This window comes from Mya arenaria, chromosome 10 (assembly GCF_026914265.1).
Source record: "Mya arenaria isolate MELC-2E11 chromosome 10, ASM2691426v1".
NCBI classification, from domain to species: Eukaryota; Metazoa; Mollusca; class Bivalvia; order Myida; family Myidae; genus Mya; species Mya arenaria.
The window spans coordinates 10,060,881-10,205,059 of NC_069131.1; the positions used below are offsets into that span (position 1 = coordinate 10,060,881).

The 144,179-nt window shown below is 35.7% G+C and overlaps 7 protein-coding genes across 15 annotated transcripts; 6 read left to right on the plus strand and 1 right to left on the minus strand.

Moving 5' to 3' along the window:
• The first annotated feature begins 4,778 nt into the window (after positions 1 to 4,778).
• Positions 4,779 to 16,439, plus strand: LOC128206033 (mitochondrial folate transporter/carrier-like). 2 transcript variants are annotated; one of them, XM_052908158.1, is made up of 7 exons: positions 4,779 to 5,162; positions 6,931 to 7,093; positions 7,437 to 7,525; positions 8,287 to 8,444; positions 8,797 to 8,910; positions 9,549 to 9,694; positions 15,727 to 16,439. In XM_052908158.1, the coding sequence occupies exons 1-7, from the start codon at positions 5,000 to 5,002 to the stop codon at positions 16,028 to 16,030; spliced, it is 1,137 nt and encodes a 378-aa protein (XP_052764118.1). In that variant the 5' UTR covers positions 4,779 to 4,999; the 3' UTR covers positions 16,031 to 16,439. The 2 variants fall into 2 exon arrangements, with proteins under 2 accessions (XP_052764118.1, XP_052764119.1); XM_052908159.1 differs by lacking the exon at positions 15,727 to 16,439 and adding an exon at positions 10,826 to 13,789.
• Positions 16,440 to 28,557: 12,118 nt separating this feature from the next.
• Positions 28,558 to 31,863, plus strand: LOC128204308 (C-type lectin domain family 10 member A-like). The gene is made up of 4 exons (XM_052905721.1): positions 28,558 to 28,614; positions 30,442 to 30,539; positions 31,188 to 31,278; positions 31,640 to 31,863. Exons 1-4 carry the CDS (start codon positions 28,566 to 28,568, stop codon positions 31,861 to 31,863), a joined length of 462 nt encoding a protein of 153 aa, XP_052761681.1. The 5' UTR covers positions 28,558 to 28,565.
• Positions 31,864 to 43,396: 11,533 nt separating this feature from the next.
• Positions 43,397 to 48,935, plus strand: LOC128204309 (C-type lectin domain family 10 member A-like). The gene is made up of 4 exons (XM_052905722.1): positions 43,397 to 43,519; positions 44,960 to 45,050; positions 45,550 to 45,760; positions 48,817 to 48,935. Exons 1-4 carry the CDS (start codon positions 43,397 to 43,399, stop codon positions 48,848 to 48,850), a joined length of 459 nt encoding a protein of 152 aa, XP_052761682.1. The 3' UTR covers positions 48,851 to 48,935.
• On the minus strand, positions 47,862 to 52,042 carry LOC128206599 (uncharacterized). Its single transcript, XM_052909179.1, has 2 exons — positions 51,886 to 52,042; positions 47,862 to 49,922 (listed from the first exon to the last, which is right to left on the minus strand). The coding sequence occupies exons 1-2, from the start codon at positions 51,926 to 51,928 to the stop codon at positions 49,252 to 49,254; spliced, it is 714 nt and encodes a 237-aa protein (XP_052765139.1). The 5' UTR covers positions 51,929 to 52,042; the 3' UTR covers positions 47,862 to 49,251.
• Positions 50,704 to 77,262, plus strand: LOC128206598 (uncharacterized). Of its 3 annotated transcripts, none has more exons than XM_052909176.1 (6): positions 52,241 to 52,332; positions 61,881 to 61,995; positions 62,779 to 62,871; positions 63,578 to 63,649; positions 69,819 to 69,969; positions 71,516 to 72,464. In XM_052909176.1, exons 2-6 carry the CDS (start codon positions 61,897 to 61,899, stop codon positions 71,932 to 71,934), a joined length of 834 nt encoding a protein of 277 aa, XP_052765136.1. In that variant the 5' UTR covers positions 52,241 to 52,332; positions 61,881 to 61,896; the 3' UTR covers positions 71,935 to 72,464. The 3 variants fall into 3 exon arrangements, with proteins under 3 accessions (XP_052765138.1, XP_052765136.1, XP_052765137.1); XM_052909177.1 differs by lacking the exons at positions 52,241 to 52,332; positions 61,881 to 61,995; positions 69,819 to 69,969; positions 71,516 to 72,464 and adding exons at positions 68,360 to 68,530; positions 75,172 to 75,307; positions 75,679 to 75,739; positions 76,217 to 77,262 and having other exon boundaries at positions 62,809 to 62,871; XM_052909178.1 differs by lacking the exons at positions 52,241 to 52,332; positions 61,881 to 61,995; positions 62,779 to 62,871; ... (1 more) ...; positions 69,819 to 69,969; positions 71,516 to 72,464 and adding exons at positions 50,704 to 50,744; positions 75,172 to 75,307; positions 75,679 to 75,739; positions 76,217 to 77,262.
• On the plus strand, positions 52,346 to 60,018 carry LOC128206597 (uncharacterized). Of its 2 annotated transcripts, none has more exons than XM_052909172.1 (8): positions 52,346 to 54,564; positions 55,313 to 56,033; positions 56,292 to 56,405; positions 56,892 to 57,077; positions 57,247 to 57,465; positions 57,740 to 58,452; positions 58,954 to 59,104; positions 59,411 to 60,018. In XM_052909172.1, the coding sequence occupies exons 2-8, from the start codon at positions 55,463 to 55,465 to the stop codon at positions 59,821 to 59,823; spliced, it is 2,367 nt and encodes a 788-aa protein (XP_052765132.1). In that variant the 5' UTR covers positions 52,346 to 54,564; positions 55,313 to 55,462; the 3' UTR covers positions 59,824 to 60,018. The 2 variants fall into 2 exon arrangements, with proteins under 2 accessions (XP_052765132.1, XP_052765133.1); XM_052909173.1 differs by lacking the exon at positions 52,346 to 54,564 and adding an exon at positions 54,571 to 54,755.
• A 3,343-nt stretch (positions 77,263 to 80,605) lies between the features above and the next one.
• LOC128206600 (uncharacterized) lies at positions 80,606 to 90,716 on the plus strand. Of its 5 annotated transcripts, none has more exons than XM_052909183.1 (5): positions 83,049 to 83,119; positions 83,787 to 83,859; positions 84,344 to 84,415; positions 85,103 to 85,253; positions 85,599 to 86,609. In XM_052909183.1, the coding sequence occupies exons 1-5, from the start codon at positions 83,103 to 83,105 to the stop codon at positions 86,012 to 86,014; spliced, it is 729 nt and encodes a 242-aa protein (XP_052765143.1). In that variant the 5' UTR covers positions 83,049 to 83,102; the 3' UTR covers positions 86,015 to 86,609. The 5 variants fall into 5 exon arrangements, with proteins under 5 accessions (XP_052765142.1, XP_052765143.1, XP_052765140.1 ...); XM_052909184.1 differs by having other exon boundaries at positions 83,110 to 83,195; XM_052909182.1 differs by lacking the exons at positions 83,049 to 83,119; positions 83,787 to 83,859; positions 84,344 to 84,415; positions 85,103 to 85,253; positions 85,599 to 86,609 and adding exons at positions 80,606 to 80,722; positions 88,533 to 88,799; positions 89,109 to 89,170; positions 89,694 to 90,716.
• The last annotated feature ends 53,463 nt before the right edge of the window (positions 90,717 to 144,179 follow it).

Here is a 144,179-nt window from a genome sequence, read left to right on the forward strand (position 1 = left end):
GTCAAACTTTAATTTCTGTCCCTTAACATTGGCTTTTTTGTGGTGAAGTAAATACTGATAAGATTGAAAAGATACAAGAAAGAGCATTACGGTTTATTTACAATGACCATACATCAAATAGGTCTTCTTTATAAATTAAGTCACATCTTCCATCATTAAGAATTAGACGACTAAAAACCATTGCCATATAATTTTTAAAGATCACCAGTTTATTATCACGATTTATTTAAAATCAAAAACAATTCTTATTATTTTCGGTACAGTTAAACGGCAGATGTACCCAAGGTAAGGACCACAAAGTATGGCCTCAACTCTTTCCGTTCGGCTGCGCCCAACTCCGGAACTCAGTCCTTCAGCACGTTCGTGATTAAACAAACTTCAGTCATATATGATATCTTTTACATTGAAAAAATTGTTAAAGAACGTACTTTTTTTCCCTGTGAACAGTAGCCCTACATTATTTAATGTTATTTTAACCACAAGAAAGAACTTACTCGGCAACATAGTTAATTTTGATTGTGGTCTGAGTAATTGTCACAATTTTATAAGTGTGCAATTTAAACAAGAAATAGATAAAAAATGAAAAATAGGTACTGTACTTATAGAAGTTTTAAGCATTTTAATATTGACAATCTTAACCAGGATTTATCTAACAATCTTTTCACCGTAGATAGTTGTCAAACAGATATTAACAAAACGTTTAATGAACTCAGCAAAACTTTCATTGAAACTGCAAACAAACATGCCCCCTTACAAAGGAGACGGTTTTCCAGAGACAGGCCCCATTTATGAATAAAGCTTTCTAAACAAGTCTACCAAACACTGTGAAAATTTCAGGAAACAAAGGAACGTTGTAACTTAAGTTTAAGTAGAAAATCTTTAAATAAATATTCCATTGATGTATGTTTGGGGTGCAAATCAGCTGCCTTTTCTTGCAAATAAGAGGAACATCAAGCACAAAGATACCAATTTACTTGAAAACACTAAATTAGTAACAGATCAACAAGAAGTATGTAATGTTTTCTCAAGATTTCTTTGTCAAGGTAGCCAAAAATATAGGACTTTTTCTGTAAATGTAAATGAAAACCACCCAAATATTATACCAATTAAAAAATAACTCACTGAACACAAATTGAACTTGAATTTAAAGACGTAGATTCTAGACTTATTGATAGCCAAATTGATCAATTATGTATTACAAAAGCCACAGGCTCTGATGGTATCTCTTCTAAACTGGTAAACTTAGCTAAACCTGTCATCTCCAATCACATCAACGTTCATGGTAAATAAGTCATTTTAAACCTCAACTTTTCCTGATAGTTTAAAAATGGCACAAGTTTAAACTCCTTTTCATAAAAAGAATGGTAATCTCGAGAAGGCAATTATCGTCCAGTCTGACAGTATATTCTTCCAATTCTGTCAAACATTTTCGAACGCGCCATAAATCCTCAAATAGTTGATTTTTAACAACATTTTAATGTATTCTTGTCTACATTCAGACCAAAATTCGTATGCCAAACAACACTCTTAAAAATCATTGAAGCTTGGAAGCAGGCGCTCGATGAAAATAAATATGTGGCATCAGTATTGATGGGCCTGTCTAAAGCCTTTGATTACCTTCCTCATGATTTGCTGATTCTCAGTAGTATGGTGTAAGTGGAAATGCATTTAACTTAATCGAATGTTATTTAAGCAAAAGGAATCAATGTGTAAAACTAGATGAAATTACTGGTGATTCTAGACATATATGGGATGCCTCAGGGCTCTATCTTGGGCCTGTCGTATTTAATATGTTCATAACTTATATCTTCCATTTTGTCAATAAAAGCCATCTTTATAATTATGTTGATGATAATACTCTGTCACATTCTGATCACGTTATAAATGAAGATTAAAACACTCTAGATCAGGACAGTCTCTCTTTGATAAACTGGTTCTCAGATGCAGGCAAATCCAGATCAATTTCAGGCTAAAGATATATAAGGTAGTTTCATCACAATCATGTGAAGAAGAAGTAAAATTATTAGGTGTTACAATAGACTTTAGATTAAATTTCAATACTCATGTCTCAAACACATGTAAGAAAGCATCAAGGCAAATAAATATACTAAAACGCATTGGGAAGATTCTCTGCAAATTAGGTAAACTTAATATCTATTTCTCTTTAATTATGTCAAACTTTAATTTCTGTCCCTTAACTTGGCTTTTTTTGAGGTGAAGTAAATACTGATAAGATTGAAAAGATACAAGAAAGAGCATTACGGTTTATTTACAATGACCATACATCAAATAGGTCTTCTTTATAAATTAAGTCACATCTTCCATCATTAAGAATTAGACGACTAAAAACCATTGCCATATAATTTTTAAAGATCACCAGTTTATTATCACGATTTATTTAAAATCAAAAACAATTCTTATTATTTTCGGTACAGTTACACGGCAGATGTACCCAAGGTAAGGACCACAAAGTATGTCCTCAACTCTTTCCGTTCGGCTGCGCCCAACTCCGGAACTCAGTCCTTCAGCACGTTCGTGATGAAACAAACTTCAGTCAGTTTCGAATTCAACGAATTGAATGGACAAAGTTGTAGGTGCTCTTGTTGCGCTTCTTATAGTTCAGCATTTCCTTTCATTTTAATTTGTCCCTGATTGTCCGTTTACATTTTGCAATGCTTTTCTTTTGCCATGCTTTTCAGTTTAGTGATGCTAAGTGATTCCCCCGCCTGTATTACATCCATCATATCTAGTTCTTACCATTGCTTTTTTTATAGATATCCTTTGCCTAACATTTACATTTATTTTGTGTCTTATCTACCTCCATGTTTACTGCATATTTGTTTGTTGCATTTTCTGAGAGGCTGGTGCTTAGCATGTCATCTTGAATATGATTCAAGCTGATACGTGTTTTAGTATCCTTTAAAGTAATGCTCGTCTTTGCTACCTTCCCTTCAGTTTTTAACTAAATCCATCCTAAGATATTTTAAGACTACGTTCAAGATTAGCGCCAGCACGTCAGTTTTTAAATGTGTATATTGTATATGACATTTCTTAAAGGTAATAAATACTTACAATATTTAATGGTTAGACAGTGTATACGAACTGACCATGCAAATTCATACACTTCAATCATTTTTCCTACGACAAAGGACTTCCTCGTTTAACCACACGCCACTTTACAGTTTTAGTGTTGTATTACATAAAAACAACAATTTCAGTAAAGTTAACAATTTACTGATGTTTTCTTTCTTTGAATTGGCATTGTACTGGATCTGTTTGTTTGCCGGTTGCATTTTATGTCCATTGTTACATTCTGGGTATTCTGGAATTAAAAAGAATAACCTGAGATGCTAATGTCTAGTCAAAATACCAAAATACGGATCGTGAGAAATATATTATCATGTTGATTTCAATGTGTATATATTCATCAATTATGTAAACAATTTTGTTCCTAATTTGTGGCGACTTATTGTAACGGGAAACGTTGTCTGTCGGATGTTATCTTTCTCAACTGATGCTTTCTGCTTTACCTTTGTAATTTTGCAAATTTCCGACATCGCAACGGTAGACCCCCGCCGCAACAACACAGACAGACCCCACATACATTTTTTCATAAACATGAGCTCACTATATAGAGGTTTAATTATGTTCGCCAGTGTAACATCAGACTTGTCCAAACATTCAGTAATAAGATAAACATATAACAATGGTCGGAGCCATCACTAACCGGAAGATGAACGAAGCTAGTCACCAAAATCAGGGTAGGCGGATACAAGCGCCACAAGAGGAATCCAGCCCTCATCTATGTCTATATATACCATTAGTGTAATGACTGTGCGGCAAATAGAACAAATCTCAACACAGCATATTTTTTCCTTCTGTACATCGGTGTATTCTTTCTGCCCTTCTGCTATCAATTTGAAAAAAGGTGATGATCTCCCTCCCAAATGCGCCTTCTCTAACTTCGATTCCTGTGACCGCTCTCAGATTCTGAAGCATCAACTGTCCTTTTATATAATATTGCAGTCTGTCTTTCTAATGTCGATTTAAGGCAAAAATAAACCGGTTCCAATACTATAGATAATAAACAAATGCATGAAACTTAATTTAAGATGTATATACTGTATTAAACTTGTAAGTGCATTTAGCGTACACTCTATAACTACACAAACATTTTCAAAATTTGAATGAATTTTAAATAATCTCGGACATATATAGATATTACAAGTAAATTTGATAGTTTAATGTAGACTTTAGAAATAGATGAATTCAATCATGATTCGAAGCCTTCAGTAGTATTATATAATAAAAACAACAACAATACTGCGGTTATATTTGGAAGCTAGTAAAAAAATAAAATGTTTGAGCTTATTTTCGAAAATATATCGGTGACCGACATCATTTGCGATAATCATAAACACAAAATAGCTAATAAATGTAAAAATGTCAGGTACGCATACATAGGCGTAAACTAGGTTATTTTTGTTTGTAAACAGGTCGAAAACCGGAACAAATATTTGGAGCGAACAGGGGTATAAAGATAACATCACAAGATGTATACTGTCTTACACATCTTCAACCCCTTGAATTTCGACAAAGTCATCTCGCGCTTCTACATGTATGTCATTCTAGACATCAACGTTTGAAGTTGGTAGAAAACGGCCTGCAGTTCTGACCCTACTTCACTTCTCCGCTCCATGGCGAAATTAAGGAGTGTATTGTAACCTCATTCCCCTGTGCGGCACATTTGCGATTTTGATGACCAATTATTTTCGTTGCACCTTCGACGTCATTCCATAAATATCGACCGACAGGCGTGATGATGAAATATCATTCTTGATTTGTCTGGTCTTACGTTTTGGTAAGGATGGGGACAAGTGATAATTTGAGAGAAGAACTGTCTTATTCTAATGTATTTACATTTTTGTGTTCAAATTATTCACCCATTTCTTAAAATTTAATCCTAATTTATTGCGTAATTGAAAAATTATCCGGGTTCATGGATAAAACGGTGACGAGTTCTACCAGCGGTGGAAAGGGCTTTTTGAGGGCAATGATGTTCCAGCATATGCGGTGGGAGTATCTTGCAGCTGGTGTGAGCGGGGGTGTGATTTCGACACTGGCACTGCATCCGCTTGATCTAGTCAAAATCAGGTTTCAAGGTGAGAAAACAATATTGGCTCAGGTCGAAACAACGAGAATTGAAAGAAGTGCAAAATGATTGCGTTTAACCATGTCCATTCTAGCCAAAGTTGCAGTTTAGTTACATTGCCTGGATACAGTGTGACATTTTTTTATAAGTTTTTATTTTTAATATTTTTTTTTTTTTTTTATGTTAATTATTATTTATTTTGGTCAAAATAGTGAATAGCCGGTGTGTATCATCTATCGGTGTACTAAGACTTCCTTTGCTTACTGTTAAATCGAAGTTGATATATATATATGTATAATTTTTAATACATATATGTTGAGGATTTAAATACCTTTCAAATTATGTGGCCATTAGGAGTATTTCAATAGTATATGTCCGACACCTGTCCTATTTGTTGACATAGGGGTCGGCCATTTTGTTTTGTGACGTATGTACAATCAACCGGTCTATATGACATTTTTAGTAGATAAACATAGTAGTACATTTGAATGTTTTTCCAATTACGTCATTAAAACAAGGAAAATCGATGGTAGCTGTCCAATGAAAACGCTTTGTGTATTTAAGTCATAGCCGAGTTGCACGGTCAAGGTCAAAATTTCAAGGTGATTCGAAGTGAAAGTAGTAATACTGCAACAAAAAATGTTCGATTTGGATAAATAAGCGTCTTACTCAACAAGTTTTTAATGGTAGGAATGATATTTTAAGCTTCTCTTTGTAATGCACACGGAAAGTTTGCATGTCAGTCTAATTTTAACGTGTTTAAGGGGGGAAAAATCAGTTGTTTTTCAACCTCCCGGTTCTTTCGTAATGGCAAATTTCAGCATCTGGTCGGTGCATTTTGTTTGAATATGCTGTAAAGGTCAATCTTACTAGCATAAAAGTTATATTTTTCATGTAGATGGGAATCTTACCTTATCAGAACAGTAAAAATTATTAGATTATCTCAATTATTTTAGGAACTATGCTCTATTGATTAGGTCCGTTTGGAATTGAATAATTTTTGCACATGTTCACCTTATATTTAATTATATATTATAATATACTTATTTTATTTGATGAAAAATTGTGGAATAATTTTTTTAATGACTTGTATTCACTATCTTGACCGAAATAAATAAATAATAAAAATAAAATAAATAAAAAAAAAATATGAAAAAAAAGAATGTATTAATTACTGTATCCAGGCAATGTGACAAGCACCTGTGAAGAATTTTAAAAATCCGGGAATCTATTCATAATTCTTTCCCTGATAATGTTGATTTTTGTTGTTCTTCACATTGCTCTCTCAGGCTCTAATTGCTGGACTATTTTTACCAGCCTATTGAAGGATTCATTATGATCTTTAATTAAATAGTGATAATGCACCAGTCAATTGTAACCACGGCCCCCCAAGATGCCCCCCAAGATGCAGGGGTTATACCAGGGATAGCCGGGGAAATGGGCCGTGTTTTTACCTTCCCGGTGGCCCCGCATAACGGGGAATGTGCCTTACTTAGCGTCCCTGGGATGCTGGGGCATTTGGCGGGGATTTTACCATCAGTTTGTATCCACAGAGCAGGGGTTTTACCCGGGCTTGGTTGGACCGAAAGTCAAAGTCCCCGCTATTCAGGAGGAGCCGTGGTTACAATTGACTGGTGCATAAGTACTGTCAATATCCTACCACCTCAAAATCAATATGGTAATTTAATCTGAAAGTTTAAAAAGCTGTTATAAATAAAGGCAATAATTGTTGATTTATTATGTACATTTTAATGATCTCAATGTCAATGTTTTTTCAGTTCATGAAGGTTACGGAGTTGCGTTGACTCGACGGCCACAGTATCAGGGCCTGATCCATGCCCTCAAATCCATCTTCTCCACCGGGGGATTCCAGGGTCTCTATCAAGGAGTCACGCCCAATTTTGTGGGGGCAGGGATGTCATGGGGTCTCTATTTCTTTTTGTAAGTTTGAGAAAGCCTACATGATAGTATATTTTTGTTTTGTTTTTAAATTGTACAATTGATGTATAAGACAGAATAAAGGGATGTTAATGTTCAGTTTTTATCCTGAAAAAAAAATGACCTAAAGCTTCCAATTTCAGGCTATTCGCCATGGAAGCAATTTTAACAGCTTGTCTAGCCCCGTTCTCAACAACATCATTGCAGAATAACAAATATTTGTTTGGTAAATTTCAGCTCGTTTATTTATTGAAATACCTAGAGCCACCTATTATGTAAAACATTTCCACTTCCAGTTAATGAGAGAATGAATGATGATACAATATATATGAATGATCTCATTCAGTTACAACTCTATCAAGACATGGATGCAGGAAGGGAACACTAAGAAGGCCTTGGCTGCAAAGGAACATATGCTCATTGCCGCAGAAGCAGGTACGTTACCCTTATCTTTTGTAGCCAAATGGCCAAACTTCACAAGTATATTTCCCTTAAGAGGTGGAAGTAAAGAGGTATCAACATCAACACTAGGCACAATTTTGGAGCTTTGTATACATTGAACTGTACATGTATGTCTGACAGAGAATATGATTTACTCTTAATGTTTAGTTCTTGATTCTGAATTATATTTTGCAATGTTTAGACCTTTTCATCCTCATGTAAAATGCCAACGTAGAGTTAAGTTATGGGTTTGGCTATGTTTCAGTTTGTGAGAAACCAGATGTTAGTTTCTTTATCATTGTTTATTTATAAGCAATTTGTAAGGTTTTACATTAAAGGACACATGTATGCAAGGCTGTTATATGTCTAGTTGTTCAATGCTAAACTAAAACGCTTCAGACTTTATTAACATATAAATTTGAAAATCACAAACTTGCATTTTACAACATTCAACATATTCTTATCATATTGAGCATTAATACTTTTTTATCTATGTTTAGTATGATAACTTTTTAACAGTTATCTCTTAAGAATGCAGAAGTCCAAATTCTTACACTCAAGTTAAACATAAAATGTTTCTTTAATAGCTTTGTTATAAAATCCAGAATTTGATCCAGGAAAGCAATGTACCAGTGCATGACTTGTCATTATTTCGCACAATGTTGTATTAAGTAATAATCTTCATGTCTTTTTTCATGACTGAGTTATCATTAGAAATGTTATGCATTGAAGTTTCATTTTATAATTTTTTACAGGTCTTCTGACACTGGCCCTGACCAATCCTATATGGGTCACAAAGACACGTATGTGCCTTCAGTATGAGGCGGGAGCTGCAAGCAGCACCCAGTATAAGGGCATGCTAGATGCCCTCGTAAAACTATGGAAATATGAGGGCATTCGAGGATATTACAAGGTAGGTAAAAACAAATATTTATGGCATTCAATATATATTATAAATAACTGTAAATTCTTAATCTCACTTACTTCTATGGATAGAAGTTGGACACATTTACCATATATACATTATACCTCTTTTTTAAGAAATGTGGTGATTTTCCTGGGAAGATTTATATATAATGCAGATTATTTTTTTCCCAATTGAACTTAAATTTAATATAGAAAAGCTAATACAATAATCATTGAGTGAGAAAGTGAAAATAATAATTACATTTAACCATAGTTTAATATCATCTCCAACTTTCCAGAATATGATAACTCATCTGTTTATTTGTTCAAATTTCACTGAGAGACCTTTATTTTTCTAGGGGTTTGTCCCAGGCATTCTTGGCATTGCCCATGGAGCGATCCAGTTTACGTTGTATGAAGAGATGAAGAATAGGTATAATCAACATAAAGGCCGATCCATCGATTATAGGCTGGTAGGTTTACAGACATTCTATTCTTACAATTGAATTCTTTGATTATAAAGTGACTGTCTAAGTTGTCTGTCAGACCGGTAACACATATATTTTCTGAATTGGCAGGGGCTGAGTTGTAAGTGAATTCAATCCAAATTTGGATCAGAAAGCCCAAGGTTCAATTTGACTCTAGTGGTTATTGCGTAGGAATTTAAGTGGTTCTTGATGACATATACATAATGAATTAAAAGAACAAAATGTTCACTATTTGTCTTAGTTCTGCAACGAACTTTGCCTATAAAATAGACCATTATTGTTGCGCAGTATGAGAGGCTAAACACGAAAAACCCTTAAAGGTTATGTAAGGTACAGTAATGTAAAATACAACAAAAGACTGCCTCTTTTTCAAAATGCCATGGCCATGATATCTTTCTGCTTGTTCACTGCATTTTCATCAACTTACTAGAGCATAGCTGATAAAGGCACAGCACTTAAACATTTCCACTTCATTTGATAATTTCAGGCTCAATTTTATAAATACATGTAACAGCTTTTCCCTTTTTTTTGTGACCCTGTTGCGCATTGAGTGAGATATGTCATGATGTGTTATCAATCAATCATAGACTTTGTCGATCAATATCTATTGGTCTCTTATTCAGGGCACCCTGGAGTACCTGGGGATGTCAGCTGTCTCGAAGATAATAGCTGCGACATGCACATATCCCTATCAGGTGCTCCGATCACGTCTACAGGAACAACACAGCACGTACACGGGCGTTATTGATGTCGTCAGGAAAATATTCAAGTAAGAAATCTTAACCTTGTCTGATATATAGTTAGGCCTAAAAAAAAAATTTGTTTGGTTAGGGTTACATCCTTTTCAAAAATAGGTAGGGTAGGTAGGCTTTTTTTTTATTTTTTTTATTTATTTTTTTTATTAGGCTTTATATAAGAATGACATTTTCATCATTGGAGAATGGTGTTAAAGTTATCTCCTGTATAAGCCTTTAAGGTTTTAAACTCCATATTTAAAAAACAAAACAAAAAAAAGAATTTTTTTTATTTTTTTTTAAGTTTTTCAATATTTTTTTTAAAACTGACTATAAAAACGGTAGGGTCGGCGCCTAATCCGTAGGTAGGGTCGGGTAACCCAAACCAAAAGTATTTTTTTTAGGCCTTATTTAAAGAGCTAGGGTTCATTTCGTCAAGCAATCTTTGGTGCAATGTTGTTCCTAGGTTCGATTGTTCATATCAGTAATTAATGCACTGGTATTATAAATCCTCCTAGGATCAAAACGACTCTTAAGATATTGATGAAATGGCCCCCAGAATATTATATCTACATATGTTGGTTAAGAAATGTTTGGTTCTGTTCTATTCTTTGTTTGTTTTTACCGCACACAAACAGCATTATTTATATGATAGGGTTTGACAAGCAAAACTAGATCGAGAAAATTGTAAAAAAAACAAGTTAAGATCTATACATCAAAATTGAATGTTTGTAGCATTGCATATACATATGCTAATAAGTGATTTAAAATATTAGGATTTTTTTTCCTTAAGCAAAATGGTTTGTTTATTATTTAAACACATAATTTTACCAAAGATTATGAAAATGTTTGAATAGAATACAAGTCTGTGGAAATGTGTATTATATATAACGGGCAGAACAGTGAACAAAATTTCCACAAGCCCTGAGTTACAATATAAGAATTCGGGCTCCTTCATCCAAAAGTCTAAATTTCCATTACTGCAACTATGTTTTAATACTTGCAAACTATCTGAGAAAAATAATAATAATTTAAAGAGCACAACGACACACCATTTTGCAGTGCACATATACTTGCTGAATGAAGTATTATGGGCACGCCATTACCATGTTGTATACATGTGTCAAATGGTAACCAACAATGTTGGGAGATATCTATTTGTTTAGGTATGAGGGTGTCCGAGGGTTCTATAAGGGCATCCCTGTCTACCTCGTCCACGTCACTCCCAACATTTGCATCGTGTTCATGATCTACGAATATGTGATAAATTGGAAAACGTGGCAAAATAAGGACGCATGGACTGATGATAGCTGAAGAAAAGAGATGACAACTGAATTGTGAGTGGAAATGTGGTGGTAGTTTAATCTCATCAACTACCCTAGATGTATGTGGAAACTTTCAACTGAAACTGAGCGCTCTCATCAGACCAACTACGTTCATCACTCAACTGCGATGTTTTTACCATGTTATAATTGTATTGGTAATAAGCCTCAGTAATCCTTTCATTTGAATAACACATGTTATGTGTGTACAAGAGGGAAAACAACTCTTGCCTTTAAAAATATACAGTTGTACAGTTGGTAAATGTTTTTGCAATTAACATACATGTGTATTCTGTTATTGTCCATATACATGTACATGCACTAAAGATATCATTTATGTTTTCCGTCACTTTTTAATGTTATAACAATGATATACCTACAAGTCTCTTTTTTAATGGTACCTTTTTTAGAACTCACTGATTAAGTTTGATATGTTTGCACAATTTGATTCATAAAAGTGTTAGTTTAAGCCCTAGTTTTGAATATTTTGGTAGTAAATCTACAGGATACATGTACAAGAAATTTTCCCAGGATTACCCCTAAACGCTAAATTCTATTGAGACAATTTAAAAATCTTTTAAGGCTTTGGTCTTATTGAATGGTAATTTTGTTATTGGCATGATTTAAGAAACTTGTATGAAAATGCATGCAGTTATAACTGTGGCAGTGCGGGTTGGAAATTTGAAATCTCAAGACAGATGTGATCTCATGCTAGTCCTTGTGTATCACAAGGAATGTCACCTTTACATCAAGTACAATTTGTATGGTTATTTTGATGGTTCTATTTTATGACCCTTTGTGGTTTTACTCTACATAGGTCAGCATTAAAAGTACAAACATGTGTTCTGTCACCATTTAGTGTTTTATTATTCCTTCAAATTCTAATAGTGATTGTCTTAAATGAAATGGTGCTTTTTGTGCAGTTAAACACACTTTTTTCAAGTACCGTCCTACATTTAAGACACTTAAAAGATACTAGTAACCTGTTGTTTATTTGTAAACAGACTGCTGTTGACAATTGAAGGTGAGTTACGTGCACATTCTGATACTGCTAAGCTGCCTTCAGAATTAAAGGGACACAATATAGATTCACACTTGACTTAGGAATTTGTGACCACATACCTACATGTTGAAAACCCCATTTACATACTAAATATGGCTGAATGTTTGCCTCATCTGACAAATGTTTAATCTTTTAGTGATGGAAGCCAAACACATAATAATGCTCTTTGTATTACATGTAGTTATAGCTATATGTTGAAAATCCCATTTATAAATATATGTAATGGAAAATATTTTTTATCTGATCACAAATCACATGCCTGTTTTGCTTTGATCATTCAAGTCAAATGAGAAAAAAAATCGTATTTGTCTTCTGTGAATGTATCAAGTCTATACCTCTATCGTGCCCCTTTAAGCATTTATTTATTCAAATCTTTAACCTGTGATACGAGTTCAGTATTGGTGGTTGAGTTCAGTATTGGTGGTTCATATGTACTAATTTTGTATATTGAAGACAGGATTTATTCACATGTGTTCAAGAAGTTTTTGTTTAAATGTTTACTGAATGTGCGTTATCTTAAACACTTTCAGCACATTTCTGATGAAGCATGGTGATCTGTGATACCGAAACTATTGAACTGTTTGTAATCCTCATGTTGTTGTTTCGTAATCATGATTAACTTAAGGAGTCGTGACCTCGAAAATTCGAATACTCCGATTAAAGGGACATTCCTTCATATTAAATTGGCTTTGCAAATGTTAATGGAACATAGCTATTTTGTATGCCATTTTATTCATTAAAGCTGCACTCTCACAGATTTACCGTTTTGACAACTTTTTTTTATATTGTCTTACAATGAGGTGTAAATATCTGCAAACCAGTGATATAAGATCTGATTTTTTGTCAGCAATCTTATATCACTGGTTTCCATGCAGTTTCGAATAATTAAGCTAGTTCCAAGACAAAAGTTGTCAAAACGTTAAGTATGTGAAAGTGCAGCTTTAAGACTGTAATTGCATTCCTTTGACTTTTTATAAAACATGTGTTCATTTTTATACCAAAAGGACACAGTATTAAATTATTAACAATTAATATATATGTACATTCTTCTGTCACAGCGATTGGCATTTGACTCATATGCATCTCTGTGAAAATCATTTCCCATAAGAATCAAAGTCAACAAAAATAACCTTGTGGTCAAAAGAAACACAAGCCCAATATGGTTCAAGGCTTTCGGGCTTACTCAAATTCTGGCTTGTTGAAAATATTGTTGCCAAGCATTTAAGTGTAAGAATTTGGGCCTGCTCACCCACATATCACATGATTATGAATGTATACCCGCATTGTATCTTTAATGGAAGCTTTTATTGGTAACTACATTTATTGTAAATATAGCTGAACGTTTGCCTCATCTGGCAAATGTTTAATATTTTAGTGCTGGAAGCCAACACATAATAATGCTCGTTGTATTAATATGAACTGATGCACAGAGTTCTGTATATCAATTTCTAATATTTGTGTGATTTTTTCCCTCAAATATTATTTTTATGTTTTAACGAGTTTTGATAACTCATTGTTATCATGTATTTTATTTTATTTTTATGGTAAAATGATGTTTGTAAATGATGGTTTCACATTACATTACTATGACGGCTGTACCCATGGCTGTACCTATACTGTCATTCGATGTTTAATATTAGAGAGTACAGTCATGACTTGTGTTGATATTATGATGATGTTGTGTATTGCGTTTTTATTCTATACTTGTGATGCAATGCCAAATACAGTAAACATCTATCCTCTGGTATCTAGTTTTGCTTGTCAAACCAATAACGCGCGCATAAGGTTAACACGTAGAAGAAATGAATATATAGAAGGTATGATGAAATTGCATTACCAGTGCGAACCAGTTAGCGTATCAATCAGCCTTGGACTCTCTTTTCACAATATTGATATTGACAAGTAAATGAGTGAAAGTTCTAAGTATTTATACTGAATTCAAATATTTTTCCTTCACAATGTTTAACTTTTCCCATGGAAGTATAACTTGATGTGTTACTTAGCTGTAAAAATAACAACACTGCTGTCATTTCCTAAAAAGGTATGGTAGCACTAATTGGTTATATTGGTAGAATCCAATCGCCCATATGGTCTTACATGCTGTATATATCTTCTGGGTTGATCAAAGCTGTGTGACCGAGGTTTTAATTTGGTGACGTTTAGGTAATCGTTATATGACATGAAGTAACATTTTAATGATTAAGAATGTGAGGAGTAAGCGTAATCATCAAACTATTACTTCAGGTCATCTGATTGTCTAAGAATACTACCTCATTGGCTGACACAGTGTGAACGCAAAATCTGACGCAGGAAAAGTTGAAAGTCTTATGGATTATAATGATTAAGCATAATACGTTATTTCATTTGCAAAATATGTAGGTTGTATTCTAAACATGCATAATGTACGCATCTACTCTTCTGCAACTTACTGTTGGGCTATGGTTGTATATACAGTATTGAATAAAAGGTCACCGAATCTATGTCACATCCAGCACATACTGTGGTTTAATGTCAGTCGATCAAAGTCACGATTTCTTTAAATTGTACGCTCGAACGACTTCTTAAGACCTTCAAAATTGAATGTGAGTGAATCGCCTTATAAGTATTGCACATAAATGAGTGCCACTCACCCCAAAAGATACGCGAGTCTGCCACTAACCCCAAAAGATACGCGAGTCTGCCACTTATCCCAAAAGATACGCGAGTCTCCCACTTATCCCAAAAGATATGCGAGTCTGCCACTAATCCCAAAAGATACGCGAGTCTGCCACTAATCCCAAAAGATACGCGAGTCTGCCACTAATCCCAAAAGATATGCGAGTCTGCCACTAAGTCCAAAAGATATGCGAGTCTGCCACTAATCCTGAAAAGATACGCGAGTCTGCCACTAATCCCAAAAGATACGCGAGTCTGCCACTTATCCAAAAAGATACGCGAGTCTGCCACTTATCCCAAAAGATATGCGAGTCTGCCACTAATCCCAAAAGATATGCGAGTCTGCCACTAATCCCAAAAGATATGCGAGTCTGCCACTAATCCCAAAAGATACGCGAGTCTGCCACTAATCCTAAAAAGATACGCGAGTCTGCCACTAATCCCAAAAGATACGCGAGTCTGCCACTTATCCCAAAAGATATGCGAGTCTGCCACTAATCCTAAAAAGATATGCGAGTCTGCCACTAATCCCAAAAGATACGCGAGTCTCCCACTTATCCCAAAAGATATGCGAGTCTGCCACTAATCCTAAAAAGATACGCGAGTCTGCCACTAATCCCAAAAGAAACGCGAGTCTGCCACTAATCCCAAAAGATACTCGAGTCTGCCACTAATTCCAAAAGATACGCGAGTCCGCCACTAATCCCAAAAGATACGAAAATCTGTCACTCGCCCAAAAGTACTACGGCATGTTTCCATACAGAAAGCATAGCCTGATGAACGAGCCCTAGGGCTGCAAATACCTCGCTCCGGTTGGTAAGGACTTCCGTACTGGTTTCTACTCTAGGAAACGTCTACGTTAGCGTACAGATACGGACAGAAGCTTTATAAAAAGTCCGTGGTCATGTCACAAGCGTCAGCACATACAAATAACGGTAGGTCGAAGGTTAAACGTCTAGATTTCATTACGTAATTGTTCTCAATTGATATATAACAGTTAATTAATGTACATGTACACCTATTGCAGGCATGAGGGAATGCACGGGTTTTATAAGGGACTCGTACCAGGGCTGTTACGTGTCACTCCCGCGTGTTGTATCACTTTTGTGGTGTATGAGAGCATGATCACTTCGCTCATGCACAGCGACAACAACAACAACAGCAGTACGGATATTAAGGATGTTGGAGCTGAACAAACACAGGGTGTTGGACATGAAATGACTCGTATGGACTCGCTTAAAACTAAACTCCGAGAGGTGGAAAACATTGGGGAAATTGACGAGGAGACGAACTTGGAAGAAAGTGTAGTTGGGGAAGGTGTTAAGACTTGATGTTGAACTATTTAGGCAATAAAGAAATATATAAATTACTATTTTAGAATGGTGTTTTACGGAAATAACATGTGGTCATTATTTTCATTACAGTTTTTTATGTTATGTATTTTTTAAGTGTTTTATGATTTTACAACTGAAAGGTGTTGCAATGTTTAGACATACACAAGTACATCCGTTTTATTTCAACATAAATACTTACATTATGTTTTATTTCACCCGTTTTGGCGACCACGATATTAGTTTATATAATGCTATGATTGAGATTTGTTGCATTGAGAACACATGCTTACACTTATTTTATGTTACCCGTATTACCGAGAGAATAGGGTTGATATCATTCATTATATTATGATAAAGAACTGTTGCTATGGGGTGTAAAAATCAATAAATAAGGGATTGAATTATGCCTCAAGTCTTGAGAGCTTCACATTATCCAACTACCTCAATAGCAGAAAGTGCCGACTTTACTTCTGATGTAACTTCCAACAACCCACAGTTGAAAGATACAATAACAATAATCATTCAAATGTTGGTATCTTCTGTTTTAATGTTGACAGATTTTAAATTGTGTTTGTGCTTAACATAAAACCCTCTCCGAGTCGCCGTGTATAATGGAACTCCGTGTAGCATGGTAGAATGGACTGGACCCGAGGACCCGGCAAAGAATGCTGCTGCTGGCAAACTTGTTCTCCGTTGTTGTTGTTTTTTTCTTTTATATTCAATTTAACCCTTTTATCAGCATAGTTATAAAACAAACATAACTTAGCTTAACTTATCACAATTACACTGTTTTTTGAAATGTGCATATTTTATTCCATTGAATACAAAAAACAGCTTGAAATTCTTTTCGGTTTTTTTTCAGGTTAACATTCTAAACTGTGTTGCTGATGTTACTGATTGAGAACTGTTAATGTTTTGGTACCAATTATTATCCCGGGCTCCTTTTCAATAGAGATGATACGTTGACCCGTTTTTGGCGTAAACTGTGTATCAATGGACATCTATCGCGTAATTCTGCCGGTGTACTTGAGCTTGCTTCAGAAGCGTAAGGTTAACGATATAATATTGAAACCGGACTCAGCGCGATATTCTAGCATTGCCAAGTGCTAAGACATACACATATGTTCGTAATTTAACCAGATATGATATTCCCAATATTACTCAGATTATAGTAATTGGATGAACAATGATTTATAAATCATTATAAAACACGTTGGTGCCAGTACGCTCATAATTTAAACGTAAGACGCATACGCAATGACTTCAAAAAATGTGTTACATGATTTTAAGTTCTTGATTTTTAGATAATGACTTCAACTTAATTTTATATCTAAAATGTATGAAAAAGAAATGATTCTAAATAAGTGAAGTAATTATTTGCCGAGGCGATGGTGTGTCATCGTCTCAGCTTACAACAAAATGACGGAAAATCAAGAATTTCAGTTCAAACGTTTTCGAGTGTCACAAATCAAGTTGAAAAGTTTACTTGCAAAGTCCAATGCACTGGGCTTAAAGGTCTGAACAAGCTCTTAGTTTCGAAATAAATTTGATAAACACTTAAACATAACAATTCAAAATAGCGATTAGTACGATGAAATGATGGCATCAGAGTGCGTTGTGTCTTCTGAGGAAGGTTCATGGCCACGCAATGCATACTGCAATGAGGAGAGAAATAAAAAAAAATGAAATTACAGTTTCGTTGTTGAACAATATCGTAATATGAAAGTTTGATGTGTAACAGCGAATGTTAAACCATTTGACCTTATAAGTAGTGGTCGTGGTAAATGCCGATGTTAATTTTTTCAACGTCGCCATTCGTCTGTCATCTACTTGTTTTTAACTCGACTTTTCAAAGAATAAGGAGGGCTAATCTACTCGCCCCAGCGTCGGTGTCGGCGTCCGGTTAAAGTTTTAGGGCAAGTTGGATTTTCACTTATAAGTCGAATACCCTTCATTCAATTGACTTAATACTTCACACAGTTGTTCAGGGCCATCACATAATTAGGTGAGATAACTCCATATTATCCTTTTTACAAATTATGGCCCCTGATTGACTGGAACTTCGGTTAAAGTTTTAGGACAGGTTAGGATATTTATTAATAACTTCTATACCCTTCGTTCAATTGACTTAATACTTCACACAGTTGTTCAGGACCATCACACAATGAGGTTACATAACTCCATTTTATCCTTAATACACGTTATGGCCCCTTATTGACTTTGGTTAAAGTTTTAGGGCAGGTTAAAGTTTTTGGACAAGTTGGGATTTTAATAAAAACTTTTATACCGTTCATTCAATGCACTTAATAAAATTCAAAATTATTTACGACCATCTTACAACAAGAAACATAACTCCACTTAAACCCTAAATACAAATAATGGCCCTTGATTTTTTTTTTTAATTTCTTTTGAAAGGCATATTTGTATATTCTTAACCACATAATTGGAAATCAAGTTATTTGAATGACTTGCGTCATTGTTCGGGCGGGCTGGTGGGAAGTGGAAGTCACCTTATGTATCGAATAATTTTAGTTAGGTTTGACATAAAGAGACCAAACTTGGTAGTATTACATCGTTATTGTATTCACTCCTAAGTCAAAGCGGCGTAGTCGAGCGCGCTGTCTTACGACGGCTCTTGGTATATTCTTAACCACATTTTCATAAAGGGAAAACACGTTATTTGAATGACTTGCGTCATTGTTCGGGTGGGCTGGTGGGAGGGCAGCGTCAAAGTCACCTTATGTATTGAATAATTTTAGCTAGGTTTGACAAAAAGAGACCAAACTTGATATATATGAAAGATTTATGGAGACCTTTTATGGGAATGCGTTTGATGCCCCTAGGATCAAGGTCAAGGTTACTATTAATAGAAAAGGGTTGGTATTGAATAACTTAAGTAAGGGTCTACATATTGTGACAAGACTTGGTATATAAGAAGAGTTTATAGAGACCTTTCCTGAGATTGTGTTTTGGGCCCCGAGAGTTATGGTCTAGGTCAAGGTCACTGTTGTTTTAAATAGAAATATGGTTAGTACTGAATAACTCAAGTTAGGGTTGACATAGTGTGACCAAACTTGGTATATAGGACAAGTTTATGCAGAGCTTTCATGGATTGCCTTTTGGCCCCCTTGGGTCAAGGTCACTGTTGTTTAAAATAAATTACTGTTTCCATTATGGTTGACATACTGTGACCAAACTTGATATATAGGAAGAGTTTATGGAGGACTTCCGTGGGATTGTGTTTGGGGCCCTTAGAATCAAGGTCACTGCATGTTACAAAAAAATGGAAGAAAGCAGTTGAAACTGAATCTCTTCTGCCAATCATTAAAAACCTGGTTTTGTCACATTGCGATTCTTGCTCATTTTGTTTTAATTTGATTGTTTTATTGCTTTTGACAGGCACATATTACATCATTATTGTATTCACTTCTAAGTCTTCTTACGACAGCTCTTGTTTCATGGCCTTGTAGCCTCGTGACCGTACTATGCAGGGGTGACAAGGGCGCGAATCTAAGAAATTGTTAATTTATGAAGCTTTAAATGTGCTTAGTGATTCAACTTTAGTCAAGTAGGTAACTACTGCTGCTTGTCTGGGAGGTTAAAAGAGAGGTAACAATCAGTTGTCACTGAATGCCTTCTTTCCTCCATTCCACGATGGGGTCGGTGTGTAGGAAGGATTTACACAATCTATGAATATCTCAATAATTATAAGTTTGCGTGGTCTTCTTTGCAGAATAGCACATTATACCTTTTATGGATGCAGGTATTACATTTACACATATTGAGTGCGCCCTGTAAGATATCTTAGTCGAAAACCTTACGCTGCTTAAGATTGCTCGAGGACCTTCGCGAAGTTCAAGAATAATGTATACGATAAATGCTCTTTTATGAGTACTCGTCCCATGTGTTTAACCCGATGGCGAAGACAAATACCGCACCACCCCCCCCCCCCAAAAAAAAAATAAATAAATAAAATAAAATATTGATGTATATGTACGGTTTAAAATGTCAGAAATCTTTACATTTAACTACGATGCAAGTAGATTGCGTAGTAATTTAAATTAATCAGTTTAACGTTTAACTTAATACTTTACTCTTGGGATTCTGAATTATTTATGCAAACAAAGATATAATAAATACACGTGAAAACACCACAATCAATTAATACTATTATTTATAATTTTATGAACTACTTCTTCTGATGTACCGGAATACATCCGAGTTTGTTTCGGATGGAAAAAGGCTGAGGAGTTCCAAATGGTGATATAAGACGCTACATTGTTACTTGTGTAAAATGTGATTATTCTATACCGTTTTAGAATAGGCTAACATAGATAAGGAACTTGTCCTGACACAGTTTTATGTATAGTAGGTGTAGAAAAGTGTTCTATTAAGCAGTTTAAGCCTGTTTTCAAACGAATAGTAAGAATGAAAGGAGAGATACTTATTATCGGACTATTTCTGGTCTCGCTTCCAGGTAAACAAGTACATACGGGTATTGAAACACTTATATTATAAGACGATACCACATTTGAAGACTAATATATTTTAATCGACATATTACCCATATATTCAGCGATCTGAACAGATGCTTTTCGCCATATTGTCTCCACCATTGTAAACTGAACATATTTAATTTATTTTACATCCTGAACGTGACACCATGACATCAGCATTTTAATGGCGTACCTTTGACTGAAACTGATATGCACCAATTCTACAAATAAGTTACTCACGCTTGTGAACAGTTAATAACTTTAAAAAGTCAGTATAATTTGATTGTAATAACGTTTGGGTGAACCGTGCTTACACATGTCTCACACATCGGCTTTGTTCGTACTATGCAGAACGACACTATGGTGTTTTGTACCTCAACATTAACACTATAACGCTCACATGATATTGTCACAAGTATGATTCACATCACAAACTTTGCCTCGCACGTTTTTTCTAGACATATTTTTATTGAACCTTCATTATGTATTTCTTCTCGAATATTTGGTTATGATGTTCATAACTATGATTGTACTGTTGTTGATGTTCTATTCTAACAATAAACAACAACACAAAGATGGCAATGCACCTATATGCACATACCACACTGTTCTCATTGGACGACCATGAAGTTTTATTTTCATTACAATGACTAAGGCTTTATATGCGCATGTGCAGTCGATAATCGAATTATTGGTCCATCGTTACTGTTTTTTTTCTCACAACAATGACTATTTCCCTCAGACACCAGCCTGGCCACTGACTGTCCGGATGGCTGGATGGCGTACAACGCTTCATGCTACCTGTTCGCACACGACAGTATGCACTACGTCGAGGCAGAGGTGAGGATACTTTATATTTGGCAATTGTCTTTTTACGGTATTATGACCCTTTAAAATGAGAAAAAGGTGGTATATGAGTTTGCAAATGTGTGTCGGTTTGTCCGATGGTCTGTTGGTTGATAGACAAATTAAATCCCCACAATAACTCGAGAAAGTTTTGATAAAGGACTATAAGCTTTACGTAACCAGTAGATGACTCATTCATCTCCGTGTAAGAAAGTCAAAGATCAAAGCCACAATTTTGAAATTGACATATGTTTGACCTTGTCCTTCCAGTAGTGTGTTGTGAACGAATATAGTGTTCAATACTGAAGGAAGGAACACGAAAATACAGTACTTAGGGCATCTGTTTACCCACTAAGACTTGTAATAGTCTTGTGTCTATCTGTTTAAGGTAGCATTCTAAATGAAAACAACATCTTAATGCTACAGGACAAAAATGCCGCATTTATAAATAAGCGAAGTTGACAATGCGCAAATATGCCGTTTGTTCGTTTTGTCGTCCATGACATGACACTACAATTTAGGGCAGCTGAGAGACATACGAAACAAAATCAATGTCGTTTGTTTTCGTCCCGATATCATGTTGTGGTTGACAGAATACTGACATTTATAACCGTATTATTTGTCAATTGTGATCGATGTCTTGTTTATGGAACGTTTCAGAAATTCTGCGAGCATCTTCATTCCCACCTGGTGCGTATCGACACCCAGGAAGAAAGCATATTTCTGTCCAGCTTTCTAGCCGACATCAAAGGTCGGTTTTATCGTGCACTTTCCTGCCGGTTGTATTCTTATCTGTATCATGTCTATTTGGGTGTTGTTCGTGTTGATGTGGATTCGGACATGAATGTGTTGTTTAGTACTCGTAAACCAGGTTAACCATTCACTGACAGTTTAAATATGTTTTGATAACGATATCGTAATGTCTATTTAATCTGTGTTTATGGTCTGATGAAGTTTCAAGCTGATAGAAGCATTTAAGCGACAAATCTTGCACTTATTTACACGCACTAGATGTGCAATTGCTCTTGGCGGATTTCCCCAGTGTTAACATTGTAAAAAGGGCGTTGATTGCTGATTACTAATATTAATGGTATTATACGTTAACTGGAATCACAATTCATAATAAAAAATTTCAATAATATACCCCGTTCACACAAGGCTGCCGCTTCTAACACGCTTTAAACTTGGTACCGCATCGTGACCAATCGTGGTATCATCGTGGCAGATCGAGAAATGGTCTTCATGAACGTGGTAGGGTCGTAGTAGAATCGTGCACTATCGAAATAACATCGTAGTCGTAGTGCAATCGGCGAAAAAGTCTACGTTTATACGCGTTGTGTCTGCCAATCTTAACTCACTGACCAGTATATCGTTATGTCCAAACTGAAGTGTTCTCTCTGTAGCTAGCCATGGTCGGACCCAGTATCTTTTTTTCCTCGCCTTCTTCTACTATTCCGAATAATATTTTCCATCTGATATTCGACAAGCATCATTCTGTTCTTGCCGAAAGATAACAAGTTGTAACATTCTGGCCCGTTCATTTTTCAACGTTTTTGCGAGAACTGAAAAGCTGTTTCAAATCCCTCAATTTATATATAAGCATCGAATCAAATGGTGCAATGATCTTGGCGAAAACGTAGTTTGGTCGGAAAGAGCGCGGCGACATCGTGGGGCAGTCTTTTAAGTATGTCTACCTACTTAGTAGGGTCATGTACATCGTGGTTACAACGTAGTAGAAGCGGCACACGATCGGTGATGTTCGTGGTCGAAACGTGGTACAAGCTCAAAAGCAACGTATCGGAAGTGCGGTAGTCGTGGAGAAATCGTAGTACAAGCGTAGATTAGGCAATCCGCGGACGATACTCATCGATGTTCAAGGGTTTTGACGCCGTTCTCGCCCCGATCTGATAAATTCTTTAGGTCGGGATAAGCGGCATGAGCGTGGTGAGATTGTAGCTCTATTTGAACCGGGCATTGGCGATGTATTGAACAGGCGCACTCTGGTTTGTGATAAATACAACTGCTTAAATAGAAGGAGACCCCCACCAGCCAAACAAAGACCCTGTAAAAAGTACTCTGAACGAGAGACATACAAAATACAAACAACACAGACATACAACACATGCACCAACATATCTTTATATATAAATGTTGGCGTTAACAAAACAGAAACACACCAAGGGTACTGTCTCATGGCCTATCAAAAAGGACAGAAAAACTAGTTTCTGCCCAGGAAACAGACTCGAGAGTGATCTTAAAAGCTATCAGCGTTCGTCAAAATCGAGCTTAAATAAATTAATATAAACCAATGTACACTTTTAGGTTTGTATTATGTAACATATTAAGTCATTTCCTATCTTAAGTTGGTTTCATATCATATTCAGAGTCAAATTTATATAAGGTATAAATAGGTATCATGAATACAATTATAAATGTTTGGTAAAGGAAACGTCAATATGTTGACCTTATATGACATATATTGTAAGTTTTCCTCAAAAAACAAAAAAGTGTCGTCGAAGAACGGTTAAGCTGGGCGCGAATAGTAAGCGTTAATATGTGACATAAATTTATTTTTAATTCACGTTTATAAACACTCCCTGAAGGCAGGGTGTAACGGGAAGCTTAGCTTTGATTGGATTAAAAATTAAAGAACCGATACGACATGAAAATTTATTTAAGTTAAGTTTAGTTCCTTTGAGGTAAATTTTGACACTATCAAGATATGGCCAATGCCAAGTGAGATGCATGCATTAGAACAATGACTTACATTAGGAAATAGACATATGATTACCAATCCAGATCCTTACCACTGGATTGGACTGACCGATGACGTCATTGAGGGTCAGTGGAAGTGGCACGATACTGACCAGGTCGCGACGTTTACGAACTGGTGGACCGGGCAGCCGGACGGACTTAGGAACGCCAACTGTGTCATTATTCACGCCGCATTGCAGTACAAATGGACCGACCAGGGCTGCCAGGAGAGCTTTAAACCACTCTGCGAGATCGCGTCAGTATATTAAGCCTTTGATAGATACACGAAACTGTCAGTACATTTAGCCTTTGACGGATACACGAGACCGTCAGTTTAGTTAGCCTTTGATAGAATTCAGTATATTGAACATTTTAAATATGCGATAAGCGGCAATATATTAAGCCTTTGATAGATTCACGAAACCGTCAGTATATAAGGCCTTTGACAGATGCCAGGAACCGTCAGTATATAAAGACAGTCAGTAACTGAATCCCTCGCTATATGACAGAAAGAGCTAGTATATGAATCATTTAATAGATGCGTAAAGCCGTCAGTGTATTTAATTCTTGGTAGATGTGTGAAACCGTCAGTATATATGCAGCCTTTGATAATTGCTTGAAACCGCCAGTATAATAGGCCTTTCAGTGTTTGTTTTGTATTATTAATGTCCTTACACAGTTAGCCACAAAGTGGTATGTACCACGCAGCATGAACCTTGCGGCTGTATTAATCAACGTGGATCAGTATACATATATGATATACATATAGATCTATATAACACCGAATTCATTACCTTTTCGTATTATACCTTAATATCGATAACATTCTTGTTATATTTTATACAAACTCTCACAATATTTATATCAAACTTATGATTAATTTACTAATAGAACTAATGTGATAATTGTCACATGCCATGTCTTATGTTTCTATACATATTGTTGTGAAGATAAGCTTTTTATGGTTAAGTCGAATAAAAGTTCTGTTCTGTTCTGATAAAAAACCGTCATTATAGTATTAACCCTTTAAAAGATGCCAAAAGCCATCAGCTAATTTAGCCATTGGATAAAATCGAGAAACCATCAATATGTCAAACCTTTAATAGATGCGAGAATATATCAGTACATTGAAGTCCTAACAAGATGTTAGGACGGTTACTATATTAAGCTTTGGACCTATGCTGGAATCGTCGGTATACTAAGCATTTGATAGCTGCCAGAAAGCATCACTATCGATGCCAGAAACTGTCAGTACATAAAACCTGTGATAAATGCGAAATAAGATTTAGCCGTTGAACGAGATGAATTGTTCGTGAGAATAATCGATCATAATATTACCTATTCATAGATTTAAATTTAAGGCACTTAAAGCGAGAAGATGACGGCATAAATGTTTGACATAATAAAGCTTTAGGAAAACAGTGAGTTAATTTGTATGTGTTAAAACATCAGTAAGATTTGAAGCCAATCTGTGATAAAGCTTCAGTATAGCTTTGAATAGCGTTTTCGTTGTTTTCGTTGTTTTCGTTGTTTTCGTTGATACATTCATGTAAGACAGATAACCAGTAGCCAGTGCTCTTACTATGTTTTAAGTAGCGTGTCGCTAAATTACAACTTTTTCAATATTCGCACCCTACATTTTCAGTGTAAAGGTTGCCATTATTTTACCTAACAGATAAATACTACACCCATCTGACATTAATCATTTTAATAACCTATGAATTGGGTGCAACTAGTAATACTTGGGCGGGTCTATTTTATGACGTATTAGCAAATTGCTGTGACCCTCTGACGTTGGTACCTACTAAATGTAGTTGTAGACTAGCCTTCGTTTTGATAACATTACATTAATTTGACATATCATTGTGTCGGACAGTATTGGATGGAATCTGCACCGTCCACTTTAAAGGCCTAGTTTAAGGAATGTTTGACATGATAATCCCCTGCTGTGCATCTTCTGCTTATTGCACTGGTGTCACAGTAGGGGCCAATTTCCCGTGTATTCGTTTATTGGCTCAGGGCCATTTAGGGTCCATTTCTATAATAAAACCTCCAAAACTGTACAGCAGGATACTCAGATCGGAGATCTGATAAGAGGGATCAAGGAAAGTAGATTAAGATCAATAAACATTAAGATCAATAAACAGAGGTTGTGTACTGTTCACAGTTGTTTTTGTTTGGGTTTTTTTGGGGGGAGGGGGTCACTTATAGAAGGCTTAAACTAGGCCTTTAATGCTTAGTGTGTATGTGCATATCACCCTCCCCAATTCTCAATTATACAGTTTCTACTTTCATTTTATGAGAAGACTTTCGGCCCATCATATCACAGAACGTATCACAATTTTGTTTTGTTTTTTCGAATCGTTTATTCATGTTAACTTTGATATTATTTGAAATGTAAATGCCGAAAATGTTATACTTGTTTTTTTTAACTTACACCTTCATTTGATTTTTGGCACTTGTTTAGTTTTCGACTAGATTTACGCACGTTGACTAGACCTATGTTCTTCACAATGACTATCGTACAGCCATTGTTATATCATGTTTTGAGCCAAATGCTGTGAATGGAACAGATACAAATCTCGTGCTTCATATATGTCTGAGTCTAACATATAACTTTTCTTTATGAAGAAACATGTTGATAGTATTGTATAAAAAACATACATATTTTTTATAAAATGTTCCAAAACAGGTCTTGGGATCGGTCTGCACATTTGTGCATTTTCGAGTGGACTTTCATGAAAGACACTGGGATGGGTTCTATTCATGAGAGACACAGTTGAGCTCATCAAACCAAAAAGTGAGGTAATATGATCAAAGGTTCAGCTCAATCACTGTGTGTGTATTTCCTTTCAGCGGTGCTGTCATTGGTCACGAAGTTGAAGTTTTCGGTTAACAGAATGCATGGACTGTAATGAATAACCGTCGGTTTAAGTGTAATGATATTGCTTGTCAGAAATAAAAAAAACGAAATAAAAAGAGCTGTTCAATCTTATTAAATTGCACAAGGTACCGTTTGCACGCTTAACAATGTTCCTCACTTGAATATATATATTTGTACTGAGGATTCGACAATCATATCTTCGGCTCATCCGATAAATTCCTACTCCTTGCCAGATAAACTTGGCCAGAATCCTCTAGCCTCACTAACCAATTATACTCTAGCTGCACGCAGTTATTAATTATTATATATAGACATTTGAGAGTTTTAATGATGACCCGAATGACAGCAAAGTCCAAAATTAAGGAGCAAGAGACAGCCGCAATCATTCCAAAGTAAATGGTGCCGGTACTCAGTTCTTACCAAAAACGTAAACTATAAAAAAAATACATCAGTTTCTTTGGAATCGTATAAATGTAATTCCAGTTAATTTCAAATCTGTCGCTAATCTTGTACTAGTGACTGTCCAGTTCAGACCCTTAGGGGACTCCATTGAACTACTCAACATCACAATTCATGCGAGTAAAATACTAATTATGTTGCTTTACTTGTACTGGTTCAGATTCTCAGCTACAGCATATAATATCTTCCACTGCACTAATGAACCTCAAACATTACAGAGTGGTTGGGAGTGACCAGTAGATGACCACTTTTGAGGTCATGAGGTCAAGGTCACAGCGACATTGAATGCGAAAACTTTGTATAATTGATAACTCGAGAATGCCTCGCTCTCTTCATGCCTACCACAATGGTATGGCATGAAGAGACGGGACTTTTACATCTCTATTTCCCTGCTGCCTGAAGGATGCATGTTTCTCTGCAAATATTAGTCCTCTTCTCAGCGTTATTAAACACTGTACCTACTAGCCTCAAACATTAAATGAATATTGATCATAATCTTAAAACTTCATCAAATGCGTCAAATGTGAAATGACAAATCAGCTGACATTACGGTCCTTGTATAATTTATTAAATTTTCTGAAGATTCCTGACATTATTGCGCTCAAGGGGGGGGGGGGGGTCGCAATGTTTGACAAAAATCTCTTATTAATTTAAAAGAGTGCTTAATAATTTGACCTGTACTTTAATTAGTCTGCAAAATATTGTCCGTAATTTAGGTCTACTAAATATGTGGAGATCTGATAAGACAATTAGGCAATAAGATTAATATCAATTAACAGAGGTTGTGAACGAATGTTTTTTTGTGTTTTTTTTTATTGTTTTTTTTTTTTTTTTTTTTTTTTTTTGGGGGGGGGGGTCACTTATAGAAGGCTTAAACTAGGCCTTTATGATCGATGCAATACCTTTAGTCATACATGACCCATTAGTTAAATGTCAGATTTCCATACCAATTAAGAAGTGGTCAACATAGATAAGGTTAATGGTAAGTGTTCGGTGTTCTAGATGATAAGTTTTGATACATGTTTATGTATGGTAGCTGCAGAAAAGTTTACAATTTAGCAGTTAACGTGCCTTTTACAAACGAACAGTAAGAATGAGAGGACGGACAGCTATTCTCGGACTTTTTCTGGTCATGCTTCCAGGTAAACAAGTACATACGGGTATTGACAACCATCTAGAAACACGTATACAATACGGATATATCACATTTGAAATATATACTGTATGTTTTGCCGATAAAGCCCTAATTTTAGCGATTTGAACAGAAAACACTGACACATCAGGTTTCCGTCATTATCTACAGCACTGTAAGCTTAAGTTTTCATCCCGAAAATGACACAACGGTATTAGCATTGAAATAGCGTACCTTCGACTCGTATCTGATGTGCGCCAATTATGCAGGTACATGTAAGTTGCATAAGGTCGTAAGCAGTTTATGACTTGTAATAATTTTATTTGGGGGAACCGATAATTTTCGACTTGGCCTTGACACGTATCAGGTATTGCTTTCACTTTCAACACAACCTATGCGCTCATATGTGGTCAAGGCTATAATAATAATAATAATAATAATAATAATAATAATAATAATAATAATAATATCTTTATTTAGAGAAGGTATAAACACATTATGACATAATTACAGGTTCAACCATAACAACATCATATTTACAATGTGGCCTTCTTTGAAGAAAAACAAACAAAAATGCATTTGGTAAATCATAAAACATCTGCATCGCGCTTATACATTCCTATACATGAACTTTTGATGTTTTGAATATAATTATTTTATACAAATCATGTTTAATTAACATAACAATTATTTCAATATACATCATGTACACGCCGACAGACACTCAATAAAACACAACAATTTATAAAACAACAGTTATTTCAATCTTTAAGATAATGAAAAGATGATATACCTTTTTGAAACTAATGATATGCACATTTCAAGAGGTGCACTTTATAATTATGCTTAAATGTGTTTAACTTTTTTGCATTTCGTATTTCATCCGGAATAGTATTCCAAACCTTCATACTGTAGTACGAAAAGGAATCCATGAAATAGTTAGTTCGCGGTGTTTGTATCAAAACTAAATCTTGTTTTGAAGTTGATCTTAAAGAATAGTGTTCATTATTTGCAAAGATTAGCAATTCAGACATATACCTCGGAGCCTTTCCATTAAGGGTATTATAGACAAGGGTTGCACAGTGATATTTACACCTGTCTGTAAACGTTAGCCACTGAAGTTCTTGTAACAATCCGTTTGAAGATGATCGTTTAGGAATTTTAAGAATGATTTTTGCAGCCCTATTTTGCAAGGAATTAACTTTATGTAAGTAACCTGAGTTTCCTTTGCCCCAAATATGACAACAATAATATAATATTGGAAGGATATATGCCTTGTAAAACAAACGTTTCATCTCATCATTGAGGTAGAACAATAGACGTTTCAAAAGTGAGACTTTACAGTTGATTTTTTTGCAAACAATTTCTATTTGCGGACGCCATTTTAGGTTATTATTTAATATAGATTCCAAGTATTTTTTGCACAGTCACATTTTCTAATGCTGTTCCATCGATTGTAAGATTTAATTTACTAACTTGTTTTGTTTTATATATAGTTCCGATAACCATACACTTGGATTTAGTTGGATGCAATGACATGTTATTTATTTGGCACCAATCGACCTTGAGCTTTTGTCATGCTTCTTTTTTTGAAAAAAAGCGGTAATTATGTCCATTTCTATGATTATACCTTCTTTTATGTCTTATCTTAACAAAACTTTTACAATTGATAATGCCCTTACGTGCCCCATACCATTTGCTCTCATTGGACAACCATTAAAGTCGTATTCTCACAACAATTACTAAGACCCTATGTGCGTTAGTCGATATTCGAAATCTCTGGTCCGTTGTGACTGTTCTGTCGCCACAAAAATGACTATGCCTCTATTTCCCTCAGACCTCAGTCTGGCCACTGACTGTCCGGATGGCTGGATGGCGTACAACGCTTCATGCTACCTGTTCGCACACGACAGTATGCACTACGTCGAGGCAGAGGTGAGAATGTTTAATAATTGGTAATTTCTCGCACTTTTACGGTATATTAATCCTTTAAAATGGAGAAAAGGGGGCATATTAGTTTGCAAATGTCTGTCGGATACTCGGTCCGCCGATAGGAAAAAAATACCAACACACTAACTCGAGAAAGGTTTGATATTGGATAACCAGTAGATGACTCGTACAGTCCCCGTGTCAAAAGATCGAAGCCATACACGATTTTGAATTCGAGATCTATTTACCTGTAACGATAACATTCCAGTGGTATGTTGTGTACGAATATGTAGTGTTCATAACTGAAGAAAGGAAGAAGAACATGCAGCATTGAGTGCATCTCTTAACTCATGACCACGTGTAAAAGATTTTTGTCTTTCTGTTCAAGTCAAACATTTTTTTCAACAAACATGTTATTGCAACAGTACGAACATACTTAAAAAGCGACGTTAACAACGCGTTAATTATGCCGTTTTTTCGTTTGCCTTCCGTGGTACAACAATTTATCACCCGCGATAAAAAGCAAGAAATAAACATACGAATCCACACCAATGTCGTTTATTTTCGTGCCGGTGCCATGGTGCCGTTTACAGAATACTTCCATACATCGGTAGAGTTAGCCAATTATGAAGTCTGGCTTTTTAAATGTTTCAGAAATTCTGCGAGCATCTTTATTCTCACCTGGTACGTATCGACACACAGGAAGAAAACATTTTTCTGTCCAGCTTTCTGGCCAACATCAAAGGTAGGTTTTATTATCGTTTACTATTTTGTTATTTGTATTTTTGGTGATAACATGATTCTCGGACAGTATGCTTTTTTACTTTACACTGTACACTACATGAGAGCAGTTTGTAATGGGTACCTTATATATGGATTCAATTCCCGAATAAAGTATATCCGCCTGATACAATTATCTTAGATTAGAATGAACGTATCTAAATTAATAATATTTTTCAATATAGTATTTCAACTAGTTTAAGTCCCTTTCAAGTCAATAAAAATGAAGAATGTCGTCTGTCAAAAATATTATATAATTAACCAGTGAGATGTATACATTTGGGAAATGACTTAAGTTTGAAAGAACACTATGATTAACGACCCAGATCCCTACCACTGGATTGGACTGACCGATGACGTCATTGAGGGTCTGTGGAAGTGGCACGATACGGACCAGGTCGCGACGTTTACGAACTGGTATCCCGGGCAACCGGATGGGCATAGGAACGCGAACTGTGCCAGCATTCGCGCCGCTTTAAAGTTCAAATGGACCGACCAGGGCTGCCAGGAGAGCTACAAACCTCTCTGCGAGAAAGCGTCAGTATATTAAGTCTTTGATAGATTCGTAAACGCGAAAGTATTTTAATCATATAAGCACTAAGTTCATTACACAGTTTTGAACTAATCATGAAGTGTCATAATATACAACTTTCAAGCACCACCCGGGATAGTGTCAGTATATTAAGCATCCAAGCACCACCCGGGATAGTGTCAGTATATTTAGCATCCAAGCACCACCCGGGATAGTGTCAGTATATTAAGCATCCAAGCACCAACCGGGATATTGTCAGTATATTAAGCATCCAAGCACCACCTGGGATAGTGTCAGTGTATTAAGCATTGGAGTACCAACCGGGATAGTATCAGTGTATCAAGCATTTAAGCACAAACCAGGATAGTGTCAGTATATTAAGCCTTCAAGTACCAACCAGGATAGTATCAGTGTATCAAGCATTCAAGCACCATCCAGGATACCGTCAGTATATTAAACATCAAAGCCCCAACCGCGATACTGTCAGTATATCAAACATCAAAGCACCAACCGGGATTCTGTCAGTATATTAAGCATTCAAGTACCAACCGGGATAGTATCAGTGTATCAAGCAGTCAAGCTCCAACCGGGATAGTGTCAGTATATTAAGCATTTATGTATCAACCGGGATAGTATCAGTGTATTAAGCAGTCAAACACCAACCGGGATAGTGTCAGTATATTAAACATGTATGTATCAACCGGGATAGTATCAGTGTATCAAGTAGTCAAGCACCAACCGGGATAGTGTCAGTATATTAAGCATTTATGTATTAACCGGGATAGTATCAGTGTATCGAGCAGTCAAACACCAACCGGGATAGTGTCAGTATATTAAGCATTCAAGTACCAACAGGGATAGTATTATTATATAAAGTATCAAGCACCAAGCAGGATAGTGTTATTATATTTAACATCCAAAGACTAACCGTGATAGTATCAGCATATTAAACGTTCAACTACCAACTGGTATAGTGTCAGTATATTAAACATCCAAGCACAAGCCGAGATGGTGTCAGTGTGTTAAGCATTCAAGTACCAACCGGGAACTGACATGTTATTATGTCTAACTGACATGCTATTATGTCTAACTGACATGCTTTTGTGTTAGACTGACATGTTATTATGTCTAACTGACATGCTATTATGTCTAACTGACATGCTATTATGTCTAACTGACATGATATTATGTCTAACTGACATGCTATTATGTCTAACTGACATGCTATTTTGTCTAACTGACATGCTATTATGTCTAACTGACATGCTATTTTGTCTAACTGACATGCTATTATGTCTAACTGACATGCTTTTGTGTTAGACTGACATGTTATTATGTCTTACTGACATGCTTTTGTGTTAGACTGACATGTTATTATGTCTAACTGACATGCTAGTATGTCTAACTGACATGCTATTATGTCTAACTGACATGCTATTATGTCTAACTGACATGCTATTATGTCTAACTGACATGTTATTATGTCTAACTGACATGTTATTATGTCTAACTGACATGCTATTTTGTCTAACTGACATGCTATTATGTCTAACTGACATGATATTATGTCTAACTGACATGCTATTATGTCTAACTGACATGCTATTATGTCTAACTGACATGTTATTATGTCTAACTGACATGTTATTATGTCTAACTGACATGTTATTATGTCTAACTGACATGCTATTTTGTCTAACTGACATGCTATTTTGTCTAACTGACATGCTATTATGTCTAACTGACATGCTATTATGTCTAACTGACATGCTATTATGTCTAACTGACATGCTATTATGTCTTACTGACATGCTATTATGTCTAACTGACATGTTATTTTGTCTAACTGACATGCTATTATGTCTAACTGACATGATATTATGCCTAACTGACATGCTATTATGTCTAACTGACATGCTTTTGTGTTAGACTGACATGTTATTATGTCTAACTGACATGCTTTTGTGTTAGACTGACATGTTATTATGTCTTACTGACATGCTTTTGTGTTAGACTGACATGATATTATGCCTAACTGACATGATATTATGTCTAGCTGACATGCTTTTGTGTTAGACTGACATGTTATTATGTCTAACTGACATGCTATTATGTCTAACTGACATGCTATTATGTCTAACTGACATGTTATTATGTCTAACTGACATGTTATTATGTCTAACTGACATGCTATTATGTCTAACTGACATGCTATTATGTCTAACTGACATGTTATTTTGTCTAACTGACATGCTATTTTGTCTAGCTGACATGCTATTATGTCTAACTGACATGATATTATGACTAACTGACATGCTACTATGTCTAACTGACATGCTATTTTGTCTAACTGACATGCTATTATGTCTAACTGACATGCTACTATGTCTAACTGACATGTTATTATGACTAACTGACATGCTACTATGTCTAACTGACATGCTATTTTGTCTAACTGTCATGCTATTATGTCTAACTGACATGCTACTATGTCTAACTGACATGTTATTATGACTAACTGACATGCTACTATGTCTAACTGACATGCTATTTTGTCTAACTGTCATGTTATTATGTCTAACTGACATGCTATTATGTCTAACTGACATGTTATTTTGTCTAACTGACATGCTATTTTGTCTAGCTGACATGCTATTATGTCTAACTGACATGATATTATGCCTAAATGACATGATATTATGTCTAGCTGACATGTTATTATGTCTAATAGACATACTATTATGTCAAACTGACATGCTTTTATGTCTAACTGACATGATATTATGCCTAACTGACATGATATTATGTCTAGCTGACATGTTATTATGTCTGATAGACATGCTATTATGTCTAACTGACATGCTTTTATGTCTAACTGACATGCTATTATGTCTAACTGACATGCTTTTATGTCTAACTGACATGTTTTTATGTCTTACTGACATGCTTTTGTGTCTAACTGACATGCTATTATGTCTAACTGACATGCTATTATGTCTAACTGACATGTTATTATGTCTAACTGACATGCTATTATGTCTAACTGACATGTTATTATGTCTGACTGACATGCTATTATGTCTAACTGAGATGTGATTTTATCTAACTGATATGTTGTTATTTCTAACTGACATGCTATTATGTCTAACTGACATGCTATTATGTCAAACTGACATGCTTTTATGTCTAACTGACATGATATTATGCCTAACTGACATGATATTATGTTTAGCTGACATGTTATTATGTCTGATAGACATGCTATTATGTCTAACTGACATGCTTTTATGTCTAACTGACATGCTATTATGTCTAACTGACATGCTTTTATGTCTAACTGACATGTTTTTATGTCTTACTGACATGCTTTTGTGTTAGACTGACATGTTATTATGTCTAACTGACATGTTATTATGTCTAACTGACATGATATTATGTCTAACTGACATGTTATTATGTCTAACTGACATGTTATTATGTCTGACTGACATGCTATTATGTCTAACTGACATGCTATTATGTCTAACTGACATGTTATTTTGTCTAACTGACATGCTGTTTTTTTTTCTAACTGACATGCTATTATGTCTAACTGACATGCTATTATGTCTAACTGACATGCTATTATGTCTAACTGACATGTTATTATGTCTAACTGACATGATATTATGTCTAACTGACATGCTATTGTGTCTAACTGACATGCTATTATGTCTAACTGACATGCTATTATGTCTAACTGACATGCTATTATGTCTAACTGACATGCTATTATGTCTAACTGACATGCTATTATGTCTAACCGACATGTTATTTTGTCTAACTGACATGCTGTTATGTCTAACTGACATGTTATTATGTCTAACTGACATGCTGTTATGTCTAACTGACATGTTATTTTGTCTAACTGACATGCTATTATGTCTAACTGACATGCTATTTTGTCTGACTGACATGCTATTATGTCTAACTGACATGTTATTATGTCTGACTGACATGCTATTATGTCTAACTGACATGTAATTATGTCTAACTGACATGCTATTTTGTCTAACTGACATGTAATTATGTCTAACTGACATGCTATTTTGTCTAACTGACATGCTATTATGTCTAACTGACATGCTATTATGTCTAACTGACATGCTATTATGTCTAACTGACATGCTATTTTGTCTAACTGACATGCTATTATGTCAAACTGACATGCTATTATGTATATCTGACATGCTATTATGTCTAACTGACATGCTATTATGTCTAACTGACATGCTATTTTGTCTAACTGACATGCTATTATGTCTAACTGACATGTTATTATGCCTAACTGACATGTTATTATGTCTAACTGACATGCTATTATGTCTAACTGACATGCTATTATGTCTAACTGACATGCTATTATGTCTAACTGACATGCTATTATGTCTAACTGACATGTTATTATGTCTAACTGACATGTTATTATGTTTTACTGATATGGTACTATTTCTAACTGAAATGCTATTATGTCTAACTGACATGCTACTATGTCTAACTGACATGCTATTTTGTCTAACTGTCATGTTATTATGTCTAACTGACATGCTATTATGTCTAACTGACATGCTATTATGTCTAACTGACATGCTATTATGTCTAACTGACATGCTATTATGTCTAACTGACATGCTATTATGTCTAACTGACATGCTATTATGTCTAACTGACATGCTATTATGTCTAACTGACATGCTATTATGTCTAACTGACATGCTATTATGTCTAACTGACATGCTATTATGTCGAACTGACATGCTATTATGTCTAACTGACATGCTATTATGTCGAACTGACATGCTATTATGTTTAACTGACATGCTATTATGTCGAACTGACATGCTATTATGTTTAACTGACATGTTATTATGTCTAACTGACATGCTATTATGTCGAACTGACATGCTATTATGTCTAACTGACATGCTATTATGTCTAACTGACATGTTATTATGTCTAACTGACATGCAATTATGTCTAACTGACATGCTTTTGTGTTAGACTGACATGCTGTTGTGTTAGACTGACATGCTATTATGTCTAACTGACATGCTATTATATCTAACTGACATGCTATTATGTCTAACTGACATGCTATTATGTCTAACTGACATGCTATTATGTCGAACTGACATGCTATTATGTCTAACTGACATGCTATTATGTCGAACTGACATGTTATTATGTCTAACTGACATGCTATTATGTCTAACTGACATGTTATTATGTCTAACTGACATGCTATTATGTCTAACTGACATGTTATTATGTCTAACTGACATGCTTTTGTGTTAGACTGACATGTTATTATGTCTAACTGACATGCTATTATGTCTAACTGACATGCTATTATGTCTAACTGACATGTTATTTTGTCTAACTGACATGCTATTTTGTCTAGCTGACATGCTATTATGTCTAACTGACATGCTATTATGTCTAACTGACATGCTATTATGTCTAACTGACATGCTATTAGATGGTTTTGAAAATAAACCTCATTTTGTCATGTAATTAATCCGTCATAGTTCCGTTAGTTCCGTGATTATTTGGAATGATAGCAAAATAATGCGAATTATGCATCAAGCGCAACTGAGTCCTTTTAAATGCTGGGGAAGTAGGCATTTTACAAGATGCGATGTCTATATTAATTCAGCAATTTTTGGACTAGGGCACATGTGCAATAGTTCATAGTAGTCAAATTCTCCAGGCCGAATACAGGGGTTCACTGACGTAATGCATCTCTACACTGTAGTTTGATTGGATGTCCGTCGGCATGGCCGAGGAGTTCCGAATGCGAATTTGAATGATCAAAGTAGTACCAGGTCTGAGCACTATCATTCAATGTTCTGGAACGTGAGAAATAGTCCTAAAGCAGCCTTTGATATTGGATACTAAGCTTCAATTTTTGACAGACACAAAATGCGATTACTGATGAAATTAATGAAGAAAATATGTACTTTGAAATGTGGAACTTATATGCTCAAAGCGTATGATTTTTATCCAATCGACTCACGCAGAAAGGCACCAGATTTATGACTATGGGAGATCATTATTCAATCACTTTCCAAAATGCACTTTACCCGACACTCGTGGATGTACGTATCTATAACGCAGGTCGAGTTTTTGTTTATAACTGCAGTAACTTGGGAAGTTCATGCAACTAGTCCTACTTGTGTGTGGTTCTATGTCAAAGAACACTAAATATATTTCCCATATATTCTAGACTGAATTACACACGAAATAACTGGTTGCGTAAGATTTCATGCGTTTCACGACCACCAACACTTATATTGGATGAAAATTCTACTTGTGCACTATACATTAAACAACGTTAAAAAAGTGTTACTTCACTTTTGAGAAAAATGGTTGAACGTTACCACTTTGTATTCGATGAAGTTACGAAATACCGCGCAGAAATACAAACAATGTGGCGGAAATGTAAACAATAAAAAGTAGATCAAGATGACCTAGCATGTTAAGCAAGTTATTTTTAACCACAAACCATTGAGGTTCCAAACCTACAAACAAAGTAGCCAACAGTCTGATGTGATATAACCATGATGCTTTGACTCGTTGCTAAGTGGTCATAAAAAACACATGTATTTCTTAGAACTCACTTTCAAATTGGTGTAATTTGCCCAAATTGCTCAATCGGACCTCCTCGCCATTTTCCATCTTAGACAACCTCGGATGTATTTTCAATTTAGGAGTAAATCCTAAGGACTTGACATTTAGGAAGATTATTTATGCAATAAATAATACACTTCACTTGGAATCAATTAGAATTTAGTTATACCGGCTACATCCGGGGTTGTTTTTGATGGAAAATGACGGAGGAGTTCCGATTGTAAATTGCTGTGGCGTAGCTTTAGATACCAGTCGAAACCTACTAATGTACTAGTATATTAGCCTGCTACTTCTTAGTTATTTAGAAACATGTTTATAGTGTTTTCTAATGAATACATACATTTTTGTTATATCACTTAAGATTTCTGACACAATTTTGAATGGCTTTCCAATATTTACTCTTCATGATTGAAACCGGAATTTGTTCGGGCGCAATTACATTTTTTAGATTAATATCAACAAAGGTTCAGTACAAACACTCTCTCTGTATTTTTTTCAGTGGGACCGTCATTGGAAACGCGATTGGAGTAGTTGGCTGACGACAAGCATGGACATTGAATAATTATTATCGCTTAAATTGTTGTAATATTGCATACGACAAATAAAAACTTGAGGACAACTTTTTTTGTACATTACTACTGAATTACAGAAGGAACCGTTTCTACCATTTACAACGCTATACAACTAATAGTCATGTCTTTATGATGATGATGATGATGATGATGATGATGATGATGAGGATGATAATGATGATGATGATAATGATGATGATGATGATGATGATGATGATGATAACACTGTATACAAAATGTGATTTCCATTTAGAAATATGATTGTTGGTACTTAATTATATTTTAACTAGTAAAGGGGCACAATATATATTCATGCACGTTTTTTTTAAAATTTAATTGCATGTCTATGCACCAGTCAATTGCAACCACGCCCCCCCCCCCCAGGTCCGGGGGTATACCGGGGATAGCCGGGGAAATGGGCCGTGTTTTCACCTTCCAGGTGGCCCCGCAGTGCCAGGTGAATGCGGTGGTTTTGTCTTCACGCCAAATATAGCGGGAAATCGGCCTTATCTAGGGTCCCTGGGGTGCCGGGGCATTTGGTCGGGATTTTACCAGCAGTTCGTCCCCGCAGTGCGGAGATTTTGCCCGGGCTTGGCTGGACCGAAAGTCAAAGTCCCCGCTATTTTCCGGACCTGGGGGCCGTGGTTACAATTGAGTGGTGCATTATGTTTAACTCATTTTAATGATAAAAAGCAAATGATCATTCTCCCAATGAAGCTTAAAGTTTTAACTTTGTACTTTTTAGGCTTGAGCTTTAGCTTTTGGAGTTAAAAACATACTCGTATGTACCAGATTTTGATAGAAATCAGTTTGTGATAATGATTCATTAACAAAATATTTTCAAGATTGTTCAGAAGTACGAATAAGTAACAGTTAGCGTATATTCACAATAAGTAAACTTAAACGGCTATGAAAGAGAAAACTCGTTTAAACTGAAAAGTTCCTGGAAGCTCTGCTTGTAAACTCAATTGAAATATAGGTAATCAGACACGCAATACATAATACTTAATGCGGGGTTCTCCCTTTGCTACTGCTCTAGCATTGAATAAGCTAAATTGACGAAATGTACCCAGTAACATTGAGTCCACCTCTTGGTACGCTATGTCATTTCCCTCTGCATTGATATATTTTATAATTGTTGCGACAAGTGTGAGTTTATATGCTTATAAACTTACCTGAAATGAACTCGTGTTTTCACTGACCGTTCTAAGGCGGCGATGCCATCATTTATTAATGACGCTATTCTGCCGCGTGCGTGGCCTGTTTCTGGCGAATGTACGCTTGTGTCTCTCGTTAATTGTCGTATGGACCCTTGCCTCGTGCAGCTAAACAGAGTTTATTTTTACAATTGATATCGCAGAACAACCATTGCGCGGATATCAGAAACTGTTATTTCTTATGTTTGAAATTGGTATACTCCGTAAATGATGGGCAAGTGATAATGTCACACAAGTTACCTTTGTAAAAATTGAGAATTCTTCACCAAATCAACTGGCGAACTCAGATAAGATACGTGTTCTAGATGATAAGTTGTAATGATGTATATATCGTAACTGTAAATATTTTCACTGTCTAAGCTTTAACGTGTGCGAAAACATAATGCTTGGAGGGACATTTATTCTCGGAGTACTTCTGGTCCTTATACCAGGTAAAAGGCAGACATACATTAGATTCAATAAAATATAAAATCACACTAGCTTGTATTGATAATTATGGGCTTTTTTTGAGGTAATATTTTATATGCCGATTTTATGCCGATTCTAGGACCATCTGGCGTGGATTATCGCCACAGTATCCAGTTTAATTTTGTAAATTTATATGTTATAGTCTTGTTTTTGACATCCAGAAACTGCCAAGAATGTCAGCAGACAATGTTACTCAAATGCATGGTGTGCACCGGTTCTACAGTCGCTCGCCATTTCGAACAGTCATTATATTAAATCTGATTGAAATTAAATTTCCGATTATTTCTGTGTCAAGATTGACCCAAATGTCCCACACATATTTATGTGTAATGGTTCAAAGTTTACGAACTGGCCGGTATGACATCAATTGTATCCTTTGTACTTCAGACATTTCAGGGTTGATCGTATTTAACGAGTATACATTAATTTAAACTGGCAAATGCCTTGATTAAAAGTGAGTTTATTATTCTCGATTATTGATTATTAAGGTTATCGCCAAGATATCGTTTCTGTTAAAGAATAAAGCCGATATTTATAACATCGTATCCCACGGTTAAGTGACGTCATGACTATTCCATCAGGGGCAGTGATTACTAACAGTCTCAAGTCTGAGTCCTGGGGCAATGATTACTAACAGTCTCAAGTCTGAGTCCTGGGGCAGTGATTACTAACAGTCTCAAGTCTGAGTCCTGGGGCAGTGATTACTAACAGTCTCAAGTCTGAGTCCTGGGGCAATGATTACTAACAGTCTCAAGTCTGAGTCCTGGGGCAATGATTACTAACAGTCTCAAGTCTGAGTCCTGGGGCAATGATTACTAACAGTCTCAAGTCTGAGTCCTGGGGCAGTGATTACTAACAGTCTCAAGTCTGAGTCCTGGGGCAGTGATTACTAACAGTCTCAAGTCTGAGTCCTGGGGCAGTGATTACTAACAGTCTCAAGTCTGAGTCCTGGGGCAATGATTACTAACAGTCTCAAGTCTGAGTCCTGGGGCAATGATTACTAACAGTCTCAAGTCTGAGTCCTGGGGCAATGATTACTAACAGTCGCAAGTCTGAGTCCTGGGGCAATGATTACTAAAAGTCTCAAGTCTGAGTCCTGGGGCAATGATTACTAACAGTCTCAAGTCTGAGTCCTGGGGCAATGATTACTAACAGTCTGAAGTCTGAGTCCTGGGGCAATGATTACTAACAGTCTGAAGTCTGAGTCCTGGTGCAATGATTACTTACAGTCTCAAGTCTGAGTCCTGGTGCAATGATTACTTACAGTCTCAAGTCTGAGTCCTGGTGCAATGATTACTAACAGTCTCAAGTCTGAGTCCTGGGGCAATGATTACTAACAGTCTCAAGTCTGAGTCCTGGGGCAATGATTACTAACAGTCTCAAGTCTGAGTCCTGGGGCAATGATTACTAACAGTCTCAAGTCTGAGTCCTGGGGCAATGATTACTAACAGTCTCAAGTCTGAGTCCTGGGGCAATGATTACTAACAGTCTCAAGTCTGAGTCCTGGGGCAATGATTACTAACAGTCTCAAGTCTGAGTCCTGGGGCAATGATTACTAACAGTCTCAAGTCTGAGTCCTGGTGCAATGATTACTAACAGTCTCAAGTCTGAGTCCTGGGGCAATGATTACTAACAGTCTCAAGTCTGAGTCCTGGGGCAATGATTACTAACAGTCTCAAGTCTGAGTCCTGGGGCAATGATTACTAACAGTCTCAAGTCTGAGTCCTAGGGCAATGATTACTAACAGTCTCAAGTCTGAGTCCTGGGGCAATGATTACTAACAGTCTCAAGTCTGAGTCCTGGGGCAATGATTACTAACAGTCTGAAGTCTGAGTCCTGGGGCAATGATTACTAACAGTCTCAAGTCTGAGTCCTGGGGCAGTGATTACTAACAGTCTCAAGTCTGAGTCCTAGGGCAATGATTACTAACAGTCGCAAGTCCAAGTCTAGACTCAGACTCAGAAAAGTATTTTATAAGGGAGGAAAAAAAACATATTCTTTTTTTTTATTCCATGTCTTTTACAAAAATGTATATAAATAATAGAAAAAAATTCAAACAGTAATAAATTTCAGCACATTTTACCATTAATGCTCGGATAAAAGGAAATTTGCAATGAAATGAAGTTTTGTCAAAATGGTGAACTCAGACTTGAGACTGTTCGTAATCACTGCCCCAGACTCAAGACCCAATATGCCAAAACTTCATTTCATTGTAACTTTCCTTCTAGCAAAGCATTGATGGTGAAATTTGCTGAAATTTGTTACCATTTGAATGTTGTTTTATTAGTGACATATATCTTTGTAAAATAAATTAAATAAAAATGTTTTTTTTGAGTCTGAGTCTAGACTTGGACTTTCAATCTTGAAGAGACTGTTCGTAATCATGGCCACAGAACACGGTATTGAAATAGGCAATGACGTCATTACCTCTTGCGGTTCATGCAATATAAATGCCTAGTGTTTTTTATAAAATAGCCTTACGAGTAAACATACTTTTAAACTGGCAAATTCCATGATTTAAAATCCGAGCGCAGATCAGACATTTGAGATTAAGCAACTGCTGATTAATGCAAAACGCCAATAGTTACACACATGTATATAAATTAGAGTATCAGTCTCATAGGAATGACTATGCCCCTATATCTCCCAGATCCCAGCCTGGCCACTGACTGTCCGGATGGCTGGATGGCGTTCAACACTTCATGCTACTTGTTTGCACACGACAATATGCACTACGTAGAAGCAGAGGTAAGAATACTTTATAATTTGTAATTTCTCACCCAGGAAGATTCTTGAAAAATACTAGGCCGTAGCAAACCAGCGGGATAACTAGTTTCCAAATGGTTGGAAATTTCGACATATAGTAGAGATTGTTTTTGTTTTAATTGTCGTTGGGTTAATCCTGAGTCAGTGCAGATTTTCGAAGGGAATATTATAACCATACACAGTATAACGTTATAGAGGGCGTAACTTAATTAGGGGCGTCATCTTTTGACAATTGAAAATTATTTGGTTGAAGGTGTTGGAAGTAAACAAATATGCCCGAAATGCACAATTTCGGATTAGAAATTGGGGGAGGGGGTGGGGGGTGGGGGGTCATAAGTGCAATGATTGGGGTCCATATACATAATTTCGAGGTCACAGCAAACGGCATCGTAACGTTACGGCGTTCTTCCAACACCTTCATTGAAACATCATGAGGCTCACAAAGGAACGTAAAGACAGTTGGATGACTACTTTATGTACCAGTCAACTGTAACCACGACATCCAAGGTCTGGGGGTATACCGGGGATAGCCGGGTAAATGGGCCGCGTTTTTACCATCCCGGTGGCCCCGCAGTGCCGGGTGAATGCGGTGGTTTTGTATTCGCGCCAAATATAGCGGAGAGTGTGCCTGACTAAGAGTCCCTGGGGGCATTTGGCTGGGAAATGACCATCAGTTAGTTCCCGCAGGGCGGGGGTTTCACCTGGGCTTGGCTAGAGTGAAAGTCAAAGTCCACGCGATTTCCCGGACCTGGAGGGGGCTTGGCTACAATTGACTGGTGCATTAACAACGAGATCAATTGTCATGCAGATAATAACAACCTTTGTGCCTGTGCGATCGAAGAAGTTATGCATGTTGGTTTAATAAGATGGCGTTGAGGTGTCATGCGTATTTATAGTTTTATCTTCGTTTAATTTAACTTGTTACGTATCGCGTTTGAACGACTCGGTAACTAGTTCAATCTACTGACGTAACGTTTGAACGACTCGGTAACTAGTTCAATCTACTGACGTAACGTTTGAACGACTCGGTAACTAGTTCAATCTACTGACGTAACGTTTAGCTATTTTTGATATAGTAAATACAAACTTGATAATGATATTTGAAGACTGATGCAATTCAGCCCAACGTAACACAGACTCTTTAAAAATTATAATTACAAATCGATCTAAATCATCTTAACAAAGTTGGCATGTATAAAGGTTAATATCAAATTAATAGCTAGGTGGCTATAACTCCCCCAGTTTAAAGAGCGCAAAACTATCGCTAATATTGTATTATTTGGCTTCGCTCACTCCGCCCATTCTTGATCATTAAGATTTTAACTCGTGTTATCTAACTTTAACTTATAAGAGTAGGCGGATTCAGCGCAGCATATATTGTATTCTTATACCGTTATGCGTTATTTTTATCGCCCGTATCAGAAATACTGCGAGCACCTTCACTCCCACCCCGTGCGTATCGATTCACAGGAGGAGAGTATATTTCTGACCAGCTTTCTGGCCGACATCAAAGGTAACTTTAAATGGAAACCTTTAGCATTTGTCACATAATCAAAATAGTTTATAGAAAACTCATCTCGAAGACGAAATGATCGTAATTTGAAAAAAGTAAAACAGAAAATTACGAAATTCGATCGGTTGAGTTGATATTATCCGAACTCGTATGGTAGTAATCAGACTTTGTATCTTCAAATTCCAAATGTATTGAACACACTGAGGTGTTCGTAGTCCCAATTAATTACTGGATATATAATCTCCCTTTAAATCATATTTGAAGTGTCAGTAAAAAAACGTTATTTTGTGAGAGAGGTGGTGAGAAAATTTGACAACGAAATTAGCGAAACTTATACTGTTTTCATGTTTATGAAAATGTCATATCCTCTTTCACATCTGTTATTTTTATTGTTTGTGATAAAGGTCCTTAATGCCCTTAATAAGGCTATACCGGATGGTATACCGGGTCCTAAATGTACGTTGATGTAACAATCATATAACAGGTGTACATGCTTCAGATCCCTACCACTGGATTGGACTGAACGATGACGTCATTGAGGGTCTGTGGAAGTGGCACGACACGGACAAGGTCCCGACGTTTACGAACTGGTATCCCGGGCAACCGGACGGGCATAGAAACGCGAACTGTGCCATTATCCACGCCTCACTGCATTATAAGTGGAGCGACCAGGGCTGCCAGGAGAGCTACAAACCTCTCTGCGAGAAAGTGTCAGTATATACAGATTTCCATCGACACGAGAATGTGTCAGTTTATTGTTCAGAACCTTGTTTGGTATTTGCACTTATTTGAGGGTCAATGAACGTCTAGGATTTGCCAAATTATCTTTAGTGTATTTTCATATAGATCATTATTGATCAACTATTACGTATTTGACGAGATACAGAGACAATTGCGGTACCAATACCAGACAATTGAAGACAATATATGCCAGAACTCGGTCAATATCAACAAAACTCGCCTAATATGAGTTTCGTCCGTTTTGATTGGTTACAAAACCCGCCTAATGTAGGATTTGAGAAATGAGTCATTTTCATTGACAGTGAAACTCGCCTAATATGAGAAGTACGCTGGAAATTAATTTTAAAGGTAGCCATTTTGTTTTCCGTTTCCGACTATTTGAAAATGTTGGGCAGACACCATGAATTTGATTTTGTCCTCGGTCAGCTGTATTTGCATTCGCCCTTTTGGACTCAGGCAAATACAGCCAACCTCGGAAAAATAACTAGGCCAATATGAAAACACCTAATTAATAACATTATAATAATGACGGTGGGGTCATTCATATTTTTGTCGCAAACTGTGAGTCAATATCCGGATCGTCACTGTGATGTCTGCTCATACTTCGGAAATCTTTAATAGATAGTTGGGCTGCGGTAAAATCAGGGTGATTTAGGTGTCATCAGTGTGTGTATACCACGTGATAAATTGCTACACCGGAAGGCAACATTTTACTTCGAATGAAGACTTTAATTAACAAAGTTTACTTCACTGTTTCTTCACCATTGTAAATGAAATATAGCGCAGTCTACTCTCCATACGGAGCCCCGCCTTCGGTCCTTTACTAGTATTTGATTGAGAGTATAGTTTCATAAAACACTTCGACAAGTTTTCGACAAACCTTTCCATAAAACTGCCGTCCAGAAGGAGAACGGTTCCACAAATCAGAATTTTGTGAATGTTATAGGACGTTACGCCTTGTAACGCTTCCTTCTGTAACGGTTCCACAAATCAGAATTATGTGAATGTTATAGGGCGTTACGCCTTGTAACGCTTCCTACTGTAACGGCTCCACAAATCAGAATTATGTGAATGTTATAGGGCGTTACGCCTTGTTACTCTTCCTACTGTAACGGTTCCACAAATCAGAATTATGTGAATGTTATAGGGCGTTACGCCTTGTTACTCTTCCTACTGTAACGGTTTCACAAATCAGAATTATGTGAACGTAATAGGGCGTTACGCCTTGTTACACTTCCTACTGTAACGGTTCCACAAATCAGAATTATGTGAATGTAATAGGGCGTTACGCCTAGTTACTCTTCCTACTGTAACGGTTCCACAAATCAGAATTATGTGAATGTAATAGGGCGTTACGCTTTGTTGCTCTTCCTACTGTAACGGTTCCACAAATCAGAATTATGTGAATGTTATAGGGCGTTACGCCTTGTTGCTCTTCCTACTGTAACGGTTCCACAAATCAGAATTATGTGAATGTTATAGGGCGTTACGCCTTGTTACTCTTCCTACTGTAACGGTTTCACAAATCAGAATTATGTGAATGTTATAGGGCGTTACGCCTTGTTACTCTTCCTACTGTAACGGTTCCACAAATCAGAATTATGTGAATGTTATAGGGCGTTACGCCTTGTTACTCTTCCTACTGTAACGGTTTCACAAATCAGAATTATGTGAATGTAATAGGGCGTTACGCCATGTTACTCTTCCTACTGTAACGGTTCCACAAATCAGAATTATGTGAATGTTATAGGGCGTTACGCCTTGTTACTCTTCCTACTGTAACGGTTCCACAAATCAGAATTATGTGAATGTTATAGGGCGTTACGCCTTGTTACTCTTCCTACTGTAACGGTTTCACAAATCAGAATTATGTGAATGTAATAAGGCGTTACGCCTTGTTGCTCTTCCTACTGTAACGGTTTCACAAATCAGAATTATGTGAATGTAATAGGGCGTTACGCCTTGTTACTCTTCCTACTGTAACGGTTCCACAAATCAGAATTATGTGAATGTTATAGGGCGTTGCGCAGTGTTACACTTTTTTTAAAGTAACTGTTCCAAAACTTTACACACATTTTCTTCATGTATTCATATGGCAATATACCGTGTTACACAACTGTTAAGTTGACATTGCATATGTCACAGAAGGCAGAAAGAAATAGATATTTATAAAAAAACAAAAATACATTTTCTTCCATTTTTTTTACCTTTTCCTAAACATCCATACATCGGAATTCCATGCATGTTACAACGCGATATACCTTGTTACACCAGGGTCATGATGTTACATGATTAACATTAAACAGAAGAAAACGATTCGATTTAATAGCATCATTTGCACCAAGTTACGTTTTGTACTGTTATATTTTAAAAAGGTTCGACAAATCGAAATTCCATGCATGCTACAGGGCGTTACATATTGTCTGAACCCTTGTTACGTTTACGTACCAATAGTGATAAAAGGCACAAAAAGAACGTCCGATGTTTCAAATCACTTGGTTATGCTTGGTACTGAAACATAAATCCGCAAATCAGATAACTGTTCATGTACAGCGTCTAGGATTTTTGTCATACATGTATAATGAATATATCGTTATAGTAATTTTCCGAGTTATGCACCAGTCAATTGTAACCACGGCCCCTCCAGGTCCAGGGAATAGCGGGGACTCTGACTTTCGGTCCAGCCAACCCCGGGGACGAACAGATGGTAAAATCCCCGCCAAATGCCCCCACACCCCAGGGACTTAGGTAAGCCCCATTCCCTGCCATATTTAAAGCGAAGACAAATCCACCGCATTCACCCGGCACTGCGGGCCACCTGAAAGGTAAAAACACGGCCCATTTTCCCGGTGTACCCCCGGACCTGGTGGGGGGGGGGGGGCGTGGTTACAATTGACTGGTGCATTACTTTATCAAATATCTTCCACTGATTTCAACACTGTTACATGCTTGCTTATCTCGTAATATAAACATAGTGTCAGTACAACCACATTTTCTGTATTTTAAAAAAAAACTATTTTTTCAGCGGACTTGGTCACGAGGTTGAAGTAGTCGGCTAGCAGAATGCATGGATATTAACTAAGTACTGTCGACTGAAGTGTAATTTCCATGCCCATGAGAAATAAAAAATAATCTGGAAAAATACTTTTGCTCTACATTTGATTGTGACCCTCAATTTACGTTGTTTTACCTGTGACAAGATTTAGCAATACCATTCATGAACTGAGTATAGTTGTGATGAGGAAACAACAATCAACATTTACATTTCCTTAACATCGAATATACGAAACAATAATAAGTATTTTACAAACAGTAAATACTCCTGACTTATGAATGAATTTATAGGTTATGGGTTTTGAAGTCATAGGGTCATATATCATAATTATTATACATATAAATGTATACGTACACTATAAAAATATCTACATCGTTTGTTTCATATTTGACATTAATCTATTGTTCATGCGTCTTGAATAGAAGGCACGTCGTTAATGTTTGTAATAATGCCTCGTCTTTGGAATTCAGTCAGTGCCTTCGTTCTGCAGAAGTTGATCAGCGCTCTCTGCGTAACAAATCCGAGACTTTTGGGCTCAAGCCAGCTCCGCCGGTCTGTTCCGGCATTTATGCCCAGGATTCGCTTCTTCCTTTTCTTTTCAACTCGAACCCGCGCGACAGCAAAATCCAAAGTATAGAGGCATGAAACGGCTTCTAAACTAGCGCTTTCCTTTGAAATCGCGATCATTCCGAAGTGGATCGTGCCGGAACTTAGCTCTTCACCAAATGTGAACTCGAAGATATTTACATCAATTTCTTTTGCAAACCGAATTCCGCTGATTTTAGCGTAAATGTTTTCCCCATTTATCGTAAATCTCTCACTAATTTTGTGCAAGAGACTGTCCAGCTCAGACGAGGCGATTCCGTTAAAATCCTGAACATCACAGGTTTCATTCCACCGGGTAAAATACTCGTTCTGAAGCTTTTCTTGTAGCTGTTCAGCCTCGGTCCTGCAGATCTTCACAGCTTCCATTGCTGAACTGATGTGAGCTCTCGCCGAACCAGTGCTCGGAGTTTCGGTGCCGTTTTCAATGGAGTGGAAATAGATCGGGGAATGGGTGGGATCAATTTGAAAGCCTGCAATATTGAATAAATACATGTTTTTGCAAAGGCTGCCTGGTAGAGAACCTTGCACTGGCGTAGCTCGACGAAGGCACTTTATAGGCCCGAGTAAAAGTTAAACAAATGCAATTAAACTAGTAAGTTACTTTTTTTAAATTTCAATATATATGATGGAAAACACCTGAGCATATCCTTTATTGAAAATCGCGGGGAGCATGTCCCCAAAACCACCCTAGCAAACCGGCCCTGCACATCAATTCTGGTCTAGCTACGCCCTTGCCTTGTGTCACGTACGTAAATATCAGAAAAGAAATTTGTGATTGCGATAAAGCAGAAATTCGCAAATAGCCACTTTTTTATGCTTTCTTATCATATAAAAATCTATGACTATTTCTCTATAGTATGTTTGATGCGTTTTGGGAACAACAAATTCTTCCCTGTGATGTCCACTCATGCTGTGGATACCTTACATTTTCAGTTGGGGTGAGGTAAAATCATTGTGATTCAGAGGCTTATGTAATGCAGCGTATTGTTTATTAAATTATTAAACACGTTTGTTTTTTCGGCACCGCCGCATCCGTTTCTTCCTACCGCTCTAGTTTTTCCGATTCGATCTTTTTTTCTAATTTTACAAATCTCATTTTTTCATTCTTAAATCAACCGATTTTTAGTGAAGTGTAACCTCAAAATCAGTCTGGACTATTGAAGCGCAGTCAGCTGTTTTATGGCGGTCAAGATCGATATTGCAAGATAGTGATTTAAAGCGAAAGTAGAAATACCGCAACAACAAAAGTTCGATTTGGATAAATACACGTCTTCCTCAACGAGTTCACAACGGTAGGGAAGATACTTCAAGTTACTCTGTGTAATGCATAGGCAAGTTTGCATGTCGGTCTGTATTTAACGTGTTTTAGCGGGGGAATTTTCGTAGTTATTGAACCTCTTCATTGTTTCGTAATTGGCGTTTTCAGTGTTGAGTCTGCGCATTTCGTCTGATTATGTTAGAATTGTATCAAGATCTGGCATAAAAGTTACATTTTTCTTGTAGCTTAGTCTTTTACCTTTTTGGAAGTTAAGGACGTGGGGACCTAGTCTTTTATATATATATAATGATATTTTTCAAGTTATACTCTTAGAAATTTACTGAAATGTCTCATTATCAATTTTAATTATTTTGTCGAATTGTTGAAACCGGACACTAGGTTTTATACACACTGACCCTAGAAACCGGACACTGGGTTTTATACACACTGACACTTGGGTGCAAACTTTAAGTACTGGTTCGACTTTTAACAAATACATGAAACCTAGTCATTAGTTCGTTTCTTTCGATAAATAAAAGCTTAATGAAGTGTTGAAATGTTATTCAGATTACTTCATTTTATTGATCTTCAGCCTGTTAATAATAAGTACAAACATTCAGTCTTTCATTTTCCTTTAACAATATTTCACCATATTTAATTTTAACCTGAGGCAGCAGTAAATACTAATATCATTTATATTTATAACTCATGAAAAGCGCCAGTTAAAACGACTAACTTAAACGGGTTTCTTTAATATGTAAAGCTGTATGTGAGGCCGCATTGGTTTTAAATCCAATTATTTTTGTTCTATTAAGTCGACAAATAACATCCGTGTGTAGATCATTAATCTTTGCATTAAAATATACGGTGCTGTTAAAGTGTTTGTTGTCGATACCTTTCACTTGCTGTAGTAATCTACATGTCTCTAGTGCACTAGAAGTCTCCCCGTATGTATTCTCTTAGGAAATAGAGTCCATCTATTTCATATTTCAAACGTAAAAAGTAGGTTTGAGTTATAATGTGACATCTGATCTAAATACTCAAACAGAAAGTTACGAATCAAGTTAGTATTAGACCGTGTGCACAACACTCGTATCAAGAACAGATAAATCATCGAAGCTAAGTCTAAGAAGATGTAGGAAGAAATACATTCATATTCATGACTGCCTACATACCAGCTTCTCTGCTTCTCTCATATCTTGTCGATGAAGTGCCCATTTCGATATCCTTCAATTTAATACTGAGATATGCACAATAAAACTTATATCTGTTGGAATTTTTTAAAAATTATTTCTGAAAGAATAATTATAAAGTTCGTATGAATATTTTTCGATAATTTTCGAAAATCCCAAGCTTACTAATTATAGCTACGGAAAACCAGTTATATAATATTCCTATTTTAAGACAACTTTTCCAATTTTCTATTAAAAGTCAAGCTTATTCCGTTCGATAGTAGAAAACTCCACGCTTACTAATTATAGCTATGGAAAACCAGTTATATAATGTAACATACCTATTTTAAGACAACTTTTCCAATTTTCTATTAATATTCGAGCTTGTTCCGCACGAAACTTTATGAAACACAGGTTACAGCACTTCAGATAACATTCTAAAGGCTCCAGGTAAGATTTATTTCTACACTAATTTATATTTATCTTCATTTATATCTGCGAATGTTAACGACTTATTATCTCGTTCCCCCACGCTAAGTTATCACACACAGTCGTGGGAACGAGTTTGTAAGTCGTGGCCAAGAGATAAAAAACATTAAATCCACAAATGTCACCTCTAGACTCTAGTGAATGTATCTTAAGGTGAATTGCTTTCATGAAAATATTGCTACTAGCTACATTTAATTGACTGGCGTTTCTTTTTTAAGGTACTCGCTCATGTTTTGTAAATATGCAAATTTTTAGGCCGTATTTGAATTACGATACCAAAAGCTGTAACCCTTCAGCAAATGTTGATATTCGCTCAAACTTCGTCTTTGAGAAGCACATTTTGAGGAAGTATTTCAAAAAGGACTTTTTACACGCGATAGATACCCTGCATGTTTACATAATGAAAATTATTTTGCTGCGATATTGTGAAGTTACTATATCGACAACTTTACAGCACTACCGGTTTAATTACTAGTATATTTGAATTACAACATATTCACGCGTTAAATCCGGTTTGCATCCGGTGCGCCCATCCCCCTAAAATGGTTTGAATTTCAATATCGAAGAAAAAAGGACTAAAAATTATTACACTCTTCTTGGTACACCCAGCCGCCAACAATTTAATCTACTTCAATTTCTGCATGTCGAGGGAGGGGCTAATGTCAAAACGTTGTGCACATAAAATACGCCCCCTCTAACGTCATTTACTGGATCCACCCCTGCTATACACTCGGTTACCTGTATTGTCTCACCGTTGCCATTTTTATAAATAATGTATTACTAGTAAACAACCTACAACTATAATACAATTGTGTTACATATGATAACAGATCAATAAGTAAATAAAAAATAGCATGTTAGTGGTGAAAAGTCTTTATTATAAACTATACACATTGGTTTAAGAGATTTCAAAATGTAAAATCATACAAAATGTCGATGTCCATGTTTATTGCGATATGTTTTAGGGCGTGTCGTTAAAACCTTAATTAACACTAGCGGATTTAGAGGAGGGAGGGGTGGCTAGAGAGTAATATGTTACGCTAAATGCACCATTTCTCAAACGATAAGTTACGCCCCCTCTTATGTCGATTCCTGGACCCGCCCCTGGTTAACACATTGATGTAGGATTGCAGGCACGTGGCGGTGAATTGAAACCTATAAAACAAATAGTTAAAAAGAGTATCTCAAAAATGACCGCCGTGTTAGAACATTGGGGTTCGGAAGGTCGCAATATACCATCAGAATACGTTTTAGTTGTATCGTTTAACACTTTAAACACTGTACACATTGACTTGAACAACAGCCGCCATGAGGGGTTTAATTGAAACCGATAAAATAATTCTTCACTTTATTAAATTTTGTTTGTCTTCTATTTTTCATCAAATTTTGTTAATTTTACTAACTAATTCAAGGCGCCTTCAATGGTCTTTATGTAAGCGGGTATTTGATGTGAATATAGCGGCAATTATACTCACTCGCTATTATATAGAGCTAGATTGTATAGCGACGCGGTAGAGTGTCCGCATGCAGAGCGACAGGTCGTGGGTTCGAACCCCGACAGGTGCAGAGAGCAATTTGTGCAGTATGTTAAATTTGTCATTGCAAACTGACCTTTCTCTTCGAAATTGGAGAACGAAATTCTAAATAGACTGGGTATGTGTAACTGGGTATTTGATGTGAATATAGCGGCAATTATACTATCTCGCTTTAGGGCAAGTTTTTATTGCGACACGGTATAGTGTACGCATGTAAAGCGAAACCCCGACAGGTGCACATAGCAATTTGTGCAGTGTGTTACATTTATCAACTGCAATGTCTGTTTCTATGTTACCTTGTTCTTTGATAAAGTACCGATTTGTGATTTCGCAATATACATGTACAAAAATAACAACATTTAACCTCGATGTTTTTAGTAACGACCAAAATCTCAGAATTGTTATTTATAGCATGTAAAAACCCATATGTACATGTGTTACTATAACTAGACAAATTTTCCATTTCTCTATAAATAGTCTATTAAGCCCTGTCACCACGGTCGTTGGAATTACCGAAACCCGAAATTATGGAAAAAACCGAAACACCCTTTCATTTTCCTAAGTATATATCGTATAAGTATTTCGGTATTTTGGTATTCCACCGACCACACCACGGCCACTTAAATTGGATTTCATTTCAACATAGTCGAGGTTTCAGGTACGATTAACTTCTAAATTATCTGATTTCAATAATATTGTAATTCATTTTAAATGTACGTAGTGAAGAATAGATGAATCGAAGTGTTAACCTGCGACCACTTAAATTAATGTAGGTCAAATTTAGCTGACCAGTGAAAGGTCGGCCATTTTGATTCGTATCGATTGGCTTTAAGCATTTTGTTCTCGTTGGTAAGTGCTTTAATTTTATCATTAGTAAAACAGTATTATTTTTGTAAATGATATTTACTTTAAAAAAGTCATTGTTGCAGATTTAAATGTCTTAAATAAAATGCTGAAAGACATATGAAGAGTTTCAAAGTTTATTTCAAATTAATTCGGCAATATCTCATGCGGACCGTGGTATATAGAGTCACAGTTGAATTTAGACAAACTGTATTAATATGATCATTTCATTTATGGCAGTAGATCTTGATATGAATTTGTTTATACATGTCGATCAGAAGTTTAATGATAAAAAAAAAAATCGTTTGAATGTTCGTTAAAACTCTTAAAGCATAAAGTAGAAAGGATCGACCTATATGTTTTTCATGTTGTTGTTTTCTTTTAACTAAAATAAACTTATTTTGACGTGTGTTATATCATTGTTAACGAATGCCTCTGTTGCTTAGGAACAATAAGCAACGTTTTCCGCTCCGCGAGGGTAGCGGCGGGCACAAATAGGGGTTTTCCTGTTCATGAAAATTGTTGAGCAATTCTCTGAGGGCGTTTTATTTTTCATTAAACAGTGGCGCGTGTTACTGAATGTTAGGAACCCTGAACAAGCGATCTAGGGGGATTCCAAACAACCAGTTAGAGTGTTGTATCCATGCGACGAAAGGTCATGGAATTCCAATATTGCATCACGACGTATCAGTAAGCCGTCGTTCACTTGAAACATGGCTTCAAATGAAGAACATTTTACCAAACTGGTTTTATACTTACAAAAACCGTGTTTAAAATTATTTCGAGCACTACTTAATAAATGTGTTGAGACGTTATACCCTGGACAAACTGTTTACCAGATTCTGTTAACTAAAAAGTCGATATTGTTGAATACGAGACATGGACACAACAACAAAAACAGATATTTTCCCGTGGACGCGACTGGCGCAGACCAACCAACCAATCTCGATACATGGGATATTGGAATGTATGTGTATATTCTTACACGTTACTGCAACTGGCTGGGAAACCAGGGACACGTCATAGACATTAAGTCGCTCAGAGACGCAGTTTGTCATCTTGGTTTCCCACAAATATCTTCGTCAGATTATGAGCGGCATTTCGAAACAATTAAAAAGTTCATTCGTGACATGCTGTTATATATTGGCAATGATTCACTGGAACAAGAAATAAAGCTCGATGTGACCAATTTAGAAGGACCTCTGACAAAAGATTTTATTGAGTATGCCCAGATCTGCCACAAGCTTTACCAGGGCGATCAACGACTTATGGAAATCGTTCAAGGTAACTTACCTGTTAATTGATGTCATGTTTTTTTACTGATAAGTTAAACCACTTCGTACAGTATATACAACTTTTATTCGTTAAACTACTTATGACAGCATTTTCATCATTCATAAAATAACTAAAATTAAAAGTAAGAATCCATTTGCAGTTATTCTTTGTTTGATTATATGCTAATTTATAGTGCTAAATACACAGTAAAATAGATGAACTCTATTTGACCGTGTTTTGACTTAATTCGTATCCTCTAAACTATAGATCACATGAGTGTAACGGAATCACACGGGCAGATGTTTCAGATGTTATTCACAGAATTACAAGAGGTCAAATCGAGGCTGCCACAGAATGTACTTACGCAAGCTACTCCTCCAGGTATCTATGATATGTGAACGTTTCTGATGTCACAGAATGTAGGTATGGTGAAATGATACTTCATTGTTTTCAATTCATGCATGCTAAGGATATATTCATCAATACTTTTTTTATTGCGAAGGAACTGATTTGCACTACATAGTTAGGTGTAAAAATGTTTGAGAATGGCAGACTCCTTAACGGCAAAGGAATACTTCTATTAAGACTATTGCCAATTTCCCGTATATCCTTAGTGAATGATTGACTTACAAATCATCGATTATCTGCACAATTTTATCAATCCGAAGATAGTCTTAAAATGATATGCAAATCAATGATCATCTGGCCTTGTTTATATCATAATGCATGATAGTAAATATAGTAACAGCTCCATGTAACGATATGTCAAAAACTCTATATAAATTTAAAAGCTTTAAATTTTCTTTCTATTTACACGACCGCATGAGTTAACAATACCATTATTTTGTCTGCATAATTGATTTGCAGACAACGCATCTGTTCTCATGCGTTTGAAGAACTGCACCCCAGAGGAGGAAGACGAAGTGTCAGATCTGCTGGTTGGTTGTTTTTCTGACGTTATTCATCAAACTGAGGAGTTCCAGGTGTCAGCAGTAGACGAAAGTGAAAAACTTAAGTCTGCTGTCCGACAGGCTTTTCAGGAGTTGTGTCATGGTATGATTTTTTTTTAATTATTATGTTTTGCGTATGATTTTATTACATCGCCATTAACTCTCCAAAACCGAAAATTCTAACATTAATGCTTAAACGTTTATAAGCCCATATTTGTGGCGAACCCCGATTATTCGAAATCACAATCAATTTGTTCCTTATTAATTTTCAGGGCGAGTGAGTAATGCAGAACAGGGATGCCTCATACTTTACTTGACTTTCGATTCATTTGAATCGTTCCTGGATTTCATTGATGGTGTTTTCTCCGGAGCGATTACCGATATGTTCAGAGCGCTCCAGACAGCCATAAGAGATACCTTCAACAAACCAAATTTAGAAGTTGATGTTGTTATGAACACGAACCAGTTTACATACTGTTTCCAGTATATCAGTAAGTACGGCGTCAATGCGGCAAGCAGATCTTTCATTCTTTCATTAAGTAATTTGTTGGAACTAAGATCAGAACATCACGACTGCATATTCCGATTTTTTTTTTTGATTTTTTAATGTATTTTGATGTACTGTAAAACATAACGATACAAAATAGGCTTTTTTGAGTGTGTGCTAGACTTTGATAAGGGTAACAACACTTTAGCCTTTCAGCTGTTCATTGATGAACATCATATTTGTTATGAAAATACAACATCAACCTTTTTATGTTTCAGTGGAGTGCCTCAAAAGGCTACTTCCTTCCAAACAAGCGGACGTGAACGACATGGAAACAGCTGCTCCTTCAAACCAAGGAGAAGCGGAAGACATGGAAACAGCTGCTCCTTCCAGCCAGGGAGAAGCGAAAGATATGGAAACAGCTTCTCCTTCCAGCCAGGGGGAATCGAACGACATGGAAACAGCTGCTCCTTCCAGCCAGGGAGAAAAGAACAACACCGAAACAGCTGCCATCGGCGGATTAGACAGAACACTGGAAAATACTACACCACCAGAGGTTTCAAGTATGCCAATTAATTTGCCAGAAAAAGACGCAAACTCGTCAAAGAAGTTTGCCATTGTAACCCCCTTTATTTCCTTAGATCCTTCTTCTATGATTGCGGAAAGCTTAAGAACAGAGTCACAGGGGACTGAATCTCTTGAATCTGATTGGAGAACCAATGAAGGGGATGGTGAATTTGAAGTTATTGAATTTGAGCACTCGCCCAGCAATGCAAATGAAGGTCTTCAAATGATGGGTGCGCCATTACAGCCTCCTGAAGAAACAACCAAGCCTCGTGACGCCGAGGGTCGACCTGCTGATGGTAATGCATCTTCAGCTAAACATGAAGATAGACCGCAGCCATCCCATTCAGGTTGGAAGTCTCCTCCTGATGTTGATTCAGCTAATTCTATCAAACACACAATTAGCCAATATCTTCAAAAAGTGAAGGTAAATGATATTTTTACTATGTTCGTGAATGTCAGTTTTCTTTAGCATATTCGTATTGACTGAAAATATATATATTTTTCTTACATCACTATCGCAACAACAGCTGCCACTAGCATTTAACTGGTCACCTGTTTGGTTTATCGAAATTAGCCAAAATGTTAATTGATATTTATATTTATCCAAAAATACGATTAGCCTATCATATCATTTAAATATGCAAAATAGCCTAAAGTTAACCTGCGTATCCAAGTTGTATACAAATGACTGCTGGTCACTATTTTCTAAAAAAAAAATCTTCGCGTATAACAGCGGAACAATGTATAATTATAAATCCGTCTACATGTCGCTTTTACAAAAGATTACACGTTATTCGTCTTTACCATTAGACAAATAAATGTCACCTTTATGCCCTATATTTTTTTTCAAAATTGATTAAACAACTTTTGTATTCAGTATGTCTTTGTTTATATACGTTCAATGTGAGCTTTATTTATATTTTAGGTGTCTCGAGCTGACGCAGATGAGCTGGAGAGGCAGTTACAAGGTGAACTAATGGACACATGGAGTGAGTCGTGTGAACTGGTAAAGGGGACGAGGATAAGAGTTGACAATCTCGGTGCATATTTGCATCATCTCGTCGATGCATATGAAGGTAGTAAATTATTAATATGTGTCAGTGTAGAAATTGTTTTATCATATATAATCGTTTTATTTGGTGGTGCCGTCGTCGTTGTTGTTGTAGTGTTTTTGTTTTGTTATTGCCGTTGTTGGTGTTGTTGTTGGTGTTCTGGGCTTTTCTATGTATTGACCACCGATAATACATTTGAAGTCAATAGTATAGCCTTTCTTTTGCACATATCATAGTAATTTAGTTGGCGATTTGCATTTTTGCAATAGAAAAAGATCTTGTCTGGTTTAAACAGCTTTTGCATATTGTTTATATTAACCGTTGTTTCAGGCATTGACATCGCAACTAGAAGGAAGATGGAGGGCATTTTGTTCTCCAGAGAGGCTTGGAAACATGAACTTATTGAATGGAAAATCAACACTGGAAATGAAAGCGGGTCTCGATACGGCATGATAGCATTTTGTAAAAGCCCTGATGGCCTTTTCTTGGATTGCATGTGTGTTCTTTACAAAATGAATTTCAAGGTTTCACCGCAACGATTAATTAAGACACGCGACAAATCGGCACTTTTTGGCTTGATCACATGGACGACGACTGAAGAACAAGTCCAGGAAAGAACGCTGGGAGCGTATTCCATAAAAAGATTGAAGAACTTTTTTCGTCTGAAGGCATTGAAAGGCTTTTACCACGAGGGCATTATTGATTCAATTGACTATGTAAGATCATTAAATGACGTACCATAGTTTACATGTAACTTGTAGATCTACAAGATGTAGCGCTGACATTTCATCAAATTATCTTGATAAAAGACTGAAACACTACGACTTTTACGTCAACTTTCTGTGTTGATATGCATGCGTGTAAAAGTGCTTTATGTGATGATGTATGGAAATGTGTATGGTTGATCAATAACTAAAATAAAATCGAGATCATGTGCATTTACACTATTTCATTTTATACCAAGTTATAAGTTAATATTAAAATATTATATTAATAACTCTCGTTCGCACGGTGTTACTTAAGAGTTAGGTCTAGTGGTGTGGAAAACTGGAGTACTTGGAGGAACTCCACTGGTCCATCGTGGTGACCACAAACCAAAATTTTCAACTTTCAAATTTATTTACAAAAATATGCAAAGTCCTGCATGCAATACAGGAAACATAAGCAAATAAAATAAACTCACGTGCGCCCAGGCCTGGACTCGAATCTAGGATGCCTTTCTGAGAAGTGAGTGCACTTACCGAACAACTAATATATATGTATAATATATGTATAAAGTAGGATCCTCCATTCAGCATTTTTGTAAGAATTTAATTACTGATACCATTGATTAGGATAGAAACATGTGCCAGTAAGTGTTACCGGCTATGGTCATGCTTAGTGACAAAAACATTTTTTGTAAATAATGATACAGAACGTAAATAATTGAAAGTAAATGCAGTGAAAAATCTTAACTCAAAATTTGTCAAGATTTAAGCCTTATAACGATTATGAAAACAACTCTTGAAGTTTTCTGGGAGATCCCGTTTTGCTTCTACACAAAATTGCTAGATTTAACAGCGGGTGGGTGGCGGGGCGTTTTAATGAACATTTCTACTATGAGAGCCCCCTTTACGGATACTACATTGGGGAGCCCGTTTTTCGAGTGCCCAAAACCACTGATGGGCTTCACTGGGGCAGCCCGTTTTTCGATTGCCCAAAACCACTGGTGGGCTGCACTTGGGCAGCCCGTTTTTCGAGTGCCCAAAACCACTGATGGGCTTCACTGGGGCAGCCCGTTTTTCGAGTGCCCAAAACCACTGATGGGCTTCACTGGGGCAGCCCGTTTTACGAGTGCCCAAAACCACTGGTGGGCTCCACTTGGGCAGCCCGTTTTTCGAGTGCCCAAAACCAATGATGGGCTACATTGGGCAGCCCGTTTTTCGAGTGCTCAAAACCACTGATGGGCTTCACTGGGGGAGCCCGTTTTTCCAGTGCCCAAACCTACTACTGGGCTTTATGAGGGGAGCCCGTTTTTCGAGTGCTCAAAACCACTGATGGGCTACATTGGGGAGCCCGTTTTTCGAGTGCCCAAAACCACTGATGGGCTTCACTGGGGGAGCCCGTTTTTCCAGTGCCCAAACCTACTACTGGGCTTTATTAGGGGAGCCCGTTTTTCGAGTGCTCAAAACCACTGATGGGCTTCACTGGGGGAGCCCATTTTTCCAGTGCCCAAACCTACTACTGGGCTTTATTAGGGGAGCCCGTTTTTCGAGTGCTCAAAACCACTGATGGGCTTCACTGGGTGAGCCCGTTTTTCCAGTGCCCAAACCTACTACTGGGCTTTATTAGGGGAGCCCGTTTTTCGAGTGCTCAAAACCGCTGATGGGCTTCACTGAGGGGGGCCGTTTTTCCAATGCCCAAACCTACTAGTGGGCTTTATTAGGGGAGCCCGTTTTTCGAGTGCTCAAACCTACCAGTGGGCTTGATTAGGGGAATCCCTCTATGGATATATAAATCCACTGATGGGCTTCACTGTGATCACAATGAATCAACCCGAAATGATTCTGCAAATGCTCACACCCGTAAAAGCCATTTGGTTTCGTATAGTAGAAATGAATAATTATAACTTTGTTTTATATAAATATGATGCACAGTAACCGATGACGTACAATTCACTCAATTCCGATTTACAAAACAACAAGCAGAAGACCAGATGCATTTTGTTAGATTAGATATCGATGACTACTTCATGACAATTTTCGAGACTCGTGCAATAGGCAGTGACTGTTTGTGAGCAAAGTTCTTTCAATACTTCCAGCCATTAAGCTTAGACAATGTCATCCATAAATACGGAGAGCAGTTTTCAACGAACGTCCGATGAAGACAGGTCTATAACCGAACGCGTGCCAGCACGTGATGACGGCTATGTGCGCGTACGTATATATTTCCCGCTTTAGTTATCGTATTAGAGACAGTGTATGTATACCACGTGATTAATTGCGTCATAAAAGCTACGTCGGAAGGCAATATTTTGCTTCAAATGAAGACTTTAAACAAAGATAACCTTACTATTTCTTCACCATTTTGAATAAATCATGGCGCAGTCTACGTCGCTTAGGGAGCCCCGCCTTCGCTCATTTATCAAAGTTTGATTGAGAGTTAAGTTTCTTAAAACACTTCGACAAACCTTTTCACAATACAGCCGTCGGACGAAGCACTGCCAAATACAATTTCGTAAACAGTATAGTCGAAGTGTATGTCAAAACAAATCACCTTATCAAACTCCGGTAATCAAACGAAGGCGGGGCTCTGTAAGCGACCCTTTGTTTTATTTAAAATGGTGTAATAAAAGAAAAGTTATCTTTGATTTAAGTTTTCATTGAAAGCAAAATGCTGCAATCAAACGTAGCATATGTGACGTCATTTATCACGTGGTATACACACACTGAGAGAGAATGCAAGATATGTTTGGAGCAAATCTCGAGCGAGCTTTCTCTTACTTGTGGCCATTTGGTATTTTTCAAGTATTCTGGACATGATTAATTATATTTTTAAGGATGCAAACAATTGAACAAAACTAGTCTGAACATAAGTTTTCCTACAGTAATGGCGTTTCATACCAAGTGATAAATCTATTAGTACTTACTGTAATGTTGTTAATGCTCTTGTCATTTGATAGTATGAACGCATAAATAATGAATCCGTCCTTATTTCAGGGAGCACCAAATCACCACATGTACGGACAGGCACCGGGAAGGCAGAATGACGGTCAGTACGGGTATGCAGCAACAAATTACCCATACTGTCAAGTAAGCCATTGTCATGTTATAATACTTTATTTGGAAAGACAATTCGGAAGGCGAACGCCACGTATTTGATATTTTCTGTTGGAATTCGTAATGTATTTAATTGATGTTCGCATTTCTTGTAGACTATAAAATTCCTACGAGATTAATCAAGGGTATGCAACATACGTAAATAACTGGAAATAACAATTATTAAACTGCATGTACTCTTATTGCTTTAATTCATTAACGTTACTTTTTATACCCAAAACGTTACTGCCTTACAACAGTGATTTTTTTTGGATTTATTTTTACCGCCTGTGCTTTGCAAATTGGGGAAAATGTTGAAATTGGGAAAAAAAAGATAATAAGAACAAAATAGCAAATATAATGGCAAACATACATGTTTTCACCTTTTTATGCATATATTATGCTGTGAACGAGTTAGTCCTGTCAAAACTGTATTTTATTTTGCAAGAAATTCATTTTTTTTTATTTATCAACATAATCTGCATTTATGAAATTTTGAAAAAATTACTATAAGTTTTTGGGGAAAACGGATATTTTTTCGCAAGGTGGAACAGTCTTTAGAAGGCAGTATATTGCACAAAAAATCACTGTGCAATATCTGTTTCCGTAAGGTAGCAAAATCCGAAGTTGTTCTTTAATTGTGTTGATATTTATATTACGTTGCTTTTAACACGTCGTCCTTGTGACATTGTTTTACTAGGGACCGATGCATGTTGAAGTGCCACCGAAGGGCGCCTCGGACAAAGTGAAGGAAGGCCTACATCAAGTGAAGGTACGGTAACTACCATATCCGTCAATGTTCCTTTGTTATAACACTTTGATTGAGTTCGAATCGACAGCTTAACTTAATCTTTAAAGCTGCACTCTCATAGATCATCCGATTTGACAACTTTTATATTTTTGTCTCAGAATCAGCTGATTTTAGCATCAGTGTTTTCAAGTCAGTCATATAAGATAACTCACTATAGATCAGATCTCAACTGTTCAGAAAATGCCGAAATACTCATTTTTCTTTAAGCGTTAAAAACGTTTTTCGCCATTAAACACCAATTTCTTACCTTAAATATGTAAAATTGCGATCTGTGTTTTTGTCAGCAGTCGTATGTCGCTGGTTTTCAGACATTTACGCAAACAATGGTTCATTCCAAAACAAAAATTAAGCAAAATTGTCAAAGCGGTCAATATGTGAGAGTGCATCTATAATATATCATCCGGTACCAAAGTGTTGGCCTGGCTGCATACTCTCATAAGCTTAGCAAAAGTGTTCTTAGTATGTACATTAAACTTCCACAGCTAGGAGCATTTGAAATCTAACAACGACGACGTTAAGCACGTTGTTAACTTCAACGAAGAGTCAGGCCCACTGTGTGTTGAAGATGCACTCTTACTCCCAAATAAATTTTACCACCATAAATACAATCGTTTTAACATACAAACAAAGATGAATAAATATCAGAAACAGTGGTTATTATGAAGGATACCGAGTTTATTTGAAAGAAATGTGCAGAAAACACGGTTTTTCTACCAAAGGAGACGATAGTAGTTTTTTTAGTTTTATTAACAAATACAATAGACAATATGTCCATGAGTATACATTTACAAATAGAGAATTATATGCATGTAAGTAATCAAATGGTCAAATAAATCACCAATGATCATATAAATAAATATTCATGTTTCATGTCATAATAGAGACACAATATAGCATTATGTACATGTATATGACAGCGAGAGATCATTGTGTACATGAAAAACACATATTATTCATAGTAATAATGGTATTGGTTTCTAACATTAAATGCCTTATGTATATACATAGCTAAATTTCTATTCACTTTAACATTGTCCGATTGCATTAACTCAACAAACTTTGGTACATTTGGTCTAGTCCAATAATATTTACTAATATAAGTTTTTCTTAAATCACTATACAATGAGCATTCTAAAATAAAATGAAATTCATCTTCTAATACATAACAACACAAACATTTTCTATCAATATATGGTATTGGGTCAGGTTTGTGCCATCTGCCTGACTCTATTGACAGTCTATGTGAAGAAACTCTCAATCTACACATGTCTTTTCTAAATTTGTACATATTAACATTTGTCAGATAAGGTTGTAACATAAAATTACTAAACATTGTATACGATCTTGCACGAGATGAGTTATTTAATTCTGACATCCAATTCTGAATAAACATATCATTTAGTCTTGTTTTTAACAATGATATAAACATATTTTCATCACCAACTCCTTGGTTTAACCATACATAATGAAAGCCTAGAGATTGCAATAAAGAACACACATCATTTGCCCAAGATTTACAATTAGGTCTTGTTTCAATATAACTACACATATGAGAATACATACCTTTAACATATTTATGAGCATCTAATTTTATAACTTTCAACCAATATCTTATAACATTAACAACTCTCCTAGTGTACAATGTAGTTCTACCAAGTTCGCCATATATAAAGTTATTCTGAGTTTGAATTTTAACACCTAATAATCTTTTGCAAAAATTTAAATGTACTCTTTCTAAAACAATAGAATCCTTTAATCCCCATACTTCTGATCCATAATTTAAAATTGGTAAGATTAATTTATCAAACAAATCTAACTTATTACTAATAGACATATATGGAAACTTAGCTAAATATGAGTTTAACTTGAAAATAGCCTTGGATGCCTGTCCTGCTAAAGTATCAAAGGTGGTGGTGAAGGAACCACCACAGGTAAAAATAATACCTAAATATGTAAAATGTTTAACTATTTCTAAATTGACCCCCTTATAAGAAAAAACAATATTTTTCCTTAACCTGCCTCCCTTTTTAAAAATCATAACTTTAGTCTTGGTAGAATTAACACTTAATTTCCATCTATCACAATACTGCTCTAGTAACAACAAACCCTTTTTTAACTGGTCTTCAGAGTCAGCCATAATAACAATATCATCTGCATATAATAACAGAAACAGTTTCAGCATACCTATATCAATACCATCAAAACCATTTAACATGTAATACTCTTCAATATCATTTAAATACATAGAAAATAAGAATGGAGATAAGCTTTCTCCTTGTCTAACACCAAGCATACATGTAAAGTCATCTTTACTAATAGTATTATGCATTTTAATTCTAGACTTAACAGTGGCATACATAGATTTAATAACATTAAACATATTTCCTCTAATTCCTAACTTCAAAAGTTTATACCAAATGACATCTCTCACTAAAAAATCAAAGGCCTTAGTAAAGTCTACAAAAACTGCATAAAGTCTCTTATTATTTTCTAACAAATAATTTATAACACCATGTAGTACAAAAATATTATCAACTGTGCCCATATTTTTTCTGAAACCAGCCTGTGCCTCAATATATACATGATATTTTTCAGCCCAACAATTTAATCTATTATTTATTACTTTAGTAAACAATTTACCAAATGTACTTAATAATGTAATACCTCTATAATTATTTGTATCATTCTTATCACCCTTCTTATGCAAAGGTACAATAAACCCTCCAGACCAAGCCTCTGGAAAATATCCACAACTCAACAACTTATTAAACAAAGTACATACAACAATAAAGAAATTATTACTATTAATACCATGTTTAAAAAACTCATTTAACAGATAATCAGGCCCAGCAGCTTTACCATTATTTAACTGGTTACATGCCTTAACAATATCCTCATGTGAAAATGGTACATTCAATTCTTCAAACATAATATTCAATTCTTCATTCATATATCTATCATGAAAATACAAAATATCTTCATCAGGTTGATAAAATGTTGAATCTGGGTCATTAATAGCCTTAAAATATTGTAGAAAATCTGCATTTGACAAATTACCACATTCTTCCTTAACAACTGACCCTTTTAACATTTTCCAATACATCTTAGCATTTGATAATCTAACACTTTCTAATTTCTTAGTCTGCATTTTATCATACATACATTTCTTTTTTCTCACAGTACTCTTATACAAGCTTCTGGATTCTACCATATTCTTTCTATTTACATCACATGGATAATTTCTATACATGTTTAAATTTTTATAATAACAGTGTTTTAAATTTTTACAACCATCATCAAAATATAAGCCATCATTTGCTCTACATACATGTGCAACATTATTATCACAATATTTTTTAAACAAAGGTGAACATATATCTTCTATAATATTACAGAATGATTTCAAATTGGAATCAATATCATCATTACTATGTGAATTTTCAATGTCATCACACAGTGTTTCAAGCATATGTGTAGTCTCTTCATTATTTAATGTGTTAACATAATCATTCTTTTTGTCATCACTCCACATGTATTTATATGGTATATTATCAACTGTATCATCAATTTTCACATCTTCATTACAAAGACTATTATTACCACAAATTTGTGAACATCCCAAGCTAAAACTAACAACACAATGATCAGACAGAATGTTTGGATCTAACACATTAAAACTCTTTACACAACAGAACATCTTTTTTGAGCATAAAACTAAGTCAATAGTACTGCATCCTGCTGCATTAACCAAAGTATATTTTCCTATATTGGCATCTAATCCAATCCTACCATTTAAAATTCTCAAACCTGACATTTTACAGAAATCTAACATCATATTCCCATATTCATTTACAGTTTTATCTAAATTGCTTCTATGCATATATTCATCTTGTACATAGTCATCTGGGAAAATATCTTCCAAACAAGTATGAATATTATCATTTAAGACAAAATCTGGCCTTTCTCCAACTCTAGCATTAAAGTCTCCACAAACAAAATATTCACAAGTATTTTCATATATAATATTAAAATCTAAAATATCATCCAAAATCAACTCAAACACTGAATTATCAGTTAAATATTCTCTGCAACTACCCTTAGGAATATTATAAGTCAGACACAATAATACATCATTATCTGTATTTAGTAACTGTCTATCTAATTTAATCCACTGAATACAGTCACTAGTATTTTTGACAAACTGAACATATTTTGATAATTTATTATGTACATAAATCATGACACCTCCACTACTTCTCTTTGAATGTTTAACCTTATCTTTTCTATTTAGAATATAGGTAGAAAAATTAGCTACATCATAATTAAATAAATCATTTGACCAAGTTTCAGTAAATAAAAGTATGTCATATGTTTTAAACAATGATTTCATTTCAGAACTGTCAAGTTTATTGTATTGTTTACCTACAAGACCTTGTACATTTAGTAAACACACTTTGACCTCGGTCATGACCCCATCGCTGTCCTACTTCTGCGTTCCTGGTCTCTGGTTGGCTGCTTCTTTTCGCCCACCTGTCACCTTGTCTTGTTTCTGATTCCCCGCGCCACTACGCACTATAGTCTCTTTCTGGGATTCCCCGATCGGTTTCTCGCTCCCCACGCTATTTTTAACACTAACACTATGTTTATTTTTACCGCTCGACACGGTCACAGCTGGTTTCCCAATGTGGGGTTTCACGCTCCTAGTTGAAGACGCCCGTGTTTCGTGTGTTGTGATTTTCTTCGCCCCGGAATTACTTTTAAATACTTGTGTTGGGGACTTAACATGTTGTGTCTGATTGTTCATGGATGTATTTGGATACGACGTAGCCTTTGCTGCCACAGGTAAGTCATCGCTTATCACATGTTCATTGCTCGAAGTACATGTTGACCCAGTTTCAGGACGAATGTTTACATGTACATCCGAGGGGGCGTGTCTCTCAGGGGTGTCCTTTTTGTTGATACTCGGTTCGTCCACGAAAACGCTAGTTTCTGCTCCCTCTACGACCGTCTCGTTGGAATAAACCCGTTGCCTAGTTACATTAGCATTTTCTACGATGTTTTGCGACTGATCGATGTACATTTGTATGCGATTAGTGCCTAGTACTCCAAACCAGTCCGGAAATTCGTCCCTCACACATACTCCGTCAATGAACAATCTCGCTGGGTATCGTATTTGTACTTTTCTGTGATTCACTCTAGCTTCAACCGCTTGCTCCGATTTGTAAAGTGCTGATCGTGCATTGGCTATTTCCTTTGGGTACTGCCTGTCAATGCCGAAATTACTTTGTTTCAGTAAGTAGGCTTTTCGCATGATGATTTCGGTATCCTCATAGTCTCTAAATCGCGCTATCAACGGTCGTTTCAGATCATCATAAGCCCCGTTTCTCTTCCCCCTGCCTAATCTATGTGCCCTGTCAATACAGAAATCGTCCTCATCTAACCCTAGCTCACTCTCTAAAAAACGAAGCAGGGTGCGCTTGTCATCGTACTTATATGACAGTTTTTCGGTTATGCCATAGAAAATGAGATTATTCCTCATGTTTCTAGCTTCATTGTCTATTGATCTGTAACTAAGGGCCTTTGTAAATGTTAGTTGCTTATTAAACTGCTGTTCTAGTTCTACAATCCGTACCTCAAGATCACTACAGTATTTGTATATGTTTTGTACATCATCCCTACATGCATGTTGCTCGTCTTCTACGTCGCTGATCTTCTCAAAGTTCTTATTTACTTGATCAAATATACTGTTTAGCTTCTCGTCAGTAGACAAATTAGCAAAACTTTCACTACTGCTACTACTTCCCTTCTTTCTTTTCTTTCCCTTTGTCACCTGTGTGAATTTCCCGCCATCTCCGCCATTGTTCAAACTTGATCACATAGTAGATCACAGTAAATATTTTAGTACTCACCAATTATTTAATATTTTTGAGCTTTCAGGTATTAAATACACGGTTACAATCTTGTTATCAGTAATTAATTGTTTCCATTAAACCATTATTTAATAAGAAGTTAAAGGTTTATCACTCAAAATGTATGTTCATTATACAGGTGTATGTATTGATTTTTGATTAAATACATGTATGTCACTTTAAAAAATGTCGCAAATATTCGATATTGACCTTCCCACCAGGTGTGCAGGTACGACGCGGATCGGTTGGAGCGGGAGCTGGAGGGAGAACTGTTCGACAAGTGGCATGAAAAGTGCGAGGTTGTCAAGGCAACCAAAATACCCGTAGACACCCTCCCCGCCTATCTCGACCACATGCAAGACGCATACGAAGGTAATGAATAGGAGAACAACAACGGTATCATAATGCACCAGTCAATTGTAACCACGCCCCCCCCCCCCCAGGTCCGGCGGTATACCGGGGATAGCCGGGGAAAAGGGCCGTGTTTTTACTTTCCAGGTGCCCCCGCAGGGCCGGGTGACCGCGGCGGTTTTGTCATAGCGCCAAATTTAGCGGAGATTGGGCCTTATATAGAGTCTCTGGGGTGCGGGGGCATTTGGCGGGGGTTTAACCATCAGTTCGATTTTTTTTACCAGGGGTGTGCTGGACCGAAAGTCAAAGTCCCGGCTATTCCCCGGACCTGGGGGGCCGTGGTTACAATTGACTGGTGCATAAGCTCGTCTAATTTCTTAATACACAGATTTAAGATTGTACTATAGCTTGTGTGTACTTTTTATCGTTGATTAAGCCCGTCTGTCGGTCATGACTGTATTGCCTTAAAAACTGTGGCATTGCAATCATTCAAATCAATCTAAGTACACCATTCTATGTCGTCAGAGTCAAAACAGCCTTGTAAAGCTAGGCCTATCAATATGGCCTACATCATAATCAAGTTACATGTTCTGTTTATCAGTTAAATACCAGTTTCCCTACTGAAGAAAGCAACAACGACCAAGCGTTATTTTTTGGCGGCATTATTGTTAAAATTTATCAATAAAACTATTTAAATTATAAAACTGACAGAGACTTTTTGAACTATGATCCTTGACGTTGGGCAGAAATGAACGATCGTTGACATATGCATGTCGTACTCGCGGTTGTTTGGTTCATAACGACTAGGATATTGTTATATTACGGCATTTATTTTGGTTTTATACATCAATGCTTGGCTTTTTATCGAATTGCAATTTCATGAACATACCTGAGAACATATGTTCATATTTGATTAACGTACTGGAGAACACATACATATTTTGTTTACATACCGGAGTTCACATGTACATACTTCATGAGCATACCAGAGTACACATGTACATATTTCATGAGCATGCCAGAGTACACATGTACATATTTCATGAGCATACCAGAGTACACATGTACATATTTCATGAGCATACCAGAGTACACATGTACATATTTCATGAGCATGCCAGAGTACACATGTACATATTTCATGAGCATGCCAGAGTACACATGTACATACTTCATGAGCATGCCAGAGTACACATGTACATACTTCATGAGCATACCAGAGTACACATGTACATATTTCATGAGCATACCAGAGTACACATGTACATATTTCATGAGCATACCAGAGTACACATGTACATATTTCATGAGCATACCAGAGTACACATGTACATACTTCATGAGCATACCAGAGTACACATGTACATATTTGTTAAACATACCGGAGGACACATACATATTTCATGGACAAACCGGAGTACAAATATACATATTTCATGAACATACCGTCGTACAAATATACATATTTTATTGATATACCGTAGCATACATATACATATTTCATGAACTCACCGAAGTACATGAAATTATATACATTTTTCATATATTTAATTGACTTTTATTTCAGGTATTGACGATAAAGTAAGAAAAAAGATGAACGGTATTCTTTTCACAACCGATTCGTGGGAGTACAAGATTGTCGAATGGAAGTTCACTAAGGGTGCCGATAGTGGTGCGCGGTACGGCATGATGGCATTTGGACGCTCACCCGACGGGAAGTTTGTCGATTGCATGTATGTTATGTACATGATGGATTTCAAAATTGCACCAAAGAGAATCGTCACAGAGAAAAAGCATTCAGCTCTATGGGGACTTCTGAACTGGACAAAGGATTCTGTATCCTACGAGGAAAGGAACCTTGGAGCCGTTTCCGTTAAAAAGCTGCAGAACTTCTTTCGAGTTAAAGCGATGCAAGGCTTTTACCAGAATGGGGTCATAGACAGTATAAACTACGTCACAGATCTGGATGAGATTGCCGATGAATAAACTGTAAACATGATTTTGCCTCTCTCTCTACATATATTGTGCACTTCAACCGGGAATTCCCATAAACTTTAACCATGACTTTGCCTCTATACATATATAAACATTATAATGTGCACTTGAACTGGGAACGCGACATTGATGTGTTCATCACAAACGTATCATTTTGTTATTATTGTTTTTGAAGAAAACCGAAATGTAGCTGTATTAGTTTAAACAAGAGCTATTTATTGTCAAGTTTTATTGGCAGTTCATACCGTGTGCTCATTCTGTTGTTCACCAGTATACATTTATGCCTAGCACTTTTCTGATTTTTTTAATTAATCTTGAATTAAAACACTCAATTGTCGGCGTTTGTCAGCGTCGTATATAAGTTTCAAGCGACTGAAGAAGGGAATCAAGACTAGAAGTGATGGTTAAAGGCTTCAAGTGTTACTTTTTACTTTTAAAGAAAGGGCTTTCGCCATTTGAAATGATACATTATGTTACCTCATGCTGTATATTTGTTGTGTATTTGTAATAAACTATTGTAATACAAATGGGACCTTGTTTTCGCAGATATGCAATTATACAGTCGAACTCCATTGGCTCGAACACCAAGGGGCGGCAAAAATACCTCGAGCCTTAAGAAAAATCGAGCCAAGCGGCAATGCTTACATTTAATAGAATGAAATCAGTCCTTTATATTTAGTTTGACCCAGCGAGGAAATCGAGCCAAGCGTGATCGAGAAAACGGGGTTCGACTGTAATCTATGTAATTCAAAAACTGTCTTAGATAAAGCGGTTATTTTAGTTATCCAACATGCATTCTTCGTCCATTAGTTTAATACCCAGAGCTGTGTTGTGAGGTACTAAAGACTATTCACTTGCTTAAGAAATCATATAACTACGTAGAAAGTTGTATTAGTACCTTTGCTTACAAGCGATCCCAAGGTCTTCAATTCAGGATCTTGGATCTGAAAAATATTGACTAAAATGTTTTAAAATGGGTCAACTTGTGACTGAAATCATAATTGCGGTATTAACAGTGCAAACTTCTAACTAGTAACATTTAGCGCCAAACACACAGTCCAAATGCACACGAAATGCTTAGGCTTGATAACTGGCGCATATTCACCTTGCCATTCTGTCATCTCAAACCAATTAACGCTGAATAAGCTGCTTTTTTATTAGTTTGCACATAAAAGCAATTTGATTGGTCAACATAAATTATTGAATAAATTTGACCAATCAATAAACAATTAAGGCTAATTTAAACTAAACCAAACCAAAGAATTAACCAGTTTTATCTAATTGGATGCTGCTACTTGAAGTCATGTCCATATTAATCCCGCCCCATAGGTTCACTTGTTGAACAATATCATTTATATAATTTTATGATGTTGTCTATATGCTTAAAACCATGCGACTAAAGGCCCCAGTTTCACGAAATTTCTTATGTTCCTTTCACCAGTTTAATGCTAAACTCACATTTTTTTTTTTTTAATCTGTGAGTTGTGCAATATTTACTTCTTTAAGAATTTGTAGACTTTTAGTTGGAACTATTTTTATGATAATCACAATAAACAATTTTTACGTTTATCAAAATCAAATTAAAGTATGTATTCTGGTTATTTGAAATAAACTATTAAAGCCTGTTAAGCTTAAGAAGTTTCGGGAAATTGGGGCCTGACGATTACCTCTCTGAGCTTACTGAAATTCTAGATGTTAAATTTATCAACAACTATGACCATTACCTCCCACATTTTACTCATAACAAGAAAACTGTATTTTCAGACAAAACCAGTGGAGAATAAGTGTAATTAGAGTTACATGCTATACGTTAATAAACGTACCCCAGTGCAATACTAACTGGCCCCAATTTCTCAAAACGTCTTAAGATTTCTCCCATTTAAAGGCACGTGTACCTAGCTCAAGTCATATGTCCATTTGTTTAATAAAGCAATGAAAATTACAGGGACCTACACAGTAATCAGGGACCTACACAGTAATCAGGGACCTACACAGTAATCAGGGACCTACACAGTAATCATGGACCTACACAGTAACCAGGGACCTACACAGTAATCAGGGACCAACACAGTAATCAGGGACCTACACAGTAATCAGGGACCAACACAGTAATCAGGGACCTACACAGTAATCAGGGACCTACACAGTAATCAGTGTCCTACACAGTAATCAGGGACCAACACAGTAATCAGTGTCCTACACAGTAATCAGGGACCAACACAGTAATCAGTGTCCTACACAGTAATCAGGGACCTACACAGTAATCAGGGACCTACACAGTAATCAGTGTCCTACACAGTAATCAGGAACCGACACAGTAATCAGTGTCCTACACAGTAATCAGGGACCGACACAGTAATCAGTGTCCTACACAGTAATCAGGGACCTACACAGTAATCAGTGTCCTACACAGTAATCAGGGACCAACACAGTAATCAGTGTCCTACACAGTAATCAGGGACCTACACAGTAATCAGTGTCCTACACAGTAATCAGGGACCTACACAGTAAGGGACCTACACAGTAATCAGGGACCTACACAGTAATCAGGGACCTACACAGTAATCAGGGACCTACACAGTAATCAGGGACCTACACAGTAATCAGGGACCTACACAGTAATCAGGGATCTACACAGTTATCAGTGTCCTACACAGTAATCAGGGACCTACACAGTAATCAGGGACCTACACAGTAATCAGGGACCTACCCAGTAATCAGGGACCTACCCAGTAATCAGGGACCTACACAGTAATCAGGGACCTACCCAGTAATCAGGGACCTACACAGTAATCAGGGACTAATCAGGGACCTACACAGTAATCAGGGACCTACCCAGTAATCAGGGACCTACCCAGTAATCAGGGACCTACACAGTAATCAGGGACCTACACAGTGATCAGGGACCTACACAGTAATCATACAATCAAAAAAGTCCCTGTTTAGAGACACGATGCAAGGGCCAAAAAGACAAAAGACACCTCAAACTCACCACACACGAATCAAAATTACTTTACCGATAAATGATGGGAATACCGCCTAGGCACAGTCAATGAAACACGAGTTCACAGGAACGCGAGACTGCTTGGGCCTTAAACTAGTTTGTATAGCAATGACCTCATTCCTGTCCCAACATTTATCAATTATTAAAAATTAAAAATATATGACTCATCAGAAAACTACATAAAACCTAATTAATCCTACGTGATGTTATTACTTCATTATCAGGGTGGAAGCCTTCTAGAACGTGGCGTGATTGATCGGTTGGAAATAAAGCAAGTGAGTCGACTGACACAGTGATTGACACAGTGAAGGAAACAGGTTCGATAGCGGTCAACAAGTTAATCAGACAACGAGACAAGAGGTATTTTGGACAATAGTACTTCTGCAGTTGAAAAGTATTTCTACTTAAGAATGCAAATTGCACACAGGATAAATAATTGACCTGCAACTTATCTGTGTAATTTCGAAAACAATACAGTTATCATGAAATTAAACTAAACATAGTTTGAACATGTTTCAGTCGTGTTTGTCTATTTGTAAACACATATAATTAATATCCAAGCTTTTTGGCATTAACAATCCCGTTCTGACTACGTAGAACAAACATTGCTAAATTGATTAATTAAAATTCTAGAACCAGTGCCAGATATTTTACTGTTCTTACGAAAGTGCATGTTATGAAGTTTTGGAAAACACAAGAAGGAAATATGGTAAATTGTTGTTTTTTTTCAGATTTACCGACGCTTGGAAGCCATGGGTTCCTCATCAACAAAATACGAACGGGAAAAAACAGGTACACTAGCATTTAACGTAACCTGTAGCGAACGTATTTTATCATAGGGATTAGGAATCGTTAATACAACACGTGCAATATCGGTTCAGGACCAAGGAGGTGGAGCTTAATTGTGCAATAACTATCGTTTAATAGGATAAATATCAACGCAACTATTCAGTTATACACACAGTAATGCACGGTTATGACTGGACATTGCCTTCGAGAACAAGGGCATTCAGACAGCTTGTCAACAAATAAATAGAATGTATAGTTAGCTTTTTCGAGTCGTATTTTCTTGGTCGTATTGTGATATATTTGTAAGCAAATGGTACGATTGAAAAGTCGATTTCTGACACTAACGAAGCATTTACGTATATTTCGGGATTATTGATAAGAGTGCTATATTATCTGTTGCCCTCCGGCGCTTTACAAAGACAACAAAGGCTATAAGTGTTCTTATGATGGCACTATTGTTAGTGTTTTCGTTTATTTTAGGATTCCAGCCAGATTTGGAGAGGTCACCATCTTACTTTCGCTCGATTGAACATGGACATTCAACGTGGGCTGGAAACAATTGGTCCTCGTTGAGTCGCCTTGACAATGCATTGTCCACAGTCAGGGTTTGTCCGAAAAATGCGGAAAGTCTTCGGCGCATTTTACAAGACAGGTATTTTAGTGATTGGGGCGAAGCATGCGATGTGAAGGAATACAATGGGTTCACGTTGACAGAACTGCCTACGCTGGTTGATAAGATTGGTGATGTGTTTGGCGACAAGAAACAGGAAATACAACGGAAGCTGGGACAAATACAGTTTTGTGAATACTTGGATGTTAAAGTGTTCGAGTTTACATTTGGGGAGGATCTTAGCTCGGGCGAAATTCAGTTTGGAATGATTGCAATTTCAAAATCCGGCATCCAGCTAGAAGCCGTGTCCTGCCTATATCAGCTTAATTTCACCCTCGCACCAGTCAAGGTTACCAAGGAGACCAAAAGCTATTTCCTAGGGTTTGAGATTGGATCAAGCACGACCACATGGCAGGAAGGGACGCGACTTGAACTTGTTACACAGAAAGAACTGTTAAACTTTTGTAGGTACAAAGCGTTGAAGGAATTTCAGAACAGACACTTGGCTACAAGAATAAATTGTGTCCCTTCTATTGAGTACGTATGAAGAGAAAATGAATTCACGATGCTTCAATATAAAGGGCTGTTAAAAAATGCCATGTTGTAGAATTTGTTCTATGCGGCATAAGACACAGTTTCGCAAATCACATACATATCATCTTTGTTTGTTCAAATCGTAGACAAGACTTGAAATCATTTTAAAGATAAAACCTCAATATGACTTTTCACTTCATTTCGATTACCTAAGTGTACGATTTGCAGAGCGAGAATGTACGCACAAATTAATATATATATTATATGAAATCGCCACATATACATATATACGCTGCAGCTTGATCACAACCAACATTTAGAGTTATGCTTATGTATCAATTCAATGGCATGAATGTGTTCAATTATAATTTCCTTAATAAAGTGTAAATACTTGATATATTCACATTCTTTTATGTTTCTCCTCCAAAAGTAAAGTCATGGTCGAACATAATCTAGTTACAAAAGAGATCCTGATTAAACTGGTGAGTGCATGAATCTACCAATGACAACTACGCATAAATGGTCATAGTTTACAAGTGTGTATAACCGTTTATCTTAACTGGGATAATGCTGTGAATGCATACTCGAAAAATTGTTCTTGTTTAGAAGCCCTTTTAAGTGTATTTCGGGGGAGATATTCAATATAAAAATAAAGGTGATCTTAGGGTCATACATAATTAAATATTCATTCTGTGGGTCAGTTAACAAGTGAACAAGGAATCCGATTAGCTACATCGTTCTTAAATACATTTAAGACCAATATGAAATATCGGCCTTGATCACGTTAATTGGTCACTTATAACAGTAGCTTTGTAATTTTTTCCCATGTCTCTATTTTCTTTTTAATTCTCTTAAAATACTAATATAGTTCAATTGAGTTTATGATTGTCTTAGCAATCTCCCTTTTATAGCTAATGACTCGAGTAGTGTATCCATACAATCCAATCATTGTTCTCATGTATTCAACTTAGTTGTTAAGGGTGTTGCTGTTCCTGCAAATCTGAAATGATGGAGACTTTAGCGGTATTAAGTAGTTGTAAGACTAAGTAATAGTTAACATTTTTGTTTTAGACTGTGAATACCATGCTTTCTTTATTTGCTGTAACTATAGTGATATACGAAGGCAACAATCATTTAATTGGTATTCTAATATAACTGAATTAGAAGATTTTTATAGGTTATTTAACACAAATCAATCTGAACATTTACGAAAACTAGCTTATTATGTATACCATCTCCTTCTGAACACTAATGGTTAAGGGGAAGTAATCATGCATTTTATCTACACTTTGCTTGTATCGAGTAATTACCTTGACAAAACTCCTGTAATTCATGTATGTTATGTATTTAGGGCCAGTGGCCATTAATTACCCAATAAACTGTTGACTTGAATAAGTAAGATGACATGAAGAAACATTTTAATCGTTGAGAATATCAACTTGTGCGGGTGTTTAAAGGTACGCCCACTGCCTCTCATCCGATACACACTCCCTGCGTCAAATTTTGCGTATGCAGCCAGTGAGATTGTATTCGAAGTCAGTTAGATGCCCTGAAATAACATCTTAATTATTAAGAGTGAGCTGTATAAGCTAACTATTAAATACAGCATTCGGATTCAACTAATTGGGCCGTCACACATTGACCTTCTCGTCAACGTTCTCTGGACATTTCAATCGTTCAATTTTTGAGCGTTCTAGAATGAGGATGACACATCTGGCGTGTGATTAACGTGTGCCTAACGCATGACTAGCGTGTGCCTAACGCACGAGAAGCGTGTAACAGCGACCAAGTAAGATACCCCTGAAAACCTTTAGCGTGTGTTAACGTGCCATTGGCGCGCGACGAACGATTTGTCAACGTTAGACGAGCGTGTTGAGCGTGTGACTGACGTGTGAATAACGACAGAATAGCGTCTTGCTGGCGTGTTATTTTTACGGTCGAACGTGTACAAAACGCTGGAAATTTCATAGAGAATTCAGTTATTCTTGTGAGTTTGAACAGTTAGCATCATGCCGCCAAGACGAAAAAGGGTGGGATGGGGGCTTCTGCTACTAGCTCTGCAAGTCAGAAGAATGCAAAGCCTCTTTCACTAACAATGTCTTCGGACGAAGAACACCAGGAGGAAGAGCACATCCTGCAGGATGCTGCAGGATCCTGGACCGGGCGGTTGAAGTCTGGTGGAGTTTTCCGCGAAACAATTTGCTGTGGAACTCACAGAAGACAGATTACAGGAACAAGGCGAAGAGGCAACGGATACTCGAAGCCAAGATCCAGAGGCCAGATGTCGCAGTGTCACCGCCAGTTTCAGGCCAGGTTCGATGGGCTCTCGGTAAAAGGTGTGCTGCTTCGTCAATCTGCCTCTGACACGTCCAAGGATCTCATCAAACATATCAGGTGGCATGCGCATGAAGTTCGTGAAGGAACTGACATCTTCCTGGCGAAACTCAACCATGAGTTGGTCGTGCAGACCAAACTCTTGACGCCGAAATATCCATGATTTAGTCCAGCACTGTCATCTTCATCGGGGTCTTCTTCTCTGCGGGCGAGGTCCCTCGATGTGTTCAGCTATGTTCAAGTTCAGTACGTCTACTTCATACTGGGCTAAAGCAAGCATATATAGCCTCCTTAGTCTTTCTGGATCTTCCATAGTAGGTGCTCTCTACGGTACCTCAAAATCAAATGAACCTTGCTTACAAAGCATCGGTATTTATACCCAATATGCATGGACGTTCGGGATAAGCTCGAATGACGTCAAATGGACGCCAAAAGGACGTTCGTTTGACTTTAGTCACACGCTGCGTGCGCTAGGGGACCGTTCAGCGGTCGTTGACAGGTCGCCAGTGAGTCGTTCACTGCAAAGCAAATGATTAGTAACAACCAAGTAAAGCTAGAGTAACGACTGACTAACGAGAGCCGAACGCGTGCAACGCTCGGCGAACGTTAGTAAAACGTTCCACGAATGTTCTTAAACGTTCTTCGGCGTTTATAATTAAGCGTTGAAGAAAGCTGGTCTCAGTGAGAACTGTTGTGCATGTTCAAAACTAGCGTTCTCCACCGATTCCCGGCGATCACCGACGTTCACTAGCGTTCACACAACGCTCTTCTGGCGCTATCCAAGCGACCATGAGCGACTACCAACGTTTCCTCAAACGTCATAGAACGCTGACCAGAACGTCATGGTGTGCTAATCTAAAACGATGGAGAATTTAACGGTATTAAGTAATAGTTAAACTGAAATACAACCTACATTTCCAGCCAATGATATTGCAATTAGGCAATCAATAAGTTCTAGTAAAGTAACATCTTTATGATTAAGAATGCTCCTTCGCTACGCTAATTACACCATTTCTTAACAATTAAAATGTTACTTCATGTCATCAATTATTATATAATTGTGAACGATCAGAAGCTCCAGACATAACACCACAACCCAACCAAAATAAAACATACATAAGGATAACAGCACGGGAAAATGTTAAGATTAATAAACTAGATAGGAACTCACTACGATTTGTTATCGTATAGACAAATTAGATGACCTAAATGAATAACTATGATCTAAAAACATACCATGTGATGAACCCTGCATTAATTCGTAATTGAAGTCTGATTATGTCCGAAAAGGCAAACCTCATTTTGGTTTAGCCAATGAATCAAGAGCAACTTGTTATTCAGTGCTCGTAAAAGACGCGTGCAGGCTGGTGGTCAAATTGTTCTGGGCGGGGCGGGAAAATATCTAACAGTGCATACGAATTTAAAGAGTACATTCTTGACCGAGGATTATATTTCATTGCTCAGAAATAAAAACAGGAACTTTACCTATTTTGATTTCATCCAGAAAGGTAAGAAAATGTAGCAATTTGCGACAGTTTTAAAAGTACACAAACACACAACATAGTACTAGCACAAGGCTGACTATTGTTCATAGAAACAAAAATTCAGAACGACAGAAGGCGGTTCTCCGCAAGGTCCGTAGATTGCGCTATGTTTCATTTAAACTGCTGAAGTAATAGTAAAGTTATATTTGTTTAAAGCTGCACTCTCACAGATTAAACGTTTTAAACGTGAGTTGTACTCAAGTATAACAATGTACAGATGTCTTCTTTCATTTTGGTTTTTGTGAGCATGCGTTTTAAAGTCTGAATGCATCGTTCAGCTACGGAATTGCCATGTGAATATAATGCTGAATTGTAACGAGATCGAAAACCCACAGAATTGCAAATTGTTCGAACTCTTCGCTAGTGTATGACCCGGCATTATCAACTATGAGTTTGCAAGGGATACCATGCATTGTCATGAATCCGTTTATCATGTGTATGACAGTATTTGATCTAAGATTTGGAAGTCGTCTTGCATGCGTGGTTTTTGAAAAATCATCATCAAGAAAAGATTTATTTTTCACAGTGTTTTGCAACTATGGCGTCCTACCTCTTTTTTTATTCGGATCAAAATTTACAAGACGCTGACAAAATGTGGACAATTACGAATGCCCTAGGCCAAAAACATGTAATTAAAAATTACCTTTTAGCACATGTTTTCGTCGAAATAAACTTGGTTTATTTTTTTATGACCATTACGTCATTGCGTCGTTGATTCACCAAAAATAAAGATTATGTTTGCTTGGTTGTAATGATGGGTAAGAGGATATGCACTTTGGGCTTGCCTTAGTTGCTGCTTTACTTCCGATCATAAATATACCAATAACGTGTGTTTGACATTATTTCATCTGAGATTAAGTAGTTGGCCAAAATGATTTTCACAAAAAGGGCACATTATACAAAATGTTTACAACTATGGCGTCCTATCTGGTTTTTATCCCGACCAAGACAAGACGTTGACAAAAATGTGGTCAATAACGAAAGCTAATAGCCACCACGAAGTTACTAACAATTTCATTTTAGCACATGCTTCCGTCGAACTAAATTTTGCATATTTTCTATGACCATTATGCCTAGCGTCTTAGTTTCCCCGATATATATAAAGGATAAAGTAAATGCTGTCAGTCTCTATCAAAACCTTGAATGAAATAATATATATATGCAAAAAGCTACAGAAACATGCTCAGTAGCAAAAAGTTTAAACATAAACCCGGTTTAGTGGCAATGGGCACCCGCCAAAGACATAGAACACAAAATCACAATCAAGAAACATAGAACAGCACAAAACTCTACAAACAGCACAGTGCATAAATACTATATATATATATATATATATATATATATATATATATATATATATATATATATATAATTGGTATGTTTATCAAGAATTGTTAGGTACAGCCGATATTTGTTAATTGTCGGATTCTAAATATAATATTTGAAACATAAGCTATGTATAGCTTTTAACCGACATGATCATTTAACAAATAACAACAGGATTTATCTAAAAGAAAAAAAAAGCATGTGTAGTGAGGCATTAAAATCTTATATAAAGAATATTTAACATATATGTATCTAAAAGAACACGAAGTGAAAGGCATATTGAACTTAGATCCTAACACAGTTTAAAAAGGCTAGTTATAGATTGTAAGATAATAATCACAGATAAGAAAAATTCATGCGGTTAAGAACTAGTAATATATTCAAATTGAACATATTATATGTTAAGACAAAAACTTAGCACATTTATAGGTATGACAGACAATAGACAAGTATACAAAGGTAAGATTAAGCTGCCGTCGCTAATCGTAACTAAAACATAATTATGAAAAAGGACATAAAAAACTGAAATTCGAAAAAATGCACTAGATGCGCTATTGAAAAATGGTATAAAAAATCATATTATCACCTCGATCAGATCGTAGATGAACTGTTTAGCAACAGCTTCTTAGAGGACATAAAACATAAGGTATGGTAAGAACTATGCATTAATTACATACATAATAATACCACTGTCAAATTACATAGAAGTTATGAGGAAATCATACATGCATCTAAGAAAGCTGAGATCTACACAGACAATGCAGAATTCGTATATAAAAAATGTTGTGGTCAGAGAGGATGAATGCCTGATTGGTTGTTTGTTTTCTTAAAAGTATCAAAGTTCTATTAAAAAGGATGTTGTGTCCTGTATTCTACGTGCTAAGAGTCAGTGTACTATCTTAAGTGGTACTTGAGTGTGTCATGCACATCCAATAGATAGCGCATGACATTTAAGACTGCCGAGAGATAACGCATTGAGTTTTTTTTTGTGAACTGACACATAGTCACATCCTGCGTTATGTCCTTTGTGAAAGAGTAAGTTTTTATTGGAAAATATATCATTTAGTGAAAGGATGTGTTTTTAATAGTGTGTTTAAGAGAGCTTTTGCCGGTAACTATTTACTTCTCCTTAGTAGATTTAAAAATGTTCATTTATATAAAAAGTATCTTGATATATAAATAAACTGCATTCATAACACGACAGCGTAACTTATATTTTACTTAAAGAGTAAGTTCATAATTAAGGTGTATGTATTCTTTTCAAGCGGAAATTACTTAGTGCAGATGTTGGGTTGGTTTTCGGTAAACATCCGAGTGGACTATCAGTTTTCTTTTTTATACCATGCAATACTCTTGTGGAAACATGTTTATATTTTTATATATGTTTTGGTTCGGTTACATAATACTTCACTGGAGGAGTCTGTTTTACGAGTATTTATAAACACTGATTGGGTTCACTGGAGAGCCTGATTTACGATGTGACAACCTGAAATGTTTCAGCGAAGGCTTATACCTCTAAAAGACATATTAATTTATTCTTTAACTATAACATTTATTTTAGAACACATAAAAATCGAACAAGTCTTTATAAAAAGTAAAATGAAGAATTGGAAATAAAAGATTCCTATCAAAGGTAAATTTGCGACACTCCAGTACGAACGGCAGTGACCGTTTGTGAGGAAATTTATTTAAATATTTCCAGTCAAAAGGCTAAGAAAATGGCTTCCAAAAATACGGGGAACGGTTCACCACGAATATCCGATGAAGAACGAAATGTAAGTACATATATTTTCAGCTTAGTTATTAACTTATTTTGTTTATGAGTACTATTTCATAGCAAAAAAAGTTTTGAGCTGATCTTGAGCGAGTCTTTTCAGACTAATGCCATTTTGTATTTTCGACAGACTCTGAATATAAAATATAATAATGAATGTAAGTAAGCCATCATCATTTTATACTATAAGCCCGTAAGGGGTCCCCTACGTACTTGATCATTAGTGTTGGTATTTGCAAGGTATTTGATCGATGTTCGCATAAAGATTGTCTTGTTAAGCAAATTAAATTTCCAAATCCTCTTATAATCTATGCAATATATGTACAAACGTGGTAAATGAACATATATTAACGTTCCCTAATTGCATGAACTGATTATGATTACTTCACATGCCAATGCGTGACTTACAATATATGTTCCCTTATTGTAGCAATACCATATATATGTATATAGTTAATCCTGTTCTTGTCTCGTTGTTTTACTAGAGACCGATAGATGTTGTAATCCCACAAAAGGGCGCTGTGGACAAGGTGAAGGAAGGGCTACATCAGGTGAAGGTACGCTAACTAAAATAGTCCATAATTATACTCAATTTTGAATGTCAGAGTTCCATAATTATAGTCCATTTTGAATGTGTTCAAATCTAAAGTCAAACTTTAACTTTGATATGTCATAAGAAATTCTTCCAATCCGGTGTTAAAGTGTTGGCCTGCCTGTGTAATTTCGGAAGCGAATACTAACATAAGGCATTTTTTATGAAGAAATCAAGTGCGTAATAGGTTGTTTTGACCTGCGGATTTTGGAAACAATATCAATACATACTATGATCATGATTTAAGGAGGCCGTAAGGCAGTTCTTATTCACATCAAAACCAGTTCATGTTTCCATACACTCAATTCCCCTAGAATTATTAAAGTCCTGTTTTACCTAAAACTTTAACTGGTTCTTATCAATATCCGTAGTGTCGGAGTTTACGCTTGACAGTGGACTGACTGCTTAGAACTTTGTTAAAGTTAACATTGTAAGCATCTTCATCGTTGTTAAGTTTTGATTTTGAAATATTTGGTGAAGATCTTATATATTTCAATAAAACAAGAACAAATCAAACATTAAGAAATGTTGCAGATCACAGGTGTGTGCAATAAATATTTGAATGATAGCAGCGATGACAATATCTGTATGTGATAACTTCAACAAGGTTTTGAACAATCTCCACGATAGTTTATATTGACATTCTCACCAGGTGTGCAGATACGACGCGGATCAGTTGGAGCGGGAGCTGGAAGGAGAACTATTCGACAAGTGGCATGAAAAGTGCGAGGTTGTCAAGGCAACCAAAATAGCCATGGACAGGCTCCCCGCCTATCTCGACCACATGCAAGACGCGTATGAAGGTAATAAAGGCTAAATTCACAAGTCCCCGATTTTGTCATACTGTCGATGTCCTTCTCGCCATACGCTTAGCCTTTACATCTGCCCGAAAAAATACCGCCCAAAGCTATGTCGTCGCATTCGTTTGTGAACATCCGGAATATGATGTTCATGAACAAACCGGAGAACACATATGATACATATTTTATGAACTTACCGGTAAAGACATACAAGCTATATTTCATGAACGTAACGGAGTACATATATACATATTTCATGATCATAATGACGTACATTTATACAAATTATATGAACATACCGGATAATACATTTGCTTATTTCATGTATTGAATCGATTTTTATTTCAGGTATTGACGATCAGGTTAGAAAAAAGATGAACGGTATTCTTTTCACAACCGATTCGTGGGAGTACCAGATTGTCGAATGGAAGTTCAACAAGGGGGCCGATAGTGGTGCGCGGTACGGCATGATGGCATTTGGACTCTCACCCGACGGGAAGTTTGTCGATTGCATGTATGTTATGTACATGATGGATTTCAAAGTTGCGCCAAAGAGAATCGTCACAGAAAAAAAGCATACAGCTCTATGGGGAATAATAAACTGGACTACGGAATCTGTATCTTACGAGGAAAGGAATCTTGGAGCCGTTTCCATTAAAAAGCTGCAGAATTTCTTTCGACTTAAAGCAATGCAAGGCTTTTTACAGAATGGGGTCATAGATAGAATTAACTACGTCACAGATCTGGATGCCATTGCAAATTAATGAACAGAAATCACACGTGATGTTTACTTCCATGTATTCTATGCTTTGCAACTGAGAATTCAAGAATATGTGTGTTCAGCCCAAACGTATCACATTATTCCAATTGATTTTCAAGAAAGACTAGATGTTGTTAGTAATAAGTTAAACCGGAGTTATTTGTTGTTCAAGTGTTATTTGCATTTCATTGCGAGTTTTGATGTTTTTCTCCAGTATACATTTACGTCTTATCCTTTCTGAATGTTTAGATCAATCTATGATTTAAACACTAAATTCTCGGCGTTTGTCCGCATTGTTTTATCGACAAACGTTTTAAACGATTGCTGAAGAAAGTCAATAGTTGAAAACTCCTTTTAAGAACCAGCCTCCTTACCAACCATATAAGGACTAAGCAACCGCTTAGAACGTTAGCAAGCAGCATGAACTAAACTGGTCAAAATATAAAATATAATTCTAAATATATTTCTTAATAACATCTGAACTTTGTTACAATAGAAGAGAAGTGTCTTTTGTAAAACTCGAATGTAGGGAAACAAAACATGTATGTATTTCCTTTACGAAAGTCAACAATAAACGACGTTTGTTTCGATCAAATGAATTTTGCTGTTTTTCTTTCTTTATCCATTAAGAATCACGTTTTCTATAAATTCAATTTATTATTATTATTATTATTGATATAAGTACCGTAATGTTTCTCTCAATGCATTAATATCCGTATTACCAACAAAGAAGTTAGAAATGATCGTAGTTATAATAAATGCACTGGTAAATAAATTGATTTGCGTCACTTACAAAGATGATTTTGGTTTATCTATATCATATACTTTGTGTGACCTTTGGCTATATGATTTTAGATCTTTTAAATAAATTTAATAAAAAAATGTAACTCAAGTCAACTGAATTGTCCTTTTCATTAACGTGTGTCCAAAAGAACTTGCAAATGTATATGGTTCGAATTTAAAACTGTTCACACAAGAAAGAGAAAATTTCAAACAAAATGAAATCGCATGATGGCGTCAATATTATATACTAATACTCATAATGTTATTTCTTGTTTTAAGACTTACGGAAAATATATAATGTACGGTTACACTTAAATTTTGGACGGTTGAAATAGTCTATTGAAAGGTCACTTTTTTTATCAAACAAATGCAAAAAAGCATAATTTGAGCAGCATTAAAGGAAAATGTCAGTATTTCGGATTTCCTTAATTGTCTTACTATCTCTCAGTTATAAGAAATATATATTTTGTGTTAAATATATTGACAACAGCGTAATTATATTACTGTTGAAAAGTGCAGATAGTCGGAGGTCATTTTGGAAAGCAACGGGCAACTGATAAGCCCCGCCCAATCTGGGCGCTGACTGTTAGTCGGGTATCGACCGGCTAGTTTGACTGACAGGCCGCGTCATGTTAATTAGCTTCTCAAGAACGTTCGTGAAATTGGGACTTACATTATCATTATGGTTGTACTGGGGTAGTATTCAATATACTTATTATTATCATTATTATCCTAAGACCAAACTAAATACTTCAATTCATATTTTAGAATTCAGTAAATGTGGATTTAAAGCTTTTGATCTCAGAATAAACGAAGATATATTGAACACTACAGGGACAAGCCCAGAAGTTAACACTCAAATACAATCCCTGATTAAAGGAACAAGGTTAGGACACCAACGACACTGAACAAAGAACTTTGTGATCGCTTTTAAACTTACAAACTTTTTTTCTAATTTGAAACTTAAAAAATAAATCCGTCTGGCGAAAACGATATCTGCCTGACATTTTCAACCATTTCGGAGTTACTCTTCCTTTTCCCTTTTGTCACAAATGAACTGCGGAAACTTGGCTGTGCAAGTATAAAAGAGCTGTTTCAATTAATAATGGAATTATAATCTTAGAATGGTCAACGTAACACGGGCTCACAGAAGCAAGATTTAACTGGGAGTTTAAACTAGTTTATGTGCAAATAATCTCACACGTATCCCTACATGTATTCATAATTACAAAAATTAAACAATAAACCTCATCAAAGCCAACACCCACAATCAAACAATGAAAACTGAGGTAAAAATAACAATGACAAATAAACTGATAAGGCAATTTTAAGTACTTCACGCCTGGATGCAGATATCACCCGTGTATATTTTGGAGGTGCTATGTATGAGTATGTTTTATGTATTGCAAACAACGATGGGAAACTGAATCGATCTTTGTAGGATCTTTGTATGAACATCACATCCACAAAATTTAATGCTATTACCTCAAAATGACTACACATATATATCAAAGTAGCTTTAACGATTAATGATTGAATTACCGCCTTGGAACGGTCAGTGAAACACGAGTGCGCTTGAAGTAGAGTCTACTGAGGGCTTGAACTATTGTGTATGGTCTTCACAGTTCTCCCAACACTTATCAATAATGAAAAGATTTAAGCCTCATCAGAAAATTACATTAAACGTTATTAAAATTATTAAACCTACATCAAATATTCATATCATTATTTCATATCAGGGTAGAAACATACTAGAACGTGACAAAACGATCGATGGGAAACGAAGTAAGTAAGCCGTTTGAGACAGTGGTAGACACGGTCAAGGAAACAAGTTCGACAGTGGTAGACACGGTCAAGGAAACAAGTTCAACAGTGGTAGACACGGTGAAAGAAACAAGTTCGACAGTGGTAAACACGGTCAATGAAACAGGTTCGACAGTGGTTCACAAGACTAATGAAATTGTGGACAAGTGTTCTGCTGTGGTAGGGGAATCTATTAAACCAACGTAAGTTTGATAAACATTGCACACTTGTTAAATAGCGGACCTATTCGTGTACATTCGAAACAATATAATTATTAAAGAATTAAACTAAACTATACATTTATGAACAGGTCCCAGCCATCAATTATTAATTTGTAAACACACGTAACTACAATCAAGAATATGTCATAAGTATTATTCTGTTTTTGACTACTTAAAACAAACGTTTTAAAATTGATTAATTCAAATTCTAGAACCAATATAAAATGCCAAGCTGTTATTATTAAAACACACGTCGTGAAGTGTTAGATAATAAGTATATTGTTGTTTCAGGATCCTCACCGCTGTTGATTCCATGAGTTCATCATCAACAACATATGAACGGGAACAAAAAGGTACGCTTGCAGTTAACCCCTTTTGTAAATAATTTGTTCTATAAAATGAATTGGGTATCTAGCAGAGCTGTTGTATGTATAATTGTACTATTTTTGAAAGAGTTTTCTCTGTTTTCGTCAATACATTACCAGCCTTACTGAATGGTAACAAGACGATGGTGGCAAATCGTTCCTTAACTATCGGGTGGATAAATTACAACGCTATGCTTTTATGCACATAGTAATAAAGGAACGTGGCCCATTAATACATGGTACAACACAGGTACACACCCACTACCCTATAAGTTCTTTAACGGGTTATGGGATGATAAACCTTTACTTATATCATTCTCTTTTACTGTATTTACTGTCCTCTATTCACAAGAACACTCACTATGACTACGGATGCTTCACGCTAGGTCCTCTCTTGCTTCTGACTATATAAAACATATCTGGAATACGAACCATTATAACATTGTATCTAACTCTCTGGTCCTCTACCAAATGATGTAACTCTGGCAGTAAGCAGTTTGTTTTCTTTTAGGTATCAAGCCAGATTTGAACATGTCACCATCTTACGAACGCTCCACTGAAAAAGGAAATTCATACAGGGGAGGAAACAACAGTTCCTCGTTGAAACGCATTGGGATTGCATTGTCCGAAATCAAGGTTTGTCCGGAAAATGCGGGAAGTGTTGGGCGTAGTCTACAGGACAAATACTTTAGTGATTGGGGCGAAGCATGCTATGTGAAGGATTACATCGGGTTCTCATCGTCAGAATTGCATACCATTGTTGAAAAGATTGGTGATGTGTTTGGCGACAATAAACGGGAAATACAAGGACATCTGAGACAGATCCAGTTTTGTGAAGACTTGGACGTTAAAGTGTTTGAGTTCACATTTGGGGAGGGTCTTAGCTCGGGCCAAATTCAGTTTGGAATGATTGCAATTTCAAAATCAGGTATCGACCTAGAAGCTGTGTCCTGCCTATATCAGCTTAACTTCACCCTCGCACCTATCAGTGTTGCCAAGGAGACAAAGCGCTATTTCTTGTGGTTCGAGGTTGGGTCCAGCAGGAGCACATGGCAGGAAGGGACGCACCTTGGAGTTGTTACACAGAAAGAACTGTTGAACTTTTGTAGGTACAAAGCGTTGAGGGTATTTCAGAACAAAAACTTGGTGGCAAATATAAATAGTGTTTCTACTCTGGACAACGTATAAACTTGAAATCGCCATGTTACCGACACCAATTTGTAATATAACAAAATTGGTCCAAACGAGGAGGATTATGTCAAAACCGTTCTGCATACAAAGATGCATGGGACTATATATAACTTAACTTCCATACACAGTTGAACAATTGTGATAGATATAAACTTATCTTTTGGTCATGGATACCCCAATTAATATGTACTGAGTGTTTGTTTGCATACATTTTTTATGGAATAAAACCACTTTTTCGTTTTCATTTCATGTAAATATGTAATATTTTAGAAGTACCTCTTACCTATATGATTTAATAAACAGACGTTAACAGTTTAAAGAGAACTTCATAGTTCAAAGTGGATTTTATATATTTATAAAATGTTCAACATATTTTAAGAGGCTATACGTCCTAAAGTGAAATTTAAATATTTATTCGTTTGCTTATATTTATGTTCACATATATTTCACCGTATGGGCTTCTATGGTGTCCAAATTATATATAACATTTCTTTGGATTTCCTAGAACTGACTTATTATTTTATTAGTTTGCAGCATCATATAAAATCTTTTGATGCTATCACATCATATATTAAAAGTCATCTTATTTTAAATGAACCCAATATCAATGAAATTTTAACTCATTTAATCATTACCCAGGTGTTCAAATGATGTGTAATGTAACCACGCGTTTTTTTTTTCAAAATATATGTGTTATAAAAGCCAAGTCCTTGATATGTACGCTTAGAATTATACAGGTAAAGTATATATTCGATTTTTCAAAAAGTAGCTTTAAAACGTGTCAATTTTTTTTCTAAAATTGAAGTGATCATACGTATATTGAGTGAACAGTGAGATCGATTCCGTATAACAAGTGAAGTCTTTTTAAAAACAACCTTAATAACTGGGTGTTTCCCCTTTGTTTCCGCCAGGATATATTTATCACTTACAACAGAAAACAAACAGTCGCCGATGTTTATGTCTTACCCACGTAGGTAAGTAACAGTCTTCATGGACCTTGATCAAGTTATTATGTGCGAAAACACTTATTGGTGTTAGCACTTTTGTTCGGGCCAATGACAAACGAAGATTTTTCATTTTTCTGTTCATTAATTATGCAAAGATCGATTATGACCAATGTCCCAAAATATAGTTTCATAGAGTACATTTCAGTCAGTCTATTTTTCCCACAAAGGCTTACCTCTTGAACTAGTGTCAATAGTAACAGGTAGCATTTACTTGGTGTTTGCATTTTTATGTAGGCCAATGAAAATCGATGATTTTTCAAACAACAACCAACAAATAAAAAGAAGTAAAGATCCATTTTTGCCGATTAACAGAAAAAAGAGCGTGCTCCCTCGTCATAGTGCTAATGAACGCTCGCCTTATTTTTTGTAGATTGATAAATTGAACATTAATATTTAGTATTCCTTCATTGTATCTCCAGCAGTATACTGCTAGTAAACTTAATAACAAGTTTAAAGCAAAGCATAGTCGAATACTTAATTGGTCAGAGATATGTTTCCTATATTAAGTAATATATAAAGATATTACTCCGATAACAAGCCTTAAGTTCATGTTTGACAAATGTAGTAAGTTAAAGATTTGTTGTTTATATCGTATACTGAAGAACTAAGTTTGAAGTCGTTACGGAACTCGAACCGTTTTATGTTTACATTATTTCCTCGTGTGTTTCTGATGTTTTAAAGTATGCAAACCGAGTTGTTGATTGCAATACAAATCATCCTTCAAAAACGAATACCTATATGCTGTTTGATAAACATACATATTTTATATATTTTGTGTTTATTGTGATCACCCTGCGTCCGTCGTCCAGTCTCTGTCGTTCGCAGTTTTGTATCATATAACATCTCAAAAAACATAAACCCGCTTTTGCAAATTTGTTCAAGAAATACCCTGGCACTGCTGCCTTTCAAAATTCTTCAAACGGTTCAGGTCCAAACATCGTACATTACAGAACATTTTGAAAATATTTTCCATATGAACCGTGATTTTTGGTTTGTTGGATAAAGCATCCTCAAGTTGTTCATAAAATTACAGGTGATGAGCACAACAGTTGAACGAAAAATATTGTGCCCACTGGTTAGTGTACAGATGATGCAAATCACATCAGTATGCTCGACTATCTAGAGAATCTTTATTTAATATTTGACAATACAATACATTAAAACACGTGTGGCACGAACATGTTCATGGTATTTCTCTCCGCATTAGCCAACGAGCTCGGCTTCGCGCCTTTACAAGAAAGAAAAAAATATAACGAATAATAATAAATGCCATTATTTATCAATCTGTGACACTTGATACACACGACAAATTATGAAATAAATGTTTAGTTCAATTGTCAAAATAATTGCCGAAACAAAATTGAATACAGGATGTATGTTTCTGAGAAGCACTGGCAATCAATTTGCAATTTTGACTGTACATTTGATTTGTCAAACAGATCTTTATTGCACATGAATTAAAATATAAAACAAATATGGCAATTTAAAATCTCGTACAGTGTCTTAACAAGACTGTCTGATTCCCAAGGTTGCTCTTATTGTAAGATTACTTCCTTCATATGGTTCACTTGAAATATTGATAGAGTAAACAATTTACCGAACCCTTTTTGAACTGAAGGAATGCTGTAAACGTATTTCTTTGCGTGGATTTTTTTTAATTTCAGCTCTTACTTTAGTTCGCAAATTCCTGGCATTTTCTCAGAACACCAGGTATCATCCCAGTGCCAGCTTAGCCACTTGTAGAACTGCGCGCAGTCTTGGTCATGGCCATTTACTGCATCCGGCTGACCAGGATACCAGTCTAAAACACATATATCCGGCTGACCAGGATACCAGTCTAAAAACACATATATCCGGCCGACCAGGTTACCAGTCTAAAAACACATATATCCGGCTGACCAGGATACCAGTCTAAAAAAAACTATCCGGCTGATCAGGATACTAGTCTAAAAACCAAAAGTACTTAATTATACAAATGGTATCAGTTCATGGTTTCCAGGCAATTAAGCAAAAAATGGCTTAATCCTAAAAAAAAATGTTGTCAAAACGGTCTGCGATAGCGCATATTGCCAAAAAGAATCTGCATACCCTGTAAGGTGATTTTTTTGTTTATTTTTTATTGTTTTTTTTTTCCTACAAAACCAAACCAGTTCAGGAACTAGCACTTATTCATAACTGTTGTTCAACTATGAAAAATGCGGGCCGTGGCAAATGAAGTTGGCAAGAGATAGCCAAGTAGCTACGATTCTCCTCGGACAAAATTAGTGTTCGTCCTAGCCAAATGGCTTCTTACGTCTGTAAGAGGACACGTCTGAAGAAAACCTCGTACTGTATCTATTACTTAGTAGACTATAACGTTGCACTTAATTTAGGAATATTTCACAAAGACGATGTACTGTTCCTGATTTCCACAAAACATCCATACCATTATATTGCACCAGGTCATCATTGTCCACCCATCTCCAAACATTATTGATGTCCTCGTCAGTGTCTCCAATCCACCATCCAGTGTAGTTCCTTATGTCTGTTGAATGGAAAATTGACGTTTGATGTTGTGTTTCCAATAAATCTGATACTAGTACTAGTGAGACTTTTATTATTGTTTTGAAAATGCACCCTGTTTTGACGGTATTTCGTTTAGAGTCTATTAAGATTTATCGAAAACAGAGTCTAGATATTTGAATTAGTATGTGACTGTGAAAACTTGTATAAACTTGATTTACTAGAATGCTTACAAGTGTACGAATATTTATACCTAATAAGTAATAATTGGTAAATTAAAAGTAATATTGAACACCACTTCGAACCACCTGGCGTTAAAACGACCGATCAGTCATTCATCCCGAAGGCCGATGTAAATACACCTTCAGAGGAGGACCAAATGCAGTTTGATCAGTAGTGATGTTTTTGTGTTTTTTTTTTAATATTGCAAAACGTCTCAGAAAAGTAGGCGAGTCGACCAAACGTTTCGTTATGCTGAGTAGTTTGGCGTTATTAGTCGTTCAGGAAATCGTTTGCAAACGAAGCGACATAATTATACATCATTTCAAAACAAACCTCTGTGACCAACATTTTCCAGCAAAAAGGCATTTTCCACGCTGTCATCCACTCGGACAAGATGGGCGTTGTGGTTCTGGCAGTATCTCTGTGGATAAATAAGCAGCAAAAACAAAGCTTTATTTATGGATAATATATGCCTGTTTATGACTCTTAGGACACCCCTGAGTCTGAGTCATTGAAAGCTGGTTTAATTTTCCGGTTTAATTCTCCGTCTACTTGGAATACCCACGCATTCAGAAAAAGTTCGAAAGTGGCATTTTAATTCTTGTGCAACGATATTGTATTCCATTGTATTTTAATAAAGATTATGTTCAAGTTGTTGAATATCTAGGGTTTAAAAACGCTATTGGGAAAAATGGAAATGAAAAAGGTCAGTTACAAGAGAAGCAACACTATGAGCATGTTCGGGTCACATTCTCTCGTTACTTGGACTAACACTCTACGCATGCGCATTGCTATGTCTACATATCTCAAACTAATCTAGTAGGTTTTGAGTACACAAGAGTTGTCTTTTCCCATACAAAATAATATTTTTTGGATTTGTTTTCAGTTTCATTCAGATCTAGTCTTAATAACAATTTTAAGCAAAATAAAGAATTGATTCTTTACATGTTTCAACAACTAAATTGTAAATCATTTAATTTGGCCGTTTTGTTTTGGACAATTTTAACTAGCCAGCCATATCCATTTCACCGGTGTCTGGCTCAAGACCACAGTTCTCTGTCCCCCGTTGACTGGAGGTGAATAAAGAAAAAATGAGTGCTTGTGTTCAAGTATCAATATTTTTTTAGCGTTGAATGAAAGAGAACAAACAGGTGGCCTTTTTGCATAGAGCTTAACATAAGTTGACACTGTATTTCAAAAACTGATAGTTTTCAGCGTAAAATTTGGAAATATCAGTGCCTGTGGAACTATGTAAATTGGTTGTTTGTAACCTTATTCCGTCTTGACCTCAGGGTCATGTATTACTACTCAAGTTTGTGAGACAAGGCATTGGTCAACCCTATGTTTTCTTGTGATTAAATTTTGTGTCTTGGATTGTTCTACAGCAGCCAGTTACTTGTTTTTCAATTGGGACTGTTTTAAAGTGAAAAGCCAGGTTAGTGTCTACATGAAACATGATATACCCTAGCCATGCCGGAAAATGTTAAAGGAGAATGTTATCTTAATACAGAAACCATTTGTTCCAATTATTATTTTCACTGTAATGGGTAAACATGAAATGTTCCTTTTGATCATATAAGTCATAACAGAGGCATGTACACGTTTGAATATAAATTGCATCTGAGTAAAACGTTTGTTTTAAAGAAATATATTCCATAAACATAAGTTTACCTCACTTAAATCAAAATCCAGAGCAGTATAATGGAAGTAGTAGCACGATCCATGAAATGCTACCCAACTGTCTGGACAATCGAGGCCAAAATTCCCGGCAACTGAAATAGATATACGAACTCCCTGGACAGTCGAAGCTAACATTCGCACCTACTGAAAAACGTATACCAACTGTATGTACAGTTGAGGCTAACATTCTCACCAACTGAAATACGTATACCAACTGTATGTACAGTCGAGGCTAACATTCTCACCAACTGAAATACGTATACCAACTGTATGTACAATCGAGGCTTTCATCCTCACCTACTGAAATACGTATACCAACTGTATGTACAGTCGAGGCTAACATTCTCACCTACTGAAATACTAACATTCTCACCTACTGAAATACGTATACCAACTGTATGTACAGTCGAGGCTAACATTCTCACCAACTGAAATACGTATACCAACTGTATGTACAGTCGAGGCTTTCATCCTCACCAACTGAAATACTTATACCAACTGTATGTACAGTCGAGGCTAACATCCTCACCAACTGAAATACGTATACCAACTGTATGTACAGTCGAGGCTAACATTCTCACCATCTGAAATACGTATACCAACTGTATGTACAGTCGAGGCTTTCATCCTCACCAACTGAAATACGTATACCAACTGTATGTACAGTCGAGGCTAACATTCTCACCAACTGAAATACGTATACCAACTGTATGTACAGTCGAGGCTAACATTCTCACCAACTGAAATACGTATACCAACTGTATGTACAGTCGAGGCTTTCATCCTCACCAACTGAAATACGTATACCAACTGTATGTACAGTCGAGGCTAACATTCTCACCAACTGAAATACGTATACCAACTGTATGTACAGTCGAGGCTAACATTCTCACCAACTGAAATACGTATACCAACTGTATGTACAGTCGAGGCTTTCATCCTCACCAACTGAAATACGTATACCAACTGTATGTACAGTCGAGGCTAACATTCTCACCAACTGAAATACGTATACCAACTGTATGTACAGTCGAGGCTAACATTCTCACCAACTGAAATACGTATACCAACTGTATGTACAGTCGAGGCTAACATTCTCACTAACTGAAATACTTATACCAACTGTATGTACAGTCAAGGCTAACTTTCTCACCAACTCAAAAAGGTCACCAATTGTCTGGACAGTCGAGGCTAACAGACTGACCAAATGAAACAAATATACCAATGTTCTTTTCTGGACAGCCGAGGCTAAAGTTTCCACCAATTGAAATAGCATACCAACTGTCGAGATAGTCAAATCTGAATTTCACTCCCACTTAAAGAGTATGCCGATTTAAATATTTGCCTGATCGAAAAAGATAGTTAAACCTTAAATTATAACTTAAGATTTTAAGAAAAATATGCAGCCTACTTATATTTTCAAATGATAGATAAATATATACATTAGCATGATTAAAACTGTTGAGAAAAAGTAAAAAAATTACCGGCAAAAGCTATTATGAACAGCTATTATGAACAATGTGTTCAGAAGAAATCCGTTCATTATCCTTGTTTCTATGTGTCATTTACCTTTAAATCAGAAACTCTGAATGCGTTATCTGTTGGAAGTATAAAATGCCACATGTATGCCAAACTTGAGGACACTTAATGATAATACTCTGAACTCTTTGCACGTAGCATACGGTACACATTAGTTTATTTGATATAACTATTACTTTGCGTGAAAACAAACAATACATCAAGCACCCACTAGTTACGTATGAAATAATTCAATTCTTTTTTAATGGAGTTTTAAAACACCACACGCACGTTGACGAAAACGTAATTAAATGGCGATTTCTAATGATGATTATGTCAGATACGACAACTGAGAAAAGACACCATAGTTGCGACCTGTGTCCTTATCGTGATGAATATATTGCAAAACCACGTTTTACACCGTCGATGTTAAGTGATATGATAAAACAATGAAATGATCTAAGTTACGCGTACTTCACATGTTCGCCTATATTATAATTCAATCTAGATTTTCCATAGATATAATATTTGATTGATGTATGATTGTAAACAGAGAATTATGTCTGTATTATATATAAGACGAAACTTTAGTATAGTGATAGGTTATTCGAAAACGGGGGAAATATCAGGAAAGGATATTGGTAGTCACTGACTATAAAACGTTCTGTGCAACACGTTAATATAAATAACACTTTTTTAAATATGCATCCGTAAAACCTTTTCCAACTTCGTGCACCAATCTGCTTGGTTGCGTTTATTAAAAATGATTTCGTTTGAGTATTTTGAACTAACATAATGAGACCTAAAACCTGTCACCTGTCACGAAATATAGGGCGTTTAGGAAGGGCAAGGCAAACTACAGGTCGGGTTATCCCTAGCCCTTCCTCCTGATGTAGAAAAAAACATGTTTATTTTCCAAACACTATCATTGGATAGGGCTTGAACACTGAGCTAGGCTTCATGGATTGAGCCCCACACTAGAGGTCAAACAAAATTAACCTTAACCCGACTCTTAGCCAGCTTATCCCAGCGCGCTTCTGTGAAGGCCTCGTTGAAGAGCGACACATTTTACTAGTACAAAGTGTATCAGTTTCAGAGCCTTTTTATGCAACAAGAGGTTAGAGCCTTTATATAGCACTATACATCTGAGAAAATGCATTACATAGTGCCAGAAATTTGCTCATTTTGGCTAGGGTATGCCCATTTTGGAAAGTTTAATGTAAGATAAGGCTAAGCACAGGTTTGTGCACAGAAACGAAAGACAATGACCCTGACTCTCGTTCAAAAAGTAAAGGGAGTCTTGCACAACTTAATGATTGAAATGCTTTGTAACCGATCCGTTATACAGACGCTTTTGTTCGACACTTCGAGGAGCAATTTGTTTGTCATTTAAAGGCTGCCTGAAAATATAAATTATTGTGATTAATTGATATTGCTGACATATATATAAATAAGGACCAACTGATTGTTGTCGAACAGTGCCATGCACTTGTTGTCTGACTCAACACTTTATAAATATGTACTGGCTCAGCTGTCCTTTGTCGATATCAATTGTTACATTTTGTTGTTATAATATAATAATAATAGTGTGCACTCCATGTTTAGCGTGTTCGCTTTTCTAATGAACCATGAATGTCATATTGAGAGTTTCTACTAGTACTTTGCTCGACGCTGTATTTAATTTTGAGATGATAAACTAGTCCTAGTATGGCTTTCTTGGCCTAGTAGAATCAACCCACAGCCTGTGGAACAGAAGGTGTTTGCTTCCAAGATGAGCAGTTGAGTAGTGTACATTTACAACAACACGATTGAACAACTCACATGTTTATTAAGCCGATATGTTTGCAGTACAATCGTCTACAAATGGTCGAATCAACCTATGACAATTGCCTCGGCCTTTCTGAAATACAGAAATGTCATGTCACGGTATATTTTCAGGTAAAAAAGCTTTTTCATTGAATACTTGCTGGCCAATATCTTAAAGGGTATGGAACACCCTCAATTCTTACGTTTTCCCCAATATAATGTTTCAAATCTGAAATTATTATACTGGTTAAGAAATTGATTATCGAGAATGTTTGGTAATGTATAATGCAAAGAAGAACAATGTTTTATAGACGATTATGCACTTCAAACGAAATACAGTTAGCCAATGCACGTTTCCTAAAGTATAATTTAATGGAATTTTACAGAAAAGCAGCATAGAAGAAAAGAGTTAATTGTGTTCTATATGATTTTATCAAGTACAGGGTGTGTGTATAAAACGTACTTCTGATACGTAAAAATGACACAACTCAAGCATTACCACCCGTGTCTTGGAATTTTAACGAACAAAACGATATTTAGAATGTGTTACTTAATGGGCCGATTGATCAGAACTTGGTAAATGTTAACAATATCTATGCGAAAAACTACAGAAACAAGCTCAGTAGCAAACAGTTTAAACATAAACCCCTTTTAATGGCACTGGGCAAACACCAAAGACATAAAAACAAAAAAACATAAACAAGAAACATGGAAGAACAGCACAAAACTCCACAAATAGCACAGTGCATACATACTATATATAAAAACACTAGGCATGTTTATCAAAGCGACTAAGAAGATCATTTTTAACCTTTAAATTTTTTTTTGATGATGTGCATCTAAATAAAACAAAGAGAGCTAAAACTCTTGTCTCGCATCTTGTAATGAAGACTGCAAATTGCAAGTTAATACATTAAATTTCCATAGCAGTAACTTTTTGAAAGTTAACAACGATGCCGTTCACAACGTTGTTAACTTTAACAAAGTTCTCAATATATTGCAACTCTTTATAACATTAATTAGATTAAGATACATGTCCCTTTCCGGTCTTTTATTGATGTAAGGAAAACCAGTCAAGACTCTGCATAAATACCTTATCACTCTAACACATGAATACTTACTTGAGTTCACAAATTGCTGGATGCAATGTTGAACACCAGTTATCGTCCCAATGCCAGTTAAATTGCCTGTAGATAAGTGCACAGTCTTGCACATGCTCTTTCACTGCATCCGGCTGACCGGGAGCCCAGTCTAAAAAAACATCAACCTCATTTGTGCGCCGTAAAACGAATACGAAGAACAATGGCCAGTGTTTGACCGCGATATACTTCACAACGTTATGCCACTCGTGAGATTTGGCTATACTTGGTGAATTACATATATATATAAAATCTTTTACTAAAACAAAAAAATTTACCACTATAAGTTTGTTATAATTATGTATTTTCCTAGTTCAAATGAGGTCAAATAATTATTTTCTGTGACGTTCTTTAATCTGTTAGGAACTCGTATTTTATTAATGTCATTACATGACAAATATTGAGACTTTCCAAGTTCCAAAGGAGTAGCATAAAATAGTTTCCCTGCAAACTGGGTGGAAAGCATTGGGCTGTCTTTCCGAAGAAAATGATTTTCGAACCGTAAGTGATATTATGTGGTAAAATGAGTTTTTTAAATATGCATAATTGAACAATCGGCTATAGCCTCGCATCACGTATAGAGGGTTATTTAACATGAAAACAAAACTGGTCCGTATTTCCATGACGGATCGATTCATACCATTATATTCCAAAAAGTCATTATTGTCCACCCATCTCCAAACATTGTTGACGTCTCTGTCAGTGGCTCCAATCCACCATCCAGTGAAGTTCCCTATGCCAGTAAAATTGAAATAATTCAATCAACAAATATTTATTAATCAGTTCGCTTCATAGAAATCGAAGTGTCCGAGTTGACATTATGAAATGTTATGCCGACCCGCTTGTCATTTCAAATTGTTCAGGAATTGATGTGTACATTAGAGGACTGCTCCATTTTTATGCGTGATTAATACACAAACCTCTGTGAGCCACACTGTCCAGCAAAAAGGCATTTTCCATACTGTCATCCACGCGGACAAGGTGAGCATTGTGGCTCTGGCAGTATTGCTGTGAATAAACAAACAGCACAACAAAGCTTAGAATAGGTTCAAGTCTTAGATTGAGTACTGAGGAAAACAACTCAAGCCTCCCGTGACCTCCTGTGTGATCTGTGATCGTTTTAAGGCGGGTTTGATAGTAATAACTTATGTGGTAATTTTGATGTAAATATTGTGTGTCAGATGTTGTTTTTTATTTACTAATGAGACGTTTAAATTGGCTTAAATTGTGTTTTGATAAAGATTCCAATCCAGTTTATGAAATTTTTGGGCTGAAGATCGGAGGAAATATGCATATAAGATCAGCAACAAGAGTACATATCGTAACACGACATTTGCGGATTACCAATGTTCATGACTCGGGTAAATACCACAGGCATTCGAAATGATATTTCTCTGGCCAAACACACTCTAGTATTGAATAATTATTATTATTTTTTATTATTTTTTCAACTATGAGATTGTATAGATTTTCTGCACTTTTATAAATATACTCCTGCTCTCAATTATTTAGAACTGAATATAATGTTGCTTCGTTAAATGCTTGCAACCACACAATAGTAAAACAGAGTTTCTTGTTTATTGTTTGTGATTGTTTGTTTTGTGTTCTATGTCTTTGGCGTTTTCCCTGTGCCATTAAACGTGGTTTATGTTTTAACTTTTGGTTACTGAGCTCGTTTGGACACCTGTACATCAGGTTTCCCGTGTTTGTACCCCGTTAAATCCTGTAGCAATTGCAAAAGATCGGTAAAAACAGTCAACTTAAGTGTGTGAACCGATAATACTACAAAAGTAATATTTTCCTTACTTCAATTTCTATTTGACCAAAATCTGCCTGTAGATTTTAACGAAATGCATATTAGGAGTTTACCTCACTTGCATCAAAGTTCAGTCGACCATAGTGAAAATGGTAGCATGAATCATGGAATGGTATGAAACTGTCCGGACAGACAATGCTCAAACTCCTGTAGACTGAAATATAAAAACTTCAAACAGTCTGGGTTAAACCTACTGTTCACTGAAAGGAACATTATATAACTTTTAAGGCAATCAAGACTCCCACTCCCGCCCACTGAAATGAATACGACCAACTATGACGGCAGTCAATGCTAAACTTTCCTCGAACTAAAATGTTTATGCCAACTATGACGGCAGTCAATGCTAAACTTTCCTCTAACTAAAATGTTTATGCCAACTATGACGGCAGTCAATGCTAAACTTTCCTCCAACTAAAATGTTTCTGCCAACTATGACGGCAGTCTATGCTAAATATTCCTCCAACTAAAATGCTTATGCCAACTATGACGATAGTCAATGCTAAACTTACCTCCAACTAGAATGTTTATGCCAACTATGGCGGCAGTCAATGCTAAACTTTCCTCCAACTAGAATACTTATGCCAACTATGGCGGCAGTCAATGCTAAACGTTCATCCAACTTAAAAATTTATGCCAACTATGACGGCAGTCAATGCTAAACTTTCCTCCAACTAAAATGTTTATGCCAACTATGACGGCAGTCAATGCTAAACTTTCCTCCAACTAGAATGTTTATGCCAACTATGATGGCAGTCAATGCTAAACTTTCCTCCAACTAGAATGTTTATGCCAACTATGACTGCAGTCAATGCTAAACTTTCCTCCAACTAAAATGTTAATGCGAACTATGACGGCACTTAAGGCTAAACTTTCCTCCAACTAAAATGAATATGCCAACTAGGACGGCAGTCAATGCTAAACTTTCCTCCAACTAAATTTAATATGCCAACTATGGCGGCACTCAATGCTACACTTTCCTCCAACTAGAATGTTTATGCCAACTATGACTGCAGTCAAGGCTAAACCTTCCTCCAACTAAATTAAATATGCCAACTTTGGCGGCACTCAATGCTAAACTTTCCTCCAACTAGAATGTTTATGCCAACTATGACTGCAGTCTATGCTAAACTTTCCTCCAACTAAATTAAATATGCCAATTATGGCGGCACTCAATGCTAAACTTTCCTCCAACTAGAATGTTTATGCCAACTATGGCGGCACTCAATGCTACACTTTCCTCCAACTAGAATGTTTATGCCAACTATGACTGCAGTCAATGCTAAACTTTCCTCCAACTAAATTAAATATGCCAACTATGGCGGCACTCAATGCTAAACTTTCCTCCAACTAGAATGTTTATGCCAACTATGACTGCAGTCTATGCTAAACTGTCCTCCAACTAAATTAAATATGCCAATTATGGCGGCACTCAATGCTAAACTTTGCTCCAACTAGAATGTTTATGCCAACTATGACGGCAGTCAATGCTAAACATTACTCCAACTAGAATGTTTATGTCAACTATGACGGCAGTCAATGCTTAACTTTGCTCCAATTAAAAATTTATGCCAACTATGGCGGCAGTCAATGCTTAACTTTGCTCCAACTAAAATGATTATGTCAACTATAGTCAATGTTTAACTTTCCGCCAACGGAAATCAATTTGCCAACTATAAGAGCAATAAAGACACAGAACAAAAACTTACGTAAATGCTTAAATTCCCGCCCAATTAAAATACATATATCAATCTTCAAACTTCACTTGATTTTGCCCTCAAATACATGTCAGCCTATACATTGATAAAGACATTATATTCAAACTTTCTAATAGTAGATTGTTATATACATGTGCATGTGTAGAATGATCTATAATGAGTAAATCATTACCGGCAAAAGCTAAAAAGAACACTGGAATCAGAACAAATCTCTTCATTTTGATGCTGTCATCAGTTGACACTAAAACTTGAAACTGAATCCGTTATCTTTTCAAATTTTAATAGTCACATGTATTGATGCCTTATCTTATTAAGGACAAACATGACTATGCTTATGATACTAGAACACGGTATACAGCAGTTTATATCATTAAACACATATATTGACTTTTACAAAATAAACAACAAATATTATTCCACCATAATCACACTTTATTTACAAATAAAACTTTTCAATATTTTTTTAATAGTTTTACAATGCATAAAGGCCATGTAACATTTTACTATAGAAATTTGCTCCTGCAAAAATGATTATCTTTTTCACCCGTGAGATTATCACGGCAAGTGAGGGCTATTATGGCATAATTGCCCAACGAAGTCGAGCACGTTCACCATGAGGTCATTATCATGACAGGCATATGGCCGACGGATACCTGGTAGGCAAACAATTACACAAACAAAGCCTTTAATGATATTTTTATGAAACTATATGTGTCAGGTAAGGGGAAATGAGTTTCACATTCTCCATATTTGAGTAACGTGTACTACTGGGAGCCGCAGTACCTGAAATTTACATTCGGTGAAAGTTAAAACCAGTGAGACGTATTTGCTGAGAAATATAATTTCCTACGTTTGAGTAAAACGAATTAGAAGGAAATTAATTTCCCTTGTTTATAATGAAATAACCGCCAGGTGGCGATTGATGAGCAGGAGGAATTCGTGCGAAAAACCGATCCGTTCACATCGATTCAATTGATTGTTAAATTTGAATTCGTACCGGGCAGTATGCAGCAGTCCGTGTTTACTGAATAGGCCGTATAAAGCATGGTTTAAATCCTCGTGCAGAGGGTAAGTCGTATTGAAAATATGTTTGTTGGATTTATATGATATTACGAATTACATGTATGATCATAATTATTCAATATACGTAGTAGAAAAGTGAAAAATTCAGAAATGATGAGTTTATTCAGTTCATATGTACTGTGTTACTAGTGAGAAAATGTCCTTGTTTTTAAAAGCATCGATAAATTTGTTATAGAGAAAATATTTCCGCTATTTTCATATTTAGTGCTTCGAGTTTTACTTATAAAGAGTGTTTTTCGTTGACATATTATTAAAGAATATTTAGGGGACATTTTATTTCTGTTTTGCGAGCTACACGTTGGAGAAAGATGCAAAACAAAGAAGTCGGGGCTACAGGATTTTGCGGTTCAACCACGTGGGTGTGAACGTATGAGATGGTCAATCTGGTCATCTCGTGACAACTTTTTTGGGTTGATGTCATCGCCTGTTCACGTGCCACGCTTCCGGTGTATTTCCCTCGACTGTTGGGGTTTTCTGTTATAATATCACCAGACAGCGTCACCCATAGTTGTGGCCATACAGGCAACATAAAAGATAGGTATTATAAATAAAATTCAATCAGCTCTGAATTGAAAGAGAAAGATTTTAAGCAATGCTGTTAAATCTGCAAAGCATTACAAATTATGATAATTATGGCAGATCCATTGGCTTTAAGTTCAATGATGAGGCGTATGGAGCGTTATGGAGTCTGTCCCTGTGTATGTCAGTAAAATGGGTTCGATATAAAAGGAATTCATATACTTATTATTCAATATTCAGTTTGTAAATGGTGTGATACTACCGACATATTCAAGTACTTACTGTATATAAAAGTGTATATACATTAATTTTCACAATATTTCAAATTCGGTAGGAAAGGCATTTCTATGTTATACGCAAGGATTATCAAAAGTAGTAAGTTTTTAAATAAAACTGCTCGCAAAATGTCATGAAAGATTGGGGTATTTCGAGTGATATTTTTGAAATGATTCAAAAAAGATTTGGCAAATTGCAATTAGATTGGTTTGCCTCGGACTATAATGCAAAATTGCAAGTATTTTATTCGAGATTCTGGAACCCTACATGTGCAGGGGTTGATGCATTTTCAGAATTTTGGGGAGATCATGTTGGTCTATTTGTGCCCCCGATCACAATGATTACACATGTATTCAAGAAAATGTCATTTGATAGAGCATCAGGAGTTCTGATTGTTCCATGCTGTTAATCGGCATTGTTTTGGCCGTTTATTTGTCCGAATGGATCATTTGTAAGGGAGGTAACCGATTGGTTTGATTTGCCTACTAGGAGACAGTATTATGTCCCTTGCAGAAACGGTAAAGGCATGTTTGGTAACACGGATTTGAAATTCCGCATGTTGGCTTTAAAAGTCGATTTTTCTGTGTAATTGAACAGGCAATGATTTACGTTACGTATTGATATATGGTCTTTGTATATAGTAAAAGCAGTATTGCACGATTTGATCTAATGTTGCTTGATCTAAGAAATATGACAGTATTGTCCTTGTTTGACCGCGGGCAGTATTGCAAGACGCGGAAATCTATTTTAATCATGTAAATAGCGCGGGCAGTATTGCAAGGCGCAGCACTTTATTTTAAGCATGTACATAGCGCGGGCAGTATTGCAAGGCGCTGGTTTTGATTCAATTTGATATTTAAAAAGAGCGCGGGTAGTATTGCAAGGCGCTGTATTTGATTCATTTAGACATATGAAAACAGTGTGCACAGGCAGTATTGCAAGGCACAAAAATGCATGATAGATAAACATAATATGCACATAGCGCGGGCGCGCATGTATTGCAAGGCGCCAGTTTTTCTAGTTGAGCGCAGGCAGTATTGCAAGGCGCTGTATTTTTATAATTCAGTCATGCAAACAAAGCAGAGGCAGTATTGCAATTTTTGGATGTAGATACGATTCGAATGTCATTAATGTTTCTTTGGAGATAAAACGTTGCCAGAATTGGTTTATATTTGCATGTAAAATAACATGATATATGTCGATTTTGAATGTAAAATAATCATGCATAAAAGTTTGGTTGTATTCGATACTGTTTTGTATTGTAGATATTATTTAATGCAATTTTATGATTAAAACTGATATTTAGACATATATCTAAAGGCAGCCCAATCTGTATTAAGTTATACATGTATATCATTTCATTTTATTGCGTATTTCAAGCTGATGCAATAATAAATGAGTATTTTGACTATAGTAAATTGACTCATGATTTTTATGAATATGAGCAGGGACATAAAGGCATTATTGTAAGAGGAAGGTTAAAGAAACATATACAATTTTGGCAATCTATTGATGCAGGTGAATTTATTTTGGACGTTATCGAAAACGGCTATAAACTTCCTGTGTATTCAAATCCACCAAGGACATTTTGTAAAAATAACAAATCTGCTTTGTTAGAATCCGAATTTGTTTCAGAAGCTATTCAGGACTTGTTAGATCGAGAATTGATTTCAGTTTGTAAATATCCACCATATATTGTTAACCCTTTAACTGTTTCTACTCAAAGTTCAGGAAAGAAACGTCTTATTTTAGACTTAAGGGAAGTAAATATACATTTGTGGAAGCAGTCCGTTAAATTTGAAGACATTAAAGTTGCATTGTCATTTTTCAAAGCTGGGTGTTATCAGATAAAATTTGATTTGACGAGTGCCTATCATTTTGTTGATATTTTTGAGCCTCATACAGAATATTTAGGGTTTTCTTGGAAAACGCCAGAAGGAACGGATGTGTTTTATAGATTTCTAGTGCTACCATTTGGGATTTCAAGTGCATGTTATCTTTTTACTAAATTGACCAGACCTTTGTTGAAAAAATGGCGTGGAGAGGGGAAAATTGTTACAATGTTTTTAAATGATGGCTATGGAAGTTCACAAACATTTGACGGTGCAATGTCATTTGGTCAACAGCTTAAGTCTGATCTTTTATTGTCTGGTTTCGTTCCGAACGCAACGAAATGTATTTGGGTGCCTACGCAGGTTTTAGAGTTTTTAGGAGTCACGCTAGATTCGGGAAATGGGCTTATTTCTATTCCAGATCGTAGAATAAATAAATGTTTGGGTACAATATCAGAGATTTTTGATAATCTCAAGACTCACAGACATGTACATGTTAAGAAGGTTGCAAGTTGTGTAGGTCAGATTATTTCTATGAGAGTTGTTGTTGGACAAATTTCATTAATCATGACTAGAAATATGAGTATCGATATTCTTGTTGCACGCCACTGGGAACAGTATATCAAACTTTCGGATGAAAGTAAATCGCAATTAGAATTTTGGCGGGAAAATATGTCAAATTTATACACAAAGAGTATTGTTGAGTCTTTTAAGTGCTCAAAAATTGTGTATTCGGATGCTAGTTGTACAGGGTTTGCAGGGTATGCTGTAAGCACGAGAAACGGTGTATCACATGGTACGTGGACTACGGAAGAGAGTGTTAGGTCTTCTACTTGGCGAGAGTTAGCCGCTGTTTACAGGGTTTTACAGTCTTTAGTACATGTATTGGCAGGTCAGAGGGTAAAATGGTTTACAGACAACCAGGGAGTAAAAGCCATAGTAGCAAAGGGCTCGATGAAAGTTGATTTGCAGGTTTTAGCAATAGATATATTTCAGTTTTGTATTGCAAAATCTATTACTTTGGAATCGGAATGGATTCCAAGATCTAGCAATGAGATTGCAGATTACTTGTCAAAGATAGTAGACATGGATGCAGTACAGTTATTATATGTTGAAACATATTGTAATAGCATCAGTCATAAGCCATGATTGTTAACTGAACTAATTTATATGAATAAGTTATAAATGATGGTTTTGCAGAAACATTTTCGTGTAAACGTCTATTTTTGCAGATGCATAAGGATGGCATTTTACCAAATGGTTTACCAGAAGGCTTGGCCGGCAAGGTGGATCTTCTCCCGGAACTGCTAAAGAAGTGGATGGCAAAAAGTATTATTCTCCAACGAAAGTTATTCATTCGGTTGGAAAAGTAGGAATCAATTTACGGTTTAGGGAGAAGGGATATTTTGCCTGCTAAAGTTTTTAATATTACAATATATTCATTTTCATTAGGTTGAAGTGCCTCAAGTGTTTTGCGACTTTCGCTCTTGCAACTGTATTGGTTTAAGTACAGTATTCATGAATGATATGTATTTGGTATAAATCTATATAGTAAGCCCATAAGAGACAGTTCGATAATTAACATAGCTAGAACTCATTCCAGCTTGTGTCAATTTCAACTGTTGAAAAAGGATTCAATTGATTTGAAATGAAGGATGATTTTATCCGAAATGTATACTGACTATACATGATATGCTGTTTATTGATATATTATACGGATATATGAGATGAAATTATTCGGACAAATTGCTCCTGACATTGACGATATTAAAAGCAGTGAACATTGATTAAGACCTGCTGGAGAAACAAGTGTGTTCAACAATGGAGTTAAGGACAGATTGTCAAAAACATGGTGTTAATTAAGTGAATCTATTAAACAAAGACACGTGTAAAGGTTTCTTTATTGTTTGAAATCGGTATTTAGTTTGTAAACGGAAGATTAAATTTCCATGTCAATTATGAGTATATTTGGAAAAGATCATGATATTAAGAATATTTGGTTATTTATATCCTCATACCCGTTCTTTGAACTTCATCGGTTTCCAAAGTGCTTCACTCACTGTGACTTCCAAAATAATACCATTGAAAAGTATTGATTTTGTTGTTTTCTATAGGAGGTTATAGAATGGTATTCAAGGAAATATAATTTCCTACGTTTGAGTAAAACGAATTAGAAGGAAATTAATTTCCCTTGTTTATAATGTAATAACCGCCAGGTGGCGATTGATAAGCAGGAGGAATTCGTGCGAATATGAATGTAAAGGCATTCAGCTTTGGGGAACCGATCCGTTCACATCGATTCAATTGATTGTTAAATTTTACAAGAAAATGTTTATTGTGAAAGGTTTTCAGTTACTAAGCAATTTCATCATATGAATGATAAATATGTTTTTCATTTTTCTTCAAAGAACATAATCATGTAATGTACATTTGTATGAATTGATAAAATACGTATATATGAATCATAAAATTATATGTTTTTCTATACATCTTTGTTAAGGAGCTTATGGGTGATGAGGCCCGACATCTAGTGGTACGAGACAAATCCTGTAAATCTGGATGACAAACGGGCAGAGGTTTCTGAGTTTTTCCCAGAAGGAGGGTTTTATCTCAGTTTTTCCTCGGCCAGTCGACCACGTCTGTAAGCTCCATTTTTGTCAAGCATGTTGTTAATAAGACATACTTTGCTCATGTTGCAAGTTCATGCTGTATGTGTTAATCGGTTTCCCAAGTGCTTCACTCACTGTGACTTCCAAAATAATACCATTGAAAAGTATTGATTTTGTTGTTTTCTAGAATGGTATTCAGGGAAATGGAATTTATTCCAGCAATATGAATAGGATTATTTAAGCTCAGATTATTATGAAACTGCTCCTCTGCTTGATCGACCCAAGCTGTGTTTATAAACTGAATTGTACGTCATCATAAGGCGATGTAAAACAGAAAATATTTAAGACTAGAAAAGGTTTGCATATAAAATTCTTTATTAATTTTGTTATTGCACAATATTAAATGCACAAAACCGGTTTAAATCATTAAAATTACGAAACATATGTATTATACAGGATAACACATGGTTGATCATGGCTTTCGTTTGATAATAGCCCCAGTGAAAAATAAATAAACTTCGGACAATTATTCTTTCCACTAGGGGCATTTATCAACCAAGCTTTGGTCAAACATCTGTGATTCTATAAATATATATAATTACACAAATTAAGAATAACTGCTTAACTCCGAATTATTGAGATCAAAGGCTACCTTAGTTAAATAATATCACTTTTAGGAGATTGCAGCTAAAAACCTTATATTAATATACATATACAGACACATACACATATATACATATGTACACACACATGCATACACATGTACGTGTATTGAAAGTTACTTGTTGTATTTTTTAATTTAAAACTCTTATGAATATACAATGCTAATGCTCTTTAGGTAGGTACTTCCAATAAGTTCTACAAACTTTGGTACATATGATCTGTTCAAACTATACGTATGTTTTGTTTCCTTTAAACACTATATAATGAACATTTTAACATGAAATTCGTCTTCCTAAGAACATGGCATATTTGACATTTTCTTTCATGATAAGGTATAGAGTCCGGTTTGTTCAATCTACTTGCTTCAATTTCCAATCTATGTGGTGAAAGTCTTAGCCTTGTCAATGTTTTTTTTTCTCTAAAATATTGCAATATTAACATTATACATGTGTATTTGTAGTTTGAAGTTTGCAAAAAGTACAAAGGTTTTAACGTTTGATGACATATTTAATTCTGAAACTCAATTTTGTTCATATATGTCTGAGTCTCTGTTTCAGGTCACAAATAAATATATCAACATCTCCAACACTTAAAAAGCACCAAGGATCATAAAAGTCTAATGACTGTTATATATTTCTTACACATCTTGCAAATGATTACCGTTAGGTTACCTCTTTAAATTCTAATACAATTTTTATCAGCTGTTCTTACATATTGGATATTTTCGCATTGTAGTATTTTCAACCATGTTTTTATAACACCTACTAGTAAGTAATGGTTTACTACCGATTTCTTCAGAAACCAAGTTTGAGTTATAACATCTCGAATTTCTTTACAAAATTTCAAATGAACTCTGATGAATGTCTGTCCTAATGCTATCATAGACGAACCAAACATCACAGTCATAGTAAAACACAGGATATATGAGTGTATCAAAGAAAGAAAAGTAGTGATTATTGAAATACCAGGAACATTAATTAAATCTGAAGTAAGCTGGTATACGGCCTTCATGGCTTATCCCCATAGTGTTCAAATGTGCTACTAAATGATCCATAAAGTGTAAATATTTTTCCTATTTTGGTCAACTTTTTCACAATCTCCAATCTCTCGTGACCCTGTGCCACGAAACGGTGTTTATCTTTAAACTTTCGACTACTGGACTTGTTTCTGTTGTTTTCCATCTTTTTAAAGACCATCACCTTTTATATTTGCCCTCAAAGTTTTGATCTAATACCATAATATTCCAACAACAACCATTTTGTAACTCACTTTCGAATTCTGATAAAATAACAATATCATCGGCATACAACAAAAGAAACATTTCTACTCATCCAATTCAGCATCCTCAAATTCATTTAACACATAATATTCTTCTATATCATTTGAATACTAATATGTATAAAGAAAGGTTAGATTCATCCCTTCTTATACCAAGTATACAGTGGAAATTCATCACTTGACTAATTTTTATATTGAACCCTTGATCTAACATATCCATGCATTGACGTACTTTATGTATATCTTATCTAATCTATCTAGAATTATTTTCTGTTCTGTTCTAATCTTTTTTCAACTAAAACAATATCATTAGGCATTATGGCATATGTTATTACTTACAAAATGATCGAATGCTTTGGTAAAGTCAATAAAGGCTGCAAATAGGGTTTTATCTAATTGTTTAACAAATGTTAAATGATACCATGTAGCTACAGTTCCCATCTGCTTTCTTAAGTCATATTGTGCCTCAATTTAGTAATACACATGATATGCTTAAGTTGAAGACCTGCGTCTATCATTAATAATTTCCAAGGTTGATTTACAACGTAAAACAGTTCTGATTTCTGTCATAACGGGAATAATAAGCAATCAGAGTCATCGTCGCAAATTCGACACATTTATAAGATAAACGAAACAAACTTTAGCCAGAATTGTAATAATGAATTTCGTTGATTGCGCATTTGTGCAGACATTTTGTTTGGTCGTGGGCGACTTTTTGAGAAATAACAAAACTATTGCAAAGCAATGCGTATCTTTAACGAAACCACATTTGATGTCTCAAATTCTCGCCTCCAACATTTGAAAACATCAGATGCTTCAAAGCTTTGTTTTGTTCCATAATCTACGAACTTGAAACCAAATGAAAACGCTAGAAGCCTTTTCGAAAGGGTGTCATCATTCTGTAAGATATATGTAATCAGTACTTCTTACAAAGTGAAAAAATGGCCCAAAAAGTAATGAAAATAATTTTAAACATATTCGATCCTGAGTTGTTTCTTCTTTGCCATCACAGTCTATTGAAAAAATGGTTGGAGGTTGATATTAAGTTGGTATGGTGCTGAATCGTGTGTAACATTTATGATAAGGTGTTAAAAGGGGTGTTCACGTAAGTTTGCTCGATTGTACCTCGGATATTCGAATGATATTACAAGTTTGTAATAATGTGTTTTTCGAATTACAATATGCAATGAAACTAAATATTACTACACTATGTTACAGTTTAAACAAGATGTATGCCATAATTTAGCTGTATATCATAAACTGTGTCCTAATAATAGATCGGTTCTTTATATACTTCATGTAACCAGGTTTGCAGTAGTACACACCATTTTATTCTTAAGAGCCAGGTCGTTGATCTTTAACATATATGCATTTTCCATGTGGCAAACTGTTGTAATTGATCATAAATAAACATAGGGCTAAGAAATGTTACATTAAAGACTTTTCTGCTATAAAGATATCATTTTGCCATATAAAGGCTCACTCGTTACTTATATCAAGGCCAAAATTTTGAAACATTCCTGTAACAACTCATTACCTTGGCGTTTAAACCATTCGATTGTAAATGGTCCACTTAGGTAGGGTTCTGAGTTTGAGACTCATACTGAGGTAAACTAAACTGAACAGGCCAAACCATACAAACAAATTATTTGTTGTACAAAGGCTGACTGTAAAGCTAAAATGTCGTGATAAGCTAAGATGGTGGAAAATAGTTAACTGTTTTGCGTGTGTTCATGTTTTTTTCCGTTTGTTTGTCTGTTGGACCTTATCTTTTGATTTTAAACTAAGTACTGGGACAGTATTCAACCGATTCTTACCCTTATCCTTAGCTATACCTCAGTGATTCCATTTAGTCTATTGGCCAGTTATTTTTTCAGTCCAATCAAAACACTCAAATTCTACTTTTAAATATTTAATTTTTCTACGTGAACCGTTTATATAGTATTTTCACCGACACACACATAAAGCGTGTTTCTCGTGATTTATTATTTGTCATTACTGTTCGCGTTGTAGAAGTCTACTCATGTTTTATGAGGTAGGTTTAAACTGATACATGTGCCCTGAATACATACTTAAACCTGATACATGTAGACCTCAAATAACTAGCAATTAGAACAAATTCCACACGTACAAGTAGTGCTATGAAACCTCTCTTATAGTATTTATTACCTTTAACGGTGCTACTCATACCTGAATGAGGTATATCATATGTATGTGCACATGTGTACTGTATATCGATTAAACGCTTTTAATGTGTATAGATTACACATACCTGGACGACGTAGCACCCAAAACTAGTTCAAGCTTACACGAACCCGTACAAGTATGGTTTCGCAACCGCAATAATTGTGTTGTTGTCAGTGTTATGTTTACGTCATGGATGTACAAGGTATACAGCTAAATATACAGGCTGATCTGACAGAAATATAATAGATCTTAATGGAACTGCTGCGGCTGTTTTGGTGAGAGCGATGTCTGCCCTATGCAGAAACATGTCAATTATGATTTAATTTTATACGATATACAAATTTTATTATATCTTGACAATAATCAATGCATCATTTTGCATCTGAACAACAATACCGTTTCTTAAACGTAAAGAAGCACAGTAAATCAAGTCCAATTCTCTGTATAAATACTCATACTTAATACATATAAAAGCAAGTACCTCTGAGATTTCAGTTCTTATTTTTGTTCACAAATTCCTGGATTCATCTTGGAACATCAGTAATCATCCCACTGCCATCCTGACTGCTTCAGGCGGACTGCACAGTCTTGGTTATGACCATTTACTGAATCCGGCTGACCGGGATACCAGTCTAAAATATAATTTGTTTGAATATAGGTTATGCTGGAGTTCACTGTAAATTATTCAAGGCTAGCAATTATATAGCTATATCGATCTATTATATAAATTTACAAAGTAGATATAAACTTTAACAAACAACAATGCAAAGTTAAATGGTTAACCAAAACAATATTCATGTACATGTATGGTGCATTGATCTGCTTTTTGTTGTAAAGTTCAATAAATACGTACTCATATGTTCATTTACAGATAGCTTATAAAATCATAAAGCTAGGTGACATCTTGCTGTATCAGTATATTATTACACTAACTTGTAAGTTCTGCTCTGCTATGGATAATATTTTATATGGTTATTTACTCAACAAAAAGCATACTTTCCACATCACATCTGGGTAGAATGCTGCTATCGATGCACTCAAATTCCTTCACTTCTAATTCTACAATTCTCGCAACACTTTCGCAGGACATTTCATCAATGCAGCTTTCCATTTCTGAAGATCAATGTATGTGCAAACAATCAAACAAAGTTTTATCATCAATGAGACGCTTTATTTTCATTTCTCATCCCTCTGATGTTCGTTTCCGTAGCCTTGTTCAAATACATAAATAGTATATTGAAATGCATATGAAAAAAAATACAGAAACAAGCTCAGTAGTCAAAAGTTTAAACAAAAACCCCGTTTAATGGCACTGGGTAAACGCCAAAGACATAAAACACATAAACAAAAAATCACAAACAAGGAACATGGAACAACAGCTCAAAACTCCACAAACAACACAGTGCATATATACTATATAAGAAAACTAGGTGTGTTTATCAATGATTGTTAGGTACCGCCTTGGAACGGTCAGTAAAATGTAAATTTACTTGGGGTTTAAACCAGTTTGCGTGCACTGACAACTGTTTTAGATGGTTTAGTATCTACAAACCACACAGGGTTAATACGAGGTCGGAGTATTGGTGGCGACAAAACATAATTTTTATGATGTAATGGTGTGATGATCAGGACTTATGCTGATTGACTTCGGATATTTTAATTATTTGTAAAACTAAGATAAGGCATTGAATGTACAATACGAATGTGTCTGCTAAAACAGATAAATACCATTCTTAATGTTATAATGTAGGTGGACGTTGTAAGCAATGGAAACCTTTTTTCTCCATATCTATTCATTCTTTGTTCAGGACTTTATTGCCAGTAAGGAAACATATTGTCAATGTATAAAATGTTATGATATTTTATCATTGTTAAGTTATATACACAATCATGTTTTGCATATAACACATATCAGCTGCTAAATGATACAGATAAAACATTTAAACTTTTGATTCGCTTTTTATATTTTTTAATATTGTCCGGTCTAAACTTAATTTCGACATGAAGACTAAAATACTCTTCTAGATCCAGCAAAGAGAATTCAAAAAAAAACTTCAAGTGATAATAAATTCAAGTTCCTACATTTAAATTTTGTTGTATTCTGAATGTAACCGTAACTTCAGTTTTTGCAGGTTTAACCGTGATGCGCTGACTTTAAATGGGTAAACTCAGCTGAGAGGTAGCGAGACAAATCGGCCCCTTACCAAATCGGCTTACTACCGAATCGGCCACTGAAACGTTTCGGCCCATTCGGAACTTCTCGGCCATTTTATCGAAAACAACCTCGGATGTATGCCGGTACATCAGTTGAAGTAGTTCGTAATTTTTTGAATAATATCATGAATGAAATGTAGTGTTTAAGAGTTGTATTTATTGATCTCAGTTTAAATTGATTGCCGGTGAAGTGTTTTATTGCAAATATAATTAAGATTACCAAGAGTTATGTCATAAAGTTTAACTTAACTTTTTAACTGCGATCTATTTGCAGCGGACTTAAACGTACCACTTTTTAAGTATGTAAACCGTCCAAATACATCCGAGGTTGTTTTTGAAAAAAAATGACCGAGGAGCTCCGAATGGTTTCGGCCCTGCCATTTCGGCCCCTTAAAAATATTGACTCGAGATTTTATTTCAATAGAAGTTGGAATGAGATTTCAGCTGATAACGAAATGATTGTTGCGTTGGCATTACAAAGACAATAGGGTTTGTATATAATCAACTCCAGAAATTCTGCAATTTAACGTTTCAATTCTTAATAGATTGTGAAGTGATAACCCTCTAAGCAGAAAAATGGTTTTCAATTCTTTTAACATGCCTTTGATTTTACAGAATTTTGATTAAAACAATTGTTAACACTTTGTTCTTTGATTTTCTCGTTATCTCCATAATACTTTTTTATTTACTAGTTTATTGTTTTTGATTTTATTATATATGCGTATTTCTCGGGTTTATATGCCCTTTGAAATCAATATCATAATGTCGCGAATAGTAAAAAAAAAATAAAATGAATATTTATCAGCAACAGTTCAATTATTCCCATTATATTCCACCGAGTCGTTATTGTCCACCCATCTCCAGACATTGTTGACGTCTGCCTCAGTGGCTCCGATTCACCATCCAATGTGGTCACCTAGGTCAGTCAAATATAAATATTGCAAACAGAAATAAGTTCTTTATTAGTTCGAGTGATAGTCGATTAGAAATATTAGTGAGTTGACATAATGTTGTTATGTGGTCTCTGTTATCAAACAATGGTTAGTAACTGCCAGGTATGCGCCATAAATATTGCAAACAGAAATAAGTCATTTATTAGTTCGATTGATACAAATATTAATGAGGTGACATTATATAAATATCATATGGCAGCACGTGTGACATAGATATTGTCAACCCGAGAGCAGAATGTCACCCGGGTGGTAAGCCGAGGGTGACATTCTGTTTCAAGGGTTGACAATATCAATGTCACACATGCTGCCAAATGATATTTATATAATGTCACCTCATTAATATTCCAAATTTATTTTATCATACCGAACAAAATTAAGTACATAAAATGTTTTAAAATGTTTTTTATTCATTTAATTAAACAGGTTTAACAAGGTACACACAATATAACTTAATAAAATAATTATATCTAGAACAAAATTCCACCGTTCTAAATTGTGCTAAAATTCCTTAAAAAACTGACAGTTCTTGTCGTCTGATGTTTTTGTGTACATATTGATTAGTGACGTCACTGCTGTATGTGTATAAGGGAGGCAATCACGTCATGATTAAGCTAAAATAGTGAAGCAGTTATTTGCCCTTTTATGACATTCAAAATATCACTGCGGTCACATGACCTGACAGTGAATTTTCGCTTGGTCACGTGTCAAAACGATTGAAAATGTTTCTGATAGTCAAAATATCTCTTTTTCGGGAGAGGGGATTTTACCATTGTAGACAAAAGTGAGGTATAATGAAATGTTGTTATGCGGTCTCTGTTAGCAAAAAAGGTTAGTAACTGCAAGATATGCGCCGTGTTTATACGTCATTATAAAAGACACCTCTGTGACCAGCATTTTCCAGCAAAAAGGCATTTTCTATACTCTCATCGACGCGGACAAGATGTGCGTTGTGGTTCTGGCAGTATCGCTGTGAATAAACAAATAGCTTTAGTATTAGTTTAAGTTAGCCTCCATTTAAACCAAACATCCACCAAGTTTTAGACTGAGAACTTGCAAACAATGGCTTCTGTCTTCTGGCCGTATACAAGCGTCGATGTTGATAAACATATTTTAATAACGATGTGAAATTTGTTGATAACGTTTTGGTTTTCTGTAAAAATATGGCATCGATAAATGTACAATAACACAGTAATAAATTGTTACTGGCTTTATTTACACTTTGATAAGTTAATAAGAAAATCCAAAAAGTCCGAGCTCTAGTAGAAAGTTTTGCTTTGTTACATGCTTTTAAAAACGGAAAGATAAACTTGGTCCGAAACAATAGTCGAGCAAATTATAAAACAAACGCATGTGCAATGCACTTACTCGACCTGTTCAGCTTCGGATGAATGCACCCCGAAAATAGTCAACCCTTGTAAAAGAGCAGTGAATATGTTTCGAACTTCAATTTATATTTTATCAAGTCGGTCTTTTAAGTTTTATGATCAGCAATTGAGCAGTTTACCTCACTGTCGTCAAAATTTAGGGGATTGTAGATAAAGTAGTAGCATGAACGATGGAAATGTACCCAACTGTCCGGACAGTCAAGGCTCAAACTCCCGCCAACTGAAATAGAGATGCCAACTACAGACAGTCTTGGCTTTACCTTCTGTCCCCTAAAATGAATATGCCAACTGATATGGCAATTAAGCTAACATTCCTGCCCACTGAAATAAAAACGTCAAGTATGACGACAGTCAATGCTGAAATGCACGCCCAAAGAAATGATTATGTCAACTACGAGGAACGTCAAAGCTTAAACTCCCGCCCACGGTAATGCATTGGCCAACTGTTAGTGCAGTCAATGATAAAACAGTTCCGCACAAGGAATTGGATATGCCAACTATTAGGATAAAAGACACACTAAACTATCAATTATTTAAATGCATACATCCCAACTCAATTTAAATACATGACTGAATCGCGAAACTTCATTCATTTGACACTAAAATAGATTACAAATTTGTCTACATCATAATGAAAGCAAAAAATAAACTGTTATGGACATGTACATGTGTAGAAAAATCTAGAAGTCGCAGATAGTTACCGGGGAAAGCTAGCAAGTACACTCTGTTCAGAATAAATTCCTTCATTTTTATTGTGCAATCAGTTGACACTAAACTAGCATTCCCGAATTCGTTATCTATTCAATTTCTAATAGTCACAGCAAGTATGCAGAATTTAGGACATACATGTTTATCCTTTTAATACTAGAATACGGTGTACAACTGTTTATATCAATACACACATATGAGTTTTATTCGATAAACTACGTAACAAACATTCAACCACTAAAATCACTTTTACTTTTCATAAAGTATACAATAATTCAATACTTACATGAAAAACTACAGAAACAAGCTCATTTGCTAAAAACATTAACCCCGTTTAATGGCGCAGGGTAAACGCCAAAGACATAGAACAAAAAAAAACAAAAAAACACAACAACAATAACAACAAACAGCACATTGAATATATACTATATAAAACAAATTAGGTATGTTTATCACGGATTGATATATACCGCCTTGGAATTTTCAGTAAAATGTAAATTTACTGGGGGGTTTAAACCAGTTTACGTGCACAAACCTCACTCTTATCCCAACAATCCTGAATAAAGAAAAAAAAACGTATAAGGTAAATATTATAAAAAATATTCATTAACTTGAGGAAACTTAATAATAAAACAAATAATAATATTCTAATAGGTAAACCCCAAGTACTTCGATGATTAGAAATTCCAACTCTATCTGCAGACGGAGGAATACAAATCAGATTGCTAATGCAAAAACTTTTCAAAGATACGATGAGGTCATTGTTTGAAACTATGAGCATCACACACAGTCTGCCATAGAAAATAAAAGGTTTGAGACTCTATGATCATAGAGTTTCATAATAAAAGCATCATTGTACTAAAACTGGGAACAAATAAAGAAAACATTATTAAAAATAAAAGCGACATATATCAGTGTGTGTATACCACCTGATAAATTGCGTCATAAATGCTACGTCAGAAGTCAATATTTTGTTTCGAATGAAGACATTAAACAATGATAACTTTCCAATTTCTTTACCATTTTAAATGAAACATAGCGCAGTCTACGCCACTTACGGAGCCCCGCCCTTAGTCTTTAACCAGAGTTTAATTGAGAGTTTAGTTTCTTAAAACATTTCGACAAACCTTTTCACAATATGGCCGTCTAACGGAGCACTGTTAAACCATTATTTGATGAAACTTATCACCTTATCAATTCCGGTAATGCAACGAAGGCGGGGATCTTTAAGCGGCATAGACTGCCCTATGTTTCATTTAAAATGGTGTAGTAAAAGAAAAGTTATCTTTGATTTAAAGGGACGGTACATCAGATTGGCACCATTTTTTTTTCTGTAACCAATCTCAGGACAATTATTTGATAAAATCTTTACTCTTCAATATCGCAATTGTAAAAAAGAAACCAAAATGTAAAAAAAAGATCGAGTCGGAGACCGGGTTCGAACCGGTGTCACCAAAATTGCAGTCCAGTGTTGTATCCACCGTGCTCCGAAGGCTTACCCTTAACGTTTGGAATATTTAAGCTATTTACCTAACTAGCCAATCACGCATAAGGAATGAATTCTACTAGGTAGACATACCTAGTAATATTTTTTAATGGAAAAATACGAAAAAACTGCGAAAAAAAATAATTGTAAACTATGTGGTACTTTAGTTAGTAAGTTTCAATGCATTGTACACATCGATACCAAGTTTATGTCAGTTTTCGACAATTTTCTTTTTCTTTCGCTATTTCATCATACGGAGTACAGCCCCATTAAGTCTTTATTTTAAGCAAATTGTTGCCTTCCGACGTAGCAAATACGACGTTATCTATCACGTGGTATACACACACTGTATATTAGCTAATAGTGTCTTCCAAATGATTACCTATGTAAAATATTTGAAGAAAATGACGTTACATGCCAAAACATTCCGAGTCAGCTAAAGACGGTTTTAAAGATATCATGAATCTGCAAAATTTTCATAAATTCAAATGACTGAAAGCTTAGTTATCAGGGGGGTACACGTATTCGGAATCTGCAAGGGTTTAAGTGAGGTTTTGGAGCTTGATATGCAAGATGGCGGCGAAAACATGAAGAAATAGGATTTTCGGAACCTGTTTTCGCCTGGTAAGTAGTATAAAGTATATATTTCAAAAATACCATGACGCGCATTCGGCTCTACTATTACCATGCCTCACTCGGCTTTTTATTTCATGCTTCTAGGTTACAGAATAAAAAGGTTATTGAAGGAAAACCTTCTGCCAGTCTGTTGTTTACAAATGTGGAAAGCGAGAATTTGATACTTTTAAGGACGTTTAAGCTCCAAAAACACATATTTTTGCAATGGTTACTGCTTTAACATTATTTAAATCTGTTCTTTTAATTTCCTGACTATTTCTTTGCTGAACAAGAGCCTTCATGGTCATTTTTTTTGGTTTAACCACCTAAATGTGTGCTGAAAATAGTTCAACCACCTTTTGGCATCTGGAATGAAAGACATTTGACGAGTGTTTATAAATGAAAACAAACTGTGTGACAAATAAAACTTGTGACAAACGTTCCATAATAGTGTGAAAAACTTTCCATTATATTATACTATCACGTGTTGAATACGTTCTATAAAAATATTTTCAATAGGTATTTTTGATGGATATTTAAATAAAATGATATTAAAACTACATTTATCTCACACAATATAATGACTGCTTATTTATAAGATTAATTAAAATCTAAATACATGTCCAATTCATAGCTGTATGCAGTCCAATTGTTGTGCTATCGGCCTTTTGTGTAAATGGAGCCATATATATTTTGAGTATATTGGAATTGAGATATTCAGTTCAGTTAAGAAGCAGATTGTGGAAATTAACACAGCTGTACTTAACGAATAGCCTACATTTCTTTTGGCCATGAAAATACTTTAAAACAGAACCCAACAAGAGAGCTTTCTTAATTCCTTCCACGGTCTGTTTGAAAAAAATATATTATTGATATTAAGTTTCGTGTGGTGTTGAAATGTGTGTTTCATGTTTGTTTGCTCGATTTTCCTTTGGACTTAAAACGATATTTTCGCTTGAATACTTTCAAACAAGCTTTTTGAAGGTTTCGACTTGTCCCTGTAAATATTTATTATTTGTTTTGTTCAAATATATTTGGAACAACAGACATTTGCATTGAGATGAGCTGTTGGATGGTGTACATTTATCACAACCCGATCAAACCTTACGTATTATTTATTAACTAGTAGTTTTATCAATACAAGTTTCAACAAATACTCGTCATATCAACCAATGACAATTCCCTGGGCCACACTGAAATACAGCAATGTCATGTCATGTATATAGTGTTTTTTGAACTTCGAAAATTGTTGACTGAAGCTTACGCATATTTATAGTTGTTTTTATTGTGATGAATGTCTTCTGACAACGTCATACTTTTGACATAGCAATGTCTATTTTTTTCTAAGAATTTAATTTATTATTGCATTAATTTATTATTGCATTGACTCGCAGATAGCAACGTAACTATGAACACATTCTTGACATTGATCAAGGGCCATTTTGACTTATTTCGTTGTAAATGGTTAGGTTGAATGTTTGAACGGAAATAAATTAGCTGTATGAGAATTTGAATAACCTTGCTTATACATATAATATAACTATAATCCTAGAACTAAAACAATGGAAGTAAAGAGACGAGTTACAATGATCAAACTATTTCAATTATCATTATTATTATTAAAAAAGTATTCCCTTGTTCTGAACACGTCGATACGCATGTTTCTCAAGTTGAACAGTTGTCAGTGAGTCAGTATATCTCTGTTTTCACGGCTAATTTTTTTTAAAAGCAGATTCACCAATTAAGAGTCCGATGCGAGACGTGTATATTTCAGACATAAGACACACTGAACTGTGTAATTGTATTGTTAGACTGTATGATATAAGATTTCAAACATGTGAATAATATTAAAGACCTGTATTCAGACATACGTTGTTGTATATTTCAGACATTGGAAATATTCCTGAGAACATCAAGTTCTGCAAGAACCTCCAGGTTAGCAACAACCCTCTTGTTGCCCCATAGTGCATGAATTTAATGAGGTCTCGTTGTATAAGGTTATTGCTTTAGTATGCATGCCCTAGAGATGCTTTAAAAGATACACATGTGTGATCAAGGTTAATTTCGTGGGCAGTGTTTGTTATCTCTCAAAGTATCTCTGATTGACTTCTTTTTCTGAGAGAGTACAAAGTTACCACTGGATAATTAATATTAAAACATTATATTACCCCTTTTCGCAAATTCCGGGTAATTTGTGAGAACAATACATGTCGTCCCAGTTATAATCCGCCTCCCTGTACAATTGCACGCAGTCTTGTAAGTGAGGATGTTGGTCATCGTCGCTCGGTTGCCCTGGTGCCCAGTCTAAAACACGATCAGTGTTTGACCAGTCTAAAACACGATCAGTCTAAAACACGAGTGGGTGCGAAACACAACTATTTTAAATTTGTAATTATTTAAAAATGTTACGACAAATGTAAGGTTATCGGCCTCGGGACAACAGTTCAGAAGCCATTCTTAGTTTCCGTTAATAAATTCTCAAGGAAAACTAGTCCCTAACTCCATTTTCCATATAAGCAACCTTTCTTGTAATACAGCACAATTTCACTCTAACATGGAAATGAACATATAAGAGCATTGAAAATGCTTGTCTTTCCATCAGTTCAGATATATTCTATAAAAAAAATGTAAAATGTGCATTCCTTTTCGTATCTCATTTAATATAATAAAAATGTTAAAACAAGCATGTGTGTACACTTTAAGTTTGTACACAGAGTACATACCTGGATGCAATAGGTCATACGTACTTGTACAATATTTTTTTAAAAGACTCTCTATTAAGAAACATGAACCTAATTGACAAATATGTAAGAATTACCGTCAGAACAAATAGAAATAATACCCCATTCTCATTTCCTCTCATATCGATTGTGTGCGTCGATGGATTTGTGAATCAAATCTTACTTAAAGATGCACCCTTATTTCCAAATAAAATGAACCCCAATTAATACAACTGTTTAAATTTACTGAATGGGATGAATACATATCAAAAACAATGGTTCTTATGGAGGACACCGTGTTTAATTTGAAAAGAAGGTTCAGAAAACACGGTATTTCAACCTTATTTATGCGTAAAAGTTGATCACTGTAAATCTTTTAGCACTCACTAGTCATTTTATATTTATATAATTAATATTTTCATACATGCATTATTAAGTAAGTACTTAATGTTTATCACTCAAATTTTATGTTTGTTATACATGTGTATGTATTGATTTTAAATTCGAGTGTCACTTTAACGAAAAGGCAGACCTGTTGCAGTTAACAACAAATGTGTTCAACTAGGCCTTTTTTATTTGATTCTATGTTTTACGAGCACCGCCGCTCAAAAAAACTCATTTTTGAAATAGAAATAAAATTGTGATTTCGTTTTTTTTTATTTCCGCCGATGAAACTTTATCGCGGCAACTCATTATAAGCAGAGGACATCGCAATAGTTGTAAAAACATTGGTGTAAACATCTCTGAAAAAGTTTAAGCCAATGAAAAACATTCATCGGATTTGCAGGCTGGTGCTAAAAACCTGGTATCCGGTACCTGGTATCCCCCGGTATCCGGTATCACTTTCTGATACCGAATTATGTTAATATCAGGGTTAATATCAGATGATAAATTCAAGTATCCACGGTCCGTTATTAATTGCTTTTTGACAACCAATGCATACTTTAAATAACACAGTATCAACATAATCCGGTATCATAAACTGTGATAACGGCTTTTCTCGATATCGATACCTGGTACCGGATTTTAGCTAACCCGGATAATCCTTTGCGGCAGAGTGACTTCCGGGTTATAACAGCGATAAATATGGACTAATTATCGTTCCAGGTTTGTTATTATTTATTCATTTTTATTAGATTTGTCATTTAAATGAGTTTATATTACATTATTGTGATATAATTTAAATGTCATGAGCTATAAATCGCTTGACTGTTTACCTGGACAGTTTAGTTCTGGTGGGTGGGGTAGATGGTTCAGAAAAGACTGAGGTTACTATTCTTATTGGAGTATTATTAATAACAAAAAATATCTATTCTAAAACCTTTGTTTTGAAAATTAACACAAATAATACATTAAGCTGTTTTACTATCTGACATGTAATTATGATAATCTATAATGAGGAATCTGTATGTATATTACCAGGAACAGTATTTAATAGCCTTATGAATGAACATATATAAATCATCATCGATATAAATTATGTTATTTATACTGCTCTGTGTGTTATAATACTATGTTATAAAAATTTTAGATAAATAAGTCTGAAAATAACTTATTTTTTTATAAAAAATATACTTTTAATGTTCCATTCTTTTCTTTACAGATATGATTCAAATATGCTGATGTTATCTACTGAGACCATCACTTTCAATGCAGAACATCACTACAATCGGTTGGGCTGCTAGATTGGTATCAACATGATGTAAGCTAGTGCCTGTTGAAACTCTATTGTTGGTTGGGCATCTATTGCTTACTGGACCGCTATATTGGATGGACCATACGTGTTGGTTGAACAACAGTTACTATAAATGGATGGACCGGAAGTGTTGGTTGGACCACCAGTGTTGTTTGGACTGCTTGTTGGACAGAATGTGTGATGGACAACTAGTATTATTTGAATCACTGTTGGATAGACAGCTTTTGTTTTATCAGACAGCTATAATCAGTTGATTTACAAGTTTCTGGATCGCTAGTTCCTGGCGGATAAATATTCCCTGTATAGAAGGAAACATTAAAGCTCTTTTGCTAACTGTAACAATGACATGGTTGGTGAATTGGTATCAGACAATTTGCAGCCAAGACAACACAGTGAAGTGATAGCCGATTCCTTAAACTCAAAATGGCAAATAGATTTACCGAAAATAATTGATTATTATTATGTCACTTGTCTATTATAACCTGCATTTACAAAGTATAAAGAGTGATTAATGAAAATATGAAGTGAACTTGTCCGATAAAGCAAATACAAATGTGCACACTAACATAGTGACTTGACATTAAAATAGAAAATCATAGAGAAAACATCATAGCTTTTGCTTTTCTGTGTGTGTTTTTCCCGACCAAAAAATAAAATTCCAGAAATGTAATTTTATTTTTATTTCCTCCTCCTCCGACACTTTACAACTCTGGCCGTTCGTAAAACATATAATTAAAAAAGGCCCTAAACTGATATAAGGGAACACAATGTCGAGGATGAAAGCTGATACTTTCTACCCATTGTCATTTTTAAGTATGAACCCAAAACAGGCGCGAATAGGTTTGCACAAAGCAACATATGCCGCCGTGCTACACATTTGAAATTTGGAGAATATGCGAGATCGTCTTACCCGATTTATTATAGTTCTAAACCTAATAAGTAAAGTACGTCAACTGCGCATGCGCTCAAATTTCAGTCTATTCGAATCGTGACACCTCAAATTTGAGACTTGGCTGCTAATCCAGCAAGTTTGGTTAGTTAAAAAGGTCACCAAGCAAAATCAGCCAAAGTAAAACATTTCATCTCTAAGTAGTAAAGACCTACTGCAAAGAGAGGCAAATAATTTACTTTGTTGCAGGACTGAAATTGAAATTTCATTTGAAAGGAAATACTACTACTTAAAACAAAGCATAAGACGCGTACTCGATAAGTGCATGTGTAATTCAAATGTTCGGGAGGCCATTGTGAATGCCTAAATTATAAACCCAGGTAACGAGAGAGTAAGCCAAAAATGCTCTTAAGCAAAGTAAAAAAGAAACATTCACCGGTATATTCATTCATCAGGTCGTTGTTGTCCACCCATCTCCAGACGTTGTCGACGACCCTATCAGTTGCTCCGATCCACCAGCCTGCTGCTTGTAAGTCTACAATGATTATGAACACAAATATACCTGTCAAATAAATAAAATGAGGCTGCAAACCTCTAGTCTCTGGTTACTTTACTCTAAGGAAATATTGCTTTACGTACAAGTGTTTTCGCTATTGTTTGTGTTGCATGTCACTATGTTTTACTCAATTAGTAAATGCTTTTGAATTTATACAATATTACTTATTTTGACTAAAGACGTGTCCGTGATTGCAGAAGAGATGATAAAAAATAGATGCAGGAGATTTTACCATATTAGCTCCTGTAATAGCCTTTTTAACAACATCATTAAATGTTGCTCTTATAGTCTGGGTCTCAAACTTAGAGTCAAGACGAGAGTGAAAACGGGCTCGGTATCTAACTTCAAAATAACGATTCGGGAACATACGTTGTTTAATTTTGAAGATACTACACTTAACAGTTCCCTGCTTAAAGTAAATTATAGACCTAAAGATATATTGTAGTATGATTTAGAGGGTAATCTACACGAACAAGTTCTTGTAACGTGGTCATCTTTTTTTGTATATAGTGGCGAAAACATAAATGTACGCTACTTAGCCAAAAGTTATGTTAGCATCTGTTAAATCGCGTGGTATTTATTGTTCGGTTAAAAAACTTACAAGCCTCAAACCAAGTGATTGATTTTATATTGTAATTATTAGTACAACATTTATAGCTTAAACACAAGAGGTCCTATAAGTGAACGTTAACAGTCGTCCTTTTCATTTTATTTCAATAGTGAATATACATGTACTTTCGTTGATAGTGGACGCTATTCCTACCCAAAGGTCAACAGTTTTGGTAAAAAGTCATTTGCCTACCGCGGGTGTTCATTATGGAATAATTAACCACAAGATTTAAGAAAGATCAAAACCTTGAATAAGTTTAAGTCCCCTATTAAGACACACTTGTTGGACTAGGACTGTTCCTCTTTTATTCCAATATAATTTTTGTAATCATGTCTTAGATAGATTTATCAGAGTACATACTCTTATGTTTTGCATTATAAAGCAAATTTTATGTAATAGTCCATAGATTGTTGTTTTCTTTTAATATATAACTTGTACTACTGTGATATATTTATGTGATAACCATGTCTTTCAAGCTTGTGCAATTTACTGAAAGTATTATATCTATTACTTATTTTACCTATGAATCTTAAAAGTGGTATAACATTTCATTTTATAATGCTCTAAAATGTCTTCCTATGTCAACCAATTAATATAAAAAGGACCACAATAGGAATAAGGGATTTTTAATCTCTTTTTTGTGTTATCCTTAGCAATATAATGTGGTTTTAACATGGATGCATTTATTTATTTATATTTAATCATGTATTTAAATGCCATTATGTGTACATTTTATTTCTGAAATAAATCTATCTACCTATCTATCTATAACGAGGGGTAAAACTGAACATTTTTAAGCAAAAGTTAAGGGCCTTGCTATGGTGTGTATTCTATCTGTCAACAAGTGCATGCAGTTTCAATTAAGTTATGTCCAAGGTTGAAGATTTTGCATCCCAACATCGACATCGTAAACCAAGGCGTTGACAATACCTCGACCTTATATCTTTGAAAATCTGAAGAGCAATAAATGATATTTAACCTTGATGTTTAACCTTTTCCCGCAAGAAATCGTTCTCCTCAGTATAATCTACACGAACAAGGTGGGCATTGTGACTCAGGCAGTACCGCTGAAGACGGGACAATTTTCATAATTTAGACAATAAAGCAAGTACTCAAACATTTGTTAAATGCACTAATAAGATAGGTAAAAAGGTCTCGTTAAAATCAACAATAACTTTAGGTAGTTTCAATTGGTAGATTAAACAGCATTTTAACGAATTTGAATAAATCCTCATTGACGTAAATTGAACTATATAAAGACAAATTTCGAACCTTTGTTTTTTGACACATGGACTGATCTTAACTGTTAATTTTCCATTGTTATCGTCATTTTTCGTTTGGTTCAAATGCAAAATAATCGACAAATTATGTGTTTTTTTCTGTTGTGTTCTGCTCGATTTCTTTAACAAGCCATTTGCTATTTTTGTTTCTGAATGGTCTACAACGTATTTATTTAAATAAAACTGGCATAAATCATAATACGTACCTCAGTTTCATCAAACGTAAGAGGTGTAGTTTGGAAGTAGTAACACGACGAGCCAAAAGGTACCCAACCGTCCACACAATCAAAACCAAATCTCCCGTCAACTAAAACAAATATAACAGCATAACACTGTGTCAATTAAATGGAACGAATACAATAAATATACCTTTATAATATTATGTAACATTTCTTCTTCCTACACTTGTCCCTTAACATGTGTATTTACCGAATAAAGCCAATATGGCCACTCCAGTATGTTTCTGTCCATTAACCATGGTTCTGCGACCCTCAAGCTCTGGCACACTTTATCGCCTTATCTGTAATAGCAAAAGCCTCTTGTCCCTAGTCACACGTATGATGACTTATAGGCAAACTAAACTAATTTAAACTTTTGGCCACTGCTGGAATATTATTTCGACGATGTCATGTTCATATTGTTTATTATTATTTTAATATTATTTGCTTTTCATTTTATTCTACTTTCATAGAGATGATATTTCTGAACGAAATAAGTGTTTATAACCAAATGATTAAAACATAAACTAAATGCCTGTTTAAACATTTACAGTGTTCACGATGGTATGTAATTTGATGCAAGCACTTTTTGAAAAGCATAAGCTTGCCGTAGTCCGATCACCCTTCAAAACAGCAATGGAAGATGCTATCTACCAGTTATGCTGCTATATGTCATTTCTCATTTTTACTTTAAACAATATTTTATTTCAAAACATTACAGACAATTAGTACAAAACATGAATATGATTATTATTGGATTTGGAAAATAAGTTAAATAACTTACATTAATTCCTTTCAATGAAAAAGAAATTTACAATATAATTTAATTTACAACAGGTTACAGGTTGATAACATTACATTGAGGTTGACTTACATGCATTTAAGTTCAAACATTTCATTTTAATCAAAGGAAGTAAGAACGTTTAAGGAGAAAAAAAGAATGTCTTTTGAAATTTTATTTGTATTTAGGAAAGAATGTGTAAAAAAAAAGATGAATGACACACGGTCATTAAAACATAGTGGAATTTTTGGACAGTTAGGTTATATATTTAAAGACAGTATGTGCAATGCATTTGTCTCATTGTTAAGTGCTTACTGCAATTGCAGCAACTGTGATGTGCTTAATTGCTTTTGACTACCGAATTTGCCGACGTGTACAACTTTGAGTTGTCTTTAATTAATTGTTTCGTCCCTTCATATTAGTATAATGAAGAAGGTCCAGTAACTTCTTTAATACAACTCGTATGCATTTGAAAAAATAAAACATAACATAGTACTTTGAATACATATGAGTGAGGGTGTCGTATAGGAAGAGGTTTTTCTAATATTTTACTGTGACTATTGCATTTTCACTACTTACGGCAAATAGAAGAGCTTGGAGTTTGATTACAGTCCGAACAAGGCCTTTTATTTTCTGCAGATCCTTACAGTCAGGTTTAGAGGAAGCAATAATTTGTTCCAGTTGAAATGAAGAAGCCGGCGCTCAATTGCTTTTTTTAAAGATGGAGAGAATGGTAAACAAAACATAGCCAAACAACATCCTTTGCATTTAATTAAACAGAAAACGAAAGTTATACCATTTAATTCCCAAAACATACAGAAAATGTAAAAGAATTCGGTAATCCCCCGGTCTAAAAAGGACGAAATAAATCGCCCCTAACAGCGCTGTTGTAAAATGACTATTTGATGTCATCATAAATGTAAATTACTGCCCATCATGACGTCAGTAGCGCTCAGTGGGGAATTGCACGAGGATGCGTATTCAAGTTCATGTCTTAAACAAATGGAAAATTTGAGATATGCAGTAAAAACATACCGATTTAACTAATGCTTCAGCCGGTAACGTTTTGGAGTAGGATATTTTGATCTAGACCGGGAATACATTATTCAACAAACAATCGATAAAACACAGGTTGCCGCATGTTATAACAATTTCATACCATTATAATTGACGAGGTCGTTGTTGTCCATCCATCGCCAAACGTTGTCCACGTCTTCATCAGTGGCCCAAATCCAACAGCCCGTGCTTGACCCTATATCTGAATTGGCAATGGGAACATCCTAAACAAAAATAGCATTATCAAAATGACAACGACGTCCCTCTATAACATTTGTATGGTGTCAACGGAATTACTATATTTATAGAGCGCCTAACCAAAATTTGAGCATTCAATTGATATATTAGTGTTTCTGTTTGCTTTCATTTTGACCCATGATAAAATGTTAAGCCAACACATCCCAATAAGAGTTCCTTGCCGCACCAATGGAAATTCTTTAGCGCTTACTATTGATGTTACCTGTGTTTGTGTTCATTTATTGCGTGTGTTCATGTTTTTCGGTTCGTTTGTCTATTGGACCTTGTTATCCAGTGATTTCAAACTAAGTACTGGAGCAGTATTCAACATAACACTTATTCTTATCCTTAGATATGCCTCGGCTATTGGCCAGTCAGTTTTACAGTTTAATAAAAACACTCAAATTCTACTCTTAAACTAAAGTGAGATCTAAATTGGTTATTGAATACGACCCTTGGGCTCGTTCCTTTAATTACATGTAATTTTGCTATTTTTAACATGTCATAGCATGGCTTTCTTCATTAGTAGAATCGTCCTTGTGCTTTGCTTCCAGATGATCTGTTGACTGGTGTAATTTACAACAACATAGTCAAACCATTCGCATTTTTATTTTAATTCTAGTGTTGACATTTTAAGATTCCACAAATGGTCGCCTCAACCTATAACAGTTGCCTCGTCCACTCTGAAATACAGAAAGGTCATCTCACGATAGATAACAAGCGAACAGGCGAATGCATTTAATACTTTTGTTGGCAAATATCTTTAAGAGCTTGGAGCACCATGTGAAGGAATGTTACGTAAGTCACCAGAATTGTCTCGAGGGAGGGCGTAGTACAGTTCTTTCAGAATTAACTTCTGAGCCATATTTAATATAACAAACTACCTTTATTTTACATACGATTTCTTTGTTCTGGGCACGTCGCTCCTTTTATTTTCTCGCCAAGGTAGCTTTATTCGATGTTTTACTTTTGTAGTGATAGGTACAACGGCTAGATAGTTACAACAAAACCTTACCGATTGAGTTTTGTAGGATTAATACATGTTATCTCCCAGATCGATTGAGTAAGAAAAATGTAATCGACAAAACTTCGAGGGTCGAGCATACAGCATAGTAAATCTGATAAGTATTTCTAAAATGACCGTGCGTGCGTGCTGGTGTACGTTAGCATGTGGCGTGTTTTTTGTTTAATATCGTGTGTGTGGTTGGGGGGTGGGGGTGCGTGTCGTGCGTGTTTTCTACGGAAGTAATATCATTCACACCAGAAAATAAATGGCAGAAGTGGTGTTCTAGGGGAAGAGGGACGGCCAAGCATGACCGGCTCGCAATGTTATGCTAACATATATAGTATTAGCGACTCATGTCAATTTGAATGTTTGGTCTAATCCAAGTAGTCCGAATTCTCTCTAACCATGATACATCATTGGGGCAACATATGTGATAATCATATGTTATATAAAAGATATTTTAACACATGCATATTTGAAAGCAGTAGTGTAATGGCAACTACGGGGACATGCCCATTAACCGAAATCCCAGTAAAGGCAAATGACTTAGGCCTAATAAAAACTAAACGACAGAGACGACAACTACTATGTTTTTTGAAAGTCGCACAATATCAACCGCAATATGTCAGACACATGAGATTTAGCACGTGTAGTATAAAAATCGACTAAGTGGTTTAAATATTTTGCTACTGAGCTTGTTTCTGTAGTTTTTTCACATAAGTATTAAATCAGGTGAAGCAGTATGTATAAACAGTGGCTGGTCCAGATAGTGGTTAGTTTACCCAATATAATGCAAACCACTGAAAAACTTAAATATTGTTTGCATGTACTTCCACAAAATGAATGGTTATGCGACTGTGTCGCATCAAACATTTTATTTTTTGTAAGTCAATTCGTACAACCTTCAAGTAACACAGTAAAACTAAATCGATTTTATGTTAATTAAAACAATGTAAATAACACGTTTCTATGTTTAGAAATCCTGATCTCAGCATACATATAAATTTCAGTATGGATGATGAGTGATATAACATTAAAACCTTACTTTATTTCGCAAATTCCGGGAAGTTTGGATGAACAGGTCATGTCATCCCAGTGAAATGCAAAGTTCTTAAACATTTGCGCGCAGTCCTGTTGGTGGGCATGTTCATCGTTGTCGCTTGGTTGACCAGGTCCCCAGTCTAATAAATCATTCAAGACATCTGACGAAAACATAATGTGGACAACAATTACCCTTTTCGTCAAACTGCACCATTCCTCCGAAGCAATATTTGCAAGAACATTCTTCCAAGGAATTATCAGTTAAGCCGAACATTGCATCAGCATTTTTTAATTAAAATCACTAAAACTAAGACTGTAAACTAAAACAAATCAAACGGAAGGATTGGGAAGAAAAGACCTTCAAAGCCTATACTGTTGTTGACAAAACTAAATTAAACAACTTTTTGCGTCCGTTTAAAAAATACCTGATAACAAATTCGGTACGGTTTACGATGTAAACAAATCAACATATTTAAACAGGCGGTAATGCATGGGTGCAGCATGATCAAGGTAGTGCGCCGAATTCGCCGACCATCAAAATGTAGATTCTTAGTCAGTTAGGAAATATAAAGTAAAATCGTATTTAAAGCTGCACTCTGACAGATATACCATTTTAACATTTTTTTTTATTGTTTGTCTTTGAAAGAGCAGATTTTTGTGTAAATATCTACAAAACAATGATTAAAGATTGCTGACAAAAAATCAGATCGCAGCTTTTCATATTTCCGTTCAAAAATTAATGTTTTATGGCTTACTAACGGTTTAAGAAAAATGCATGAACTTAAATATAAAATTCTGCGATCTAATTTTTTGTAAGCAGTCTTATATAACTGGTTTCCATGGATTTTCGCAAAAATTGGCTCGTTCCGAGACAAAAAAATAAAACTGTGAGAGTGCAGCTTTAAGAAGACGGCACGCTTGCTCCACCCTTCTTTGTCAATAAGATTTTACTTAGTATATTCTAACTATCTCTTCATGGAAACTAGTGCAAGTGCAGGCATTTCCGGTGTGCATTGTAGTTCTGTTTGGTAGCCCTTTCTGCAAAACCAGCGGGTCATTTTGTATTTCTTTCATAACATAACTTAGGCAAACAAAATCTTTGACCTTCAGGGGAGCGCGAATGGATACATACATTGTACAAAAAGTATAAAAAGAACGTTATGAATCACCCTTAACAGCTCTGTTGTAAAATAACTATTTTTGATGTCATCATAAATGTAAATTATTACACATCATGATGTCAGTAGCGATCATTGGTGACTTGCACGAGGATGCGTATTCAAGGTCATGTCTTAATTAAATGGAAATGTTGAGATATGCAATGAAAACACTAAATTGGTCTATACTAATTTATTTAAGCTCGATTGTAACGAAAGCTGATAGAATCACTCTCGAATCACTAAATTGACTCATGCTTCAGCCTTTTACGTCTTTTGGGTAGGAATTGTCGATTTAGACCGGAGCTTCATTTTATCAATAAAAAAATGATAGAACACACGTAGCCGCATGTTATGAACAATGTCATACCTTTATAATCGATGAGGTCGTTGTTTTTCCTCCATCGCCAAACGTTGTCCACGTCTTCATCAGTGACTCCTATCCACCAGCCTGTGCTTGACCCTATATCTGAATTGGCAATGGGAACATCCGAAACAAAACAAAATATCAAGGTGACAACGACGTCCCTTTATACGAGCATAAAGTTACTTGATATAAAAACCATTGTTTATAATGCGAAAGAAGAGAAAATGAAACAAATTTTTGATTGAGAGCTCAGACAATATATAGAGGATATTTGTTTATTTCAGTGTAAGATCGTATTTTATTTCACGAGTGTCAAAAAAACAACATATTTTCACGAGTGGCGAAGCCACGAGTGAAAATGTAGTTTTTTTATGATCACGAGTGAAATAAAATACGATCTTACACTGAAATAAACAAATTTTCTGTTTCTTTTATGCTTATTTTCGGAGTTTTATTTGTTTTTTTTATTTATTTCTGAATTACCCCCTCTTTTGAAAAGGGTGGGCTTTAGGCCGCTACCCGTGGGGCGCCCCTCATGCATAGTTATAGCTGTCAACTTTTCTACTTTCGGTTTGCTGAGAAATAGTTCTCTGCTATTCATTCTTATAGCTTAATATTCGCTCGTTTTTTTATTGCAAAGCTTTATGAACAGTAAACAATGAAGTATTATTAGTGCACATATGTTCCAAAAAATAATGAAAACACTTTTTATTTTAAGATGGGCATGAATACAAAACCAGATTACTACGCCGCTATTTAAAGAATGAAAATTTGGAAGGTCAAATGTGTTAGCAAAACAAATGTGGATACTCATTGGATTTTAACCATTCTTCTTAGTTTAAGACTGCATGTATGCGTGTTTTTATAGTAATTTAATATTCAGTCATCTTACTGTCAGAGACCAGTCTGTTTCGATTTAAAATGTTTGTTTTCCAGATAAAGAGTAAATGCCACGCTAGTTTGTTGACACATTTTGAGGTGTGGGTGGGGTAAAAAAATATCGGATCTATCTGTAAATTGTGTGAATTCTCCAGGAAGCTCATTTTACGTACTACAACGGTTAACAGTTCAAAATACATTTGAACGAGGATATAAAATTTTATTTATGTTCGAACAGTTGTTTTTGTCTGTAATTTGTTTGGTATGAAAGCAAATGTTCGAACATTCAGCTTCAAAGATCAGTAAAATGTTTGATAAACGGGATAACCGGTAATAAACGGTAAGTTGTTAATTTCCAATTATATATTTATTTAAATTTATAAAATATTTCTTTCTTTTTTTAACATTTTTTGACATAATTTACTAAAGTCCAATGTTCTGTTTTGATCAAGGCAAGTTCATGTAACAATAAAGAAATTTAAAAGTAGTTCTGAAAGTTGATATTTTCACTCCTTATTTTGCAGTTATTTATTTTTTTTAAATTCAAAACATTTGAGTTCCTTTAAGGAGTACAGTTGCTCAATGTAGCTGTTTGTGGCCTCATAGCCCATGCTTCATGCTCCATAACTTCATGCAAGTGGGAAATCAAATCGCAAACGTTAACCGCGAGCACCTGTACTGAACGCAGGGCTGTTTACAGCGCTGTTAGCGTCAACACCATTTATTATTCAAATCAGTGTGCACGATACACGTATATGGCCAACAAAAAATGAAATTAAACGAAAGCGTTCAACGCGACAATTGGTGATTTTTTTTGATTTTTTTTCTGTTCTTTCATATATCTTGCACATGTTTTTTAATATCTCGGTATTGTGTCGAAAAACATTACAAAATAAGAAAATGTCTTAACATATTCGAACATTAAGGATATATTCTTATATATCCTGAGTTCATGCAGCATTATTCAATGTAGCAAAATCGCTATGATAAGTAGACAATATTAATGAGTTTTACTCTTGGTTACGTTCTGACTATCATGATTGAACTATATTAAATTAATAGTCATATATATCATCATATCGTCTGTTGCATGTGATATACATGTGCGTATATAATATATTTATGTAAATAACATGAAACTACACATATTGAGATTTATGTAGATGTAGATCATACCTCACTTTCGTCAAAGGTCAGGGTCGTGAAATGAAAGTAGTAGCATGATCCTTGGTAGGGAACCCAACTATCAGGACAATCAAGGCTCAAACTCCCACCAACTTAAATAAAGACAATCAAGGCTCAAACTCCCACCAGCTAAAATACATACAATCAAGGTTCAAACTCCCACCAGCTAAAATAAAGACAATCAAGGCTCAAACTCCCACCAGCTAAATAAAGACAATCAAGGCTCAAACTCCTACCCGCTTAAGTACAGACAACCAATGCTCAAACTCCCACCAGCTTAATAAAGACAGTCAAGGCTCAAACTCCAACCAGCTTAAATACAGACAATCAAGGCTCAAACTCCAACCAGCTTAAGTAAAATCCATCTGCATATAGTTGCAATGTGCATTTTTTAAGTATGAACGAAATAGTGAGATTTCGCGACAAAATACATATTCCAGTTATTCCGGCTTATAGTATTAATTGGATCAAATAATTCTATTTTTACCAAATAACACTTAAACAGCTGCTCCTACATATACTCTTCCCTTCACCATTATCTCGTGTCTCAGTGTTCTAGCCTTTCAACACTTAGTAATTAGAGTAAGTATGTCTTATCTATAAACGCAATTGCTTTTAATAATTCATCCATGCCAAATACGAATCTGTATGTCAATTTCAAATATGATCAACTTTATAACCTAAAGACAAAACATGCAGTTGTTTCCCTGATACACGGAAAACTCCAACTTTCTTCTATGGGCATTGGCGACTTATACATGCACTCTTACTCCCAAGTTAGATGTGCCACAATTAATACAATTATTTTAATTTACCGAAAAGGATAGATACTTATTATATGCCTATCAAATTCCTTTTCCATATCCAACGGTGAAAGTACATCACGCCGTATTGAAAAATCCGTATCATGATACTGTCGTTTTCTGATTCCGTTATCATTCGAGTACCGTGTGTAATCTCGGAACTACTTTCGCTTTGCTAAAAATAGCGAGACCAAAAAAATGGTAAAACCTGTCAACTTTTAAATACATTAAATTATCTAACTTTACTCTCGCTCCAGAAGCATGTAAATATTCAGAAACATGGTTCTCATGATCTTCAAAGAACCATGAGCAGAAGCATGAAGTAGAGAACACTTCCAATCTATCTAGACAGCTACTTCAGTGAACTAGTTGTTTGGCATTTCAAAGTCCATTTTTGCATTATCCATGTTATTTATCATACATATGAGCAGCTCGCCAATACAAAGAAGAAGGCGAATTCGACTCATCGATAAAAATAGCAAATGACTCACGGACTTTCCTAAATTCTGCATATTATGATCGTTGAAAAATCCCACGAATATTTACTTTGTTAAAAATGGCCGCGTTACGATTACAGGAAATGACGATTAGTGTATACTCGTAAAATAAGTACCGTTTTTCGATGTTGTTCTTTTGTGTTGTGACATTAAATAATTGTTTTCGTACTAGCAATTTGTTAATTTTGCTAAAACAAATTGCTACTTCTGACTTCGTTTCGCTGTAATAGCATCCCTTGACTTCATTACACAAAACTACATGTACATAACACATTTGAATTCATACGCGCATTTGACAGATGGCGGTAAATTTAAATCAAATTGAAACCGAAAAATAAAAAGGAATAATTAAATAAGTAGGTAAATAATAAATGGAATATAACGATAAAACGCTTTTCTGGTGACCTGTATCACGTCTCGTTCGGTGAGTAAACATGTTTCCGTGTTTACACACCGAACTCGACGTGATACAGGTCTCCAGAAAAACGTCCTATCACAATATCCCCTAAATATCGAAAACAATGGTATAAAGGATACCGTGTTTAATTTGAAAGAAAGGTGCAGAAAACATGGTATTTATGTCTTGTGAGACGATAGTCTTTCACTGTAAATCTTTAAGGACTCACCATTTAATATTTTGCGTTTTCAGCTATTTAATACACGGTTGCAATCTTGTTATAAGTAATTAATATTTTCCATAAATGTAGTATTTAGTGTGTAATAAAAGGTTTTTCACCCAAAATGTATGTTTGTTAGACAGGTGTATTATTTATTTTGACTACGAGTGTCACTTTAAACGCATGCTTTATTTATGGACAATTGCGGGAGATTTCATCTTGCGGCTTTTGATGTGACAAACTCGTGATACAATGGATGGAATGGCCTTAAACCCCTTCGTCTGTCATAGTTTTTCGTGTTCTGGTTCGAGTTTCATTACCCGCTTTCCGTAATGTAGAAGTCGAAAATATGTCGTTTGATGGCGCATCTATTTAAGAGGTCGTTTCTTTCGTTAAATTGCATATTGTCGGGTAGAGTGCTTGTGAGTTTAAAACCCTTTAAACAGCCGCTGTGTATAAACCCCTCACTCCGTACCCGTACATTATCGTACAACTGAGTCGTAAACACTGTTGCCACTTGCGACATTGTGGGCAAAAAGATGACGGATCAACTATGTCATCTCTTCGATTTTACGTATTCGACATTTGCCCGGAACCGCGCATATGTTCACTCGTTATAAAGATCGTATTCAAACTAAACATGTCTCTCTCCTCAATGCAGCGAAAATCTCCAAAACCTTCATTTTAATTGTTCCCTCGGGGAACTGGCCCTGTGCATCCCCATGGAGCTATTGTCATTGTGCCTTGTACTAGTTCCGCTCGGGGACTATATCGTCCAGATATCTGTAATACATGAAGTGGTTAAGGAATCCTGCACACAGATGGTAACTTTTTGTTATAACTGACATTCCGCAGCTGTAGTATTTGGAATCAAAAGAGATAATCATGATGTATGTCTTCCTGTTGAACGATGACGTTTAATAAGATTGGAAAATACATTACTCACACTCACACTCATTGAGTGACGCGTTTGGACTCCATCCAGACAACAAGCTAACATCACAAAATGAAAATAGCTTATCTTTATTATGGCAAATATTCTAGGAAAAACTGCACTGTTAATTATTAATTGATGGATGACATTGCCGTTTGCATTGAATGTATGTAATATGGTGTACTCTTGTGTTTTCTTGTTTAAGGTAACCACAAGAAGGGCGTATTACCGCGTTATAGAATCAAATGATAAATGTCCGTGCAAACGAGAATTGCATCCTTTCTCATGATTAACGTTTGTCAGCATTTTTATCAACTCTGACGCCCAGTATCAATAGTGTTCAACCACTTACATGAAAACCAGGAATAATTTAAGGGGCCTAACTCACATGTTTTATGTTGGCAACAATATATTTTTTTTAACTTTGTTGAAATTGAGTTATCTTTTTATCGACAAACGCTTTACACCAACATTTGAACGATGTTATTTACGATGTAATTTTTGAACTCCAAGACTAAAGTATTCCATTTTCAATAGTGTTTCTAACGCTATTCGGCAAATGAGGGTATCACCCCCTACTACAGTTTGCATAAATAATGTTGTCATCCGCCCAACACCGTAGTCAGTATACCTATTCAAGATCTTTCCAGTACTGGATCTTTGCTGGTTGGTTGTCCGGTTAGTGTACTCGCTTCTCACCTAGGCGACCCGGATTCGATTTATGACATGGGCGCATGTGAGTTCGGTGTGTGGTCACCATGCCGGTTTTCTCCGGGTTACCCCTTTTCCCGTACAACACAAGACCATAATATCGCGTATAATCGTTCCAACCACGCTGATTAATATAATAAATTGTTTCACAACCGTTGTAAAAAATGTTCAAACTAAACTAGAACTCGCTTGTTTGTTGGTCAAATTACTTAATGGATCTATCAGAGAATAAGCTTATTTGTGGGTCGGATTCCTTCATGGATATATTAGAGAACAAGCTTATTTGTGGGTCAGATTCCTTCATGGATAGATCAGAGAACTAGCTGATTTGTTGGTCAGATTCCTTCATGGATTTATCAGAGAACAAGCTTATTTGTGGGTCAGATTCCTTCATGGATTTATCAGAGAACAAGCTTATTTGTGGGTCAGATTCCTTCATGGATTTATCAGAGAACAAGCTTATTTGTGGGTCAGATTCCTTCATGGATAGATCAGAGAACTAGCTGATTTGTTGGTCAGATTCCTTCATGGATTTATCAGAGAACAAGCTTATTTGTGGGTCGGATTCCTTCATGGATTTATCAGAGAACAAGCTTATTTGTGGGTCGGATTCCTTCATGGATTTATCAGAGAACAAGCTTATTTGTGGGTCGGATTCCTTCAAGGATTTATCAGAGAACAAGCTTATTTGTGGGTCGGATTCCTTCATGGATTTATCAGAGAACAAGCTTATTTGTGGGTCAGATTCCTTCATGGATTTATCAGAGAACAAGCTTATTTGTGGGTCGGATTCCTTCATGGATTTATCAGAGAACTAGCTGATTTGTTGGTCAGATTCCTTCATGGATTTATCAGAGAACAAGCTTATTTGTGGGTCAGATTCCTTCATGGATTTATCAGAGAACAAGCTTATTTGTGGGTCGGATTCCTTCATGGATTTATCAGAGAACAAGCTTATTTGTGGGTCGGATTCCTTCATGGATTTATCAGAGAACAAGCTTATTTGTGGGTCAGATTCCTTCATGGATTTATCAGAGAACAAGCTTATTTGTGGGTCAGATTCCTTCATGGATTTATCAGAGAACAAGCTTATTTGTGGGTCGGATTCCTTCATGGATATATTAGAGAACAAGCTCATTTGTGGGTCAGATTCCTTTATGGATCTAACAGAGAACAAACTTTTTTGTGGGTCAGATTCCTTCATGGATTTATCAGAGAACAAGCTTATTTGTGGGTCAGATTCCTTCATGGATTTATCAGAGAACAAGCTTTTTTGTGGGTCAGATTCCTTCATGGATCTAACAGAGAACAAGCTTTTTTGTGGGTCAGATTCCTTCATGGATCTAACAGAGAACAAGCTTTTTTGTGGGTCGGATTCCTTCATGGATCTAACAGTGAACAAGCTTATTTGTTGGTCAGATTCCTTCATGGATCTAACAGAGAACAAGCTTTTTTGTGGGTCAGATTCCTTCATGGATTTAACAGAGAACAAGCTTATTTGTGGGTCGGATTCCTTCATGGATCTATCAGAGAACTAGCTGATTTGTTGGTCAGATTCCTTCATGGATTTATCAGAGAACTAGCTTATTTGTGGATCGGATTCCTTCATGGATATATCAGAGAACAAGCTTTTTTGTGGGTCGGATTCCTTCATGGATCTATCAGAGAACTAGTTTATTTGTGGGTCGAATTCCTTGATGGCTATAACAGAGACTAATTTATTTGTGGGTCGGATTCCTTAATGGCTATAACAGAGACTAGTTGATTTGTGGGTCGGATTCCTTGATGGCTATAACAGAGACTAGTTGATTTGTGGGTCGGATTCCTTCATGGATCTATCAGAGAACTAGTTTCTTTGTGGGTCGAATTCCTTGATGGCTATAACAGAGACAAGTTTATTTGTGGGTCGAATTCCTTGATGGCCATAACAGAGACTAGTTTATTTGTGGGTCGAATTCCTTGATGGCTATAACAGAGACTAGTTTATTTGTGGGTCGAATTCCTTGATGGCTATAACAGAGACTAGTTTAATTGTGGGTCGAATTCCTTGATGGCTATAACAGAGACTAGTTTATTTGTGGGTCGAATTCCTTGATGGCTATAACAGAGACTAGTTTATTTGTGGGTCGAATTCCTTGATGGCTATAACAGAGACTAGTTTATTTGTGGGTCGAATTCCTTGATGGCTATAACAGAGACTAGCTGATTTGTGGGTCGGATTCTCAAAAAAACGTTAACCCTAATTAGGCATTTATTACAAAAAATACTTTAAGAATCCAAGGAAGATATGTGAAAAAAATAATATTTGAAATAATAAAGATCATTAGTGGTACTGCTCAAAGAAACATACATGCGGTGATAAATCATATGTATTAATTCTTACTTGTAAACTGGGTTTGATGGTTCTGAATGTTATTACATTTTTTTTCTCAAAAAATCGTAATGTTATGTTATCAAACTCATTGAATTTCTCATTAGCTGACCCAAAAGCAATGCTGATAGTGTGCTTGTACCTTACTCATTACATTTTCTTTTAATTATATCTTGTATTGAGCTCGTGCGTCTCACACCTCACCGATACGTGCAATAGATTCATATCATTTTTGGTTTATCTCAATTTCAATCATATTGAATGCCGAGTTAAAATCATGAGTTATTTTTTAATATATTCATATTATTCTTACTATCATGATAAGTGAATTTCCCTCAGACTTACTTGTATATTGCCTTTAGTTCCAAATAGACCTTGATGTTCTACACGCTCACCAATCAGTAAGTAATTTTGAACAGACTCAATAAAGAATAAACACATCGCGTTTCCATGCGAACAGCAGCAAGGATTTAGCAAAAAAAAACTTAGTTGTGTTACGACGGTGTTCAAACTGCAGGAAACTATATAGCAACAAATAGAACATAACAGCAAGGTATTCGTAGGCATGCTCGACCAAATAGCTGCTGTGGACTCTGTATGGCACGAAGGCCTCTTTCTTAAGATGGGACGATTTGGCTTAATTTGAAAAGCATTACAAACACAAATTTCTTTATATCAAGACTTGAAATGTATAGTGAAAATGAACGGTAACACCTCAAAGAACATTACAATACGGAAATCAGTCCGCCAAGAGGGCGTTCTTTCCACGTTTTATTATTTACTATACGTGGACCACCTACTAAAAGATTTAGAAGATAGTAACCATGGCTGCACCGTACGATCAACAAAGGTCGACAACCCTTCATACGCAGATGACATAGCTCTGATTGCGTTGTCACCCCTCAACCTACAGCGAATGATGAATATCGTATATATACATACTGTCAGTCATGGATAATCGATATCTACGTGGACAAATCTG

What these genes read in the sequence shown, in the direction of transcription:
- LOC128206033 (XM_052908158.1), top strand. Translation starts at nt 5,000, where the DNA reads ATGGATAAAACGGTGACGAGTTCTACCAGCGGTGGAAAGGGCTTTTTG. An exon ending in GCTCATTGCCGCAGAAGCAG is followed by an intron (nt 7,526 to 8,286) that starts GTACGTTACCCT and finishes AATTTTTTACAG; the next exon opens with GTCTTCTGACACTGGCCCTG. An exon ending in GATCCATCGATTATAGGCTG is followed by an intron (nt 8,911 to 9,548) that starts GTAGGTTTACAG and finishes TCTCTTATTCAG; the next exon opens with GGCACCCTGGAGTACCTGGG.
- LOC128206597 (XM_052909172.1), top strand. Translation starts at nt 55,463, where the DNA reads ATGGCTTCAAATGAAGAACATTTTACCAAACTGGTTTTATACTTACAA. An exon ending in ACTTATGGAAATCGTTCAAG is followed by an intron (nt 56,034 to 56,291) that starts GTAACTTACCTG and finishes TCTAAACTATAG; the next exon opens with ATCACATGAGTGTAACGGAA. An exon ending in AATATCTTCAAAAAGTGAAG is followed by an intron (nt 58,453 to 58,953) that starts GTAAATGATATT and finishes TTTATATTTTAG; the next exon opens with GTGTCTCGAGCTGACGCAGA.
- LOC128206600 (XM_052909182.1), top strand. Translation starts at nt 88,567, where the DNA reads ATGGGAAACGAAGTAAGTAAGCCGTTTGAGACAGTGGTAGACACGGTC. An exon ending in GGGGAATCTATTAAACCAAC is followed by an intron (nt 88,800 to 89,108) that starts GTAAGTTTGATA and finishes TTGTTGTTTCAG; the next exon opens with GATCCTCACCGCTGTTGATT. An exon ending in ATATGAACGGGAACAAAAAG is followed by an intron (nt 89,171 to 89,693) that starts GTACGCTTGCAG and finishes GTTTTCTTTTAG; the next exon opens with GTATCAAGCCAGATTTGAAC.
- LOC128204309 (XM_052905722.1), top strand. Translation starts at nt 43,397, where the DNA reads ATGACTATGCCCCTATATCTCCCAGATCCCAGCCTGGCCACTGACTGT. An exon ending in TGCACTACGTAGAAGCAGAG is followed by an intron (nt 43,520 to 44,959) that starts GTAAGAATACTT and finishes CGCCCGTATCAG; the next exon opens with AAATACTGCGAGCACCTTCA. An exon ending in CTTTCTGGCCGACATCAAAG is followed by an intron (nt 45,051 to 45,549) that starts GTAACTTTAAAT and finishes TACATGCTTCAG; the next exon opens with ATCCCTACCACTGGATTGGA.
- LOC128206598 (XM_052909176.1), top strand. Translation starts at nt 61,897, where the DNA reads ATGTCATCCATAAATACGGAGAGCAGTTTTCAACGAACGTCCGATGAA. An exon ending in GTGATGACGGCTATGTGCGC is followed by an intron (nt 61,996 to 62,778) that starts GTACGTATATAT and finishes TCCTTATTTCAG; the next exon opens with GGAGCACCAAATCACCACAT. An exon ending in AAGGCCTACATCAAGTGAAG is followed by an intron (nt 63,650 to 69,818) that starts GTACGGTAACTA and finishes CCTTCCCACCAG; the next exon opens with GTGTGCAGGTACGACGCGGA.
- LOC128204308 (XM_052905721.1), top strand. Translation starts at nt 28,566, where the DNA reads ATGAGAGGACGGACAGCTATTCTCGGACTTTTTCTGGTCATGCTTCCA. An exon ending in TGCACTACGTCGAGGCAGAG is followed by an intron (nt 30,540 to 31,187) that starts GTGAGAATGTTT and finishes TAAATGTTTCAG; the next exon opens with AAATTCTGCGAGCATCTTTA. An exon ending in CTTTCTGGCCAACATCAAAG is followed by an intron (nt 31,279 to 31,639) that starts GTAGGTTTTATT and finishes TTAACGACCCAG; the next exon opens with ATCCCTACCACTGGATTGGA.
- LOC128206599 (XM_052909179.1), bottom strand. Translation starts at nt 51,928, where the DNA reads ATGGGCACTTCATCGACAAGATATGAGAGAAGCAGAGAAGCTG. An exon ending in TGAGAGAAGCAGAGAAGCTG is followed by an intron (nt 49,923 to 51,885) that starts GTATGTAGGCAG and finishes TCAATATTGCAG; the next exon opens with GCTTTCAAATTGATCCCACC.